This window comes from Bombina bombina, chromosome 1 (genome assembly GCF_027579735.1).
Source record: "Bombina bombina isolate aBomBom1 chromosome 1, aBomBom1.pri, whole genome shotgun sequence".
NCBI classification, from domain to species: domain Eukaryota; kingdom Metazoa; phylum Chordata; class Amphibia; order Anura; family Bombinatoridae; genus Bombina; species Bombina bombina.
In genome coordinates, this window is record NC_069499.1 from 952,123,974 (window position 1) to 952,268,152 (window position 144,179).

The 144,179-nt window shown below is 39.2% G+C and overlaps 1 protein-coding gene across 1 annotated transcript; it reads left to right on the plus strand.

Annotated features, from left to right (window-relative positions):
* The first annotated feature begins 49,208 nt into the window (after window positions 1-49,208).
* LOC128651210 (breast cancer anti-estrogen resistance protein 3 homolog) lies at window positions 49,209-114,998 on the plus strand. Its single transcript, XM_053704485.1, has 10 exons — window positions 49,209-49,335; window positions 74,323-74,437; window positions 74,711-75,087; window positions 94,423-94,517; window positions 94,829-95,478; window positions 95,888-96,003; window positions 112,055-112,226; window positions 112,790-112,895; window positions 113,095-113,289; window positions 113,622-114,998. The coding sequence occupies exons 2-10, from the start codon at window positions 74,330-74,332 to the stop codon at window positions 113,822-113,824; spliced, it is 2,022 nt and encodes a 673-aa protein (XP_053560460.1). The 5' UTR covers window positions 49,209-49,335; window positions 74,323-74,329; the 3' UTR covers window positions 113,825-114,998.
* Window positions 114,999-144,179: the final 29,181 nt, after the last annotated feature.

Sequence of the window (144,179 nt, forward strand, 5' to 3'; positions counted from 1 at the left end):
ATTGAATATCAGTGTCTCTGTATAGCTCATCCATGGCGAGGAAAAAATCTGACAGAGAGTTTAATACTGGATCATTTGATTCGCACAAATGATCTGCCCAGATTCTGGGTTCTGACCTTAGAAAGGAAATTGTGGATAATACCCTAACCCTATCTGTAGGGTAAGTTTTGGGTTTTAAATTGTACAAGAGATGACATGCGTTTTTGAACTGTCTATAACTTCTCCTGTCACCATAAAACAGATCTGGTAAACTGATCTGTGGTTCTGTACTGGGGGTTTGTTGTTCTTTACCCTCTTTAATCAGTTCCCTAAGAACCTGGTTTTCCACTTGTAAATCTAGAATAGCCTGTCCCATTTGGTCTACCTTTTGACTCAGGTTATAGACTATTTGGGGAATTTCAGATGGATCCATTCCTATTTCTTTTATGTTTTAAGGCTTAGTATTATGTAATGTTTTGGCCTCCTAATTGTTATATGGTAAGAGTGAACTTGATATATTTAATGTAATAATATCCAGGATTTCTTAAATAAAGTTTGTAGCACAGTTTCCTTCGAATACACATACACTCTATGTAGTCAAAAGGAAATAAAGTGCCTTTAATGTAAGATAGAAAGATATTGCAAATACTGTAACTGAAATAGAATGTGCACCTTTAACTACTATCTCTAATTCAGATTGAGGCGGACAAAATTCAAATATAAAATGCAAGACATACGGTGAAACTTTCCAGTAAGAATAATACAACTCTATGAGGCTAAAAATATAAAGCAGATAGGCCTAGATTTGGAGTTCAGCGGTAGCCGTCAAAACCAGCGTTAGAGGCTCCTAACGCTGGTTTTGGCCGCCCGCTGGTATTTGGAGTCAGTGATTAAAGGGTCTAACGCTCACTTTTCAGCCGCGACTTTTCCATACCGCAGATCCCCCTACGCCATTTGCGTATCCTATCTTTTCAATGGGATCTTTCTAACGCTGGTATTTAGAGTCGTTTCTGAAGTGAGCGTTAGAGCTCTAACGACAAAATTCCAGCCGCCTGAAAAAAGCAGGAGTTAAGAGCTTTCTGGCTAACGCCGGTTCATAAAGCTCTTAACTACTGTACCCTAAAGTACACTAACACCCATAAACTACCTATGTACCCCTAAACCGAGCTCCCCCCACATCGCCGCCACTCGATTTAAATTTTTAACCCCTAATCTGCCGACCGCCACCTACGTTATATTTATGTACCCCTAATCTGCTGCCCCTAACACCGCCGACCCCTATATTTATTAACCCCTAATCTGCCCCCCTCAACGTCGCCGACACCTGCCTACACTTATTAACCCCTAATCTGCCAAGCGGACCTGAGCGCTACTATAATAAAGTTATTAACCCCTAACCCGCCTCACTAACCCTATCATAAATAGTATTAACCCCTAATCTGCCCTCCCTAACATCGCCGACACCTACCTTCAATTATTAACCCCTAATCTGCCGAGCGGACCTCACCGCTACTATAATAAATGTATTAACCCCTAAAGCTAAGTCTAACCCTAACACTAACACCCCCCCTAAATTAAATATAATTTTAATCTAACAAAATAAATTAACTCTTATTAAATAACTTATTCCTATTTAAAGCTAAATACTTACCTGTAAAATAAATCCTAATATAGCTACAATATAAATTATAATTATATTATAGCTATTTTAGGATTAATATTTATTTTACAGGCAACTTTGTAATTATTTTAACCAGGTACAATAGCTATTAAATAGTTAAGAACTATTTAATAGCTACCTAGTTAAAATAATAACAAATTTACCTGTAAAATAAATCCTAACCTAAGATATAATTAAACCTAACACTACCCTATCAATAAATTAATTAAATAAACTACCTACAATTAACCTAACACTACACTATCAATAAATTAATTAAACACAATTGCTACAAATAAATACAATTAAATAAACTAGCTAAAGTACAAAAAATAAAAAAGAACTAAGTTACAAAAAATAATAAAATATTTACAAACATAAGAAAAATATTACAACAATTTTAAACTAATTACACCTACTCTAAGCCCCCTAATAAAATAACAAAGCCCCCAAAAATAAAAAATTCCCTACCCTATTCTAAATTAAAAAAGTTACAAGCTCTTTTACCTTACCAGCCCTGAACAGGGCCCTTTGCGGGGCATGCCCCAAGGATTTCAGCTCTTTTGCCTGTAAAAAAAAACATACCATACCCCCCCCCAACATTACAACCCACCACCCACATACCCCTAATCTAACCCAAACCCCCCTTAAATAAACCTAACACTAAGCCCCTGAAGATCTTCCTACCTTGTCTTCACCATACCAGGTTCACCGATCCGTCCTGGCTCCAACATCTTCATCCAACCCAAGCGGGGGTTGGCGATCCATCATCCGGTGCTGAAGAGGTCCAGAAGAGGCTCCAAAGTCTTCCTCCTATCCGGCAAGAAGAGGACATCCGGACCGGCAAACATCTTCTCCAAGCGGCATCTTCAATCTTCTTCCATCCGGTGCGGAGCGGGTCCATCTTGAAGCAGGCGACGCGGATCCATCCTCTTCTTCCGTTGTCTCCCGACGAATGACGGTTCCTTTAAGGGACGTCATCCAAGATGGCGTCCCTCGAATTCCGATTGGCTGATAGGATTCTATCAGCCAATCGGAATTAAGGTAGGAATTTTCTGATTGGCTGATGGAATCAGCCAATCAGAATCAAGTTCAATCCGATTGGCTGATCCAATCAGCCAATCAGATTGAGCTCGCATTCTATTGGCTGATCGGAAAAGCCAATAGAATGCGAGCTCAATCTGATTGGCTGATTGGATCAGCCAATCGGATTGAACTTGATTCTGATTGGCTGATTCCATCAGCCAATCAGAAAATTCCTACCTTAATTCCGATTGGCTGATAGAATCCTATCAGCCAATCGGAATTCGAGGGACGCCATCTTGGATGACGTCCCTTAAAGGAACCGTCATTCGTCGGGAGACAACGGAAGAAGAGGATGGATCCGCGTCGCCTGCTTCAAGATGGACCCGCTCCGCACCGGATGGAAGAAGATTGAAGATGCCGCTTGGAGAAGATGTTTGCCGGTCCGGATGTCCTCTTCTTGCCGGATAGGAGGAAGACTTTGGAGCCTCTTCTGGACCTCTTCAGCACCGGATGATGGATCGCCAACCCCCGCTTGGGTTGGATGAAGATGTTGGAGCCAGGACGGATCGGTGAACCTGGTATGGTGAAGACAAGGTAGGAAGATCTTCAGGGGCTTAGTGTTAGGTTTATTTAAGGGGGGTTTGGGTTAGATTAGGGGTATGTGGGTGGTGGGTTGTAATGTTGGGGGGGGTATGGTATGTTTTTTTTTACAGGCAAAAGAGCTGAAATCCTTGGGGCATGCCCCGCAAAGGGCCCTGTTCAGGGCTGGTAAGGTAAAAGAGCTTGTAACTTTTTTAATTTAGAATAGGGTAGGGAATTTTTTATTTTGGGGGGCTTTGTTATTTTATTAGGGGGCTTAGAGTAGGTGTAATTAGTTTAAAATTGTTGTAATATTTTTCTTATGTTTGTAAATATTTTATTATTTTTTGTAACTTAGTTCTTTTTTATTTTTTGTACTTTAGCTAGTTTATTTAATTGTATTTATTTGTAGCAATTGTGTTTAATTAATTTATTGATAGTGTAGTGTTAGGTTAATTGTAGGTAATTGTAGGTAGTTTATTTAATTAATTTATTGATAGGGTAGTGTTAGGTTTAATTATATCTTAGGTTAGGATTTATTTTACAGGTAAATTTGTTATTATTTTAACTAGGTAGCTATTAAATATTTCTTAACTATTTAATAGCTATTGTACCTGGTTAAAATAATTACAAAGTTGCCTGTAAAATAAATATTAATCCTAAAATAGCTATAATATAATTATAATTTATATTGTAGCTATATTAGGATTTATTTTACAGGTAAGTATTTAGCTTTAAATAGGAATAAGTTATTTAATAAGAGTTAATTTATTTCGTTAGATGTAAATTATATTTAACTTAGGGGGGTGTTAGTATTAGGGTTAGACTTAGCTTTAGGGGTTAATACATTTATTAGAGTAGCGGTGAGCTCCGGTCGTCAGATTAGGGGTTAATAATTGAAGGTAGGTGTCGGCGATGTTAGGGAGGGCAGATTAGGGGTTAATACTATTTATGATAGGGTTAGTGAGGCGGATTAGGGGTTAATAACTTTATTATAGTAGCGCTCAGGTCCGCTCGGCAGATTAGGGGTTAATAAGTGTAGGCAGGTGTCTGCGACGTTGAGGGGGGCAGATTAGGGGTTAATAAATATAATATAGGGGTCGGCGGTGTTAGGGGCAGCAGATTAGGGGTACATAGGGATAACGTAGGTTGCGGCGGTTTACGGAGCGGCAGATTAGGGGTTAAAAAAATATGCAGGGGTCAGCGATAGCGGGGGCGGCAGATTAGGGGTTAATAAGTGTAAGGTTAGGGGTGTTTAGACTCGGGGTACATGTTAGAGTGTTAGGTGCAGACGTAGGAAGTGTTTCCCCATAGGAAACAATGGGGCTGCGTTAGGAGCTGAACGCTGCTTTTTTGCAGGTGTTAGGTTTTTTTTCAGCTCAAACAGCCCCATTGTTTCCTATGGGAGAATCGTGCACGAGCACGTTTTTGAGGCCGGCCGCGTCCGTAAGCAACTCTGGTATCGAGAGTTGCATTTGCGGTAAAAATGCTCTACGCTCCTTTTTTGGAGCCTAACGCAGCATTTGTTTAAACTCTCGATACCAGAGTTAAATTTATGGTGCGGCCAGAAAAAAGCCCGCGGAGCGTTAACAGCCCTTTTACCGCCGAACTCCAAATCTAGGCCTAAGAATGCTAGTTGTGACAAATGGATCCGTAATATGCAGTATTTGGTAGCATTTAAATTAGGTGAAAACAAGTACCTTATCGTGGCTTGGCTGAACTGACACTGAGTTGTGAGAGAGCAGCGAGGAGACTGAGTCCCGGTAGTGAGGCTGGTGTGCTGCGTATGACGTCAGCGCTGCTTCAGAGACGCCGGGAGTTACAGGAATAGGTAAGGGCAAGTGTCCGATAAGAAAACAAAACACAATATGCAATTTTTAGTATGTGCAGATTAAGTTGGTTGGAAATCCACTTACATGAGAGGTGGTTGTCTCGGTAGCTGACAAGAGGAAGTATCGCTGCGAGGCTCAGACTGCAATGAGCAGAGTGGTAGTTTCACAAAGTCACTGACTTCCTTCAGGGCGGATTAGGATGCTGAAAGTAAATTTAGCAACGACACAGACTTCCTTCAAAGCTGATTAAGTTGTTGTTTAGATAACTTGATGTTCGTTAGTTGTAGTCCAGATATACACAGCAAGCAATCTGTAGAACTGGGAAGGCAGAGAGATTAGAAATTCAGAATGCACTTAGAATCACAAGGCTCAGTGTTACTCCTTGGGAGAATAACAAAATACTAAGCAAGGAGTGCTTAGTGGACAGGTGATTTAAGGAAGCACCTGGAATGTGATTGGAGGATAGAATTAAAGGAACAGTACACCCTAAAACCCTGACAAAATGGGAACTTAGCTCCAGGTAGAAGGTCAATAGGACAATCATACTCCCTTCTGGGAAGTAATTGATCTGCTCTCTTCTTGTAAAAAACATCAGCAACCTCTTTATATTTTGCAGGACACAACGATTCAGTAGCAGCAAAAATAATGGATTTCTGGGAAGTAGAAGGAACACATTCTGAGCAGGAATCAGATGCGAAAATAAAAGAGCCTGTCTTCCAATTAATTTGTGGGTTTTGGATCCTCAACCATGGCAGCCCTAAAATAAGTGGAAAAAATCAGAGGACATAAAATCAAAGTGTAATACCTCCCAGTGTTTATTTCCAGTATGCATAGTAAACAGCATAGTTTAATGGGTGACAGGTTTAGAATTCATTATAGCACCATCCACCATGTGAACAAAAACTGGATCAGTCTTTACTTGTGAAGGGATTTTCAGAGTCTTAGCTACTTGTAGACTTCCACTGTAAAGAAACAGTAAGAGTTAAGTAGGAGGACACAAGATGGATGACTGCAAGCAAAGTTCTTACAGATATCTTACTTACCCTGAACAGACATAATATTGATGATAAATATATTTATATAAATTATTACTCCCATGACACATAATACTTTGTCATGATTTATATTTTGAATAAAAAAAATGAAATAAAACATTTCTCACATTGGGGGGGGGGTGGCGCTAACTGTCGAAGTGACTAGAAGCACACTACAGAAGCTCCCGGTTATAATATTGTTTATTGGGGGTTTTTTGGCTTAAATATTTGGCATATTTCTGATTTCTCATACAGACCCCTAACTAAGGGTACATATTGCAGTCTTGGAAGGACCAAGAATAAACTTTACATTTTTTACCCGGGTAGCTGTTCGAATTGCTTAAGAGGCAGCAGCAACTAACATAGAGGACGTTAACCTCATTGAAGAGACCTTTCTACGACACTCTCTCCTAATGATGGTGGGAACACTTGAAGACAGACTGTGTGACTTGGTGAGAGATAACTTGCCTGGGTTACGCACCTTACTCACACAGTGGTCCAAGAACATGAACATGCAACATATACTCCAAGGTAGGATAGCTGTAATCAAAACATAAACAGAGGCGCCACATGTGTAGGTCAATAAAAATCACTTAATCCAAAATAGACAAGATGCAGGGTACTCACAAACGTGAAGGCACTCTCTTGTGCCTGTTAGGAGCAGGCTGGTATTCAATCAGCAAACCAGCTGGCTGTGCAACGGAGTCGTGGTATCCTGAAACAGTGGATCTCCAGAACGGCAAACCTTGCCTGGATGACTTCCTGTGAGTTGACGAAGGGGAGAAAGGCTAAACAGCCCTTGGGTTACTTGAGAGAAGATTGATACACACACACCAGTCTTTGTAAATATTAAAACTGATATTTATTATTGTACAAAATAAAAATACCAGCAATGTAATGAATTACAGCTGGGTGTGTTAAAATCAAATCTCCTATACCAAACAGAGATAGAAAGCGATGCGTTTCTCGGGTGTAGCCCCGTTTCTTCAGGCTTGTATACAAGATCTCTTAAAAGTTAGTGCTTGGATCTAGATACTGAACAGTATAACGTAGCAGATGACTCGTAACCATAGGTGTTACTTAATAAACCACATTATACATATGGCATCAGCAATACTTTACAACCTAAAGGATCGTAATAAAATAATAAAATAATAAATAAATAAATAATGGATGTAAGAACAGTTAGCAATGAGAAATAAGAACAAAAAATAATAATAATAATAATAAAACAATTAGCATAAAGCATATGACATTATATGGAGACTATGGCAATATGGAAAATATATATATATATATAGTTTAAATTCATGCAGATCTGCAAATTACCTATGCTTTGGTTTATAAACAATCAATAATAAAAATGATTATGAAACAAAAAATGGACAGAAAAAATAATAATTAAATAACGAAGATGGACAAATTAATATTTGATTAATTTAAACAAAAAAAATGAATAATAAAATACTTATTCTGAATGTCTCATAGGTATTGAAAAATGAAAGTAATACAAAGAATAATACTAAAAATAATATTTTTAAAATAAAGATAAAAAAGGGATGTATAAAAAATCGGGATGTATAAAAAATTGGCAAATCTAATATAAAAGGATGTTTAAAAAATCGAATGCATCGTTTAGTGTATATTTGATGATAGACATATTTAAATATAATTCATATTGGATACTTTTTTGAAGGATAGTAAAAGAATATTTAAAGTGACAGAATCATAAATTGACCACTAAAAACACTGAAAACATTAAATTATATAAAAGTGTCTATAGACTCACATTCCATTATTACTTGATTTTTTGTTTTTTAAAATTGTTAATACTTTAAATAAACTAAAATAATTAATTTAAACAAATAAGAAGAATTATATAGCTCTTTTATAAAAAAAATTGACTAATTATTTAAATAACATCCAATATCAAATTCTAGATTTAGACCCTTGGGCTGTAAAGTTTTTAAGTCAAAAATCCATTTACTCTCCCTTTTTAAAAGATAATTTTGTATGTTACCCCCTCTCCATTTCTTTTTAACCTTTTCAATGCCTACGAATAAAAAATATTCAAGGTTACCCTTATTACATAATCCAAAATGCTTTGGGATTGGGAGATCTTTATTTCTTTTTTGATTAAAATTTTCTATAGACCAAATTTGTTCCCTAATGCGGGTACGTAGGGGCCTGGTAGTTTCTCCTACATATTGTAGGCCACACTTACATTGAATAATATAGATTACACAACTGTCTGAATATCAAATTATCTCATTAATTGTATATACCTTGCCAGTAATACTAGACCTGAACTCTTTCCTTTTAGTGGAATATTCACAGGATTTGCAAGTAAGACAAGGGTAAAAACCATGTAGGCTATTTCCTTCAATATCTAACTGGCCACAAGATTTATTTTTGCCTTTAGTTTCAGTGGGTGCTAAAATAGATTTTAAATTTGGTGCCTTTTTGTAAATTATTTGAGGTTTCTGTGGCAAAAGGGGACCCAATAGCTAATCATTCCTTAGTAAATTCCAATTTTTATTTAAAATTCTTTCCAATAGAAACTTATTTTGGCTATAATTTGTGATAAATGGAACAAAAATGTTATCATTTTTGCTCACACCTTCAACATAATTTCTACTTTTTTTCTCCTTTGGAATTAACAGAGATGTTCTATCAACTGATCTAACTTCTTCTATTGTTTTCTTAATGTGAGTCTCATTGTAACCTCTATTTAAACATTTTTGTTTAAGTATTTGGGACTGAACATCAAAACTGCCCTTTAGGAATATTTTCTATCCACTTTCTGTGATGACAATTCGTATAATGTATATAGCTATTTGCATCCACTTGTTTGAAAAAAGTTCTGGCAGTCAATTTACTATCTTTTACCATGATTTCAAGATTTAGGAAATTAATGGTTGATCTATTACTCACACTAGTGAATTTAAGATTAACTTGATTGTTATTAATTTCTGTTAGAAATTGATCAAATAATGAATGACTACCTTGTCACATTATAATAATATCATCTATATAGCGTTCAGACAGTTGTATAATCTATATTATTCAATGTAAGTGTGGCCTACAATATGTAGGAGAAACTACCAGGCCCCTACGTACCCGCATTAGGGAGCATATTTGGTCTATAGAAAATTTTAATCAAAAAAGAAATAAAGATCTCCCAATCCCAAAGCATTTTGGATTATGTAATAAGGGTAACCTTGAATATTTTTCATTTGTAGGCATTGAAAAGGTTAAAAAGAAATGGAGAGGGGATAACATACAAAATGATCTTTTAAAAAGGGAGAGTAAATGGATTTTTGACTTAAAAACTTTACAGCCCAAGGGTCTAAATCTAGAATTTGATATTGGATGTTATTTAAATAATTAGTCAATTTTTTATAAAAGAGCTATATAATTCTTCTAATTTGTTTAAATTAATTATTTTAGTTTATTTAAAGTATTAACAATTTTAAAAAACAAAAAATCAAGTAATAATGGAATGTGAGTCTATAGACACTTTTATATAATTTTATGTTTTCAGTGTTTTTAGTGGTCAATTTATGATTCTGTCACTTTAAATATTCTTTTAATATCCTTCAAAAAAGTATCCAATATGAATTATATTTAAATATGTCTATCATCAAATATACACTAAATGATGCATTAGATTTCTTAAACATCCTTTTATATTAGATTTGCAGATTTTTTATACATCCCAATTTTTTATACATCCCTTTTTTATCTTTATTTTTATTTTAAAAATATTATTTTTTGTATTATTCTTTGTATTACTTTCATTTTTCAATACCTATGAGACATTCAGAATATGTATTTTTATTATTCATTTTTTTTGTTTTAATTAATCAAATATTCATTTGTCCATCTTCGTTATTTAATTATTATTTTTTCCGTCCATTTTTTGTTTCATAATCATTTTTATTATTGATTGTTTATAAACCAAAGCATAGGTAATTTGCAGATCTGCATGAATTTAAACTATATATATATATATTCCATATTGCCATATTCTCCATTTAATGTCATATGCTTTGCGCTAATTGTTTTATTATTATTATTATTATTTGTTCTTATTTCTCATTGCTAACTGTTCTTCCATCCATTATTTATTTATTTATTATTTTATTATTTTCTTACGATCCTTTAGGTTGTAAAGTATTGCTGATGCCATATGTATAATGGGGTTTATTAAGTGACACCTATGGTTACGAGTCATCTGCTACGTTATACTGTTCAGTATCTAGATCCAAGCACTAACTTTTAAGAGATCAAATATCACTGGTGTTATTTGTTTAGTGCCGTTTTTAACAGACACCCACAATTATAAGCCAATCAGGTCATTAAACTGCCTTTAAATCGCCAGTTGTTTAACACATCGAGAGCTTGAAAAAGACCCACTGCGGGTTGAAACGCGTTGCTCTTGTACTCTGAATTGTTTTATCCCTCCAAGGCTTCCGTAGATACTATCTCCAGCTACCCTCCGGCAAAAGAGTGATTCGGACGAATATTCCGCTACAGCCAATCGCCATATGTGTTTGCTGCACTGAAGTGTATGCTGTCGGGAGTCACTTGCCACAGAAGGGAAATCCAGATATCTTTTCACCATATCCGGTGTAAGTAAAAGTGAATACCTTTGATTGGTGCCTTTTCCGTTTGATTCAGTTCTTATCTCATTTCAACATCACTCCGTGACATATCGTCTGGCTTGTCGTCTGAATTTGTCTACATATCTATCTGGAAATCTTCTATCCCTACGTTGGATTGTTTTTATTGTTTTTATTGTCAGCATATTCATATTGATATATTGTAATTAATTTTGCAACATAGTTTCAATATATTGTTGCAAGTTTGTTTCTAATGATTTGTATGCTACACTTTATCTGCGCCTGATCAACACATGTAGAGTTTTGTTAACTTGCTATATTTGCCCTAATGTTTTAATATATTTGTATTAAATTTATGCAGATTTTGCACTTTATCCTATATTGTTTTTTATTTAGCCGGTTGTAGGCATCACTCAATTGTGTTGATTTTCACATATATTTCCATACATAAATTTTCTTATGTATCACTATCACCTATTTTAAGCTTTCATTAGCGCTTATGATTAGAAGATTATTTTCTGTTTTTTTATATCCAGTCTTTTTCTTAATTTATTCATTTAGCAGAGGTTGGGGTATCCTCACATTTATCATAGGCTTAATAGGGTTTCTTAGAGCAGTAACCAAATATCTTTTTGCACTTGCAGCTATGTATAACATTGCTAAAAACATTGTTGCAAACACAGCTGCCTAAAAAGGACATGTGAACGCTACTGAGCTCAGCTAGGATTCCACTTTAACAATGGATAAACAAGAGAACTAAGCAAATCAGAAGTACATTGGGAAGGTGTTTAAAATGTCATGTTCTATCCAATGCTTTAAAGCTTACTTTGTACTTTTGCTGTTCCTTCAAACACATAAGGGAATTTGTGTAAAAATACATTGCTCTAAGAATAGTGAATTTTATTTTTACACCGGGATGTGTCTTTAATAGCCATTTCTTTTATATGCATGTTAGTTTGTTTTCCTTAATTATTTTTAAATGCAACCTCTAAATCTAAAGTATTTAAACATGAATCATTCCCAAACATGACCGTGCAATGAATCAGAAAAAACTTTCAATAGTTTTTTTTTAACTTCCATAACATCTTGATTAAATTGCCTGTTGGAATAGTTTAATTTTCCTAGTTTAATATTGTGTGTTTTGTGACTAACCGACCCCTGCACAAACATACTTGCATCTCAGAAGTTTTCATTATTTTTGCATTGAAGCTTTACTCTGTTTATAAAACATAAGAGCACATAAATAAAATATTTAAAAACTACTGCTGCTTTCTATATGCAGGACATTTGAAAACTGAATTTTTATTCATACAGAAAAGTCTATAATTGTCCAGGCATAACGACTAAGAAATTATCTAGCACTACATATACACAATGCATATAAACGTTTCTATTGTTGTTTACGAGTGTCATGAAACACAAGATGTTTGCATTAGGTAATATACACAAACAGCAGGAATCCTCCTCAAAAGTTCATCCTACCCAGTGTACCCACCTTCCTAACTAGAGGTACAGCAGGCACAGGGGAGAGGAGATGATTCAGCTCAGTTATCTGTGTGTGCAGGTCAGTCTTGTGTCCCACAAGCAGAATGTGTGGAAGATAGATACCCGTTACCAATCAGTTATTAACTCTTTTCAGCAAGAATCATAACAGTTAGATGGATTTTGGCTGATTCACTACCAAAGGATGATGATGTCAGATGCATCAATGGGCCCCAAGAACCTCAGAAAATTGTACACTTTACCATGGATACCTGGAGTAAACTCAGCTCTCAGCACGGACTGGCTCTGCAGGAAATTGGACTAGTAACACAAGCTCTGTCCAGTGACACTCTTACAGCTGGATGTGCTAACTTTGCTAAGGATGCGCTCACCTCATAGCCGAAGTAGTTGCTAATTCAGTTAGGCAGCAGGCCGATGACGATTGCCCCCTGAAGACAGCTTCACATCCTTCTTTCCCGCTCAGCAGGAAATGTTTCAGAGCAACGCTCTGATTTAAAACTGTTAGGGCGCAACTGCAGCGGCTGCAAAAAAAAAGAAAGAAAAAAGAAATAAAAATAAAAGTTTAAAAAAGAAAGTTTGTTGTGCTGGGGCCAGGGCCCCCCCTGAGGGTTGGACCTCTCGGGCCCCGTCGCAGTCGCGAATTCTGCACCACCGATAGTTCCGCCCCTGTATAGAATGCAATTTTAAACAACTTTCCAATTTACTTCTATTATTTAATGTGCTTCATTCTCTTGTTATCCTTTGCTGAAAGGTTTATCTAGGAAAGCTCAGGAGCAGCAAAGAACCTAGTTTCTAGCTGCTGATTGGTGGCTGCATATATATAACAACTGTCATTGGCTCACCCATTTGTTCAGTTAGAAACCAGTAGTGCATTGCTGCTCTTTCAACAAATGATACCATGATAAAGAAGCAAATTTCATAATAGAAGTAAATTTGAATGTTGTTTAAAATTGTATGTTTTACCTAAATCATGAAAGAAAATTTTTGGGTTTTATGTCCCTTTAAGGGTAAGAAAATTGAAAAATGGTCTGGTCACTAAAGGGTTAATGATAAATGCAGCGATCTTACCACATAGCTTTCAATAGACATAAATATCACTTCAACTCATAAGATTTTGATTTTCAACATATGGCTTACATACTAATGTCTCGTTACTCTTGATTTATTAAACTGTGTAAACTGGTGCTTACATAGCAAATACATACACTTGAATAAAGATAATTGAAACCAGTTTCAAAAGTTAAACACGTCAATGGACACTTAGGGGTAGATTTATTAAATGAAGAGTGGACTCGCTGAATGCTGACAGCATACGTTGTTAGCATTTAACATTGCACAAGCATTTCTAGTAAAATGCTTGTGCAATGCCGCCCCCTGCTCACTGGTGCCCAATCAGCCGCTAGTAGGGACTGTCAATCATCCCGATCGGAACGGGATGATTTCAATCCGCAACCTAAAAGGCGGCGGACAGGTTAAGAAGCAGCAGTCTTATGGTTAGTCTGAAACGATCGGACTCTGAAGCAGCAACCACTGCTACATAAATGGAGCCCTTAGCCTGACAGAACATTGTATACATAATAGCATCAAAAACTCTGAAAGAGTCTCCACACACCATAACTCCTCATGATATACACATCATGACAAAATCCTAGGAACACTATGAGATGTCTTTCTCACAACTTTATTAAAATATTTTTGGGGGCCAAACTGACAGTAAAATATACCTCAATATGAACATACTAGTACTAAAGCCCGTGTACACGGGCCATTTTTTTCAGAACAGCGGTCCCACCCCTTGCTCTCTCCCCCCTTTCTTTTGCTCTCTCTTCCCCCCTCTCTTTTGCTTTCTTTCCCCCCTCTCTTTTGCTTTCTCTCCCCCCTCTCCTTTGTTCTCTCTCTCCCCTCTTTTGCTCTCTCTCTCCCCTCTTTTGCTCTCTCTCTCCCCTCTTTGGCTCTCTCCATCCTTTCTTTTGCTCTCTCTCCCCCCTCTTTGGCTCTCCCCCCCCCCTTTGGCTCTCCCCCCCTCTTTGGCTCCCCCCCTCTTTGGCTCTCCCCCCCCTTTGTGGCTCTCTCCCCCCCTTTGCTCTCTCTCCTCTTTGGCTCTCTCTCTCCCCTCTTTGGCTCCCCCCCCCCTTTGGCTCTCTCTCCCCCCTCTTTGGCTCTCTCTCTCCCCCCTCTTTGGCTCTCTCTCCCCCCTCTTTGGATCTCTCTCCTCTTTGGCTCTCTCTCTCCCCCCTCTTTGGCTCTCCCCTCCCCTTTGGCTCCCCCCTCCCCTTTGGCTCCCCCCTCTTTGGCTTTCCCCCCCCCCTCTTTTGCTCTCCCCTCCCCTCTTTGGCTCTCTCCCCCCTCTTTTGTTCTCTCCCCCCTCTTTGGCGCTCTCCCCCCCTCTTTGGCTCTCTCCCCCCCTCTTTGGCTCTCCCCCCCCCCTCTTTGGCTCTGCCCCCCCCCCCCCTCTTTGGCTCTCTCCTCCCCCCTCTTTGGCTCTCTCCCCTCTTTTGCTCTCCTCTTTGGCTCTCTTTCCTCTTTGGCTCTCTCTCTCCCCCCTCTTTGGCTCTCCCCCCCTTTAGCTCTCTCCCCCCCCCTTTGGCTCTCTCCCCCCCCTCTTTGGCTCTCTCTCCCCCCTCTTTGGCTCTCTCTCCCCCCTCTTTTGGCTCTCTCTCCTTTTTGGCTCTTTTTCCTCTTTGGCTCTCTCTCTCCCCCCTCTTTGGCTCTCCCCCCTTCTCTTTGGCTCTCCCCCCCTTCTCTTTGGCTCTCTTCCCCCCCTTCTCTTTGGCTCTCTCTCCCCCCCCTTCTCTTTGGCTCTCTCTCCCCCCCCTTCTCTTTGGCTCTCTGCCCCCCTTCTCTTTGGCTCTCTGCCCCCCCCTTCTCTTTGGCTCTCTGCCCCCCCTTCTCTTTGGCTCTCTGCCCCCCCCTTCTCTTTGGCTCTCTGCCCCCCCTTCTCTTTGGCTCTCTGCCCCCCCCCCTTCTCTTTGGCTCTCTGCCCCCCCCCTTCTCTTTGGCTCTCTGCCCCCCCCTTCTCTTTGGCTCTCTGCCCCCCCCCTTCTCTTTGGCTCTCTGCCCCTCCCCTTCTCTTTGGCTCTCTGCACCCCCTTCTCTTTGGCTCTCTGCCCCCCCCCCCGCCTTCTCTTTGGCTCTCTGCCCCCCCCGCCTTCTCTTTGGCTCTCTGCCCCCCCCTTCTCTTTGGCTCTCTGCCCCCCCTTCTCTTTGGCTCTCTGCCCCCCCCTTCTCTTTGGCTCTCTGCCCCCCCCTTCTCTTTGGCTCTCTGCCCCCCCCTTCTCTTTGGCTCTCTGCCCCCTCCTTCTCTTTGGCTCTCTGCCCCCCCCTTCTCTTTGGCTCTCTGCCCCCCCCTTCTCTTTGGCTCCCTGCCCCCCCCTTCTCTTTGGCTCTCTGCCCCCCCCCCTTCTCTTTGGCTCTCTGCCCCCCCTTCTCTTTGGCTCTCTGCCCCCCCTTCTCTTTGGCTCTCTGCCCCCCCCTTCTCTTTGGCTCTCTGCCCCCCCCCTTCTCTTTGGCTCTCTGCCCCCCCCCCCTTCTCTTTGGCTCTCTGCCCCCCCTTCTCTTTGGCTCTCTGCCCCCCCCTTCTCTTTGGCTCTCTGCCCCCCCCCCTTCTCTTTGGCTCTCTGCCCCCCCCCCTTCTCTTTGGCTCCCTGCCCCCCCCTTCTCTTTGGCTCTCTGCCCCCCCCCTTCTCTTTGGCTCTCTGCCCCCCCCCCCTTCTCTTTGGCTCTCTGCCCCCCCCCCTTCTCTTTGGCTCTCTGCCCCCCCCCCTCCAGCTCCCTCTCTGGATCTGTCTTCGCGGGACCACGCCCCATCGCGGCAACACCCGCCCGGCCACGCCTCTCGCGACGCCCGGCCACGCCCCTTGCGACGCTCCCGTCGGCCACAAACAGCTGTGAGGTCTGGGGAGCGCGTTGCCGCTTCTCACGCAGCAGACCTCACAGCTGTTGAGTAGCTCGCGCTCCCTATCTCACAGCTGCTTGTATGCTGTGTACCTCGCGCTCTCTGCCCCCCCCCCCCCCTTCTCTTTGGCTCTCTGCCCCCCCCCTTCTCTTTGGCTCTCTGCCCCCCCCCCTTCTCTTTGGCTCTCTGCACCCCCTTCTCTTTGGCCCTCTGCCCCCCCCCGCCTTCTCTTTGGCTCTCTGCCCCCCCCCTGCCTTCTCTTTGGCTCTCTGCCCCCCCTTCTCTTTGGCTCTCTGCCCCCCCCCCTTCTCTTTGGCTCTCTGCCCCCCCTTCTCTTTGGCTCTCTGCCCCCCCCCTTCTCTTTGGCTCTCTGCCCCCCCCTTCTCTTTGGCTCTCTCTCCCCCCCCTTCTCTTTGGCTCTCTGCCCCCCCCCCCTTCTCTTTGGCTCTCTGCCCCCCCCCCTTCTCTTTGGCTCTCTGCCCCCCCCTTCTCTTTGGCTCTCTGCCCCCCCCCTTCTCTTTGGCTCTCTGCCCCCCCTTCTCTTTGGCTCTCTGCCCCCCCCCCTTCTCTTTGGCTCTCTGCCCCCCCCCCTTCTCTTTGGCTCTCTGCCCCCCCCTTCTCTTTGGCTCCCTGCCCCCCCCTTCTCTTTGGCTCTCTGCCCCCCCCTTCTCTTTGGCTCTCTGCCCCCCCCCTTCTCTTTGGCTCTCTGCCCCTCCCTTCTCTTTGGCTCTCTGCCCCCCCCTTCTCTTTGGCTCTCTGCCCCCCCCCTTCTCTTTGGCTCTCTGCCCTCCCCCCTTCTCTTTGGCTCTCTGCCCCCCCTTCTCTTTGTCTCTCTGCCCCCCCTTCTCTTTGGCTCTCTGCCCCCCCCTTCTCTTTGGCTCTCTGCCCCCCCTTCTCTTTGGCTCTCTGCCCCCCCCCTTCTCTTTGGCTCTCTGCCCCCCCCCTGCCTTCTCTTTGGCTCTCTGCCCCCCCCTTCTCTTTGGCTCTCTGCCCCCCCTTCTCTTTGGCTCTCTGCCCCCCCCCCCTTCTCTTTGGCTCTCTGCCCCCCCCCTTCTCTTTGGCTCTCTGCCCCCCCTTCTCTTTGGCTCTCTGCCCCCCCCCTTCTCTTTGGCTCTCTGCCCCCCCCCCTTCTCTTTGGCTCTCTGCCCCCCCCCCTCCAGCTCCCTCTCTGGATCTGTCTTCGCGGGACCCCCCCCGGCCACGCCCCATCGCGGCAACACCCGCCCGGCCACTCCCCTCGCGACGCCCGGCCACGCCCCTTGCGACGCTCCCGTCGGCCACAAACAGCTGTGAGGTCTGGGGAGCGCGTTGCCGCTTCTCACGCAGCAGACCTCACAGCTGTTGAGTAGCTCGCGCTCCCTATCTCACAGCTGCTTGTATGCTGTGTACCTCGCGCTCCCAATCTGTCAGCTGTCAGCTATGCCGAGGTGCGCGAGAATAGAATCTAAGGCCAAGTGTTTGTCTGTACTGCGCATGACGGCTTCAGACAAACACTTGTCTTTTATAATATAGGATGGCTCATGATCCAATTTTCTTAGGTATGTTCCACCTTCAAAAACCACATAAGGGCCTGCATATATCAGGCACACGCTAGGCTATTTTCAATTGCTTACTTTTAATATGTAGGTCAAAAAACAAAGATACATTGGGGCCTATCTATCAAAGTGTCAACCGCAAATACGCCGGAATTCTGCATCGTAATTGTTGCAAGATTGATCCGACCTAGTTATCAAAGCCTTGTAACATATGATCTGGCAGTCTCAATCCGATGCAGATCGATGCTTACGTCATTACAGATATTCCAAATACACATTCGACTCTATTTAACACTTTTTCCAATTTATCAAATAGTTAACAGGTACGCTCGCGGCTATTCAAATGCATCGTACCTGGTTTTCAATCCGCCACCCTTGAGGCCGCGGATGCCATAGAAATCAATGGGAGTCTGAAAGCACCGAAAGCTTATGTTCAATGCTGCAAGACAATTAAATATACCCCGTTGATTTCTATTGTAGAAAACAAGTTATGTTTACATCTAACACCCTAACATAAACCCCAAGTCTAAACACCCCTAATCTGCCTCCCCTGACATCGTCACAACCTAAATAAAATGTATTAACCACTATTCCGCCGCTCCCCAATACCCCTGCCACTAAATAAAGTTATTAACCCCTAAACCTCTGGCCTCCCACATCACCACCACTAACTAAACCTATTAACCCCTAAACCATCAGCCCCCCACATCGCCAAAAATTAAATGAAGCTATTAACCCCTAAACCTAACAACCCCTTAACTTAAAATTAAATATAAATTAAAACTTACCTGTAGAATTAAAATAAACTAATTTTAAACTATTAATTAACCTACCCTAACTATTATACTAAAACTAAATTAAACTACCAATTAAATAAACTAAATTACATATTAAAAAAACCCTAACCCTACTAAAATTATTTAAATATACAGTACAATTAAACCACTAAATTACAAAAAACACTAAATTATGAAAAATGACAAACCAAATTATCAAAAATTAAAAAAAATACACCTAATCTAATAGCCCTATCAAACTAAAAAAGCCGCCACAAAATAAAAAAAAACCCTAGCCTACAATAAACTACCAATGGCCCTTAAAAGGGCCTTTTGTGGGGCATTGCCCCAAAGATATCAGCTCTTTTACCAACCCCCCAAATAAAAACCCTAACTCTAAAAAAAACTAAGCTACCCATTGCCCTGAAAAGGGCATTTAGCTCTTTTACATTGCCCAGACTCTAATCTAAAAATAAAACCCACCCAAAAAACCCTTAAAAAACCTAACACTAACCCCGACGATCCACTTACAGTTTTTGAAGTCCCACTTGAAAGATCCATCCAGCCGGCAAAGTCATCATCCATGCGGCAAGAAGTCTTCATCCAGGCGGCCTCTTCTATTTTCATCCAGCCGGCACGGAGCAGGTCCATTCTGAAGACATCCGACGCAGAGCTCCTCTTCTTACGGTCGCCGCCGTAAACTGAAGCTTCAATGCAAGGGATGCGATTCAAGATGGCGTCCCTTGCATTCCTATTGGCTGATTTGAGTGTTAAATTCAAATCAGCCAATAGGATGCGAGCTTCTGAAATCCTATTGGCTGTTCAAATCAGCCAATAGGATGAGAACTACTGAAATTCTATTAGCTGTTCAAATCAAATTTAATATTCCAAAAAGTCTGAGACTTTATTAACAACTTCTGAGAGTGTTTTAACTTTTTGCACATTCAGTGGAAACCTGGTGTAATTTAGCATTTTCAGCTTAATTTATTTTCTATGAGACGTGTAATGGTGGAAAACGCACCATTGGAGACTGTCAATAAGTGTTATGGCATCTGACACCATTTTGTACATTTAGAGGTCTTGCGCAAAACCATTTATAGCTCTATGGAAACAAGCCCTATATGGAGTAGCCATTAACAGGGCTTTGGTTTGGGTGTTTCCTGTTTAACACGGAGTACGCTATGTGGTGCCCCACTTTTATTTTTCAATGAGTTGGTGCAGTTGGTTGTTATTCTCATGGTTCAAGGACATAAGTGGAGAGGTGATTGGCAGCTGTGGCATTCCAAATACCCATCTGGAGATTTAATAACATGAGACTGTTTGGCCTTGAAAAGAATTGCAGGGTGCTTAACCTATTTGTTTGTTTAATAAGATAATTGGCTTAGCTATTTGAATACCAGAGGATTTGAAGAAGGATTCAGCAAAAAAAGAAGTAGTAGGAGAGACAGAAAAGATTTAAGAAACTGCTAAAAATTTATATGGACAACGTATAGCAGGGAAGCTAGATTGGATAACCAGGATATGGGTCTCTGATTTAAGATAAGGACAATTTTAAGAGTCTTGCAAGTTCTTTTAAAATGGCATTACAGAGCGGGAGATCAATTTCAATGGTGGTTTTGGCACCAAAGAAAATGGGATTTTGCTTTACCTTCAATAAGGAGCAGTGTAAAAAAGTCAGGAATGTGCAAATTTCAAAATGTTTAGGTTGTGGGGGAGTGAATTCTTATTCCAGGTGCACAAAGAAAAGTAATTCCATTATTGAGCCAGAGGATGTAGCTGCAACAGGAAGGTCCCCAGTGGACCTAGAAGTAAAGGTCTATTGGCTAAGCAGCTATGCTAGGCAGCGAGGATGTCTACTCTGAGGTGCTCCTGTCTGGTTTCCGTTTTGGTTTTGTCATTCCATCTAATATTCAGTGTCCCTACGTTTTGAGATAACTTGTGAACTGCTAGGGATTTTCAACTTGGACTTAGGACTGACCAATTTTGTACTGCTCCAGTTTCTAAAAAAAAAGAAAATAGAAAGTTTAGGATGATGGCCTGTAGTTGGGTTTTGATGGAAGTAATGTTGAATTATCATCTACATGGACTCTTTTAGAAACAGGTATTACTTAAAGTTGTTGATCATGCTAGGATGTTTAATTTAAAAAAAATATCTGGAGCTCACTAACTAAATCCTATATGCACACTCCTATAAAACGTGATCTCCTCACTCACGTTTAGATAGAGATAAATTCAAATAAATACAAATGGAGTGGCTCCCATATACCCAATAGGCTAAAGGAATAAAATAAAAACAAAAAAGATTAACTAAATATCCCCTCTACACACTAAATTCAAAAATATCCTGAATAGGCAGAATAGCAATGTGTATTGCGCTATTTATCAATTGTATAGATAGAAATCAAATGCTGCACTTAAGGTGATGACATAGATGAAGATATAAATGAAAATATAAAAAAAGAATATATAAAATTATTTAAAATATTTATTCCACAAAATACATAGCCTCTAAAAATATATATATAAAATAAAATAATAAATGTTGTGGCCACAACAACTAACAAATTAAAAACGGAAAATTCCAGCAATGTCTAATAGCAAGTTATGTTTGGTGACAACTGTATGTCCGTTCTGAAAACACTTTTATAGGAAACGTCTTTATCTCATGTACATGCGATACTTAGAATCCAAGGTATCCAGACAATACAATGTAATAAAGTACCTTCAGTGTTTAGGTAGTCGGCGTTCTCCAGCCGTTACTTCACCTAGATAGACACGTGAATTACTGACAGCCTATCCTCATGCAGGTCTGTGTTTGCATAAACGCTGTTTGAATTTCAGATCAGCTTCAAATCCGCTGTCTGTGCTGCATATGACAGGTAGTCTATTATGATGTTGATCTCTTATAATCACCTGTTAGGTTTCATGATCAGCTTCCACTCCGTTGTCCGTTGAGTTTCAGATCAGCTTGCACTCCGCTGTCTGTTTGGTTTCTGGTCAGCTTCCAATCTGCTGACTATGAAGTATATTCACTACCTAGGGTGGATTACCTAAACACTAAAGGTACTTTGTTACATTGTATTGTCTGGATACCTTGGATTCTAAGTATCGCATGTACATGAGATAACATCAAGTGTTTTCAGAGCGGACATACAGTTATCACCAAACATAACTTGCTATTAGACATTGCTGGAATTTTCCGTTTTTAATTTGTTAGTTGTTGTGGCCACAACATTTATTATTTTATTTTATATATATATTTTTAGAGGATATGTATTTTGTGGAATAAATATTTTAAATAATTTTATATATTCTTTTTTACATATTCATTTACTGTATATCTGCATCGAGGTCATCACATTAAGTGCAGCATTTGATTTCTATCTATAAACAATTGATAGCGCAATACACATTGCTATTCTGCCTATTCAGGATATTTTTGAATTTAGTGTGTAGAGGGGATATTTAGTTAATCTTTTTTGGTTTTGTTTTATTCCTTTAGCCTATTGGGTATATCGGCGCCACTCCATTTGTATTTATCACAAAAAAGGGGGGTTTAAGAAATGTATTTATTTTTATTTTTTTTAATATTTTTTATTGAGGTTCAGTTCAAGGCATACAAGCAAAAAATAAATAGCAGTTTAGTCAATACATATAGTTTGTTTCAATATAGAATACACTGCAAATTATATAGGGTAGACATATCTTGGTCATATGACAATATTGAAAATTATTAGTAAATATAAAGCTTGCCAGAAAGAAACGATATGCCTTCTAAATGACACATAACGCCACGTTTGGACCCTGCAGTATAAAGAAATGAAGAATTACAAAAGGCAATTATGATTAGAACACTCTTGGGTCTCGGCATAAAACCTTGATTTTCTTGTTTTATATAATGTGCAGTTGTTGTTATATAGATCTCCTATGATAAACATGTGTTGTTATAGGAAGATACGTGTATACAGAAGGCTCGCTATTGAACTGGAAACTAGAGGAGTGTCAACCCCTTAAAGTAAAATTGCTCATTGTGGGAGTTTGCTTCCCTCTATCTAGGACACAGAAAATATAATGCAATGGTAAATGATGCTAAGGAGCTAGTGTGTTTGTTCAGGGAGATAGGAATTAGGAAGTATAGCAAGGCGTGTCACCACGGCAGCAAGCAGCACTACCGAGTCACACAACAATCAGTGTCAACGTTACCCATCAGTTCAAATGAAACATATAATTGTGTGTTACAATTAGGGCTCTCTAAAGGCACACATGTAGTCAGTAAATGTACAGACAAAAAATGATGCTCCCTGTAGTCGCACTAAGCAGCGTCTAGTAGTTACACCTGGAATCAGAGCATGAGTCTCTCTGTTTTACATATAATAACCAGGCTGAGCACAATATAGGGGTAAATACTGGAGTTTAATTAAGCTTATATAATAGTGGTGATTGGGTTGGGGATTCTCCGCTTGGCGTTGTCTTTAAATGGGCTTTCCCATAATAGATCTCACCATAGTTTCTCAATATGTGCATTGTGTAGGCAAATGTGATAAAATATGAGCTCTAATTATAACTGAGACTAGGTGTATTATATAAATAGTGAGTGGATAGGTGGCTGGTAAAATAATAGTGAAGGTACTAGAACCTTATATATATCAGTACGGGAACAAGGATTGTGTTTTCTAAGCCCATGATTATTCGCGTTAATCGCATCTTATATAACATGTCCTTGAATATTGTAGGACTTCATAATAAAATATGAAGCTCTGCAAGACTTATAACACAGAAGTCAGTTAGAAATACCTTAATGGGGTGGGCATGGGATTTTGTGTAGTATAATAGAGGCAAAAGTTGTTTGTTTAGAGAAATGGTATTTACAGATACGTTTTCCTTTAAATGTAAGTAGTATATAGAGTAAAGAGTGGAACTATAACCCTTATGGAGCTTGATATATATATAAATAGAATATTACTCATGTGAGCTCTTCCCAAACATTTTAAACAAAGCAGTACAAAAACAAATATAGTTATATAACCTATCTCACCATCATGGAAGTAGTACTTGTACAATATACAATACATAAATACAGTGAGAACATTGGTTTCAGATCTAATAGTAAAAGTGAGCCAAGTATGCAAAGTATTAGGTTAGGGGCAATGCTTGTTCATCCTGTTTATATGTCCACTGTCACAAGTTTCTGCATTCATAGTAAACATTTGAACTATATAGGGATAAAGAATAATAAACAATGAACATTAAAACTTTAGAAACTAGGGACTTGGTTGGAACACTTTACTACCTGCTGCTATAACATCAAAGGATTTTAACCTATTCCAATCTTTTTGTAAGTCTCAGTCCCATAGTGAAGACGACCTAGGGAAGGTTCCAAGCTCTTATGGAGGGTTGTAAACCCATGGGGGCCTAGGAGTTCTGTATGAATCTTGCGCTCTGTTGTAGTTGTGCAGATCTAGGTGGTCGATGCCCCCATAAGAAAGTTTATTTCCGTTTGGTAAGAATAAAGAGAGCTGATCGAGGATAAACTTGACAGAGTTCCCTCTTCTAGTGGAATTCTTCTAGATACTGGTACTGTGACTGGATCAGTTGGAAAGTGTGGGGTCTCCCCACTGGCATTAATCTCCAGAACGGCTGTGGCAGATTCTGTAGTGAGAGAGTTCCCAGCTGCTGTGACGCATGGCCCATTGTAATCGAGGTGGCCAGAAAGATCCAAAGAGCTTTTATGCTTTTATGGTTTAGCTGACGTTAACAATCTGTGTAGCGACCTTTCCAGTTCCTCCTTCCGGGCTTCCCATCTGTCCAGCGCCTTCGCAATGCTAGAAGCGCCGGAGCAGCACTGGGCAGACATCTCCTGCCAGGTATAAATAAGTCTTCATATTGACTGGGTTGTAGTTGCATAGAAACAGTATCTTTTTTACTGTAATACCCCACTGTTAGGTTGGAGGGGTGCCGAGAGCCGCTGTGTGCCCGCCGCAAAAGGCCTCAGCGGTCTAGTTCCAGAAACTGCCTTCATAAACACACCTACTAGGGTTTCATTGAATTCCTCAGATCTCGCTGCTGATGAATATAATAATTTTGTGGCTGGATGGTTCAGTGTTGTAGAGATAATCGGCGGATTATCTGTCACATGTCACGTGCTACTGAAATTCATTTTTTAATGAAGATTTTAAGACAATTACACCTTGCCACAAAGATCCATTTTATTTTTAACATATGATGAATGAATATTGGAGTACCTGTGTATCCTGCCATCTGGAGTACTTTCGTATCCTTCTACCTGGGATCAGTCAGCTTAACGGCTGGGAAGTTCCAGCTTGCTATTAGAGCACCTGGAGGTGTTCTCTTTTTGTGAGTATTCTGTACACTATATCATACCGTTTTGATACAGACTGTGCTAGGCCATTTTGGCTCCCTTGTTTCCTTTGTGTTTAATCTTGCTTGTCACTGCAATACTTCCCAACTCAATAATAGCTTTATAAGGAAACATTGGAGACTACTGTGTGTTTTAAAGATGGACTATGCAACTTTCAAAAACCCACCATGCGGCTTTTGGCAAGACGCTGAGGGCTGCATTTAACCCTTCTAAAGCTGATGCTCCCATTAGGGATCTTCTAGAGGGTCCTACGATCTTGAAGCCTGGATGTGATGATGTTTGGGAGCCACAACAACTGGTACTTACCTGCTCAGGAGGGCAGCATGATTCTGGAGGGAAGTCTCTGGGTTTGTGGGAAGCAGAGTGTGATCCAGAGGTAAACCGTCGTGATAGTGATAAGGCCAAACTTGCAGAAAGTGATATGTTGAGCCTTGTTCTGTCTGTCCAGGGATTGAAAGCCATGGAGCTGGAGAAGATTATCATTCTGGATGCTTGGCATATAACAATGAGATCTCAAAGACTCTTCCACATGCAAGCATTTTCTTTTTTTTCCGGCACCGCTGGTTATGTTGGGGAGAGTAATGGAATAGAGCTTCAGTGCAAGATACAGAGTAATTTATACTGTCACTTTGGAGAGAAGACAAAGCGATTGCCCAGCATTATAGTCTCATGAATAGTTGTTGTAGATCCCTTTATGACCTGAGCGTTGGTGTGTGCTAGAGTCAGGAACTCTTTCTTTTACTTGCCTGAGGAACCTCTCCTACTTTTGGCAGTTTGTATTATTCGGCTTATGTATGCCTTGGGAGATATTTTTGCTGAAGAACCTATACTCCGGTTTCTGAAATTAACCAGAACTTGGCGATATAAGACAGATAGCTAAGAGAGTAGTTAAGTGGTAAGAACTATATCAAAGCTGACATTTTCATAGATCTGTTAAACAAAAGGTTATAGCTTAGATATATTTATTTGACTTTGGGATAGGTAGTTTCTATATGTTGTTTATTGCTTTTTAGGAGATGCAAGTCACTAATGGTCCCCAGGGCAGCTATATTTGATCATAACATATTCCCTGAACTTGTATTGCACATTATTGTTAGACTTAATTTAATTTCTGATCTCCTTTAATTTCCTCCATTGTTCTAGTATAGGAGAGTAAGTCAATCACCTTTTGGAGCGGAGGGGCAGATTGTTGTTTCCGGTGTCTCGCATTCACTAATTTGGTCGTCATCAGAATGTATATGAAGAGGTACTTCTGGGCCTTAGGGATTTCTAGGTGGAGTAGGTATGTCTCTGGTCCTTTATTTGTTGGGAGTGCTAGGAGTCCGCATTAGTGTGGAACCTCTTCCCACAGTTGTCCAATCACTTGGCAGTTCCACCATATCTGGAGGACATCCCCCTTTTTACCACAGTTCCTCCAACATGTCATTGGGTTAGTTGGCGATATTTTATGTAGTCTTCTAGGGACCCAGTGCCATCTTCTCAAGAGTTTGTAGTCTAATTCAAAGAGTGTTATACAATGTATTGATCTTCTGGTGTCTGCAATGGCTATTGACCAGTGTTTAGGCTCTATCTCTCTCTGCAGATCTTTTTCCCAAGCTAGTATATTATGAGTTTTACGAAGGGAGGGGCACTCTAGTAAGCATTGGTAGTGTACCGTCAGTGGTTTATGTCTCTGTAGTCCTGTCATCCATCTGGTTTCCCAGATGGTCTGGGATCTGCACGTAGGAATCTGTTTAGTAAGGATCTAAAGCACAGTATTGAGTCTGGGGGGAACAGTATACTGGGATATCAATTCTGAGTGGGTGGGCCATACTGAGCAATTGTGTATGTCGCTCACTATTTTGATGTTAAATTTGGACCAGCTGTTGGGGTTAGAGTCTGGTTTCTTGAACATGACAATGAGTTTACTGTACTCCAATGGCCTCCACAGTCACCAGATCTCAATCCAATAGAGCACCTTTGGGATGTGGTGGAAAGGGAGATTTGCATCATGGATGTGCAGCCGATTAATCTGCAGCAACTGTGTGATGCCCACACACACAGCAGTCCAGTCTTAGGTCACTTAAAAAAATTTTGCTTAGAGCAGCAGCAGGTCCTCACAGCTGTAAAAAAAAAATTGAGAGAACATTGGTCAGCAGTTTTTCTGCTCTGTTGCTCCCTAGCAGTACTTTACATATGTGTTTAACCCATTTGCAGGGTTTAAACACATGAGTTGCAGGGATGATAGCGATTAAATTAAATGCTCTAACAAACATTTCACACTGTTTGCATGTTTGTGCTTCACTTGTAATTTAGGTCTGAATGTTCCTGTGTGCCAATATTTAAAGGGATACTAAACCCAAATATTTTCTTTCATGATGCAGACAGAGCATCTATATTTCTTGTAATCCTTATCTCCTGTGTTATTGTCTGTAGGCAAGGTTTATTACAATATAGTTAAGCAACTTTCTAATTTACTCCTATTATCAATTTGTCTTCGTTCTCTTGCTATCTTTATTTGAAAAGCAGGAATGTAAGCTTAGGAGCCGGACCATTTTTGGTTGAGCATCTGGGTTGCGCTTGCTGATTAGTGGTTGAATGTAGCCACCAATCAGCAAGCGGTATCCAGGGTGCTGTAGCAAAAATGGGTTGGGTCCTTTGCTTAGATTCCTGCTTTTTCAACTAAAGATACCAAGATAATAGGAGTGAATGAGAAAGTTGCTTAAAATTGCATGCTCTATCTGAATCATGAAAAAAAAATTTGGGTTTAGTATCCCTTTAAGGTTTAACAGAGTTTACTGTGGCTATACAATGCTGTATTATTTTCACTGGTTCTAAAATTAACAACAGCCAGCTTTGTATTGGGTGTTTACAAATAGTAAATGGCTGAATGTGTATTCTCTAGTTTCTTGACTGCACTATTCTGTTTTGTTTTGTTTTGTTGAGTACTGTGCTTATCTTCACAGATCTTTTATTTGCTCTGGGATCAGTACAAACTTCCTTGGTTACTTCCAGTTACTGTATAGAATTAATAGAACTCAATACAGATCTACCATATGGCATGCACACAAAGACATAAAACAGGTTAGATATTATTCTTTTCCTTAAAATGGGGAACTGAAAATTAAAAATAATTAAATAGATATATAGATTGATAGATATATGATAGATAGATAGATAGATAGATAGATAGATAGATAGATAGATGATAGATAGATAGATAGATAGATAGATAGATAATGTAGTAACTGTATAGGATTTGTTATACATTAAATGGGTAAGAATTTGTGAATACAATATAAGCCCAAAACTGGCCCATAGGGGGCGCTGTACACTGATGCTTAAATCAAAATATACAATGAAATATAGCAAAATAAGGAAAAAATATTCATGAGACAGATAAGCATATACAAATGCAAACCATTCCTTAGAGAATGTAATGCTGTATTGAACAGGAAAACTAATGCTACTAGTTTAAAGGATTTATTAAAAACTATTTAAAACAAAGTAGTATTGGCTAATGGAGCCCACAACATGTGTCTCCCCTTGAATTTGCCACGCGTTTCTTGGCTTACATGAATAGGCGTTTCCTAAGATTACAAGTAGCGTGTTATGAGTTTTCTGTGCGTGATGTGGCCTTTTTTGCAATCAATTTCCATTGCACAGCTATTACAAGTTTTGAAAAATCGCGATTGCGCATGCGCATTCACCTTTTACGCAAAAATACTTTCCACCCTTGAAGAGCTGTAGTTAACAGTTTTGCTCAACATAACAGCATCCGCTGCTTCATAAATTGACCCCTAACACTCATATTAACACTGTATAATAAAAATTATTTTAAAAAAATATTGCACACAAAAGTTAAAAGGGATCAAAGATACGAGATCTTGGGTGTAAGAAAAAAAAGCTGATGCAGGGATTTTACAATGACATACATACACATATACAGAGAAACATAGATTTATATGTAAAGATATATGTTTAACTATGGAGATAATGAAAATATTTCACATTACAATCTTATGCACATTAAACAATATCTCATAGGGATTTTCATTGCGATATTCGCATATACATATCGCGCAATAAGTCCAAAAATCATCACATATATAGAGAAATATTTATTTATAAATAAATAGAACATTCCATTACGAAAATATTTTCACAATATGAAATATTTGCATTTCCATGTACACTTTTCAAGAAGAATAGGTCAAGGGCTTTGTGATGAGAGTGAGAGTGTGACTTCACCGGATGGGGGCGTAGCATATAGCCGTTATAGTCTATGTCACAGTTACTAAGTCTGATGTGTTGTCCAGTCTGTATACTTCGATGCTCTGCAATAAAATAACGTTGTAGCTTCTAGGCTGTGTCCTGCATCACATGACATGGTGTCAGAAGTACTTGCCTGCGCTTCTGTTTCCTGACTAATGATGATGTTGAAGTTTACCCCACCTGAGCCTTTTGATTTCTCTCAGCCTGCAGCTTGGCCCACGTGGCATCAGCGGTTTTAATGCTTCAGGATTGCTTCCAAGCTGAACAAGGAGAGTGGTGAAGTACAAGTTAATTCTCTTTTAAACTCTATGGGGAAAGATGTGGAGCCGGTGTTTAATGCCTTTACATTCCAAGAAGGGGAAGAGTTTGACTTTGAAATAGTCATGAACAAACTCAGTGCTCACTTTGTACCCAAACGTAATGTGATTCATGAAAGGACCTTTTTCCATAAATGCGCTCTCAGCGTGTGGGAGAATCAGTGGAGTCATTTGTGCACAACCTGTATGAACTAGCTGAATTCTGTGAGTTTGGTGTTGCTAAAGAAGAGCAAATCAGTGAAAGAATAGTTATAGGAATTGCAGATGCTGAGGTCTCACTGAAGCTACAGTTGGAGGCTGAGTTGACTTTAGATGTGGCTAATTGGATGGCCCGCCAGAGTGAACTGGTGAAAAAGCAAAGTGCTGACATGAGGTTTAAAAGTATTGTGGATGAAGTGCAGCAGTTCAGGAGAGCTGAAGGTGAAAGACACAGTGTGAGCAGTAGACCAAGGGCAACAGATAGGCCAAGAAGCGGATGGGTGCAGCAGGCTCGCTGCATGCGGTGTAACCGTACCCATGATCAGAATGTCATATGCCCCGCTAAAGATAAAAGATGTAGAAAGTGTAACCGAATGGGTCATTTTGAAGTGGTGTGTAAAACTGAATCCATTAAGGAGATGCATGTGGATAGCGACCAGGAGGCTCAAGAACTGTCCTTTGTAGGGTCTGTTGTTGAATGGTCCAGTTCAGACGAAGACTGGTGGGTTACCTTTACTGTAATGGGAGCCAAGGTTGCCTTCAAGATTGACACAGGAGCAGACATCACTGTTATGTCCCTTGTAGCATTCATAAAACTGCCTCGACAGCCTCAGTTGGCGAAAGTTACAACTAAAGTTCATAGTCCTGGTGGCCGCATCGATTGTGCAGGGAAATGTAATTAGATGTCAGTGTGTTAACAACCTATTGAGCAGGAAAGCAGCCTGTGGTTTGGGCCTTGTCGCCAGAGTAAATGAGATTACGAAAGACATGTTTGGTGAATCAGGCCTGCTAAATTGTAACCCAGTCCGAATATCACTTAAAGTTGATGCAGATCCATACAGCATTACTACTCCTGAGTATTAAGAATATGGGAGTTATTGAAGAATTATTGACTGGTTTGCCCCCATTGTGCCCGCTGAGAAGAAGAACGGGAAGGTACGCATCTGCGTAGACTTGAAATGGCTGAATGAGGCAGTGAAAAGAGAGAGATACGTGCTGCCGACGCTTGAAGACATAGCTCCGAAACTGGCTGGGGCGAAGTTCTTCTCTACAATGGATGCTTCCAGCGGCTTCTGGCAGATACCTCCAGACCCAAAGTGCCACAAACTGACTACCTTCATTACACCGGTTGGTTGATTTTGTTTCTGCAGACTACCCTTCAGGATATCCTCTGATCCTAAAATCTTTCAAAGAGAGATGAGTTCCCTCTTAAGGGACCACAAGGGCACAGCAGTCATCATGGATGACATTTTAGTGTATGGGTCTACACTGGAAGAACATGATCAGCGATTGAGCTGTGTGCTGCAGACCATTAGAGAGTCCGGGCTGAAATTAAATAAAGAGAAATGCCTTTTTGGAAAATCTTTGTTATGTTACTTTGGGCATATCATCAATGGAGATGCATCAAGCCGGACCCTGATAAAATCCTTGCTAATGAACAGATGAAAAGTCCTTCTGATGTACATGAGCTGAGACAGATATTGGGCCTTGTGAATTATGTGGGCAGGTTCCTAGCAGATTTATCCACAGTACCCCACCCTATTACCTAGTTGTTGAAAAATATTGCCTGGGTCTGGGGACCTCCACAGGAAGAAGCTTTTATACAGGTCAAATCCCTTCTGGGGTCAGCCCCAGTGTTGGGGTTCTACAACCCTTCTAAAAAGACTGTGCTTAGTGCTGATGTGAGCAGTTATGGGCTAGGGGCTGCCCTCCTGCAGCTGAATGAGAACAAACTACAGCCCATTGCCTACTGTTCCCGTACACTGACAGCTGCAGAATCAAAATACGCCCAAATTTAGAAAGAGTGCCTGGCTGCAGTTTGGGCCTGTGAGTGCTTCTAACGTTACCTAGTGGGTTTAGAGAAATTTAGTCTTGAAACTGACTATAAACTGCTAGTCCCTCTAATCAATTCCTATGATATTGACAAAACACCCCTAAGATGCCAGAGACTTCTGATGAGGCTGCTCAGGTTCAACGTTCAGGCAGTGCATGTGCCAGGGAAACAACTGGTAGTGGGGGATACACTTTCAAGGCTCCCGCTGGCTGCTGCTGAAGGATCTTCAACGGAATCAGATGTGAAAGTGTTTGTGGATTCAGTTCAGGCATCTAAAGCCATCTCATCAAGGAAGCTAGAGCAAATAAGAAAGGAGACACGTTTAGATACAGATCTTCAAGAAGTTATCAAGTACATAAAGAAAGGTTGGCCCGAGAGCCGGGCAGCCTGGATGTCCTTGAGCTCTTACCAGTCAGAGAGGTCACAGCTCACGGAGCTGGACGGTTTAGTGCTGTTCCAAGACCGCATTGTTATTCTGGTCAGCATGCAGCAGGAGATGTTAAGCAGGATTCACAATGGCCACTTGGGCATTGCAAAATGCAGAGAAAGGGCAGCTACGGCGGTATGGTGGCCTGAGATCAGTACCGACATTGCAAGCCACGTGTCAAAATGTACATTTTGCCGGCAACTCCGGCCTACTCAGAAAAGAGAGCCCTTGTTTTCTACCCCGCTGCCTGCAGGCCCATGGCAGAAGATAGCCGCAGATTTGTGCGAACTTCATGGGAAGAAGTACTTGGATGTGATCAACTACTATTCCAGGTATTTGGAGATTGCACCCCTGAATGAGACCACCAGTCTGACCGTTATCACTCGTCTCAAAAGCTTGAAAAGCTTGTTCGCCCGGTGAGGCATATCAATGGAGCTAGTGAGTGATAACGGAATGCAGTTTGCTTCCATTGAGTTCAGTTCTTTCAGCAGTGAATATGATTTCATCCATTCTAGGTCAAGTCCGCATTACCCGCAAGCCATTGAAATGGCTGAAAGTGCAGTTCAAACAACCAAGTTCATTTTGAAGTAATCTGAGCCGTACCTAGCTCTCTTGGCCTATAGGGTGACTCCTATCCAAGCTACAGGTTTTAGCCCGACACAGTTGATGCTAGGACGTCAGATCCACACTAATCTACCCTCTGTGGGTGTCTTCCAGCCAGCCCCCTCTGTTCCTTGGGATGAGGTCCTTAGGATGGATGAAGAGGCGAAAAGGGGCTACCGATTCTTCTAAGACAGAAAACACTCTGTTAGGCCCTTGCAGGAGCTGAATGTGGGACAAAACATCAGAGTTAAACTGGATGATGAGAAGAAATGGAAGATGCCTGCTACTGTAATTGGACGCTCTCCAGAACCAAGGTCTTATGTAGTGCTTACTGAAGGAGGGACAGTCACACATCAAAATAGAAGACATCTTCAGCCAGTACCTGAAAGTTTGGGACTGGATGCCTCAGAGCCACAGCCAGTGGGATCCCCTGTTTAAAGAGGGGTGCCTTCCCCTCAGCAAGACCACAGCGGGGATACTTCTATGCTTCCAGCAGACTCTCAATCACCAACTTTTGTATCAGAGGACAGTTCATGTAAAATGACGTCAAGTTGAAGATTTGTGAAACTTCCAGCCCACCACCGGGATTAGCACTGTAGTTAGAGCAGTGACCAGAAGAATGGGCAGAATAATCCCATGGTCACTGTAGACTAGGGTAATCTACCTTGATGTCCAAGACAGGACTGTATTTCCTGTTGTTTATATATGTTCTCTTATAACTTATTTGTTGTACACTAAACAAAACAAACTTGTATGCTTCTTTTATACCTTGTTATTTGTTGTACTCTAAAAAAAATGTATGCTTTATCCTTTGAAAAAGGGGAAGATGTGATGAGAGTCGGAGTGTGACGTCACCGGATGGGGGTGTGGCATATCTGTATACTTCTATGCTCTCCAATAAAATAGCGTTGTACCTTCTATGCTGTGTCCTGCATCTCATGACAGGCTTTGCACAACATATTAGGTTTTTTGTGGGGGGGGGGTTCTATTTGTCTTCTCTATTGACTTCTATGGGGAATACGTGAACACGCACATGATTTGGCTGTTCAGATTACACAGCTTAATGCGCACGCAAAATAAGTTATTTTGCAACTTGTAATAGCTGCGCAACCCCAAATGCGAAAAAGCCATAATGAGTGTTGTGTTTTCACAAATGATTTGCCACGTAATCTTGCCCTATATGTGTATTGTGCGGATACTTATAATGACTATTCATTAAGGGCTAGATTACAAGTGTAGCGCTAACCAGCCATTATAAGTGGCTGGTTATTGCTACCCGTGAGCTCGCAGTAGCACTTAGCACTCAGAAAATGAACCAGAGGTTAGATCTCTGGTTAATTTTCTAAAGGTGCCCCAAATGCCCTCAAAATAGAGGGCATTATAGTTTTTTATTTTAAAAAATCTAGAATTCGATTTTTAATAAACAAAAGAACTGCACTAGGCAGTTCTGGGGCTTTAAAGTTGGTGGGAGTGGGGTGTTGGGAAAAAAATGGCATTGATAAGAGCCTTTACATTGCTGTCTATAGGAACTGTGTGTTCCCAGTAAATATATATGTATATTCTTATATATTGTAACAATTAGTCAGTGGGCCAGCACTCCAACCAAGGTGGTGTATAGTAGACCTGGGTGCAATTCTCAAAGTATAGCTATATAGATCTGTATCAAGAAGGGCACTCTCAGGATTTATAAATTCAAATACTATGACTTTATTCGTTCATCAACAAAGAATAGTCAACGTTTCGGTTCCTATCTGTGCCTTCATCAAGACATATTGAATCTTTAAACGGCTGTATAGCCGAACTCCCAGTTTAGAAAAAAAACAAGTATAAACTGGGAGTTCGGCTATACCGCCATTTAAAGATTCAATATGTCTTGATGAAGGCTCGGATAGGGGCTGAAACGTCGACTATTCTTTGTTGATGAACAAATAAAGTCATTGTATTTGAATTTATAAATCCTGAGAGTGCCCTTCTTGATACGGATCTATATACTCTTACATACATATATATTTATGTGTTAATATGTGTATATACACATATTAACATAAATATATATGTATATAAGCATATGCATATATATTTACAAATGCTGCAATAGCTGCGCTACTTACCCCCTTCGCTGCGCTTAGGTTCTGATGCCTATGGAAGCACACTCTTATTAGTGTGCGCTGGTATTATACAGTGCAGTGCTAATATCGCTTTCATGAATCTGGCAGATCCACATCATAATGCTTTCTACAGATTACGGTTTACGTTAAATGTATTTTTAAACAAACAAGAAGTCCATGTAAGCACACAGCTGGTTCATGGGACATTACACTGCTGGGCACAACTACCCTATAATGGTTACTACTCACTATGTTATTGCATTTTATTCTGTTCCTGCAGCTCTTTTTCAAATCTGTTTTCCTGTTTTAATAGCTTAAAGGTGACAGATACTAAAGCTCCGCCTCTTTGTACTGGGGGCCACCATCTTGGAGCTCAGGTATTTTTGCAGCCTGTGACAGAAGCAGTGCACACTCACAGATAAGTAATATTTACTATTTTTTACAGCTGTATAATATGCTTCAGTTTAGTGTGCATAATACAAAGCAGGAGCTGTACATTTTTACTGTGGCTGCATTGCTCTATATTATTTTTGAGTGCTTTTTTAAAGATATTTTGCGTAACTGTAAAACTGTGTACAAAATGCACTCACATGATGTATCATGCACCTTAACCTGAAGCACATTATACAGCTGTAAAACAAAAGACAATATTGCTGATCTGTGAGTGCGCACAGCTTCTGTAAAGGCTGTGAGAATACCTGAGCTCCAAGATGGCCAATCCCTGTACAAAAAGGCGGAACTTCAGTATCTGGCACTTTTAAACTTTAAAAAAAGGAGAACTGATTTATAGTTATAAGAGCTACAGGAACAGGGTGTAATGCAATAACATAGTGGGTAGTTACTATTCTTTTGTAGTTGTGCACAGCTATTTAATGTCCCTTTAATGGATGCTAATTAAATCTCCCTTCCCTATTGGTGAAGAGATTTGTTGATGTTTATATTTCAGAGAAGTAAATGTATCTGTTTTTCATGAAAAGTGTTTATAAATCATAAAGTACCTTGATGCAATTAGTATGGTATAACTGCCTCTGTAGAGTTCAGTGTTCACCTTAGGGTCTTTTTAGTGGGTGCACCACCTGGCTGATTTTGCTGACCACCCGCTATAATTTAAACTAATATTAAAACTATAATTAGTTAATATTAAATATTTTTAATGTTTGTTGTTCAAATTATCATTTAATCAATTTGTGTTAAATTATGCAATTAATTTGTTCTTTGGATAGCTTAAGCTATGTATATAATTGACAAAAAAAAATATTACACTGCCCCCACACAGTTACTTCATAATGCCACCCGGATGGCAACATTTTCTTTGGAGAACACTGGAGTTTATAAAATTCCTAACCAGTGTCACTTTTCTTTTATTAGTGTAGAGTAGTCATGTAATTAAAAGTACCTCTTTGCCATAAAAAATACATATATATTGTACCAAGTAAGTTTGGTTTATTTGCTACCGTTACTGATCTTGTCTTCTCATATTCTTGTCATGCTTACAGGACTTAAATGGAAATCCTTCAGCTCCTATCATAAAAATATATCACTTTCCCACTCTTGCTAAGGCTCACCTATTATTAAAACTATTCATAAGCCTTTTATACATCTTTCAATATGAATCACACAGTTAAAATAATGTGGGGTTTTTTTTGTTGTTGTTGCAGAAACACACAAGTGCATTCCAGACATACTTTGTGTGAATCAAACCTTTGGCACTTGTCCCCATTAAAAAATGTATCCGTCCAAGTCAGAGAGTCTGTGGTTACATACAATTAACCACAATACACGGTTTCACTTTTGGAAAGTAAACACAAATTTGAAATACTTAAGCATCTCAGTTCAAATCAATATTGTAATAATTTCTGAAATAAACTCTAACAAGTAGACAAAGACACATCTAAATAATCAAGGCGACCTATCTCACAAGATGATTAAGCACTTTAGTGGAGAAGGGGGTCATTTGTTTTAAAGTTGGAAATCCACAACTACTCTTCATAAAAATGTTGGTGAGGAGAATGCTGGGATAGTGTAACATTTTTATTCGATCACCCTCTGCTGCAAACAAAGGGCTTGAGGAATCAGAAGTCATATGAACCTCTAAAATGAAATTGATCAGCACCCTGGGTAGCGCTTGCTGATTCGTAGCTACATATAGCCATCAATCAGCAAGCGCTACCCAGGTGCTGAACCAAAAATGGGCCTGCTCCTAAGCTTACATTCCTCCATTTTCAAATAAAGATACCAAGAAAACAGAGAAAAATTGATAATAGGAGTAAATTAGAAAGTTGCTTAAAATTGCATGCTCTATCTGAACCATGAAAGAAGAAAAATTGGGTTTCATAGTCTTACATGTTAAATTGTGCAATTGATTTTGTGCTTTAGTTAGCTTAAAGGGACACTAAACCTAATATTTTTCTTTAACGATTCAGATAGAGCATACAATTTTATGCAACTTTCAAATTTACCACTATTATCAATTTTCCTTCGTTCACTTAATATCTTTATTTAAAAAGCAGGAATGTAAAGCTTAAGAGTTGGCCCCTTTTTGATTGAGAACCTGGGTTATGCTTGCGTATTGGTTTGCTAAATGTAGCCACCAATAAGCAAGCTCTATCCAGGGTGCTGAACCTAAAATAGGCTGGCTCTTAAGTTTTAAATTCCTGCTTTTTAACTAAAGATAGCAAAAGAACAAAGAAAAATTGAAAGTTAGAGAAAAATAGAAAGTTGTTTAAATTGCATGCTCTATCTGAATCATTAAATAAAATATTGGGGTTTAATATACCTTTAAGTAACATTCATTAATAACAGAAAATGTTATAATAATATTGTAAAGTATTACCCTGCCCCCCACCAGCTACTTTGCCAGATACGTTTTTGAAAGAGGGGCCATGGACCATTTTCCCAAACAGAAGCATATAACTTTATGAGAACCTTGTTTAAGAAAAAATCTAGTGAGGGATCTCATGTCCCTGTAATTTTTTAACTAATTACCATAAAACAGCAATCATCTTAATAGCGTAAAACGATGTGGAGACAACCTGCACTACATGCAAATACAGCACTGCTCATGTAAAACAGAATAGAATCTATTGTTTCAACTGAATGGGTCAGACACCCATGTAGCTATCAGACAATCACCTGCTACAACCATAACAATATGGAATACAATCATGGGATGACATCTCTTCACTAAACTCCACAATATACAGAGAAATTTACAATTCAAATGAATGGTCATGTGGCTTTTTAGCTTTCAGGTATTTGTAATGAAATAACAAATATCTCTCAAAGTACTGAAGCTTTTTGACAGTTGTCCCAGTGACTAACAAAGCCACTTCCTACGCATTGTATTGGGTCAGTTCCATCATTTGCAAGAAGAAAGTCACACACCATTCAAATAAGGCATTTAAAATCATTTTAGCTGTTACAAGGTTGTTTGACCACTTGGCAGCATGTGTCAGAGGCATATTATTTTGTTCTTGGTGTCAGGTTTCACAGATCCCATTTTGCTGAGTAAATACAAATTTAGATTACAAGTGGCATTTACCTATAAACCACCACAACCCCTAGCCTAAGACCCCCTAAGTTACAAAAAATAAAAAACACTAACATTACACAAAATTAAAAAATACCAATCAGTAACACCTATCCTAAAACTAAAATACCCTTAAAAAAAAAAGTCTAAGCTAAAAAAAACTAAACTAACACTAAAACCTACTCTAAAAATTGCCCTGAAAAGGGCATTTGCAGGGCAGTGCCCTAGTTGAACAACTAGCCACCTTTTAATTTGCAAGAAAAACAGTGAGATCTGTAGGGCAAAAATGTTTAAAAAATTACACTGGGATTTCACAGATGATTTTCTACATGTTCATGTTCAGATTTTATAATGAAACAATTATGCTTTGTATTTGTACTTATAGGTTTGAATGTCTGTGTTTTTTGCACATCCAATGTACTTAAATTACGATTTATACTGTGCATATTTAATACAAAGTTTACGTTGATAAAATACAATTTTTAGTGAACAATTATGTTATGATTTTTGATGCACCTTAGTAATACATTTTTTTCCTGAGTATTTTTGTGTGAATGGTTCAATTATTTGTTTTGTATGATTTTTAAATTATGATTTTCATTGTGCACTTTTGTAATGTATGCATCTCCTTCCCATATGAAAATGCAGTATACGCCCCTTAGGGAGACTCCCTGTTTTCAGAGTAAAAAAAATCCACCAGGGAAATAGAGATGCTGGCGAGCATTCTTAAAGAATTTCACCAGCTCAGAGATCTTTTTATAGAATCAAGCCCTAAGTATTGGGATTCGATAAACAGACAAAGAAATTATAAAGAAGCATGTGTGTGTACAGAAAGTGATACAATAAGGAGATCTGATTTACCTGCAAGCTCAACTCATTTTAATGGGTTGCGGTTTCAAAAAACAAAACCAGCTATTTCATATGCATAAATAAATCGAAAGAAGCAATTTCTCATTCATTTTATACTCTGCAGCTGGTATAAGAAGTCAGTGTAAACTCATTAAAGTGTCAGTAAACCTAAAAAATAATGTTATATAATTCTGCACATAGTGCAGAATTATATAACATTATATTAGTGCTATCGTTATAAAACCTTATATTCCCTTTGAATTTTTTGAATTTTTCAGACCCACTCTCTGTGCTCTTCTGAGCGGGTCTGTTTTTATTACACAGCGCATCAGACAGAGCAGGAGCGAGCTCCACTTAGTGTTATGGCGCGGTCGGGCAGGGCTGTGACTATACAGCTGGCCCGATGCGCTGTGTAATAAAACAGACCCGCTCAGAAGAGCACACAGAGCGGGTCTGAAAAACTCATATTTTAAAAAAATCAAAGGGAATATAAGGTTTTATAACGATAGCACTAATATAATGTTACATAATTCTGCACTATGTGCAGAATTATATAACATTATTTTTTAGGTTTACTGACACTTTAAGGGAAAAATAATTTTACAGTATACTCTCCCTTAAAGGGAAAAACAATTTAACAGTACACTTTCCCTTTAAATCCATACAAGCATAGATATTGAGATCTGCATTATTTCTTCATAAGCTGTGTGCTCTTCACCTGGAATATTTGCTTTCTCCAATCTACAGAACCATAAATGTATGGTGACAGCACCACCATATAAAATGAATATACTTTATTTGAGGGACATATTCCCATAAAACAAAACAGCAACGTTTCACGCATGCAAGATCTTTAATAAAAATTCTAAGAACCATATAGGTCCAAAATGTTGCTGTTTTGTTAATGAGGTTATTTACCTTGCAAAAAATGATATTAAAGGGATATTAAACAGTATGAGATTGTAATATAAAATGCATAAATATGTGTAGTTAAAAAACATTGCAATATACTTTCATTATTTATTTTGTTCCCTTTTCCTGTAATTTTATTTCTAAATTCCACAGAGTTTCTCTAAAGTAATCAGTGTTGCCATGTTTAAACTTAAGGTGCCCCTTATCTGTTTCCCCTACTGAAGACAATTAGGGACATAAAACAGGCAATAAAAGAGACAATGCTATTTGGAAAATAGGATAATCTAAAAGGGATTCCCACAGCTTTTGTTGCACAAAACAAGATACATATAAAACTAGTTCAAACATGGTGTCTCCCAATTACTTTATAGAAACTAAACCTTATATTTTCAATATTTAAACAACTAATATCATTGTAAAAATGCATCCACATTCTAAGGCAATTTTGTGCTTTGAATACATCACTATGTCTAGCATCTGCAGTGAAATTCGAAAATATTCAGAACTCTTCTTTTATTCATATTCTGTTATGTTGCAGCTTTATGATAACATTGTTTAAATCTACACTCTACCCCGCAATAACAAAGTATTCAGACCCTTTAATATGACACTTGAAATTTAGTTCACGTGAATCCCATTTCTCTGGATCATCTTTGAGATGTTTCTATACCAGGCCTGACCTTTGGGCAGGGTGAGAGGGGCACCTTCCCAGGGCCCCGTGCTTTGGGGGCCCCTCAATCTCAAGGGTGAGGGTATGAGAAGGGGCAATGTACATGCTGTATTTAGTTTATAAATAAGTTTTTATGGTATCAGGAGGTGTAATACATAGTTTTATTCTTTATATAGGTAACACTGAATGTTGGGACAGGGTGGGCCATACAGGGAGCAGAGAATATGGGGAGGAAAATAAGAGTACTGGGTTGTGGGGCCCCACAAATGTGTCTTGCCCAGGGCCCTGCAAATGCTAAGGGTGTCCCTGTTCTACACTTTGATTGGAATCCACCTGTGGCAAATTCAATTGATTGGACATAATTTGAAAAGGCACACACCTATCTATATAAGGTATAATAGCTGAAAATGCATATAAGGTCAAAGGAACTGTATGCAGAGCTCAGAGACAGGATTGTGTTAGGACACAGATCTGGAGAAGGCTAAAAAAGAAAAGTCTGGTCCAAAGGTTCACCTTCCAACAGGACAATGACCCTAAGCACACAGCCATGACAATGCAAGAGTGGCTTTGGGACATCTCTGTGAATGTCCTTGAGTGGCCCAGACAGAAACCAGACTTGAACCCAATCGAACATCTCTTGAGATACATGAAAATAGCTGTCCACTGACGGTCCCCATATACCCTAACAGAGCTTGAGAGGATATGCAGAGAAGAATGGCAGAAAATCCACAAATCTCGGTGTGCAAAGCTTGTTATATCATACTCAAAAAGACTTAAAGAGACAGTAAACACCAATTTTTTTCTTATTTAAAAAGATAGATAATCCCTTTATTAACCATTCCCCATTTTTGCACAGTTATATTAAAATACTTTTTACCTCTGTGATTACCTTGTATCTAAGCCTCTGCAGACAGCCTCCTTATCTAAGTGCTTTTGACAGACATGCAGTGTAGTCAATCAGTGAAGACTCCTAAATAACTTCACAGGAGTGAGCACAATGTTATCTATATGACACACATGAACTAACACTGTCTAACTGTGAAAAACTTTCAAAATGCTCTGAGCTAAGAGGCGGTTTTCAACGGTTTAGAAATCAGTTTGAGCCTAGCTAGGTTTAGCTTTTCAAAAATACCACCAAGGGAACAAAGCAAATTTGATGATAAAAGTAAATTGGAAAGTTGTTTAAAATTGCATGCCCTATCTGAATCATGAAAGTTTAGTTTTGACTTTACTGTCCCTTTAAGGCTGTAAAAGGTGCTTCAACTAAATATTGAGTTAAGGGTCTAAATACTTTTTCTTTTTAATACATTTACAAAGTTATCAAATATCTGGCTTTTGCATTGTCATTATGGTGTATAGAGGGTAGATTGATGTGCAAAAAATTAATTTAAACCATAAGGCTGCAACATAGCGAAATATGAAAACAAAAATGAAGGGCCCTGAATACTTTCTGAATGCACTGTATTTACTGTTTAACATCCCTTTAATTTTATATTGTGGTTCTGTCACCATTCATCCATTCAACCCCATCCAAGCTTGGGTGCAATGACCACTTGAAAAAACAAATGAAAATACCAAACACAAAGCACCGAATAGCCAGCACTCTCATGGATATACACAGCAAGCATAAAATTGAAGAGCTTGTTATCGCATTTGGGCAAATGATTATAAGCCCAGAAACAACTTGCAACACTATTCATAGCATATGAAAAGCATAATCTACCTAGTGTTTGAACTACAACGCTGTCATGAAGGCTCCATGATTTTTGTATGCAAAGGGTTAAATCTCCTTTGCCTTTCTTCTCTGCTATTTACAAGCCTGTATCAGAAAAGTCTAAAAGAATCAGACTTATTGGACCACTGACTTTTACTATCTGCAGCTGTTTTAACAGGATACAGGGGGAGGGGGGGTGGTAATTAAGCCTTTGCACTACGGTGATTTTTATGCTCCAAATATTGCAAAGATAGTGACTGAAAACAGTGTCTCCATCAAAACACAGGCCAGGTCAATCATAGGTGACACTAGTATATCCTGAACCATGGCTCTAATCACATATATGACACTGGCTGACAAAAAAATTACAACCATGTCATATTTGGTATCAAACTAATCCTCATGAAGTCATAAGGGGATTGCTTATATGTGTGTATGTACTGTATATACATATCAAAAGTGATACATGTTTCTATAATCCCAGCCACGGGTTCAGAGTTTTATGATGTCATAAGAGAGGGGTGGGTATTTCCATGCCCCAATCTGTTAGGAGGTTTGGTGAAGAAATCTGAATCAGTGTTAAGTGTATATAACTTTGATTTCTACAATATAATTTTGGCATTCTACATGGAAGGCTGTTCATAACAGGGTGCCTGACCAATTTCAATTTTGTTTCCCTGGAGGCAGAAGACTATATTCTGATAAAGTTATACTGTAGGTTCAGTTCTTTCTCGTTTTTGTTTTTAAAACTTTTTGCTGTGTGTAATTTTATTTGTTAACATATTTTTCTTATTTCAATGTAATGTGAATCCTTTTTTTGCTCATAATAAATGTTCCTTAAAGGGACAGTCTACAATATAATTTTTATTGTTTTAAAAGATAACTAATCCCTTTATTACCCATTCCCCAGTTTTGCATAACCAAACATTTATATTAACACACTTTTTACTTCTGTGATTACCTTGCATCTAAACATCTTCTGACAGCCCCCTGATCACATGACTTTGTATTTATTATCTATTGACTTGCATTTAGTACTGTGTTGTGCTAAATCTTAAATAACTCCCCGTGCCTGAACACAGTGTTATCTATATGGCTCACATGAACTAGCTGTTTCTTGTTGTGAAAAGCAATTAAAAAAGCATGTGATACGAGGCAGCCTTCAAGGGCTTAGAAGTTAGCATATGAGCCTACCTAGGTTTAGTTTCAACTAAGGATGCCAAGAGAACAAAGCAAATTTGATGCTAAAAGTAAATTGGAACGTTGCTTAAAATTACATGTCCTATCTGAATAATGAAAGTTTAATTTTGACTAGACTGTCCATAATTTAGTTTTGCCTTGGTCTAATATTTTACTGAAAAAGACTGGCGATAATATTATTGTGTTTTTCTTTATCTTAATTTTTGCTAAATTTTATTCTGGGATTTTAATTTGTTAGCCTGGGTTTTCCTTAAGATTTACAATGTAATAATCTTAAATGGTGGCAGCTTAGAGATAGCTTAGTATGGGTGGCATTAAAGGGGACATTTTGGATTTATTTTTTTTTAGGGCTAAAACAGACTAGACAGTTTCTCAACAGCCGGGCCGCGGCCCACTACCGGGCCGCGAGGGCCCTGCTGGTGGGCCGCGACCGACATTGCCTCCAGACACTCGCTATGACAGGCCCGCCTTTACACATCTCCTAAATTTTGGACGTGCCTGTCACAGTGCCACTGCGCATGTCAGTTTGCACACTGTGAGCATGTAGCGGCGGGCGGGCGCACTGTGACCAGGTAGAAGCGGCTGGCGGCGTGCAGAGCGTGAAGCATCGTCTCACAGGTAAGTAAGCCCACTGACACCAATGACATAATTACGGCCACTGACACCAATGTATATATTTAGGGCGGCCACTGGACACCAATGTGTATTTGTAAACTGTGAGTGTGTATATATATATATATATATATATATATATATATATATATATATATATATATATATATAGAGAGAGAGAGAGGGGGAGAGAGAGGGAGAGGGGGGAGGAGAGAGAGAGAGAGGGGGGAGGAGAGAAAGAGACTGTGTGTGTATATATATATATATATATATATATATATATATATATATATATGTATATATTTCTTCCAAACCTACTGCAACCCACTCCCGATGCTTACCGGGCCCTGGACCGGTCCGGCTAAAACTTACCGGGCCTTGAGGTCACTTAGGTTGAGAACCACACTAGAGAGTGTTGTTAATCCTTGCATCCACTGCACTAAGTCACAGGCTTGCCTGAAGTGGCTAGATTGTGATAAATTGGTTAAGGTGGAAAGGGTCTGTTAACCCTTTCTGTGACAAAGAAATGACTGGATGAGGGTTGCTTAACCCTGGGCATCACAAACGCCATACTGTATGAGAAGGATGAGCCAGCTAATTGGGCTATGAAATCGGGCTCCTGAGCTGGCCCGCAGACATCGCTAATCTATCTCTTGAGACTGCTGTCATAAAAACAGGAGATGCTGCAAGGTACAGCAGAAATTTCCATGCACCATTAAAGTACTACAGATGTCTTAAAGGGGATAAGTGCCGTAATGATCAATGTTACCAAATGAATGATCTATCAATTACACAGTATCATACGATTAAATTAGAAATATGATCAATATATAAAGATGCGTATTAGTAGAACAGGAAAACACACCCAAAAGTCATATCAACAATAAACAACTGTATAAATGCTATAACAATACTTTAAATCGCTTGCTAATTAATACCAAACAACCACTTAAACATAGATAATATGCAATAGCGGTATTCTAATGAAATAGAAAAATTGCCATCATCACCACAGAAGGCAACCAAGGTGCCTATGTATATGGGTGATGAGTGTGCATATCCTAATTCAAATATAGATATACTTGAAACACCTAATGAAATGTTCTGAGTCATAAAACAAAAATAACATAAGAGAATTGTGGAAGGACTTATCACAATAAAGGAAGACAAACCTTGTAACCTGGTATGTGTGTTTGTATTAGGTCCCCTAACCCAAAGATAAATTGGATTAAAAAAAAATCATGAAACTGTATTTATATATACAGTATATATATTTAGAAACAACTGATATATAAAAATGGACAAAGATAGTGCCCTGGTATGAGGATAATGTTTGCCTAATATCAGCATCACTTGTCTAAATAATGCAGCATAATGAAGCATTCAATAGTAAGCCAAATAAGAGATTATTGTAGTTTGTAGTTCATCATCACAAACAATGACTCACTAGATAAGAGATAATTTAAGGCCAAACCGTACATTTTCAAGGTTGTAGTTAATTCTCACAAGAAACTCTGCCATGCAGTTTGTGTTTTTAAACCATGTGTTTTTAATGTGTCCAAATAGAATAACTACCCCGCTTCTTTTCAAAGGATCTTAGCCCAATCTTTAGCCCTTCTCGAGGGGGTAAATAATCGATAAGGAAAAAGCAAAGGTCTCTTACATAGGGTGACCACATATCCAAACTGCCATTCAGGGACGCCCCCCCAGCCCCCCCCCTGGAAAGCACCCCCCCCCGGGCCGCCCCCCTGCCCCCCCCCCCCCCCCCAAAAAAAAAGGTGATTTTGATACCATTTTATTTTTTTATTTGTGTCATGTTAAAGGGTTAGTCATATTTAAAAAAAAATATATTTTTTCAAGAACAGTTGTTTTTGTACACATGGAAATATCTGCAGGTGATACTTGAGACTCAGTTGCTACCTGGCTGGTAAGGACACCTCCTGCAACGCTATTGAGTGGACAGGGCAAGCATTTACAAAAATAAACACACATAAATATTTTCATGTGTACAAAAACAACTGTTCTTGAACAAAAATATATTTTTTTTAAATACGACTAACCCTTTAACATGAAACAAATAAAAAATAAATGTAATTTTTTTTTTAGTATGCAGTTCATAACGGTGCAGACACATTATGTAATTTTACCTCAATAGATCAGTGTCATTTTTTGTCAAAGTTATCTGGAACTGCTCCAGATAACTTTGTCAAAAAATGACACTGATCTATTGAGGTAAAATTACATAATGTATCTGCACCATTAGCAACACTGACTGACATCAAATCAATAGGTATCGACTCAAATCCAAATGATTATGGTGTGCACTATGTAGAGACATGAGGCTATGTAGATAGACCCAGTATTGTAAATATTATACTGAGGTACCACCGTTACCTAATACTTGGCTCCAGTCCAACTCTGTCAGGCACAGCAGTCACTCTCTCCAGTCTCCACCGGTCTCGATTCCACTAACGTAAGTCCTCTACGCAGGTCCACTGTCCAGTAATCAATGTAGCAGCCAGCGACATTGTATCGCATTATATAGGCTGAAGCTAGACTAGAGTAGACTAGATGTCGGCAACCAGAGGGGGTGGCGGGTGGTCCGGGGGAATCAATCGTGCAGTGCATAATATTAAAATAAATTAATATCCGGATTCCGGAAGTGGCGCCTCTGGTCTGCCCCCTGCGATGATGTTGTCTCTGGATACAGTCTAGGAGGAGTCTCAACACCTCTATCTGCGCTGCGGGAAATCAAGCTTGGAGTCATAGTCAGTCAGTGAGTCAATTTGCGTGGCTGTCAGTGCTGTCAGTGTGCTGCTGTCAGTTTCAGTCAGTCAGTCCGGGACAATGAATGCCTCCAACCGGGACCCGGGACAGACCTTTAAAATGCGGGACTGTCCCGGGCAATACGGGACACGTGGTCACATTACTCTTACAGTGTCCCGCTGTGAGGAAATAGCATCACCGGTTGTATTCATATAATCATGTGGCTGTGAACCGTGTATTTCAAGCGGGAGAACTATAAAGTTTATTGTTTTCATTATAATTACTGACAGGTGTTTATTGGTTTAAACTTTTTTAAGGCTGCTTTTTCACCTAAAGGGGCACTCAAGTAAAAATAAACTCAAACAAGCTCACAGGGTATACGTATACTAGTCTGTGATTGGCTGATGTTTGTCACATGATACAGGGGGGCAGAAAATGGGAGAGAAAAAATAATTTTCTCAGAAAAAAATTTACTGCTTATTTGAAATTCAGAAATCATTGTCTTTTTTTATTATGTACTTGTTAATTTTGCAATTCTACTGCATTGAGTGACCCTTTCATCATTTTTGTTTAAAGAAGGAACACTAGGCAGCTCCAAAAATGTCATGATTGTTTACAGAATAAAGTTTATTATTTAAACATACAGTATATATAAAGGGATGGAAATTCCCTCTAGACCACTGAGTAAGAAAATACAGTGGCTTTTAACATTGTTAGGATTAGTTACTTTTTCCTCGGGACTAATAAACTATAGTGATATTTTTACACCCTGAATATATACAGAAAACGTTTGCCAGTCGGGTGGCATTATGAAGTTGCCAGATGGGAGCTGAGTGACTAATACTCTGCAATATTATAACATTTTCAGTTATTTATAAATGCAATTTAAGATATCCAAAGCACACATTAATTGCATAATAATGTAACATAAACTGATGTAATAATAATCTGTGCAACATTGGGAAACAATGGTGTTAGCTAATTTTAGCTTACTATTGGCTTACATTTTAGATGGATTGTGTGACAATAGGTTCTTGGGAGAACACCACATTTTCACAGGCAAATCAAGTAGGACAGACTTTTTAGCTGCAGCCCTGGAAACACTACGGATGGACGACATACAGAAAACAGAAGCCATCGTGAAGGGGTTAAATTAGATATGAGAAAGATCCAGATATGTTTGCATTAAAAGTTAGATTCTGCAGGATACAAGTTTGTTTCTATGGAAAAAAAAACATATCTGACAGGATCCAACAAATATAAAATAACAAATAAAAGGACAGTAAAGTCCAAATTCAAACTTAAATCGTTTGGATACAGCGTGACATTTTAACCCTATAATGACATGGTTATCTTGTCTACATTGGAACAACGTTCCGATGTAGACAAATTGAAATCCTGCGATCATGCACGTGATCACGAGATTTAAATGATGGGATCGGGTCAGGGGGGCGTCCCTATGAAGCTAGGCACGTCCTCTAGACCGCGATCCCATCCAGGAAGCGCCATTGGCTTCAGGACAGCCAAACGGCTCAAACTTTATATTCCGTCCTAACGGCGCTAAAGCCTGGCACGGTTAGGATAGAATAGAATGCCGCAACGGCGTTAAAAGGTTAAACAACTTTCCAATTTATTTATATTATCAATTTTGCTTAGTTCCCTTAGTATCCTTTTGAAAAGAGTAATCCTAGGTGAGCTCAGGAGTGTGCACGTGTCTTTAGCCATCTGGAAGCTGTGTTTGCAACATTGTTTATAGCAATGTTGTTATACATAGTTGCAAACACAACTGCCATATAATGCTACAAAGAATGTATGGCAGCAGAGTATGCAATTATGTATAGCATTGTTTAAAGCATTTTTGCAGACACTTGCCAGATGGCTAAGTACAATTGCACACTGAGTTTACCTAGGATTACTCTTTAACAAACGATTCCAAGAGAACTAAGCAAAAATAACAATAAAAGTAAATTGGAAAGTTGTTTAAAATGGCATGTGCTTTCTGAATCATGAATGTTGAATTTTGACTTTACTGTCCCTTTAAGAATCAGACTAAAATACGTTTACAAATTTATACTGAGAATAAATGAGAAAAAGAAGGGAGTAAATGCAGTATATAAAAAGCATATCATATCCATGTAACATCAGTTTAATGGAAAGTGCGAAAGGTTTCCCAAGGTTGATTGATTAAGGACACAATCAGGGTTAATAATATCGTGTTTAAAATTTTTCACACAAAAATACACAGTTGAAATATGAAACTTATTTGATGCTGTATTTATTTTGTGTGTATTTTTAGACGCGCTTCATTTAAATCTAACGTTGTGTTTGCCTAAGGCGACATCTGTGGTGATTTACAAGGAGCTGTGGCTTTTACCTGCTCCAGCAGCTGGAGGGGGTGATTTTCCTCTCTTCCTGGCCCTGCCTCCTCCTGTGATTAAATTCTTGTGTCACAGTTTGGGAGGCGGTCGAGAAGAGTATGAGGAAGCTGACCACGGGCTGAACAGCTGCACTGAGGGAAGGTACAGCTACTTGAGGGACTTTTTTGGGGGGGTCTTTTGCCTTGCTGGAGAATGTGGTAATGTTTGACAACCACTGACCCACACAACGTTAACTGGATTAAGGGAGGCACACAGTGTGGTGTTTGAGCTATGATACTGGATTTTATGTTTGGAAATTTTAAGTATTAAGGGCACTAGGTTATAGAAAATATTTGTTATCGTTAACACTGTAAAGGGCTCTTTGGGGGGATATTTTATAGCGCTGGCCTATGCTGAATGAGGTGGTGAAATAACAGAAGAATTGATTACGAATGGCAATTTACTATTGATATAAGATGTATGTGTAAGGTTAGGTTAAAAAGATGAGCAGGTTTTTTATTTTTATTTTATTATAGGTCTGTGGTTATCAGCTTACATTTGTTTTAAGGTTTTTTTGCAGTGTTCCATAAAGCTTGCAACTTTCTTAGTTCATGCAGTCTAAATACATTGAGAAATATTTGGATATAATTTGTTGTTTTGTTTAATCTTTTTTTAATACACATCAATATTACCTGATTCTGCAATATATTAGCGATTTGGTGTGTGTGTTTTTGTTGTTTGGTTTTTTTTAACTACACATCCAAATATGATTCTACAAATAACTCAAAGGTCAGTGAATTCAGAATCTTTTAAATTTATAGGGGCCACATAACCTTAAAAGGGCATTATTCTATTTAAGTATATTTAGGGTGGTGTGTTAAGGGGGTGAAGGGCAGGTATTCTGTGGTATGGGTAGGAAATTTTTCATGCTCCAGGGGAGAAGCCGGCAGTCTCTTTAAAATATTTATAGAATGTGTGCATAGTCAGCTGTCTTATATATAATTATTTATATTATATTCATGTCCCAAATTATTGTGCCCTTAATATATATATAATTGTTTGTGAGACATATTCTCCACAAAAGAGTTTGCCAGCCGGTAGCAGGGTGAGGGTAGTGTAATAATCTGTGATATTATAAGATTTTCTTTAATTTATTAAATTATTCTTCAACTAATCAAAACATAAATTAATTGCAAAATTGAATATAAATTGATTTAATGATAATTTGTGCAACAAACAATAAAAAAAATAATATTAGTTACTTTTAAGTTAATATTGGCTTACATTTTAGTGGGGTGGTGTGCCCATTATATGTTAAGGGAGAACACGTGTGTGTGATTATAAACAAGAATAAAAGACTTTGTAACATTTTAGGGTCAGTGACCATTATGAATGGATACACTGACCTTCATTACTTGCACTTTTATAAAGAGGGATGTGCCCTAACGTGTATAACATTTGCACTGGGAAGGAATGCATATCTGCCTGACATTCTTTGCCCTGTGCCTGGACTTGCTTCATTGCTGACTGTATGTTGTGCGTCTTATGTGCTATTGGTGTGTCTATGACGTCAGTGGGCTGGGATTTCCGCTGTGTTTAAAGTTTAACAAGTTAACAATGGAATGTCACTGAACTAACAGAATCTAAAAGCTGCACCCAAAGTGGCACTGTTTTAGATAGTATTGTAATTCTAGATGTGTCTCATAGCAATATATGGGCATTCCTTTACACAGGTGTTCAAAGGAGCATGCTTTTTATACATCATAGTATAAGGTTAGAGCCTGTTTTAATATGCCTGCAGCATGTATATTTCATGCCTATGCGTTACATTCTTTATATCAGTCATGAGTGAATTCAATATAAAAACATAGGTGACAAGTTCCTGTTACAAACAGTTTTCAACATATTTTTCTTTCAAAACTTTGTTTTCCTCATGAGAAGTGCTCGGTAGAATCTGTGAAACAATAACCACAGAATGTGAACTTTACAGACATATTTCTTACTAAATCTTAAAATGGAAAATTACTATTATCTCATACCTAATAAGGTGAAGGTTGCAGACAAAAACCTACACCCAATACAGGTAGTATATCCTCAGGGTTACAGAAATATGCAAATGTCTTTTGTACAAGTACATTCTGTGCTACTACAATTGTGATTCAGCACAGGATTATTAGAAAAATGTAGCAAAATACACGTACATTGTACATTAATTAATTAGCACATTGGGGCTCTTTTAATGTCAGCTTAATTTTGACTTTCACGTCTCTTTAAACCACAGTACTGAAAGAGGGTCACTGTTTCCTGTAATTTACTTCCAGTAGAGGTGGTAAGGACAAATACTGTAAGGCAGGGCTTGACAAACCGAGTCGCCAGTGAGCTACCACTCAATGCAGTAGAATTAAATCATTAACAAGTACATAATAACAAGACAATGCAATAGCACTTAAAATTCAAATAAACATTAGATTTTTTTTGCTGACAAATGTTATTTTTTTCTCCCATTTTCCGGCCCCCTGTATCATGTGACAGACATTAGCCAATCACAGACTAGTATACGTATACCCTGTGAGCTTGTGCACATGCTCAGTAGGATCTTGTTCCCCAGAAAGTGTGAATATAAAAAGACTGCAAAATTTGATAATGAAAATTAATTGGAAAGTGTCTTAAAACTGCATACTGTATCTGATTCATAAAAGTTTATTTTGACTTGAGTGTCCCTTTAAAATAAGACCCTGGCATCCTGGATTAGAGTCCCAAGACACTCATGTGTGCCTACCACTTCCGCTGCCAGCCGCCACTAACCCCACCTGAGGCAGGATCCTTTCTAGGCCTGTCAGCTGTGGAATACAAATCCAATTATTGTGTTATTATATAATGAATGTTGTACAAGTGTGTGTGTGTGTAGACATATATGTGGCAGCTTCAGAAAATTACAGCAGCCTCAGCTGTAAAGTGACAGTCGAGAGCTGCTGTTCTTGAGCTGCAGGCAACTGTCTTGATATGGTAACAGAGTTTGATTGGTGCTTCATTACCATATGAAGGCAGATGCCAGAACGTTACAGACAGTAACCCCCCACACTGTAACAATCAATTTCTTGTGCCAGCAGAAGATGTAGGAGGCAGGTGGGTGGCACAAAGTCAGAGGGAGTGGGAGGGGTCCTATGCTACCAAAACATTTTTTAAGGGAGGGCATACATTTGTAAACAACTTTCCAATTTACTTATATTATCAATTTTGCTAAATTCTCTTGTTAAATACATTAAATAGAAATTCCTTTGGTACATGGAGAAAAATTGGCACAGGATACTCAGGTTCTTAAAATGGGAACTAAGCATGTGACTACCACAATATTAAAGCTGTGAGCCCCAAGGCAGAACATGCAGTGATCTGAGATGTCATCAAAGAAAATGCAGCATGTCTGCAGAAAGAACAGGACACATGCAAGCATTGTTAGGGTTTTAACTTTGCAGCACTGATGCACATTAGACTGTTCTCTTCAAACAGAGCTGGGCTGTGGCTGCACTATGTAAGTTTGACTTAACACGGTGCATCCAGAGCAATGTGCTGTTTGAAGTAAACAGTCAAATATGCAGTAGTGCTGAAAAGCAGCAGTTGACTGGCTCCTAGAGATTTATTCAAACCCATCCCCTAGCCTTTCCCAGTCTGCAAAGCTGTTTTTTCTGAATGTAAGACTTTCTTATGAACATTGCACCATTTTTATTACTATATTTCTATGTTAGACCAAGAGAAAAGGAAACAGATTTATTCAAGAGACATTTTACAATTTCTTTTTTGGCTACAGCTAATTTGCAATGCATTTTGCAACTACTCCGTTAACCAACACATTGCAATTGAACTGGGGCTGTAGTGTAACTGCCTAATTTAAAATTAAATTTTATTTAAAAATAGGGTTGCACCGATACCGATACTAGTATCGGTACCGATACCAAGTATTGGCATGAGTACTTGTACTCGTGTAAATGCACCAATACTTAAACCGATACTTCCTACCCATATGCTATCTTGTGACGTTTTTTCAAACTGCATGTTCTCATTTCATTTTAAGCTGGATTGGAGACTAAACTAAAAATTGTTTACTACTGTTCTGCCCATACAAATTGTTGTTATTTATATTATTGTAGGAGAGATCACTGTACCTCGTTCAGACAAACCCCTGAAGTACTGGTCAGTTAATAAACTGAGATTTCCAGCACTGGCTAAAATGGCCCAAAAATATCTTTATGCCCCATGCAGTAGTGGGGAAAGTGAAAGACTGTTCAACTTAGAGTCAAACCTCCTTACTGATAGCATAAACAGACTTATAGCTGAACATGCAGAGATGCTTCTGTTCTGTTCCTTAAAAAGAACTTGCCACTAACTTTTGAAAAATTATTTGTATTGCTTGATTGCCTTTTTTTACTGCTAGTTCTCATCTTGCACAATTATGTTCAAACATACTGTACTCTGAGGAACAACCATACCCTTAGATTATATAATTGCAGGAAGAGTACTCATAGGACAAATTAAGTTAATTCCAATGAACACTCATCCTGCAATTATAGGACTAGATTTAGATTACATTTGATTGGTAAGCTTTACCAATGCTCTGTTCACATTTCCAATTCCATAGACTTTAATGGAGTAGGACATGTAATGAGATCATTGGTAAAGCTTGCCAGTCAAATGTAATCTAGCCCATAGTGTTGTTCCCCATGATTAAACAGTGCATTGTTCTATTTTTTTTTTACTGTATTGCACTTTTGGTTGGTTGTAATTTTATATTTGTTATTTATTGTTGTTGTTATTAATATATTTTTTTTTTATATTTTTTATTTATAAACATGTTCTGTGAACTTTGTGACAAATAAATCAGTTTTATTATTTCATAATGTCTTTTGAGTTACAGTCCTTCATAATTATAAAGAAGGAATCTTAAATAGTTAGTCTGTATTGTGCTTGGTAAACTGTCACATGACAGTAAAAAAAAGTATCGGTAATTGGTATCGACGAGTATTTGAAAACAAGTATCGGTACTTGTACTCAGACTTAAAAAAAATGGTATCGGTGCAACCCTATTTAAAAATGACCTGCAGAAACATTTTAACAAAAAAATATCTCATCGCAGAAAGTAAAAAAAAAGTTCTGCCTCTGGGGCTGTGAGACAAGTTAAGATGTGCCATGCTATAATGCTTGGAATGAGTTTTATGAAAAATCATGGAAAAAATGAATGCAAAATGGTTTGATATATTGAAATAGGATTAGCAAGGGGTCTTAATGATAAGTATCTGAAGAGATATAGCTTCTGATGATGCTAATGAACTTCTGGTAGAGGCCACATCACGTGTTTACTTCCAGTGAACACAAAATAGCATGCATTATTTGTTCACTCTTAAAAAAAGGGAAATTGGAAGGGGGGCAACCCTAAGTAATGACAGCTGCCAGTACCTAAGATGGCCTCCACTAGTAGGAGGGGGAGAGTCAAAGAGCTGTTTGGGGGGAATCAGAGAGGTGGGAGGGTTAAGGAGGGATCACTACATGGCGGTCAAATAGTGGCATCTAATATACCAAAATAGGCCTAGATCAATACCTTGGGTTGTCTACTTATATAGTTTTTATAGGTAAAACAAAAAATCAAAGCTCTATTTTCGTTTAAACAGAGTGATAGCAAAAAATGCTAAAAATTCTCTGGTACTTTGGGAAAGTTTTTCTCTGAAATTCCCTGTAGCAAAGGAGTTAATTTTGAACATTTAAAGGGAAAATATAGTTAAGAATACATTTTTACGATTCAGGAACAGCATGCAATTTTAAACAGCTGAGCTTACCAATGTTCTTCTGTTATCTTATTTGCTTTGTTCTCTTGTTCTCTTTTGTTGAAAAGTATTCATAGGTAGGCTTAGGAATGGCAATACACTACTGAGAGCAGGGTACTGATTGGTGGATGCATATAATCTGTATTCTCCACAGTTGCCAATTGGAATTTGGGTGGAGACAGTGTGATGCTTTGCAATATTATAACATTTATGTTAATTATAAATATTACTTAAAAAGTCAAAAATATCTTATTTGCTCTTACATCAGCTGCACAGCATGGTAAAACACACACTACATCAAGATATGTGCATTTAAAGTGAAAGTAAATCCTAGCGCTTTACGAACGCTAGGATTTACTATTGAAACAAATAAAGGGCACATTCATTCATGAAGTATAATATACTTCATGTAGAAAACTCCTTTATTTGATTCAATCGGTCGCCGTTCTTAGCTGCTACAGCAGCACACGGCTAAAATATTTTTTGACTAAGAGGTGATGTTTTCTCCTCTTAGCCAATAGCCGTGCGGTAAATCCGGCTTGGCGCCCATGGGAGCCAGATTTACCGCTCTGCTATAGGCTAAGAGGAGAAAACATCACCTCTTAGTCAAAAAATATTTTAGCCGTGTGCTGCTGTAGCAGCTAAGAACGGCGACCGATTGAATCAAATAAAAGAGCTTTCTACATGAAGTATCTTCTACTTCATGAATGAAAGTCCCTTTTATTTGTTTCAATAGTAAATAGTAGCGTTTGTAAAACGCTAGGATTTACTTTCACTTTAAGTGCATTGGTAGCAGGATCCGTAGCTTCTGGTAACAGCCCTGCAAAGGGGCTGGGGTCTATACAGGAAGTGGGTGTGCACTAATAGGTGCACATAGAATAGGCATTCACTCAAGCACCATATTTTGCAAATTGTTATTTTATGTCATTTAAAAAGTACTTTAATTTACAAGGCAAGAATACATTAACTAAATATTGCTTACCAGCATTGTTTATTAGAATGTGGTCATTGTTATGAACAGCCTTTCAGCTGACTATATACTATAAGGTGGTGCAAAGCAATGACTACCATATGCATTTTAACATTTTCTTATAATGCACAATAAGGGCTAGATTACGAGTGGAGCTCAAACGTTTGCACATGAGCGATAAGGGGTTTATTGCGAGGTTTTGCGCTCGTTGGGCTTACCACTTGTATTGCAAGTTTAAAGTAAATGCGATTGCTTGCGCACAATCGCGATATACACTAGAATGATTACTGCAACTTCAGAGCTCTGGTTAACAGTTTTGCAAAACATCAAAGTTACACAAAAAAAAATACACATCAAAAATACATTAGAAAGTACAGTTAGACTCATATTAACACCATCTAATAAAAATTATTTTAAAAAATATTACACACAAAAGTTATAAGGGCTGAAATATATGAGGTCTCAGGTGTTTCAAAAAAAGGCAGGCAATGGACTTTAACATACAGATACATACAAGATTTATATGTATGTGTGTATGTGTGTATATATATATATATATATATATATATATGTGTGTGTATTTAGGTATTTATATGTGTATATATGTATTTAACAGACATATATACACATATAAACACATAAAATATATATATGTGTGTGTATGTGTGTATGTTTGTATATATATACTGTATATATATATATATATATATATATATATATATATATATATATATGTGTGTGTATTTAGGTATTTATATGTGTATATATGTATTTAACAGACATATATACACATATAAACACATAAAATATATACGTGTGTGTGTGTGTGTGTGTGAATTGAAGCTCTTTGCAGTTAAGTAGATTGAAACATGTAAAGCATATTTATGCAATATTCATTCAAGTGTTATAGTGTGTATTTATTGTAAATATATTATAGCAGAATATGTTCTATGTATTTATAAATATGTATTCCTATATATTTGTATATATCTATACCTATATATAATTGTATATACAGTATATATATATATATGTAAGTATATATTGTACCATATAGATATATGTAGAAATATGTATTTATCAATAAATAGAATATATTCTGTTATGCGCAGAACATTGGAATGTGAAATATTCATATTTTCATGTTGGGTTAACGCAAATGAGAATATGCGAGGTTTGCACCAGAGTGGGGTGTTTTTTTTCCACTTTTTTCACATGCAATATTGTAATTTCGGCTTTTTTCACTTGTCAGGTAAGCGCGAGAGAGAAAGCAGTTTACTTTCAACTCGTAATACGAGCGCAACCCGACGAAGGCAAAACGCTTACTTCTAGCACAATAATAATCACTAAAATTTCCTGTAGCATATCAGTCTGACCCTGCCAAATAAAAGTCCAGCGTCGAAATACCAGGCAAATCTCCTTTGAACAAGGGAAAACAACAAACCCAAGACGTATGTTTCGGCCTCTATGGACTTCATCAGTGAAGTGCAGTTGCATCCCTCTAAGGCATGTGTGCAAGGAGGCCACGTCTGGTTGCCTCTTTTACTCTTAGGGAGACTTAAGAGCATTTGCATACACACAGAACAACTATTCAATAGCCTACAGTTTAAATTTTTATTTTATTCCCCACAGCCCAAAAAAAAATTTCAAACCACCTCTACTGGAAGGTGGTGCAAAGCAAAGTCTAACAAATGAAAATTTAAATTGTCTTTTAATGTGTATACACTTATATATACATTTAAGTGTGTGTGCATTAACCCCACACACCCTAAAATAAATGTATATATTGCCTATTATCTGTTGCATCACCAACTACAGAGTTCCAGACTCCCTTTGAAAGCAACATCACTTTTAAAAGCAAAATCAACATCAACAAGACTGTGCATTGGAAGCTTCATGAAGTGGGTTTCCATTCATGAGCAGCTGTTAGCAAGCCTCAAATGAACATGTGCAATGCCAAGAGTTGGCTGTAGTGGTGTACAGTATGTTGCCATTGGACTCTGGAGCAGTGGAAATATGTTCTCTGGAGAGATTAATCAAGATTCACTATCTGGCAGTCTGATGGAATCTAAGTGTGATAGATGCCAGGAGAATGCTACCTATCAGAATACATAGTGCCTACTGCAAAGTTTGGTGAGAGAGTGATAATGGTCTGGGGCTGTTTTTTAGGGCTTGGAATAGGTCCCTAAGTTCCAGTGAAGGGTCATATTAATGCTACAGAATACAAAGACCTTTTAAACAATTAGGTGCTTCCAACTTTGTGGTAACATTTTAGGGAAGGTCCTTTCCTGTTTTAGCATGACTTTGTCCCTGTGCACAAAGCGAGTTCCATGAAGACATGGTTTGACGAGTTTGGTGTGGAGGAACTTCAGTTGCCTGCACAGACCCCTAATCTCAGACCTGTTGGAACATCTTTGGGATGAATTAGAACGTTGATGGTGAGCCAGACTTTCTCATCAAAATCAGTGCCTGACTTCACAAATGCTGTTTTGGTTGAATGGGCTCAAATTTCCACAGATACACTTCAGAATCTTGTGAAAAGCCTTCTAAAAAGAGTTGTGACTGTTATAGCCACAAAGGCAGAGGCACTCCATATTAATGCCCATAGTTTTGGAATGGGATGTACAACAAACTCTGTGTGATGGTCAGGTATCTGTTCCGATCAGCCAATAGAATGCGAGCTCAATCTGATTGGCTGATTGGATCAGCCAATCGGATTGAATTTGAATCTGATTGGCTGATTCAATCAGCCAATCAGATTTTTCCTACCTTAATTCCGATTGGCTGATAGAATCCTATCAGCCAATCGGAATTCGAGGGACGCCATCTTGGATGATGTCACTTAAAGGAACCTTCATTCGTCGGAAGTCGCCGGAAGAAGAGGATGGATCCGCGTCGGCTGCTTCAAGATGGTCCCGCTCCGCGCCGGATGGATGAAGATAGAAGACGCCGCCTATATGAAGATGTCTACCGATCCGGATGTCCTCTTCTTGCCGGATAGGATGAAGACTTCGGAGCCTCTTCTGGACCTCTTCTTGCAGGACAGGATGAAGACTTCGGACCCTCTTCTGGACGGATCGGTGATACCCGGCGGTGATACCCGGCGTGGTGAAGATAAGGTTGGGAGATCTTCAGGGGCTTAGTGTTAGGTTTTTTAAGGGGGGTTTGGGTTCGATTAGGGGTATGTGGGTGGTGGGTTGTAATGTTGGGGGGGTATTGTATGTTTTTTTAAATGCAAAAGAGCTGATGACTTTGGGGCATGCCCTGCAAAAAGCCCTTTTAAGGGCTGGTAAGGTAAAAGAACTGTTAACTTTTTATTTTAGAATAGGGTAGGGCATTTCTTTATTTTGGGGGGCTTTGTTATTTTTTTTAGGGGGCTTAGAGTAGGTGTAATTAGTTTAAAATTCTTGTAATCTTTTTTTATTTTTTGTAGTGTTTGTTTATTTTTGTAATTTAGTTTAGTTGATTTAATTGTAGATAATTGTAGGTAGTTTAGTTAATTAATTTATTGATAGTGTAGTGTTAGGTTTAATTGTAACTTAGGTTAGGATTTATTTTACAGGTAATTTTGTAATTATTTTAACTAGGTAGCTATTAAATAGTAAATAACTATTTAATAGCTATTGTACCTAGTTAAAATAAATACAAAGTTGCCTGTAAAATAAATATAAATCCTAAAATAGCTACAATGTAATTATTATTTATATTGTAGCTATATTAGGGTTTATTTTACAGGTAAGTATTTAGCTTTAAATATGATTAATTTATTTAATAAGATTTATTTTATTTCGTTAGATTTAAATTATATTAGACTTAGCTTTAGGGGTTAATACATTTATTAGAGTAGCGGCGAGGTCCGGTCGGCAGATTAGGGGTTAATAAGTGTAGGTAGGTAGCGGCGACGTTGGGGGGGGCAGATTAGGGGTTAATAAGTGTAAGGATAGGGATGTTTAGACTCGGGGTACATGTTAGGTGCAGACATAGGAAGTGTTTCCCCATAGGAAACAATGGGGCTGCGTTAGGAGCTAAACGCTGCTTTTTTGCAGGTGTTAGGTTTTTTTTTTTCAGCTCAAACTGCCCCATTGTTTCCTATGGGAGAATCGTGCACGAGCACGTTTTTGAAGCTGGCCGCGTCTGTAAGCAACGCTGGTATTGAGAGTTGAAGTGGCGGTAAATTATGCTCTACGCTCCCTTTTTGGAGCCTAACGCAGCCCTTCAGAGAACTCTAAATACCAGCGTTGTTTAAAAGGTGCGGGGGGAAAAAAACACGGGTAACTAACGCACCCCTTCTAACGCAAAACTCTAAATCTAGCCATTAGTGTCTTAAAACTACATGTGCTATCTGAATCATAAACGTTTTTATTTTGACTTGAGTGTCCCTTTTAAGTGTATTGAGTTATATACACTTGACTCACTGCTGCAACTACAATCCACGTGACAAGCTACCCCAAACCTTGGGCAAGATTACATTAGCGGCGGTGCCCGCAAAAGCGGTTTTGGTATCACATAGATAACCCCAATTACCTAAATTAAAAGATACTAAATTACAATTAAAATAAAAAAGCTAAGATTTCACAAATCTAAAATTACAAAAAATAAAAAAGTCTAACATTACATAAAATAATAAACCAAATTATCTAAAATAAAAAAATTAAACCTAATCCCTATAAAAATAAAAACACTCCCTAATCTAATACTAATATCCCTTAAAAGGGCCTTTTGTAGGGCATTGCCCTAAGTTAAACAGCTCTTTTTTACCATAAAAAATATTAAGTCCCCCCTCTAACAGTAAAACCACGCACCCACCAAACCACCCAAAATAAAAAAACCTTAACACTAAAAAATCCTAAACTACCCATTGCCACTAAAGGGGCATTTGTATGGGCATTGCCCTTAAAAGGGCATTCAGCACTTTTACTGCCCTTAAAAGGACAGTCAGCTATTTTTAAAGTGACCAATAAATCCATAATTTAAAAAAAAAGAAAAAAAACTCCTAAATCTAACCCCCAAATTGGCTGTTCAAATCAGCCAATAGGATTTCAGTAGCTCTCATCCTATTGGCTGATTTGAATTTGAAGAATCAAATCAGCCATTAGGAATGCAAGGGACGCCATGTTTAAATGCGTACCTTGAATTCACAATTCAATGTACAGCGGCGATCTTACGAAGCGGATCCTCCACACTCCATGGCTCCGCGGTTGCCTATGCTGCTCCGCGCTCATCTCTGCTCCGCGCCTGGCTTGGCCCTTGATGAAGAAAGAAGTGGCCACCGCTTGGAAGAAGATGTCGGCCGCTTGGAAGAAGACTTTACCGCCGCCTGGAACAGGACCTTCTCCGCCGGACTTCAGGAACGGTGAGTACCTATTTGGGGGTTATATTTAGGATTTTTTTATTTTTGGGGTTGTTTTTTTTTAGATTAGGGATTTATTGGCCACTCTTAAAAGAGCTGAATGCCCTTTTAGGGGCAGTAAAAGAGCTGAATGTCCTTTTAAGGGCAATGCCCATGCAAATTCCCCTTTAGGGTAGTTTAGGTTTTTTTTGTGTTAAGTTAGGTTTATTTATTTGGTGGGTGGTGGGTTTTACTGTTAGGGGGGACTTAGCTATTTAACATAGGGCAATGCCCTACAAAAAGCCCTTTTAATGGCTATTGGTAGTTTAGCATTAGATTAGGGGGTGTTTTTATTTTGGGGGGCTTTTTATTTTTATAGAGATTAGGTTTAATTTGTTTGTTTTGGATAATTTTGTTTATTATTTTCTGTAATGTTAGACTTTTTTATTTTTGGTAATTTTAGATTACTTCATTTTAATTTAATCTTAGGTTTATTTTTCTGTACTGTTAGGATTTTTTATTTTAATTATAATTTAGTAATTTATAATTTTATGTAATTTGGGGTTAATTTAGTGGGTGATAGGTTAGGGGGCTTAGAAATTAAATTAGTTATTTGGGTTGTGGGGGTTTGGGGGATTAGGGGTTAATTGGTTATTTAGGGTACTTGCGTTGTGGTGGTTTGGCGGATTAGTGGTTAATAGTTTAATTAGTATTATTGCGTTGTGTGGGTTTGGCGGTTTCGGGGTTAATAGTTTTATAAGGTTTGTTGCAATGTGGGTTAATGGTGGATTAAGGGTTAATAGTTTTAATAGGGACTTTGCCATGTGGTTGAAAGACGGATTAGGGTTTAATACATTTATTAGGTAGTATGCGATATTGGGGTTGGCGGATTTAGGGGTTAATACTTTTATTAGGTAGATTGCGATGTGTGTGAATGGGGGATTAGGGGTTAATAGTTTAATTAGGCATATTGCATTGTGGGGGGTTGTCGGTTTAGGGGTTAATACTTTTATTATTAGTTCCGATGTGGGTTTGATGGCGGATATAGAGGTTTTACGTGTCAGGTTTATTTTTGAGAGGCGGTTAGACTTTTACGGGAAATTTTACATTTTTTTATTAGGCGCTGGCAGTTTCTAAAGTGCTGTAAGTCACTGGCGACTCCAAAAATTTGTATTTACGCTCATTTCTGGACATCGCTAGTTTATCTGACTTATGGCACTTTATGAACTTCCGGCGGGGTTTATGTGATACCCTGATGTGCAAGGTGAAATTACGGGTGGCGCAGGTTTCAGCAGTTGCGCTGAAGCTTGTGCCGCATATGTAATCTCGCCCCTTATGTCTCTGCACCCTCAATATGTAGCCTGTAAGCTCTTCACAGCAGAGCCATTTTCGGCCTGTACTAGATTTGTTTAGTCTGTTATGTTTTTGTATATTACCACAAATCCTTGTCATTGTATACCCCTATCTCTGTACCCAGCGCTGCAGAATTTTGCGTCGCTATAGAAAGAAATAATGATAATAATAATACATGTGCAATTATTTGAGTAAAGGCTTATTAAAAGTATATAAATATACCAAATGTCAAAATCTAAGAGGATAATGCCTTCTCTCTAGGCACTTATAATAGGCCATCAAAATGAGACATAGAGACCTCCAAAGCACCTTATTTCATAGCCTGGAATCCTCTCTCTAAAATAAACCCTCTGTATAAATGTTAAGTCGGGTAATCTTCATGGTAATAGTGATCACCTGGAGTGAATAAATGTATTAGTGTAGATGCTCATAGGAGCCCTTGTGTGCACATCAAGGTTATATAATTATATCCAAAGGCCCTTATTTATATGAGGATAACACCTCTCCTTCTTTTGACTATAGTGTTTATGGGGCAAAAACACACAATTGGTTACAACATTGTTTATTAAAATGTTAATGAGTTCTTTCATGTCATGATATATACATAAAATAACGGTACAGTTTGAATCTGCTGGGTCTGCTGAAAACCCCCCAATATATAATATGTGTGGGTTTCTCGCTAACAAATGGCCTTCAGTGGGGCTTAGATGTGAGCAGCATCTAAAAACTCCAAAACTGCTCAGCACATGGGTGAAAATGGCTCAGCAGTTAAGAGGTTAAATTACTTCTGCTTTTCTTTGAGTACTGAAACTAATTATACAAATGAAACTGAACAAAATTCCTAAAGTAATAATCAGTTGTGAGTCAACCAATGAACAACAAATTGTGTTGCTGAAATGAAAAATCCACTAAACCATTACTACAGTCATTATTTATTTTAATTTTAAAATTAGGTTTCAACCTGATTCATTTATAGAACCCTTAGTTTCCACTTGATTACGCTTTCTTGAGACAGCTTTTTCTATTCATGAGTTAAATTCCATAAATATTCATTGTTCCCGTATGTAAAATAAAGAGTATTAATAATGGCAATATGATTAAAAGGACAAAAGGTTGCAAAAAGAAAATGCTCTAATATGTTAGAGCATTTTATTATTGCACTATGGCTTGCATATAACTGTGTTAAACCCATGTAAAGGGCTTAAAGGCACGATTAAAGTCATCTCTAGAGCAGCAATGCATTACTTGGACCTAGCTAAACACATCTGATGAGACAAATGTTTATAGCCACCAATTACCAGCTAGTGCCCAGTAATGCACTGCTGCTGCTGAGGATATGTACATATGTTTCTTTCTAATGACACAGTTAGTCCACGGACAATCATAATTACTATTGGGAATATCATTCCTGATCAGCAGGAGGAGGCAAAGAGCACCACAGCAAAGCTGTTAAATACCACTCCCCTTACCCACAACCCCCAGTCATTCTCTTTGCTTGTATTGCTTGTTTCAGTTCCAGCACTACAGAATTTGGCGGCGCTATACAAATAAATGATAATAATAATAATACAAGGAAGGGGTAAAGTTAGGTGTCTGATTCTTCAATCAAGAGTTTTTTATTTTTTAAAGCAGAGCAAGTTTGCTTTGTTTTTCTTTGGGGTTTAGCCGTAGTCCACTCCAGTCTCTTCAGTAGAGCAGTGGTGGCTTTTAAGCTTTTGGTAACTTTCTGTGCCTCCCAGGATGTGGATGCTGCCCTTTTTGGTAAAGACTATGTAGGTTTACCTAGTATTTTCTTTGTCCATAGGTCCATGTTAGGAAGGAATCCTTGCAAGCCTAGTGAGCTGCCTTGCTGCCGGGCAGTATGTGTTGGAGGTAAGTGCTATTTTTATTTTTTCTGCTGTGTGGGAAAAAATATCTACTTTGGCACTTATGGGGTTAATCCTGCATGTGTGCAGCTACCTTTTTGGCAGTTCTCTCTATGTGGGGCACTGTGTGAGGATGTCTTTGGGGTGTACGTTTTTAGGCGCTTCATATTAGTTTTTATGGGGCTATCACCTATTACACATTTGGGGCTATGTGTTTTTTGTGCAGGGTTCCTTGGTTTTATTGCTACCGGCATTTTGAGATTTGCTGCGATTGTGCAGTTTGGTAGCATGTCACGTTTGTTTTATTTCTCCCGGCGGAGGTTTTTTTGTTTAGTTTCTATGCCGGTCGGGAGGGGGAGGCACGCCCATGATGGGCGGTGTTGTCTTTGGCGCGAGTTTTCACGCGTCCTTCAGTTTGTTTTGCGCAGCTGTGGGAGTGAGACGTTCTTATTGCGCTGCTGGTTTGGAGAGAGATTCTTCAGTACTGGGTGCAGTATTTTTCTTTCCGGTTTGCTGTGTCGATTCCGGTGGGAGGAGGTCAGGTAAGCACCTCAGCAAAAGTTTTGTTGAGGTGTGGAGGTGCCTTGCAGGGGACTCATTTAAAAGTGATATCACCGTTTTTCTTTTTTCATATTTTCAGATAACGTTATTTAAAGAGACAGTAACGTTTTATTTGTGAAAGGTTTTTTTCAGTCAAAGTTATTTTTTTATTGTGTGTAAAATGGATCAAGAATACTTGCAAACTGTGACATGTAGCTTATGCCTAGATGCTAATGTTGAGCCTCCTATCCCTTTCTGTTCCTCATGTATAGAGAGGACTGTTCAGTATAGGGATAGGCTTTTTGATATTGAGCCTTCTTTTTCTGGGGAGACTGTAGTTCAGGAGCCTCCTGTTCAAGCTGTAACGCAGCTTTCTTCTCATTCATCCCAATCTCAATCCTCATCACATGCAGTGCCCTGCATTTCGTCTCAAGCTAGTTTTTCTTTGCAGGATTTGTCTACTCACATATTGTCTGCTATTTCTGAGGCTTTGTCTGCTTTCCTGTGTTGCAGGGTAAGCACAAAAGGATTTCTGAATCTGTTGCAGTTATGTCTAATGTTTCTTCTCACAGGACTGAAGAAGCAGATATTTCTGTAGTGTCTGAAGGGGAAATTTCAGACTCTGATAGTATGTCTCCTTTGGCTGATTCTGAGGTTGTTTCTTTTAGATTTAAGCTGGAGCACCTCTGGTTGTTACTCAGGGAGGTTATGACTACCTTGGATGACTCTGATTCGTCAGTCATAGTTACTCCTAAGAAAGCTTGTAAACTCAATAAGTTTTTTGATGTTCGTTCTGTGGCGGAAGTTTTTCCTGTTCCAGATAGGGTTTCAGAAATGATTGCAAAGGAATGGGAGAAGCCTGGTATTCCTTTTTCCCTCTCTCCACTTTTTAGGAAGATGTTTCCTATTGTTCTTTTAAGGATCCCATGGATAAGAAATTAGAAGCTTTGCTTAAGAGGATGTATGTTCACCAGGGGTTTCAGTGGCAACCTGTTGCGTGTATTGCTACACTTACCAGTGCAGCTGCATATTGGTTTGATGCATTGTCTGATTCTATTCAACAGGAATCTCCTCTGGAGGAAATTCAAGATAGAATTAAGGCTTTAAGATTGGTTAATTATTTTATTGCGGACACTTCTTTGCAGGTCATCAAGTTGGGAGCAAAGATCTCCGGCTTTGCTGTTTTGGCATGCAGGACTTTATGGTTAAAGTCTTGGTCTGCGGATGTATCATCTAAATCTAAGCTTTTATCCATTCCTTACAAGGGGAAGTCCTTGTTTGGGCCTGGTTTGGCTGAGATTATTTCTGATATCACGGGAGGGAAGGGTCATTCTCTTCCTCAGGATAGGAGAAATAAACAGAAGGGTCGTCAGAGTAATTTTCGGTCCTTTCGTAACTTCTCCGGTAAATCTTCCTCTTCCAAACAGGACCAGTCCAAGCACTCTTGGAGATCAAATCAGTCCTGGAGCAAAGGAAAGCAATTTAAGAAGCCTGCAGCTGACTTAAAGTCAGCATGAAGGGTCTGTCCCCGATCCAGGTATGGATTGCGTGGGGGGCAGGCTGTCTTTGTTTGCTCAAGCCTGGGTCAGAGATGTTCCAGATCTTTGGGTGGTCGATATCGTATCCCAGGGATACAAGCTGGAGTTAAAAAAATTTCCTCCCAGGGGCAGGTTTCATCTGTCAAGGTTATCTGTAGATCAGATAAAAAAAGAGGCATTCTTAAATTGTGTTCAGGATCTTTCCGACATGGGTGTGATCATTCCTGTTCCAGTTCAGGAGCAGGGACTAGGGTTTTATTCCAATCTGTTTATCGTTCCCAAAAAGGAGGGAGCTTTCAGACCCATCTTAGAACTCATTGGTAAACAAATTCCTCAAGGTTCCATCATTCAAGATGGAGACTATTCGGTCAATTCTACCTCTGGTCCAGGAGGGTCAGTTCATGACTACAGTAGATCTGAAGGATGCATATCTACATATTCCCATTCACAAGGATCATCACACGTTACTGAGATTTGCTTTCCTAGACAAGCATTTTCAGTTTGTGGCTCTTCCTTTTGGTATTGCAACAGCTCCCAGGGTGTTTTCAAAGGTCCTGAGTGCGTTATTGGCAGTTCTCAGACTTCAGGGGGTTGCAGTAGCTCCTTATCTGGATGACATTCTAGTTCAGGTGCCATCTTTTCAACTAGCAAACTCCCACATGGAGTTGTTGTCTATTCTGTGCTCAAATGGTTGGAAGGGGAATTTAGGAAAAGGTTACTTGGTTCCGGCTACAAGAGTGGTATTTTTGGGAACCATTATAGATTCTCTGGAAATGAAGATCTTTTTGACAGAGGCAAGAAAGTAAAAAATGTTCAATTCATGTCTGGCTCTTCAGTCCTCTCCTCGGCCGTCAGTGGCCCAGTATATGGAGGTTATTGGTCTGATGGTTTTGGTCATGGACATCATTCCGTTTGCTCGGTTTCATCTCAGACCTCTGCAGTTATGCATGCTGAGACAGTGGAACAGGGATTATACGGACTTGTCTCTGAAGATTGTTCTAGATCAGGCTGCAAGACTCAGGATCGTCTCTCCCAGGGAACCTGTTTTCACAGGCCTACCTGAGTGATTGTGACCACGGATGCCAGTCTGCTGGGTTAGGGAGCTGTCTGGGGTTCTCTGAAGGCTCGGGGTCTGTGGAACCGGGAGGAATCGGTTCTTCCTATAAATGTCTTAGAGTTGAGGGAAATCTTCAATGCTCTTCTAGCCTGGCATCAATTGGCTTCAACCCAGTTTATCAGATATCAGTCAGACAATATAACGTCCGTAGCTTACATCAATCATCAGGGGGGAACTCGGAGTTCCTTGGCGATGAAGGAGGTAGCCAGGATTATTCAGTGGGCGGAGGCTCACAATTGTTGTCTGTCTGCGATCCACATTCCAGGGGTGGACAATTTGGAAGCGGATTTTCTGAGCAGACAGTCTTTTCATCCGGGGGAGTGGGAGCTTCATCCGGAGGTGTTTTCCAGTTTGATTCTCAAGTGGGGTCAACCGGAGTTGGATCTTATGGCATCTCGTCACAATGCCAAGCTTACGAAGTACGATTCGAGGTCAAGGGATTCTCAAGCGGTTTTAATAGATGCTCTAGCAGTTCCTTGGAAGTTCAGTCTGGCATACGTGTTTCCTCCATTTCCACTTCTTCCTCGAGTTATTGCTTGGATCCGACAGGAGAGGGCATCAGTAATTCTCATTGCACCGGCGTGGCCTCGCAGGATCTGGTATGCAGATCTGGTGGAGATGTCATCCTTTCCACCTTGGAGTATTCCATTGAGGAAGGACCTTCTACTTCAGGGTCCCTTCATTCATCCAAATCTCGTTTCTCTGAAGCTGACTGCTTGGAGATTGAACGCTTGATTCTATCTAAGCGTGGTTTCTCTGAGTCAGTTATTGAGACTATGATTCAGGCGCGTAAGCCTGTGACTAGAAAGATTTATTACAAGATATGGCGTAAATATCTGTATTGGTGTGAATCTAAGGGGTACTCTTGGAGTAGAGTCAGGATTCCTAGGATTTTGTCTTTTCTCCAGGAGGGTCTGGAGAAAGGTTTGTCTGCTAGTACCCTGAAGGGTCAAATTTCTGCTTTATCTATTTTGTTACATAAATGCCTGGGGGTTGTGCCAGATGTTCTGTCTTTTTGTCAGGCCTTGGTTAGAATTCGGCCTATGTTTAAGTTTGTGACTCCTCCTTGGAGTCTTAATTTAGTTCTTAGAGTTCTTCAACAGGCTCCGTTTGAGCCTATGCATTCTTTGGATATTAAGTTGTAAACCTGGAAGGTTTTGTTTTTGGTTGCTATCTCTTTGGCTCGAAGAGTTTCGGAGCTCTCTGCATTGCAATGTGAGTCTCCTTTTCTTATTTTTCATTCTGACAAGGTAGTACTTCATACTGCATTAGGTTTTCTTCCCAAGGTTGTTTCTGATAAAAATATTAATCAGGAAATTGTGGTTCCTTCTTTGTGTCCTAATACTTCTTCTCATAAGGAATGTTTGTTGCACAATCTGGATGTAGTTCGTGCATTGAAATATTATTTGCAGTCGACTAAGGATTTTCGCCAGTCTTCTTCCTTATTTGTTGTTTTTTCTGGGAAGCGTAAAGGTCAGAAAGCTACGGCTGCTTCTCTTTCTTGTTGGTTGAGGAGTGTTATTCACTTGGCATATGAGACTGCTGGTCAGCTGCCTCCTGAGAATATCACGGCTCATTCCACAAGGGCTGTTTCTTCTTCTTGGGCTTTCAAAAATGGTGCTTCTGTGGATCAGATTTGCAAGGCTGCCACTTGGTCATCTTTACACACTTTTTCTAATTTTACAAATTTGATACTTTTGCTTCTGCTGAGGCTGTTTTTGGGAGAAAGGTTCTTCAAGCAGTGGTGCCTTCTGTTTAGGCTAACTGTCTGGTCCCTCCCTTATCATCCATGTCCTCTAGCTTGGGTATTAATTCCCAATAGTAATTATGATGATCCATGGACTCACTGTGTCATTAGATAGAAAATGAAATTTATGCTTTTGTTTCTTTCTTGACACGGTGAGTCCACGCCTGGCCTGTATTTCAGACAATTTATTTTTACATAAACCTCAGGCACCTCTGCACCTTATATTACTTCCTTTCTCCTTTCCCTTTGGTCGAATGACTGGGGGTTGTGGGTAAGGGAGTGGTATTTAACAGCTTTTTGGTGGTGCTCTTTGCCTCCTTCTGCTGATCAGGAGTGATATTCCCAATAGTAATTATGATGATCCGTGGACTCACCGTGTCAAGAAAGAAACAAATTTATCAGGTAAGCATAAATTAAATTTTTCACCAAATGATAACAATAGAATGTAAATTTGATTTGGAGTAAAATTGCTAATACAAGTACATTTGAAAGTGTCTTAAAATTACATTAAAGGGGCATGAAAAAGAAAATGTTTCTTTTATAAATAAGAAGCAACTTTCTAATTTACTTCTATTTTCAAACTTTCTTTGTTCTCCTGGTATCTTTTATTGAAAAGCAGAGACCTACGCTCAGGTAGGTGTGTGGAGTACTATATGGCAGCAGCTTTTCAAAAATGTTATCCATTTGCAAGAACACTAGATGCCAGAAACCTACCTAGGTATATCTTCAACAAAGAATACCCTGGGAACAAAGCAAATTTTATAATAAAAGTAAAGTCAAAACTTTTTTTAAATTTGTATGCTCTGACTGAATCACAAAATACATTTTTGGGGTTTCATATTTTTAAGGCATGAGGGGAGTCAAATAATATTGATATTTTTAAATTTGTTTTTGTATTTACACACGCTGCCCTCAGCTTTGCCTGAATAATTACCAGCTTACTAAAACACACATTTTATCTTTTGATTAAGCCAATACTAAACTGTAAGTCTTTCTCAAACATGAGGACAAACAAATATAAGTGGGGCTACAGAAATTGTCAGATACTTAAATCATCAAAATGTGTTTTTTTTTTGTTGTTGGCTGTCTAAATAACTGGTACGGTGGCCCCATTGGCCAAAGGGTAATCATTGCAATGAATTTAGCTTGCTTCCTCTTTATTCTGTTCAGCAGGTATCAGTTGAACTGGGTGGAAAATATAGATCAGTTGGAAATCTCACTTTTTAAGAATATGTGTCCACCCTCATACATTGAGTAGATGGAAATCTGCTTAAAGGGATTCAGATACAGCATGCAATTTTAAGCAACTTTCTAATTTACTCCTATTATCACTTTTTCTTTGTTCTCTTGGTATCTTTATTTACAAGCTGGCCCATCTTTGGTTCAGCACCTGGGTAAAGCTTGCTGATTGGTGGCTAAATGTACCCTCCAATCAGCAAGCACTATCCAGGGTGCTGAACAAAAATGGACTGCTTACGTTCATGCTTTTTCAAATAAAGATACAAAAGAGAACAAAGAAAAAGTGATAATAGGAGTCAATTAGAAAGTTGCTTAAAATTGCATGCTCTATCTGAATCACGAAAGAAAAAAAATGTGGGTTCAGTATCTCTTTAAAGAGCCAAGAAAACACTTTTTTTCCTTTCATGATCCAGACAGAACATACAATTTTAAACAACTTTCTAATTTACTTCTATTATCAAATTTGCTTCACTCTCTTGATATCCTCTGTTGAAGGAGTAGCAATGCACAATAAATGTGGAGCCACAAATCATCAGCTAGCTCCCAGCAGTGCATTGCTGCTCCAGAGACTAACTTAGTATGCTTTTCAACAAAAATACCAAGATTAGATAATTGAAGTAAAATAGAAGATTATTTAAAATTGCATGCTTTATCTGAATCTTAAAATTTAATTTTATCTATACTGTCCCTTTAAGTACTTATGTACTTGATGATTCTTGTTGGCCACTATTACATCAGCTTGTGAATAGCCCAACTGTGATTCTGGTGAAAATTTCCTTGTGGATTTTGTTGTTCTGTCTAATAGTCTAGGACTTTGCTTAGGTAATGTGCTTTGCTATTTAGATCTATGGGAAGATAAACAACTTTCAAACCTTTCTTTACAACATTCTGGACCCAAAAGAACAATGGACTAACTTCCCTGATTTCCCACGCAGAAATTATTGTTGGACGTTGCTGGCTTGTTTTCTGTATGCACATAGTCTGCTCATCTTTGCAGAGTTTCATGAAAACATCTCAGTGTTAGATTTATTACCCTAACTTCCAAAATGTTGGAAGACAAACTGGATTCCTCCAGATACAACCTTCCCTGCACATGTACTTATTCTTTATATTTTGCTTCCCAACCTAATGTGCTGCATTTAGTTTTGGAGAGGGTCTAAAGAATCTCTAAGTGAGTTTTTTTTTTGACTATGAACAAAAATGATAGGGGTCTTAGTTTTACTTATCATTACAGTGAAGAAACAATTTATTTCCTTTATTTAGAAATGATGGTCAGTTCAGAAGGTCTTAATACCGACAAAAAAAAGTGGACTCTAACACCTATATACATGTATCCAGTTGCCCTGATAATAGATGGAAGGATAATATCCCATTTGGATAATTTTTGAGGATAAGAAATAATTGTTCAAAATTGGAGGATTAGGAGTCCCGGGTAGCAATCCTAGAACAGAAATTCAATGAAAGAGGCTATAATAAGAGTAATGTAAATAAAGCTATTGAAAGGGCAAGGAAGCTAGAAAGACATTCCCTCCTAAAGGATAAGAAATATGAAATGACAAATACAAACAAGTACGTAATGATCCCTTTATAGGAACTGTTGTATCCCCCTTTTCTAGCATTGTATATAGGAGAACAAGAAACCTAAAAACTATACTCGCTCCAAGCACCCTCCCGTTTTTATGGCTGTATTGTTTAGCTTTATAACTGTTAGAAGTGACTCCACCTTGAGTTTCTTCAGTACCGAAAACTTGTTCAGGGTTCTTAGATTTAGGACTTCTATCTAAGACACATTTTTCTTAAGCAGAGAAGCGTGAGTAAAATGGGAGGGGGGAGTATTTGTCACAGCTCCCTTCCTCTTTAGTCAAAACTCCAATTTGGCTGTTGTTGATGCATGTGGTTGCCTTATTTATTACAACCAGCTGTCAGATTATCGCCATCTGTACCAAGGAACTCATGCTCACACCAACCTCATGTCTGGTACCTGGATATCTCTCTCTGGGGGGGAAAGCCTTAATCCACCATGAGCTATCTAGCTAATGAATAGACAGTGGGCTCACAAATAAACAGTGCATTGCTTTATCTTCAAGAATGTCAAACTTTATTAAAAATAAATCATAGAGGGATAACAGCATGTGCGCAAGTCCAATTTAGCATTTTATTATCCCTTCATGATATATTTAAATAAAGATTAAAATTTCTGAAGCATAAGCAATTTTGTTTAGCCACAAGCCCACTCTCTACTTATTGGCAGTATTTCCTAACATGTAGCACCAATAACCTTGTACAGTTCCACCCCCTTGAAACTCTAAAACTTCCATGGAAGTTTAATAGCTGTAGATTCAAAATAACCAAACCAAAAATGTCAAACTCACTAAGACAACTTCTCTTCACCATGTAATTTCTCTCCTCCTCTGAGAAGGATATTATGGCTTTTCACTAAACTTTATCCTTGACAACACAGCCCTTACGATTAGAGATTGCTGCCTGGCATACAGTGTGATACTTGCAGAAATATTCCTGCACTGTTTAGTGGTATTGAAGGAAAATGTGCACACCAGATGACTTTCTGCAGCATAGATTATAATAAAGTATTGCTCTTCTGCCCCTAAGCTCATTAAATAAAGCACTATGTAAAAGTTTTAGGGAGGTGTGAAAAATGCTGTAAAGTAAGAATGCTTTTTAAAAATAAACAGAAGAAAAATCTAAATCAAATCAATATTTGGTGTGACCCACCTTTGCCTTCAAAACAGCATCAATTCTTCTATGTACACTTGCACGAAGCCAAGGATTTTGTAGGCATATAGTCAGGTGCAATTTTACCAAACAGTGGCTACTGATCATCAATTTAATATGTAGGTTGAAACACGATCATTAACTGAAACAACTGTGTTGGAGGAATAACACCATGGCAAGACTGAACACAGCAACAAGACACAAGGTAGTTATACTGCATTAGCAAGGACTCTCCCAGGCAGAAATTTCAAGGCAGACAAGACTTTCCAGATGTGCTGCCAAAGCTCTTTTGAAGAAGCACAAAGACACAGGCAATGTTGAGGACTGTAGTCAGCGCCATCAGCTCAGAATAGGCAGAAACCAGTGGGACACCGATATACTGTCCGAAGAAGTCTGGTAATAAGCATTTTTAATTAAAGACTTGCGCCTAAAAAGCCATACCTCCGAAGTGGAAACACGGACAAGCAACTCAACCATGCACAAAAGCACAGGAACTGGGTGCAGAAAAAATGTCAGCAGGTGCTCTGGACTGATTAGTCAAAATTTTAAATATTGATGCTGTTTTAAAGGCAAAGGGTGGCCACACTAAATATTGGTTTGATTTATTTTTGAAAGCATTCTTCCTTTTTTCCATACCTGCCTAAAACTAAATAATTAATTTCCACTTTTATTGCCCTCATCTGCAGACCCCTGCCTCTTATCACCACCTCTCACACAAGACTTTGCTTATTGCTCAGAAAACAAAATCAACTACTATTCTGTCTTTTATAATTCTTCATTCTTACTTCAGCACCCTTAATGTTATGGTCCCATAGGGTCACCTTTTCAATCCATTATAATTGCTGTTATAATGCAGAAGCTTACTCTGTACATCTTTGGTATATTAATCATTCAACCTCTTACAGGGCGGAAATGTCCTCTCCTGGGGAGACCCTAAAAAAAAAGTTGGAGGAGGAATTGAAGCTGAACAGTGAGGACTTGAGGAGCCACGCATGGTATCATGGGCCCCTTCAACGACAGGCAAGGAATCTGCTTACTGAGAATAATTTCTTTTAACTTTATAAATTACAGGCAACTTTACAAGGCACTTGTTTGCACATAGTATCTATACTATTTTGTCTCTCACATCTCTCGCTCTTACTATCCTCACCACTGTGTCATACCACTCAAAATTACTATACACCGAGTCCTCTAAAAACTTTTATTTCATGTGTATTACCATGCTAAATTATTTAATTTTTTTTACAGCCTTTGATGTATTTATATCACTGATCTTTGTTGTCCTTAATGCAGGAGGCTGAGCAGTTACTTCAGTTAGATGGAGACTTCCTTATCAGGGACTCACTCTCTGCACCTGGGAACTTTGTACTAAGCTGTGCGAAATCTGGGCAGGTTCTGCACTTTAAGATCATTGCTGTCACCTTACGCCCACGTCGAGGGATATCTCCGATACGCTATCAGCTTGAGCAGGATCAGTTTGACAGCATCCCAGCTCTAGTCCGCTCCTATGTAGGAGACAGAAGGCCAGTATCAGATACATCTGGAGCTGTCATCATTCGTCCTATTACCAGAACGCTGCCACTCAGTTTACTGCAAGAGAAACATGAAGCACGGGAAAGGGACAGAGACCACAGAAGGAGCCTTTATGTGTCTGACAACAATCTCCTAAGGTACAGACTATCACAAATAATTTCTCCCCATGAAAAACACTCAATGAAGTTGTGTTAGATGCAAACCACATCATTCTTATACAGGCAAACTTCATTCCTTGTAAAGCAAGTCCATAACACAAAATTTGTATCTTGTTGTCAGAATTTGCACCTCAACAAGTGCTGGTGACAATTATCCGTATAGTACAGACACGCCTCATTTATTTGCAGCTAAAATCAGCACACACCAATCATTTTCAAATGAAGATCATACCATATAAGCCATTCCTTTACTGCTTGGCTGTCACCTTATATTCAGATTATGGTCAGCAGAGAAAGAGCACGATTACATAACTTGTCCATTTTGATTTCTGAGACTGCTGAAATTAAAATGAATGACACCATCCTTAGAGGGACATTGAAGTCAAAATTAAACTTTCATTGTTCAGATAGTACCATTGTTTAAATATTCATGCTCATGAGCATACATTGGTAGGCTCAGGAGCATGCATATTAATTACAATATGGCGATAGTGTTTGCAACAATGCTTGTACCAATGTTATAGATATAGTGCTCATGTCATGTACAAAGGATAGATTACAAGTGGCGCTAGAGTTAAGCTTTTTGCGCTAGTCGGGTTGCGCTCGTATTCCACAAAAAATAATTTTGCGCTAACAGTAACTTGAATAGCGCAAAAATTCTAACTTAAGTTTTCTCATGCACGTGCATGTATTTAGCTTGAGGTAGTGAGAGGACATCCAGGAAGAGATGTGAGTAAGACAGTTAGTGACACAGGTTGGCAAGGAAGGAGATAGGTCTGGTGCAGAGAAGTAGATTTGGGTCTCGTCGGCATACAAATTATATTGGAAACCGTGGGACTTTATTAGGGAACCTAGTGATGATGTGTAGATTGAGAAGAGAAGGGGACCAAGGACAGAGCCTTGCGGTACTCCGACAGAAAGTGGTGACTGGGCAGAGGAGGCCCCAGAGAAGACTACACTAAAGGTACGGTTTGACAGGTAGGAAGAGAGCCACAAGAGGGCTGTGTCACAGATGACAAAGGATTGGAAGGGTTTGGAGCAAAAGAGGGTGGTCAACAGTGTCAAAGGCTGCGGACAGATCAAGGAGGATAAGCAGAGAGAAGTGGCCTTTTGATTTGGACGAAATCCAGATTGCAGTGGGTCAAGGAGGGAGTTTAATGTAAGGAAGTGGGATAGGCGTGCATATACTAATTTTTTCGAGAAGCTTTGAGGCAAGAGGGAGGAGGGAAATAGGGCGGTAGTTGGATGGGGCGGTAGGATCAAGGGAAGGTTTTTTTGAGGATAGGTGTGACCAGTGCATGTTTTAGAGATGAGGGAAATATACCGGTGCTGAGGGAGAGGTTCAAAATGTGTGTGAGTATAGGGTTAAGGGTAGCAGAGAGGGAGGGTAGTAGCTGTGAGGGGATAGGGTTAAGGGGACAGGTAGTGAGGTGAGAGCGCAGTATAAGTGCCGAAACTTCATCCTCAGTAACAGGGGAGAATGAGCTAAGTTTAAGGTTAAGTGGGTTGCGGTTGATTGAGAGCATTTGAGGGGGTGAGAGAATAGAATTATGTTGAGCGCTGATTTTGTTTCTGATGGAGTCGATTTTGTTAATGAAGTGGCTGGCAAAGTCTTGAGCTGACAGAGAAGTTGTATTAGGAGGTGGGGGAAGGCGGAGAAGGGTATTGAAAGTGGAGAAAGAGACATTTTGGGCTTGAAGAAAGATTAGAGATAAGAGTTGAGAAGTAGTGTTGCTTATGGAGATTAAGGGCAGAATAGTAGGAGTTCAAGATGAATTTGTAATGAAGAAAATCAGCTGAACTCTGAGATTTTCTCCAGTGCCGCTCAGCAGTACGGGAACATCTGCGTAGGTACCATGTCAGAGGAGTATGCCAGGGCTGAGGATGAGTGTGTGATTTCCGAGCTATGGTAAGAGGGGCCAGATTGTCAAGGACGGATGAAAGGGTGGAATTATAGTGGCAGATAGATAGGTCAGGGCAGGAAAAGGAGGAGAAGGATTATAGGAGAGGTTCAAGGGAATTAGCAAGCTGTTGATCTAATGACATAATGCTTCTGTGAAGTTTGGTGTGAGGAGTAGAAGGAGGGAGAGTTGTAGGGAGGGATGATATGTTGCAAGTAAGGAGATGGTGGTCAGAAAGAGTAATGGGGGAGTTTGTGAAGTTTGAGAGAGTGTATCGATAGCTAAAGATCAGGTCAAGAGAGTGACTGTCTGTGTGAGTGGGAGAATCAGTCCATTGTGACAAACTGAAAGAGGAAGTAAGTTGCAGAAGTTGTTTTGTAGATGAGGCAGTGGGATTGTCAAGAGGAATGTTGAAGTTGCCAAGAATGAGGACAGGTGTGTCTATATTTGTGTACATATGTATTTATGCATGTATATGTTTATGTATTTACAGACCTATAAATACATATGTAAATTATGTATACATATATAGACATTTATATAAGTGCATTTACAGCCAAATGAAAACATGAAAACGCATATTTATGCAATATTCATATTTAATAAAGTGTTATAAAGTGTATTTAATGTAAATATTTCACATTCCAATGTTCTGCACATAGCAGAATATGTTCTATGTATTTCTTAATAGATAAATTTGTCTACTACTGATTTGAGTTCTGCAGAAAAAGTTTGGGTATGTGCTTTGTTCCCACTAATAAATTCATTCTTTTCCAGACAATAGTAGACAATAGTAGATGTTAATAAAATGGTACGTTACCTCACCCTGAAAAAATTATTCTATAAAGAAGCAGACTTACCTGACACTACCACTGAACAAATGCCCAGCATAGACCTACTCAGGATCCATGATCTTGTAGATTTTCAAGAATCATGTGACTACTTAAATATACAACAGCTGGGCACTTTCACTGCTAGTGATTCAAATTTTCTTAAATCTTCACATGTGGGCTATAAGCCCAAATCTGTTTTTTATCCCACTAGAGAAAGGGGTCCTTTCCTAGAGGTCTTTCACCGCAGAATTGAAGAAGATCTAATTTTGTTATCAGCCACTAGTAAGAAACCCTACCCTAATCTGACTGCTACCCAAGCAAAAGCTTTGGATACCATTAAAAGAAGAGAAGATCTGGTGATCAAGCAGTCAGATAAGGGTGGGAGGATAGTTGTACAAGACAAGATAACTTATATAGTAGAGGCAAGCAGGCAGTTAAGCGATGAGCATGTCTATCTAAAATTAAGATATAATCCTACTGAGACATTTAAGGGAGAGCTTTTAGCATTATTGGATGATGGTCTGGAGGAGAGTATCCTAGATCAGAATACGGTTGATTTTCTTTTGGTCCCTATCCCGATTACCTCGATTTTTCATCACCTCCCCAAGGTACACAAGTCCTTGGAGAAGGTGAAGGGTAGATCAATCGTGGCAGGGATAGGATCCCTCTTTGAGAACATGTCCTGTTGGGTGGAGTCATTACTTCAGCCACTCGTATATCAGCTCCCTTCATACTTAAGAGATATGAAACATCTTAATTGTTTCAAAAAGGTGGTTTGGAGTGACGACTGTACCTGGCTGACTGTAGATGTAGTGGGGTTGTATTCAGCTATCCCCCACTCATATGGTTTGGAAGCTATTCAGTACTCCCTGGATACTCTTAGCAACTATGATGAGGCTCTTAAGAGATATTTGGTTAGATCTCTTGATTTTCTGCTAACTTACAATTTCTTTCAATTTGATGGGGATTTCTATCTTCAGAGGCGTGGCACGGCTATGGGGGCTAAGTTTGCCCCAACCTACGCCAACCTCTTCATGGGTTGGTGGGAGGCAGTCCACGTCTTTGGAGATAGAAATCCCCATAGAAGTGGCATTAGAATGTACAAGAGGTACATTGATGACCTCCTGTTCATTTGGACGGGAGGTCATCAGGAGCTTCTGGCCTTTGTTGGCTACCTCAATGAAAATAACATGAACTTACAGTTCACTTACGCTCGTAACTTGAGATTATTGCCCTACCTCGACCTTTTGCTTATTGGAGACATTGTGTTACAAATAGTAAAACCAACCTTGTATAGGAAACCAATAGCCTCTAATGCCATTCTACATGCTTGTAGTAACCACCCCAAGCATACTGGTTTTGGAGTGGCTAAGGGCCAATTTATTCACATTAAGCGTAACTGCACCGATGAAGACAGTTGCAAAAGGGAAAGTGAGATACTGATGTCCCAACTCCTGGATAGGGGTTACTCTAAAAAGGTGGTAAACAGAGCCTACTTGGAGGTCTCTCGTATTGACCGTGATTTTATATTGTCAGACCAGAAGGGTCATGGGTGTAATATAAAATATGACGTTCAGAAACCAACGTTCATAACTACTTATAGTGCCCAGTATGAACAAATATGTGACATAGTCAAAAAACATCTCCCTATACTTACTGCTGAGGATACCCTAAAGGACTTTGTGTCATCAGGTTGCAATTTTGTATCCAAGAGAGACTGTACCCTTGGGAATATTTTATCCCCTAGCATGTTGCATTCTCCGACAGTTCACTCGGGTAGCTGGTTGCATGTTAGGGGACATTTTAAATGCCACTAATTGTATAGCGTGTGGACATTCTGGGGTGTCTAAAAGTTTCCAATCTCGAGCGACTCAGAAAGTCTATGATCTCAATAGCTATAGGAATTGCCGTACAACATTTGTTGTCTACCTGGTGGAATGCACCCAGTGTAAAAAACAATATATAGGGTGCACCTCAAGGGAGGCACAGATTAGAATCAGAGAACATCTCAAAAATATTGAGAATGGCATTGAGTGCTCGGATTTGGTAAGACACTTCATCTAGGTCCATAACAAAATTGATGCTACTTTTAAATGGCAGATTATTGAAAATGTAAAAAATGTCAATCAGAGGAGGTGATAGGATAAAAAAAACTTTTTTTACAGAGAAGCCTTCTGGATTTTACAGTTAAAAACCAGAAGGCCAGCAGGATTTAATATTGACGGAGACGTCATCAACTTTTGGTCTCGCCAATGATATTATTTCTAGGCCCACCAATACTACTACTTATCATTGTGTTAATAGTGTAATATTGGGTATTAATGAGAGATTAGACAAGTATGTTATCCAAACTATCTATAGGCTAAACATTTAATTTCCTTAAATATGGTCTACTATGTATGGCCACTCTGATGTACACTTGATTAGTAATAGTTATTGACATATTTGTATTATCAAGGTTATAGGCAATTTGTGTACTGATCATTTAATTTTAATTTTTACTTCCGTTACCAGCTCAAAGAGAATCGTTATCTGTCCTTGGGGTATTGCAATTATCTTGGGGCAATATCCAGGGGGTTACTATAGGCAAATTTGTTAGCCTAAATCATATAAAGACTATACTGGCTGTCCCTTTAAGAATTCCAGCTTTGTACTTTAGAGCTATCCACCACATTAAGGGTTAATGGATCCCCTGTGAAATCAAAGCCATTTACTTTAGATTAGGTTCAATTGCATAGGTTAGGAGGGACGGTCCCTTTTTCAAGATCCCAGCAGTTTGTAATTAACATAATTGTTAGATGTGTATTTAAACTGAATGTATCACATCTACAGCATGTCTATGAATAAGGCAGTGTACTGTAGAAATGCGTTAGACACTGTTTCCATGCTTGGATTTTATTGCACTTGTTTTTAGTGTGTGCTTTTTTCTCCATTAATAAAGATTTAAATATTTTTACTAGCACCTTGAGACTCGCAGTTTTTTTCGTTTTCTGCATAGATATATATTGTACCATAAATCCATCATATATATATAGAAATATGTATTTATGAATAAGTAGAACATATTCTTGTATGTGAAGAACATTGGAATGTGAAATATTCATATTTTTATGTTGGGTTAGCACACTTGAGAATATGCAATCTGGTTTCGCGCACGAGTAGGGTGTTAGGTTTTTTCCCACTATTTTGCTTCTTTGACTTCTACGGGGGAATACGTTAACGTGCACGCAATATTCTAAGTTATGGGTTTTTACACATGCAAAAAACATGCTTCTTGTAGAGTTAGCGATCAAGCAGGGGTATTTAATACCGCGCCACTCGTAATCTGGTCCTAAATGGGGCTACATTTCAAGAAAGGACACCAAGAAAAAAAGAGGATGATTTGATAATAGAAGATAATTGGATCACTCACGGATCAAACAAACAGTTAAAATTGGTTCTTTTAAAACCTGCAGAATATTACTGAATAACAAATGTTTTATTTGAAAACTGTTGCTGTATTTTTGGTAAGGTTTTTATTTAACTTACATTTTGGGTATAATTTAATTACGATTTACTTTAGATTAGCTCTATACTCCTATAATATATCTGTATTTTATAGAAGTCCTTTGCACTGTATATATTGAATATTTAGCTACTTACTGTTGCGCAACAGTTTGTAATGATTATGCTCCTTACATTTCTCTTATTCTCTATTAAACTTTTACTAGTTTATGATACTTTGCAAAATGACAGATTGGCATTTGCTATAAATTATTTTTCTCATGTTCATTATGACAGTGCAAGAACCAGCTGATTCATTTACTGTTGGGTTAATATTAATCCACAATCTAAAAAAAGGTAGAAACTTTAAGCATATATTTGTACCAAAACCTCTCTCCTCTGTTAGAGCACCTCTCTATCTCCATTTTTTTTTTACATCTACTACTTTGCATGCAGTATGATCAGACTTGCTGGAGAAGTCAAAGCGTTGACCCCTTTGGAGGGGTTAAACTCATAGGCCTAGATTTAGAGTTCGGCGGTAGCCGTCAAAACCAGCGTTAGAGGCTCCTAACGCTGGTTTTGGGCGCCCGCTGGTATTTGGAGTCAGTGATTAAAGGGTCTAACGCTCACTTTTCAGCCGCGACTTTTCCATACCGCAGATCCCCCTACGCCATTTGCGTAGCCTATCTTTTCAATGGGATCTTTCTAACGCTGGTATTTAGAGTCGTTTCTGCAGTGAGCGTTAGAGCTCTAACGACAAGATTCCAGCCGCCTGAAAATAGCAGGAGTTAAGAGCTTTCTGGCTAACGCCGGTTTCTAAAGCTCTTAACTACTGTACCCTAAAGTACACTAACACCCATAAACTACCTATGTACCCCTAAACCGAGGTCCCCCCACATCGCCGCCACTCGATTAAAATTTTTAACCCCTAATCTGCCGACCGCCACCTACGTTATACTTATGTACCCCTAATCTGCTGCCCCTAACACCGCCGACCCCTGTATTATATCTATTAACCCCTAACTTGCCCCCCACAACGTCGCCGCAAGCTACTTAAAATAATTAACCCCTAATCTTCCGACCGCAAATCGCCGCCACCTACGTTATCCCTATGTACCCCTAATCTGCTACCCCTAACATCGCCGACCCCTATGTTATATTTATTAACCCCTAATCTGCCCCCCACAACGTCGCCGACACCTACCTACACTTATTAACCCCTAATCTGCCGAGCGGACCTGAGCGCTACTATAATAAAGTTATTAACCCCTAATCCGCCTCACTAACCCTATCATAAATAGTATTAACCCCTAATCTGCCCTCCCTAACATCGCCGACACCTACCTTCAATTATTAACCCCTAATCTGCCGACCGGAGCTCACCGCTATTCTAATAAATGTATTAACCCCTAAAGCTAAGTCTAACCCTAACACTAACACCCCCCTAAGTTAAATATAATTTTTATCTAACGAAATAAATTAACTCTTATTAAATAAATAATTCCTATTTAAAGCTAAATACTTACCTGTAAAATACATCCTAATATAGCTACAATATAAATTATAATTATATTATAGCTATTTTAGGATTAATATTTATTTTACAGGCAACTTTGTAATTATTTTAACCAGGTACAATAGCTATTAAATAGTTAAGAACTATTTAATAGTTACCTAGTTAAAATAATTACAAATTTACCTGTAAAATAAATCCTAACCTAAGATATAATTAAACCTAACACTACCCTATCAATAAAATAATTAAATAAACTACCTACAATTACCTACAATTAACCTAACACTACACTATCAATAAATTAATTAAACACAATTGCTACAAATAAATAAAATTAAATAAACTATCTAAAGTACAAAAAATAAAAAAGAACTAAGTTACAGAAAATAATAAAATATTTACAAACATAAGAAAAATATTACAACAATTTTAAACTAATTACACCTACTCTAAGCCCCCTAATAAAATAACAAAGCCCCCCAAAATAAAAAATTCCCTACCCTATTCTAAAATACAAATATTACAAGCTCTTTTACCTTACCAGCCCTGAACAGGGCCCTTTGCGGGGCATGCCCCAAGAATTTCAGCTCTTTTGCCTGTAAAAAAAAACATACAATACCCCCCCCCCAACATTACAACCCACCACCCACATACCCCTAATCTAACCCAAACCCCCCTTAAATAAACCTAACACTACCCCCCTGATGATCTTCCTACCTTGTCTTCACCATGCCAGGTTCACCGATCCGTCCTGGCTCCAAGATCTTCATCCACCCCAAGCGGGGGCTAGACATCCACTGAAGAAGTCCAGAAGAGGGTCCAAAGTCTTCCTCCTATCCGGCAAGAAGAGGACATCCGGACCGGCAAACATCTTCTCCAAGCGGCATCTTCTATCTTCTTCCATCCGATGACGACCGGCTCCATCTTGAAGACCTCCAGCGCGGATCCATCCTCTTCTTCCGACGACTAGACGACGAATGACGGTTCCTTTAAGGGACGTCATCCAAGATGGCGTCCCTCGAATTCCGATTGGCTGATAGGATTCTATCAGCCAATCGGAATTAAGGTAGGAATTTTCTGATTGGCTGATGGAATCAGCCAATCAGAATATAGTTCAATCCGATTGGCTGATCCAATCAGCCAATCAGATTGAGCTCGCATTCTATTGGCTGATCGGAACAGCCAATAGAATGCGAGCTCAATCTGATTGGCTGATTGGATCAGCCAATCGGATTGAACTTGATTCTGATTGGCTGATTCCATCAGCCAATCAGAAAATTCCTACCTTAATTCCGATTGGCTGATAGAATCCTATCAGCCAATCGGAATTCGAGGGACGCCATCTTGGATGACGTCCCTTAAAGGAACCGTCATTCGTCGTCTAGTCGTCGGAAGAAGAGGATGGATCCGCGCTGGAGGTCTTCAAGATGGAGCCGGTCGTCATCGGATGGAAGAAGATAGAAGATGCCGCTTGGAGAAGATGTTTGCCGGTCCGGATGTCCTCTTCTTGCCGGATAGGAGGAAGACTTTGGACCCTCTTCTGGACTTCTTCAGTGGATGTCTAGCCCCCGCTTGGGGTGGATGAAGATCTTGGAGCCAGGACGGATCGGTGAACCTGGCATGGTGAAGACAAGGTAGGAAGATCATCAGGGGGGTAGTGTTAGGTTTATTTAAGGGGGGTTTGGGTTAGATTAGGGGTATGTGGGTGGTGGGTTGTAATGTTGGGGGGGGGGGTATTGTATGTTTTTTTTTACAGGCAAAAGAGCTGAAATTCTTGGGGCATGCCCCGCAAAGGGCCCTGTTCAGGGCTGGTAAGGTAAAAGAGCTTGTAATATTTGTATTTTAGAATAGGGTATGGAATTTTTTATTTTGGGGGGCTTTGTTATTTTATTAGGGGGCTTAGAGTAGGTGTAATTAGTTTAAAATTGTTGTAATATTTTTCTTATGTTTGTAAATATTTTATTATTTTCTGTAACTTAGTTCTTTTTTATTTTTTGTACTTTAGATAGTTTATTTAATTTTATTTATTTGTAGCAATTGTGTTTAATTAATTTATTGATAGTGTAGTGTTAGGTTAATTGTAGGTAATTGTAGGTAGTTTATTTAATTATTTTATTGATAGGGTAGTGTTAGGTTTAATTATATCTTAGGTTAGGATTTATTTTACAGGTAAATTTGTAATTATTTTAACTAGGTAACTATTAAATAGTTCTTAACTATTTAATAGCTATTGTACCTGGTTAAAATAATTACAAAGTTGCCTGTAAAATAAATATTAATCCTAAAATAGCTATAATATAATTATAATTTATATTGTAGCTATATTAGGATGTATTTTACAGGTAAGTATTTAGCTTTAAATAGGAATTATTTATTTAATAAGAGTTAATTTATTTCGTTAGATAAAAATTATATTTAACTTAGGGGGGTGTTAGTGTTAGGGTTAGACTTAGCTTTAGGGGTTAATACATTTATTAGAATAGCGGTGAGCTCCGGTCGGCAGATTAGGGGTTAATAATTGAAGGTAGGTGTCGGCGATGTTAGGGAGGGCAGATTAGGGGTTAATACTATTTATGATAGGGTTAGTGAGGCGGATTAGGGGTTAATAACTTTATTATAGTAGCGCTCAGGTCCGCTCGGCAGATTAGGGGTTAATAAGTGTAGGTAGGTGTCGGCGACGTTGTGGGGGGCAGATTAGGGGTTAATAAATATAACATAGGGGTCGGCGATGTTAGGGCAGCAGATTAGGGGTACATAGGGATAACGTAGGTGGCGGCGGTTTACGGAGCGGCAGATTAGGGGTTAAAAGTGTAATGCAGGGGTCAGCGATAGCGGGGGCGGCAGATTAGGGGTTAATAAGTGTAAGGTTAGGGGTGTTTAGACTCGGGGTACATGTTAGGGTGTTAGGTGCAGACGTAGGAAGTGTTTCCCCATAGGAAACAATGGGGCTGCGTTAGGAGCTGAACGCTGCTTTTTTGCAGGTGTTAGGTTTTTTTTCAGCTCAAACAGCCCCATTGTTTCCTATGGGAGAATCGTGCACGAGCACGTTTTTGATGCCGGCCGCGTCCGTAAGCAACTCTGGTATCGAGAGTTGCATTTGCGGTAAAAATGCTCTACGCTCCTTTTTTGGAGCCTAACGCAGCATTTGTTTGAACTCTCGATACCAGAGTTAAATTTATGGTGCGGCCAGAAAAAAACCCGCGGAGCGTTAACAGCCCTTTTACCGCCGAACTCTAAATCTAGGCCATAGTTATATGCAATTAATAATAAAATGAGACATATTAAAGTATTTGCCTTTGCACTTGTATGTCCCTTCAATCATACCCCAGAGAGGGTGTGAAATGTTAGATTGTTTAACATTGCCCTTGTCAATGTACTGTTTTGAACGTTTCCCATTCCCTGGCAACCTGGTGTAGTCTAAAAATTCAACCAGAGAGATTTTTACCTCCTTAGAAGTTATCCTCAGGCTTCTGTCTTAGATTAGATCTCACCTCATAGTCCGTACAATAAATAACCTTTTTCCATTAAGATGAATAGTCCTTGCATACTTCAATTTGTTCAGTTACAATCCCATGAGATATGCTTTTGGTGGCATCCTGGCTTCCAAAGACAACTTAATGGTCCCCTTGTACAGGTTCAAAATGGATGACCCTCCATCTGCCATCATCAATCTTCTGACCATTCCTAGCGTGTTTACCTTCACTTACATCTTTCCTCCCATTTGTCCTTAACATGATCCATTTGTATCAAAAATGGGTGATCCTTACTGCCCTGCTCTTGTTTCACTCCCCTTGGTTCCAGGAGTTTATTAAACTTGTTGGAGAGTGCCCTATATATCTTAACCTTTGGTCTAGCATCTTGTCTCTTTTACTTTACTCTTCTGGCTCCCTATTTCAATCCACACCTTGCTTGGTTTTACCCTCTTCTGCTTTGTTATTCTCCATCTATATCAATTTAATTATTTGGACTCTTATCAAGTCATTGTTTTTATATGTATATTATTTAAACTTCTTGTCAATCCTTGCTACAGTGCTCCACTGCAGTGGCTGGATTAAGAGTTCCTTGCATTACAAGACATTAATTTTCATGTGTGAGTTCTTCTGCTCCCTGTTAGGGAAATAGCTTCTAGTTGCATTATAGCCTTCATCAAATCCAGACCATCGTTTTTACCTATTCAGATTATTTTTTTCTAAAAATTTTCTCCTGCAGTCCTAATAATGTCAGAGAAAACAGGACTTTATATGACCCATTACATTTCATTACACATTTTTAGTGTAGGCGTACTTCCTCAAAGGACCAGTAAATACAGTAGATACTAGATTTGCATAATCAACCAATGCATGATAACAAGACAATGCAATAACACTTAGTTTGAACTTAAAATGAGTAGTAGATGTTTCTTTCTGACTAATTTTGAAGTTATGTTTATTTCCACTCACCCTATACCATGTGACAGCCATCAGCCAATCACAAATGCATATACATATATTATGTTAATTCTTGCACATGCTCAGTAGGGGCTGGTGATTTAAAAAGTGTAAATATAAAAAGACTGCACGTTTTGTTAATAGAAGTAAATTGAAAAGTTGCTTAAAATTGCCTGCTCTATCTGATTCACGAAGGTTTAATTTTGACTTGCGTTTCCTTTTAATTATTATATATAATAGCTATTGTCTTGCTGGTCTGCTTCTTTCTTTCCTCTCCTCCTCTGCCTTCTTCATTTCCATAGGTATATGGTAAAACTGATATGAAAGAGGTGGGCAAGAGGAGGAGGGATTCAAGTTCAAATATTTGTTTGAGCATTCTACTTTTAAATTATTGTTGGCTTTATATAAAAACAAGCGGTAATCATCTGTTTCATGTGCTGTCTCTCAGAATTAAAAAAAAAAAAAAAGGAATTTAACAGTAAGTATAAAATTATGTTTTCAGTGGTATTATTTGTTGCCCTCCCTAGAAACAGACATGATACTACAGCAATCTCTTTGGTTCATAGTTTGTTTATTTGTCAGATGTCTTAAAGTGATGGTAAACTATAACTATATCAGACACTGTTTTTTTAATTAATCATATGATGACAATGTAATCCACAATGTAAAATTCTTTAAAAAAATAACGTTTTTTCTCCTGTTAAGTGTAGTCAGTCCATGGGTCATCCATTACTTATGGGATTATATCTCCTCCCTAACAGGAAGTGCAAGAGGATCACCCAAGCAGAGCTGCTATATAGCTCCTCCCCTCTACGTCATACCCAGTCATTCTCTTGCACCTAACTAATAGATAGGACGTGTGAGAGGACTGTGGTTGTTAAACTTAGTTTTTATTTCTTCAATCAAAAGTTTGTTATTTTAAAACAGCACCGGAGTGTGTTTTTTCTCAGGCAGCATTAGAAGAAGAATCTACCTGAGTTTGTGTATGATCTTAGCGGTCGTAACTAAGATCCATTTGCTGTTCTCGGCCATTCTGAGGAGTGAGGTAACTTCAGAACAGGGGACAGCGGGCAGGGTTCACCTGCAAGGAGGTATGTTGCAGTATATTATTTTCTAAGGAATGGAATTGACTGAGAAAATACTGCTAATACCGATGTAATGTAAGTGCAGCCTTAAATGCAGTAGTAGCGACTGGTATCAGGCTGATATGTATGTATGTTTACACTGAGGTATTTCTAGGGAATGGAACTTCACTAAGAAAATACTGTATACATTTAACTTATATTTGAGCCTCCACTGCAGTGAAAGCGACTAGCAGCAGGCTTATTAATAACATTTCATAATTTTATTTTTAAACGTTTACTGGCATGTTAATCGTTTTTCTCTGAGGTACTTGGTGATAAAACTTTATGGGCATTATTTTTACCACATGGCTGTCGTTTGTTTATGAATAAATTCAGTTTACTGAGCTTCCCCACTGTTGTATTATGAGTGGGAGGGGCCTATTTTGGCGCTTTATTGCGCAGTAAAAATTCAGTCACAGTCTTCCTATTTCTTCCTCCATGATCCAAGACGTCTCTACAGAGCCCAGGGGTCTCCAAAACTAGTTTTGAGGGAGGTAATCACTCACAGCAGACCTGTGAGACTGTGTTTTGACTGTGATAAAAACGTTTATATTAAATTGTTATCCGTTTTTGGGTACTAAGGGGTTAATCATCCATTAGCTGGTGGGTGCAATCCTTTGCTAACTTAATGCATTTACTCTGAAAATTTGGTTGCTATAACTAATTTGGTTCATTGTTATTTCAACTGTGACAGTTTTTTTGTGCTTCTTAAAGGCACAGTAACGTTTTTTATATTGCTTGTAAATTTATTTGAAAAGTATTTTCCAAGCTTGCTAGTCTCATTGCTAGTTTGTTTAAACATGTCTGACATAGATGAATCTCTTTCTGCAATATGTTTAAAGGCCAATGTGGAGCCCAATAGAAATTTGTGTACTAATTGCATTGATGCTACTTTAAATAAAAGCCAATCTGTACATGTAAAGAAAATTTCACCAGACAACGAGGGGGAAGTTATGCCGACTAACTCTCCTCACGTGTCAGTACCTTCGCCTCCCGCTCAGGAGGTGCGTGATATTGTGGCGCCAAGTACATCAGGGCGGCCCATACAAATCACTTTGCAAGACATGGCTAATGTTATGACTGAAGTACTATCTAAATTGCCAGAATTTAGGGGTAAACGCGATCACTCTGGGGTGAGAACAGAGTGCGCTGATAATAATAGAGCCATGTCTGATACTGCGTCACAATTTGCAGAGCATGAGGACGGAGAGCTTCATTCTGTGGGTGACGGATCTGATCCAAGTAAACTGGACTCAGACATTTCAAATTTTAAATTTAAGCTTGAGAACCTCCGTGTATTATTAGGGGAGGTATTAGCGGCTCTGAATGATTGTAACACGGTTGCAATTCCAGAGAAAATATGTAGGCTGGATAAATATTTTGCAGTACCGACGTGTACTGATGTTTTTCCTATACCTAAAAGGCTTACAGAAATTGTTAACAAGGAGTGGGATAGACCCAGTGTGCCTTTTTCACCCCCTCCTATATTTAGAAAAATGTTTCCAATAGACGCCACCACACGGGACTTATGGCAGACGGTCCCTAAGGTGGAGGGAGCAGTTTCTACTCTGGCTAAGCATACCACTATCCCGGTGGAGGATAGCTGTGCTTTTTCAGATCCAATGGATAAAAAGTTAGAGGGTTACCTCAAGAAAATGTTTGCTCAACAAGGTTTTATATTACAACCCCTTGCATGCATTGCGCCTGTCACGGCTGCGGTGGCATTCTGGTTTGAGTCTCTGGAAGAGACCATTAGCTCAGCTCCATTGGATGAGATTATAGACAAGCTTAAAGTCCTTAAGCTAGCTAATTCTTTTATTTCTGATGCCGTAGTACACTTAACTAAGCTTACGACTAAGAACTCCGGATTCGCCATTCAAGCGCGCAGAGCGCTGTGGCTTAAATCCTGGTCAGCCGATGTGACTTCTAAATCTAAATTGCTTAACATACCTTTCAAAGGGCAGACATTATTCGGGCCTGGTTTGAAAGAAATTATCGCTGACATTACTGGAGGTAAGGGCCATGCCCTGCCTCAAGACAGAGCCAAACCAAGGGCTAAACAGTCTAATTTTCGTGCCTTTCGTAACTTCAAGGCAGGAGCAGCATCAACTTCCTCCGCTCCAAAACAGGAAGGAACTGTTGCTCGCTACAGACAGGGCTGGAAACCTAACCAGTCCTGGAACAAGGGTAAGCAGGCCAGAAAACCTGCTGCTGCCCCTAAGACAGCATGAAGTGAGGGCCCCCGATCCGGAAACGGATCTAGTGGAGGGCAGACTTTCTCTCTTCGCCCAGGCTTGGGCAAGAGATGTCCAGGATCCCTGGGCGTTAGAGATCATATCTCAGGGATATCTTCTGGACTTCAAAGCTTCTCCTCCAAAAGGGAGATTTCATCTTTCAAGGTTGTCAGCAAACCAGATAAAGAAAGAGGCGTTTCTACGCTGTGTACAAGACCTTTTACTAATGGGAGTGATCCACCCAGTTCCGCGGTCGGAACACGGACAAGGGTTTTACTCAAATCTGTTTGTGGTTCCCAAAAAAGAGGGAACCTTCAGACCAATCTTGGACTTAAAGATCCTAAACAAATTCCTAAGAGTTCCATCGTTCAAAATGGAAACTATTCGGACAATCTTACCTATGATCCAAAAGGGTCAGTACATGACCACAGTGGACTTAAAGGATGCCTACCTTCACATACCGATTCACAAGGATCATTATCGGTACCTAAGGTTTGCCTTCCTAAACAGGCATTACCAGTTTGTAGCTCTTCCCTTCGGGTTAGCTACGGCTCCAAGAATCTTTACAAAGGTTCTGGGCTCTCTTCTGGCGGTACTAAGACCGCGAGGAATATCGGTAGCTCCGTACCTAGACGACATTCTGATACAAGCGTCAAGTTTCCAAACTGCCAAGTCTCATACAGAGTTAGTTCTGGCATTTCTAAGGTCGCATGGGTGGAAGGTGAACGTAGAAAAGAGTTCTCTATTGCCACTCACAAGAGTTCCCTTCTTGGGGACTCTTATAGATTCTGTAGAAATGAAAATTTACCTGACAGAGGACAGGTTAACAAAACTTCTAAATGCTTGCCGTGTCCTTCATTCCATTCAACACCCGTCAGTGGCTCAATGCATGGAGGTAATCGGCTTAATGGTAGCGGCAATGGACATAGTACCTTTTGCACGCCTGCATCTCAGACCACTGCAATTGTGCATGCTAAGTCAGTGGAATGGGGATTACTCAGATTTGTCCCCTATGCTGAATCTGGATCAAGAGACCAGAGATTCTCTTCTATGGTGGCTTTCTCGGCCACATCTGTCCAGGGGGATGCCCTTCAGCAGGCCAGATTGGACGATTGTAACAACAGACGCCAGCCTGCTAGGTTGGGGCGCTGTCTGGAATTCCCATCATGGACTCAGGAGGAGAGACTCCTTCCAATAAACATTCTCTGAGGTTCATCAGGTTTCAGTCGGACAACATCACGACTGTGGCTTACATCAACCATCAGGGAGGGACAAGGAGTTCCCTAGCGATGATGGAAGTCTCAAAGATAATTCGCTGGGCAGAGTCTCACTCTTGCCACCTGTCAGCGATCCACATCCCAGGCGTGGAGAACTGGGAGGCAGATTTCCTAAGTCGCCAGACTTTTCATCCGGGGGAGTGGGAACTTCATCCGGAGGTGTTTGCCCAACTGCTTCGGCGTTGGGGCAAACCAGATCTGGATCTCATGGCGTCTCGCCAGAACGCCAAGCTTCCTTGTTACGGATCCAGGTCCAGGGACCCGGGAGCGGTACTGATAGATGCTCTGACAGCACCTTGGGTCTTCAACATGGCTTATGTGTTTCCACCTTTCCCGATGCTTCCTCGATTGATTGCCAGGATCAAACAGGAGAGAGCATCAGTGATTCTAATAGCGCCTGCGTGGCCATGCAGGACCTGGTATGCAGATCTAGTGGACATGTCATCCTGTCCACCATGGTCTCTGCCTCTGAGACAGGACCTTCTGATTCAGGGTCCTTTCAAACATCCAAATCTAATTTCTCTGAGGCTGACTGCATGGAGATTGAACGCTTGATTCTATCAAAGCGTGGATTCTCGGAGTCAGTGATTGATACCTTAATACAGGCTAGGAAACCTGTTACCAGGAAAATTTACCATAAAATATGGCGTAAATACTTACATTGGTGCGAATCCAAGAGTTACTCATGGAGTAAGGTTAGGATTCCTAGGATATTGTCTTTTCTACAAGAAGGTTTAGAAAAGGGTTTATCTGCTAGTTCGTTAAAGGGACAGATCTCAGCTCTGTCTATCCTTTTACACAAACGTCTGTCAGAAGTTCCAGACGTTCAGGCTTTTTGTCAGGCTTTGGCCAGGATTAAGCCTGTGTTTAAAACTGTTGCTCCGCCGTGGAGCTTAAACTTAGTTCTTAACGTTTTGCAGGGTGTTCCGTTTGAACCCCTTCATTCCATTGATATCAAGCTGTTATCTTGGAAAGTTCTGTTTTTAATGGCTATTTCCTCGGCTCGAAGAGTCTCTGAGTTATCGGCCTTACATTGTGATTCTCCTTATCTGATTTTCCATTCAGACAAGGTAGTTCTGCGTACTAAACCTGTGTTCTTACCTAAGGTAGTCACTAACAGGAATATCAATCAAGAGATTGTTGTTCCATCATTGTGCCCTAACCCTTCTTCAAAGAAGGAACGACTTCTGCACAATCTGGACGTCGTCCGTGCCCTGAAATTTTATTTGCAGGCAACTAAAGATTTTCGCCAAACTTCTTCCCTGTTTGTCGTTTATTCTGGACAGAGGAGAGGTCAAAAAGCTTCGGCTACCTCTCTCTCTTTCTGGCTTCGTAGCATAATACGTTTAGCCTATGAGACTGCTGGACAGCAGCCTCCTGAAAGAATTACAGCTCATTCTACTAGAGCTGTGGCTTCCACTTGGGCCTTTAAAAATGAGGCCTCTGTTGAACAGATTTGCAAGGCTGCAACTTGGTCTTCACTTCACACTTTTTCGAAATTTTACAAATTTTACACTTTTGCTTCTTCGGAGGCTGTTTTTGGGAGAAAGGTTCTACAGGCAGTGGTTCCTTCCGTGTAAAGATCCTGCCTGTCCCTCCCGTCATCCGTGTACTTTTAGCTTTGGTATTGGTATCCCATAAGTAATGGATGACCCGTGGACTGACTACACTTAACAGGAGAAAACATAATTTATGCTTACCTGATAAATTCCTTTCTCCTGTAGTGTAGTCAGTCCACGGCCCGCCCTGTTTTTACGGCAGGTCTAAATTTTAAATTAAACTCCAGTCACCACTGCACCCTATAGTTTCTCCTTTCTCGTTTGGTTTCGGTCGAATGACTGGGTATGACGTAGAGGGGAGGAGCTATATAGCAGCTCTGCTTGGGTGATCCTCTTGCACTTCCTGTTAGGGAGGAGATATAATCCCATAAGTAATGGATGACCCGTGGACTGACTACACTACAGGAGAAAGGAATTTATCAGGTAAGCATAAATTATGTTTTTTTATTAATAATACGCCCACTCTACACGTCAATGAAGCGAAACTAGAAAATCTAAGTGGGCAAGGAGAAGCTGCGTGACTGACATACAGGATACACACACTAACATGCAAATAAATACATTAGACAGCTTGGAAAGAGACTAAATTGAGACAGCACATGCGTGTATGCGCATTCAGCTCTTTGAAAACAGCAAGCTGTATGGCTTACAAGCTGATTGGATGCCACAGGAAAAAAATAGAGAAAGGAGGGGGGCTGGTGGGTTATTGGAAGAAACCATGGACTATAAGGTATATAAAGAACAATTTCTATATTGAATGTTTGTTATAAAAATGGACTTTAAACCATCACTTTAAATTCAATGGGAACTTTATTCCATTTAATAATAACTGCAACATTAGGATGTTCAAGATTTTCTTTTTTTGTTAATTATGTTGGCCATGATTCAAATATCTGTATAGTATGCATTTCCTGCCCTAATGCACCTACATTGTATCTCACTTATGCATGTCTTCACCAGAAACAAAGACAGATTTGGGAGTCAACCAGGAAATCTTGACACACTAAGGGATAGACCTCTGCAGAGTGCACAGTCTGACAGTAACCTACTCTCAGGTGAGGGAAACATATATTTGGGGCAGAGGGCACAGAAGATCTAACATGCATATAACTAATGAAGAGTTGCAAATCTGCTCTTTCACCCCTTCAAAATCCCTACCCTATTAATAAACCTACTAGTTTGCACTGTCATTTTAATTACATTTTTAAAAATATACTCTTAAATTTAACTACATTTACATTTAACTAAATTTAACGCATTCTCCCATCTTTTTCCTCTTGTATGTCTATAATTGCTTTTATTTGTATCTTATTTTCCCTTGTTACTTCTTAATTATTAATCCCAGTTATGAATTCCCAATCTCTAGCTACCCCAGCAGAAGCATCTCTTGTTAATCAGGAGCAAGTGACTGTCCCCTTATCACCAATTTTTCGCACTGGAAGTGACCCTGTCCTTCGAGCCAAAGGATTTCCACACCCTACTTTGGATGCTGCAGGGTCTACTGCCTTGAGGGGTTCAGATGGTCAGCTACACTGCAAAGCTCCACCAAAGCCCTTGAGGGCCCCTTCTATATTGTATCCAGAGCCCTCAGAAGAGGCAGATGCATACAGTGAACTTATACCTCGAGCACCTACAACCCTCAGAAGACAAGCTGATTCCTTAAAAGTAGAGGAAAGATGGAGAAACCGCATTCGAGCAACAGAAACAACGTTTGGATTTCTGGACTCAGAAATATCCCCAAAGGAGTATAATGTTGGGCTGGAAAATGAAGAGGCACTCAACTCTGTGACAGTAAATTCTATGGTAAACCTGCCTGTAGTGGATGATGAAGACAATTGTTTTGTGAGACCACAGATCCAGACCACCTCTTCCTTCCAGCCAAAAAACTTTTCATCTATACTTCTCTCTCCCGACAACAAGCCATTAGAACCTAATGCCCTGAGAAGACTGAAAGAGATTGTAAGTCAAAGTGACTGCCGAAAGAGTGCCTTGCACATACTGCGAGAGGACTGTAAAGTATGTATCAAAGAGCATCATGTTACTTCAGAGTTTATTATCGTCTCCCTATGATCTTTTGTATTACCTGTCCATTGTACCCCCATTTGACCATTATTTTGTTCTTCTTTAGTGCAAGTGCATGTAAACCAGTCTCTTATATAGTGGTAATATACCTTTCTGTTCTCCTCAGAAGCTTATATATATAGCGCTTTTGGGAAAACTGTTTATTTTCAACTTGTAATACGAGCACTTCCCAATGCACACAAAAAGCTTACTTCTAGAGGAGTTAGCACAAGACCGGGAACGTTAAATACTGCTCCACTTGTAACCTGGCCCATAATGGGTTGAAGTGCAATCTAAATTCCTCTCTATATTCTATCAATTGTTTTGCAAATAAAATATTTAAGTTGTAATTTCTCATTTACAGGAGATGCGCATTTGGGGTGTTTCTCCAGAAGAGCAACAATTGATGGGAGTGCAGTCAGGGTTAGAGTTAGTGACATTACCTTATGGACAGCAGCTTCGACGTGATCTCCTGGAAAGGTCAATATGTGTATAAAGATATATTGCTGTATATTTGTAGATTATTTATCCACTCTCAAAAACTAGTCATACACTCCATTGAGTTATGCCAGATTATTATAATTGTAGGATCTGGTATAGTATAGGGAGGTTTAATTTGTAACCAGTCGGTCTGTGCTAAAACAATTAGAATGTGTAGATGTGTTCACAGCAAAGGCATCCAAATGTGGTTTCCTCATTCAAATAGGTAGGTCACAGAACTCTTAAGACAACATATGGTTAACAGGAAAATAAACCACTAGATTCTATATACACTTTTCTTACACTTACACTAGTCTATTATTATTTTGATTTACCCCTCACAGATTGTTAAATACGATGCCATCAATGTCCACCTCCCTTGAAATTTCTCATGATGTATCTTCTTTTCCACATTTGTGTAATCAATTGGCCTCTGTTTAATTTTACATATATTACTGCCCTAATCATATTGAGTTAATTCTCTAAAAGCAGACCTGTTGGTCTTTATCTTCAACCAACTTAAAGCAACAGTTTACCCAAACATACTGGAATGTATTAAATTGTTTACAAGTAGCTCCTTTACCCTTATTTTTGCATGTGAAATAGATTATTTAGCCTGTGGCATCCCCATCTATACTGAAAGTTTCTATACTGAAGTCTAGGCTATTGATAAGCCTATGTAATCACAGCCAGCAGAATAAATTACACTCCCAGTGGGGTACAGGATAGTTAAGTAATAAAATTAAAATGTTCCATTTTTCGCTCTAAGTACTGAGCTGTGGTTTACAGACAAAGACAAGATAATATAATAAGTCTGTATAAACAAAGTGAAAGTAAAAGCACAAAACCAGCTAATTCATATAGACAAATTAACCTAAAAATTCAATTTCTCATACATTTTATACTCTGCAGCTGGTATAACGAGTCATTGGAAGTACATTAATTGAAAAACTATTTTACAGTGTACTGTCCCTTTAATCTAAAGTAAAAAAACAAAAAAAACAACAACAAATATTTAAGCTTAAAGGGATATGAAACCCCAAAATTTTCTTTTATGATTCAGATAGAACATACAATTATAAACAACTTTCCAAATTACTTATATTATCTAATTTGCCTGATTCTCTTGGTACCATTGTTGAATGACCAGCAATGCCTATGGGTAAGCCAATAAGATGAGGCTTATCTTTGCAGCCACCAATCAGTAGCTCCTAAGCCTATCTAGGTATGCTTTTCAACAAAGGATGCCAAGAGAATTAAGAAAATTTGATAAGAGAAGTTAATTGAAAAGTGGAAAAAAATTCCATCCTCTCTCTGAATCATGAGAGAAAAAAATAGGGCTTCATGTCCCTTTAAATATACTCACTACCTGTGAAATCTGAACTTTTGAAAGTGTAAAGGGTACTGCTGCTTTATATCACTTTCTAGTGCCTTCCACATGCCTATGCATTATTGTTTTATTGGTGTGAAGCAGAAATAATACATGCATTTTGGCAGATTAAAAAGTCCCATATGCAGAATTCCCTTGGACACTTTAAGAAGTATTCAAGATGTTTTTTTAAGGAGATTAATTTAGTATTAAGAACAAAATGTGAGGTAAAAGTATACAGTGACTAATGATCTATGTGTATACAGAATATTCTTGAATGTCTGACTATAATATATATATATATATATATATATATATACAGTTTATATATTTTATATATATACAGTTAGCCCTCAGTTTACGCCGGGGTTAGGTTCCAGAAGGAATGGTTGTAAATCGAAACCGTTGTAAATTGAAACCCAGTTTATAATGTAAGTCAATGGGAAGTGAGGGAGATAGGTTCCAGGCCCCTCTCAAAATTGTCATAAGGAACACCTAATACATTATTTTTAAAGCGTTGAAATGAAGACTTTAAATGCTAAACAGCATTATAAACCTAATACAATAATCACACAACACAGAATATATAATTAAACTAAGTTAAATGAACAAAAACATTTGCTAAACAGCATTATAAACCTAATAAAATAATCACACAACACAGACTTCACTTGCATTTTTCTGCATGCAGTTCTTTTTATGCATTCCAATCTGGACTGATTTATAGACAGAAAGATCTTGTTCCTTTGAAATCTGCTCGATAGCTCAGGTCTGGTTAAACTGATTAATTTCAGCTTGCTTGGCTTTGCTGCAACACAAGCGGACAGCTCCACCTACTGGCTATTTTAATAAATGCACTGCTTCTCAATGCTTTTCAATGGCAGTCACATGACTGGAAAAAAAGGTTGTTATTCGGAAACGTTGTAAATTGAACCTTTGTAAAACGAGGGCCACCTGTATACATATATATGGCTTAATATAGAAAGAATAATCCAACAGACAGCCATAGATATATCAAACGGTATGTAGCTTTATTCCAGGTAAAAACAACAGGACATGCTGTTAAAATTTCAAAACATAGTCTGACCGGTTTCAGTCTCCCTGACCGTAATCATAGACTAATACCTAACATGTGTAACATTCCTTTAAATAACATGTAGCATCTCCTGAATAGCCTGTTACACGCACACTCTAAACAAACAAAAAATATGTTCCAGCTATGACTAAGGGCCTATAGCAGACCTGAAACGTTGCATTTTTTACTTAAGACCCTGGCTTATGAGAGAATAAAGGTCTTTTAAACTACTGGAGGCTGGAAAATATTTTTTTTTGTTTGTTTGTTTGTTTGGAGAGTTTGCAGGATAAGGCAGATCCTGAGTTCCGTGCCCCACAAGCCACATACGCTTTGGTGCTGTCTTCTACATTTGCTCTAAAAACACGCACGCTCTAGCCACCCTAAACATGTGTTTAAGGGTATAGCTAAGAGCCAATTTTTACGTGTTAAAAGGAATTGTTCCCTTGAGAGCGATTTTTTGTTAGAGAGCAGAAAACTGAGAGATAGAATGATTAATAGAGGCTATTCAAAATAAGTCATTAATAAAGCATTCTATGAAACAAAGGCACTAAATCGGGATACACTGCTGAAAACAGATGATACCCGTAAAAAACAGGATTATTCATTAAATGTACACAAGCCAAAATTCATCACCTCTTTTTCAAACCAATATGATACTGTTTGCAATATTGTGAGGAAAAATCTACCGATTTTAATGGGAGACAAAGTCCTGAGGAATACTGTAGACAAGGGCTGTATGTTTGTTCCCAGGAGGAATGTTACTTTAGGTAATATACTAGCACCAAGTATGTTGAAAAGTGACAGGAATTTGACCAGCTCTTGGTTACTCCATAATGGGACCTATAAATGTGGAAGGAAGAATTGTAGTTCATGTGACCATATTTTCAGTTCTGAAACTTTTAAATCTACAGTCACAGGACAAGAGTTTTCCACTAAGGGGTGTATTAATTGTAAAAGTACCTTTATCATCTACTTGGTAGAATGTCACCTCTGTCAAAAACAATACTTGGGAAGAACAACAAGGGAGGTGGGTAAGCGTATTAGGGAGCATCTGTCATATATATCTAGCAGACTACCTTGCTCAGCCCTCTCTAAGCATTTCGTTGAGATACATAACCAAAACACAAAGACATTGAGATGGCAGGCTATAGAACAAATTAAAAAAACACCTAGAGGTGGTGATAAATATCCTATCCTTTGCAAACAGGAAACATATTGGATATTTAAATTAGAGAGCATGATACCCCTTGGTTTTAATTCCGAGTTTGATGTCATTAATTTCTGGCAGAGGTGATGAGGTTTTATGAACTGAGATATATTTATCTTATTTGAAAACATTATTATGTCATTCAGTCTCAACTTGTTCTTAACTACTTTCTATATTTAGAATATATACATGTTAGGATTAATACTTAACCTACCTTGATCATGATAGCTAATGTTTTGCTTTATCTTAATGTTTGTTTCGAGAGCAATATTTAAACATGATTGACAAAGTGTAAAAGTATCCTTATATTATTGCCATGTACTAGATATCGAGTTAACCAGGATTCATAGTGACATATTGAGACAATTATATTTTTTCTTTGTGGTTGATATCTAGGTATTATGTCCTCTACTTTGTATGTGGTATCTGTTTGTCAATTTGTTAAGTTTACATTGGCAAACAGACATATACTTAGCGTATCTAACCACTTTAAATTTTGCCTAATCAGTATATATGTCCCTAATCTACAAATGTAAAGGTCTATAAATATGAATATGTCTCTTTCATACATTATTAGCTTTATTACATATGTTCTAATGAATTGAGTATGCTTTGGAATACATGGAGTTAAATTTCATACTGTTTTGTTTTTAGCCAATCAGGAGATGCTACATGTTATTTAAAGGAATGTTACACATGTTAGATATTAGTCTATGATTACGGTCAGGGAGACCGAAACCGATCAGACTATGTTTTGAAATTTTAACAGCATGTCCTGTTGTTTTTACCTGGAATAAAGCTACATACCATTTGATATATCTATGGCTGTCTGTTGGATTATCCTTTCTATATTAAGCCATTAATCGTGGACAGTGGGGTGTCTACTTCTGACTACAGTCTCATACCCTTGGGCTCTTTTTATTACCTCTTATTTTCAAGATATCAAAGCACAGTGTTTGCATTTGTTACAACATTGCAGACTGTTTTTGTGACTGAATATGGGTGCTGAATTTCACTGAAAAAATATACAGCATTATCCACGGATCCAGCTTACGTCACCAGACTCCCTTATTGTGTTATACAGCTCGTACCTGTTTGGTCAACACTGGGAGGATTTTCCTGAGGATTTTCCTGACGTTTTTTAGTGAGAAGTGGATTAGTCACAGGGCGGTCATAAGACACCGAATCACACAGAATTCTCTATTTCTATTCCGGACATATCCTCTGTCCTGTGGATTTCACTGGGAGGAGTTTCGCAACTTATATACCGGATCAGCTCTTGATTGGTTAGAGGACGGTCACGGGACACAGGAAACAGAAAGTTCAAGTGTGAACGCAGGACTAGATGGAAACTGCCCTGCTCTTGAATCCGGCTATGCATATGGGGTGAGTTATCTGGAATTCACCTTAACGCTGTGTCTAAATGACCTAGTGGAGAACTGTTCCGTCCTTGGATTTTCACCACGTTGTTCTCCTTGGTATATCCCTGGGAGCTAGAGGTGAATTAACATGGGGTGAGAGAACCTGGTATTTACCTTCACATTGTGTCTATATGACCTAGAGAACTGTTCTATTCCTTCGTGAAATCTCCTTGGATTATCACCACGTTGTTCTCCTTTGTATATCTTTTGGAGCTAGTGGTGAATTAATTTATTGAGACTTTCTTTAAAATATTTGTGATGGGACTACTATAACTATACCATGAGCGTTTATTCTGTGTGTTTTCTGTTTAAAGGTTGTTGTTGCAGCTGTTGCCTTTTATGTCTATAATATCTCTTGTTTGTTCTCGTCTTTTATATATATATATATATATATATATATATATATATATATATATATATATATATATATATATACACACAGAGTGTTGCACTCTCACCAAAAGAACAACAGCTGCCAGGGTGCTCTTAGCATAACAGGTCCTGAAAGAAAATAAAGCACTCGCAGGTCTACAGTAAACAAACAAGCACCACACAATAAAATTGCTTGTTTGTTGACTGAAGACCAGAGAGTGCTTTATTTTCTTTCAGGACACACATATAATATATGTATTGAGTATAGGGCCCACTTTTTTCCCCTAAGGAAAATCTTTAAATTAGGGGTGCAGCCTATAATTGGATGAGGCCTATAATTGGATGTTATTTGCAGTTTTTGCATCAGCGTGTGTGCTATGGGCGGTTGGAGGCTGGAGCAGACAGAAGTAGACAGCAGCAGTGAGGAGAGTGACGATGGGAGCTGCTGTGGGCGTCTGAGACTGGGCAGTTGGCGGACAGACTAGGAGATGGCAAAAAATGAAGAGGATACCGGGTTTTAAAGTTAAAAGGTGAACTTTATTTATCTTCAGTAAAAAACATCATATAGACATGTCTATATGATGTTTTTTGCTTAAGATAAATAATGTTCAACACCCAGATCCTCTTAATTTTTTGCTACTGGGGCCGCTGTTTAATTTTCCTGGAAGTTGGTTCCTGTTGTTCAGCGGAATAGACCTACCTATAGGCAGATATGGATTGCTCCAAGGGGCGGGACTGGGACTATCGATTATGATGACGTGGGATGCCAAGGATCGGCACAAGGAGTAGCGCGATCTGCGCGGTAGCCTCTGATGACAAGGTAGTTTCCCTTACATACGTACATTTTACCCTAGCACATAACCAGGGCCGGACTGGGAAATCAGACCGGCCCTGGAAACTTGTATGACCTGGCCCAGCCCTTCCCCCTCAAGCTCAGTCCCGCCCCCCTCCGGCTCAGCCTTGTCCCCTCCGACTCAGCATCGTCCCCCTCCCTCCCTCCTCCTGGTTAATGGTCCAATCCAGCCCTGCTTGAATATACATCATTTCTTACTGTTTGCCATCCAGTGAGTAAAGGTCAACGTAACGTATATATGTAAACAAGAAGCACACATCTTACAGACATCTGTGTGAACCGTCCTCACCCTGTACCAGACTTTGAATTTGACAGCAGTGGCAGGTCTAAGTGCCCTCTCCTTTAAGCATTGTCTGCATCTGCAGCTTGGTATTATTCGGGAGTAAAAATAATCCTTCAATAGCGTAAGGTAAAAGTTACAACACTCAAAGTGCAAACATGGTTCAGACAGGAACGGAGGGGGAGGCTGACGGGATCATAGTTAGAAGCGGCGCGTGCATGGTTTGTAAGCCCGCACATCCCTCACAACTGTCCTATTGCTGCTCTCCACACACACCGGAGCTGCCCCTGCCGGCCCACACACCCCAGCTGCCCCTGCCGGCCCACGGGGATTTATTCCAGTATCCTGGCGGCCCAATCCGGCCCTGAACATAACCTGACTTACCCATACCCACTTTCCTCAGTCAGTATAACCCTCCTGAGTTTAGGACTAAATAGAGGCATTACCGTGAGCAGGGAGCATCTGACAGATGTTTAAGCGTCCTTTGCAATTAACATTTGGTCTCACAGTCCACTTTGCACTGAACGGACACTATTTGCACAGAGTTACAGTTTTTTAGACTCAAGCTGGACACAGTGCCTGGAAAATTTTGCAGGGAGAGGAGGAGAAGCAGTGTGGAGGTGCAAATTAAATTTTCTGTAAAATGGCACCAAACTTTAAGGGTGCAGCTTATAATTTGGTGCAGCCTATACTCGGGACAATACGATATATATATATTCATATGCTGTATGAAAAATAAAATGGGAAAGCAAAAAATCTAAAGGGAAGCTGACTGGAACAGCCAATAGAATGCAAGCTCAATCTTATTGGCTGATTGGATTTTTTCACCTTTAATTCCGATTGGCTGAATTCTATCTTGGATGACATCACTTAAAGGAACCTTTATTCTGGAAGAGTCGTCGTAAGAAGAGGATGCTCCGCGCCAGATGTCTTGAAGATGGAGCGGCTCCACGCCAGATGGATGAAGATAGAAGATGCCGTCTAGATGAAGACTTCTGCCCGTCTGGAGGACCACTTCTGCCGGCTTGGATGAAGACTTCTCCCGGCTTCGTTGAGGACTTCTTGCCGCTTGGATGAAGACTTCTCCCGGCTTCGTTGAGGATGGATGTTCGGTCTTCAAAACTGTAAGTGGATCTTCGGGGGTTAGTGTTAGGTTTTTTTTAAGGGTTTATTGGGTGGGTTTTATTTTTAGATTAGGGTTTGGGCACTTGAAAAAGAGCTAAATGCCCTTTTAAGGGCAATGCCCATACAAATGCCCTTTTCAGGGTAATGGGGAGCTTAGGTTTTTTAGATTATGATTTGATTTGGGGGGTTGGTTGTGTGGGTGGTGGGTTTTACTGTTCGGGGGTTGTTTGTATTTTTTTTTACAGGTAAAAGAGCTGATTTCTTTGGGGCAATGCCCCGCAAAAGGCCCTTTTAAGAGCTATTTGCAGTTTAGTTTAGGCTAGTGTTTTTTTTATTTTGGGGGGGCTTTTTTATTTTGATAGGGCTATTAGATTAGGTGTAAGTAGTTTAAATATCTGATAACTTATTTTTTATTTTGTGTAATTTAGTGTTTTGTTTTGTTTGTAATTTAGTTAATTGTATTTAATTAATTTAATTTATTTAATTGTAGTGTAAGGTTAGGTGTTAGTGTAAGACAGGTTAGGTTTTATTTTACAGTTAACTTTATATTAAATTTTAGCTAGGTAGTTAGTAAATAGTTAATAACTATTTATTAACTATTCTACCTAGTTAAAATAAATACAAACTTGCCTGTAAAATAAAAATAAAACATAAGCTAGATACAATATAACTATTAGTTATATTGCTGCGGGATGTGTACCCGGTCCGATATGAGAGTGCAGTCCCCTTCCGTGTTTTGTATATGTCTAGGGCAATTACATAAGCCTGTGCACCCTTCCCTTGTTCCCAGTTTGTTTGGATTTGAGAGCTTGCATTGTGTGGCTGTTTTAGGGTCCCAGGTATTGGAAAGGACCTTGATGTGGTAACTGGGCTTGTCCCATTTGGCCAAATGCGGTAACTAACCTTTCCATTTTTGCTTTTAAATCTTAGCTGAGAGCTTGTAAGTGAGTGCTGGACTTTCTTTGTGTGTTTTATTTATATATATATATATATATATATATATATATATATATATGTGTGTGTATATATACACATACAAATTGACTTTTCTGGCAGCCCTGTGTCGAGCAAGTCTATCTGTGCCATTTTTCCAACACATATACACATTTAAACACATTAATACACACACCTATATATACACACACCACCAGCAAAAAGATTATGATTCACTGAAGGCTCAGATCATGGTTAGCATTTTGTAGCAATAAAGATTTTTTAAATGAAGGAGACACAGACCAATCAGATCATGCAATAACGGCCGAGGGCAGATACGCTCCAGAGAATTCTGTTCTAATCAGAGCCTCGGGTGCCGCAACCACCTCTGGGAACTTAACCATGGGTCCCACCCCCACAATGTGCTTTTAAAGGTTCTCGGACAGACCGGACTGTTATCTAACGGACATTTGTCTGTCAGATTATTATACATTGCACACGCATTCTGTCCAAGAACCTTTCAAGGCACGTTGTGGGACCCATGGTTAGGTTCCCAGAGGCAGTTGCGGCACCCGAGGCTCTGATTAGTACAGAACTCTGTGTAGTGTATCTGCCCTCAGACATTATTGCATGATCTGATTGGTCTGTGTCTCCGTGATATCACCAAATGCACAACCAGTCGGATAATGGTTTCATGTTGTCGCTAGCGCCTAGTTGTTTGGCTGTACTGAAGCAAAAGTCGCTTGCTGAATGGGATCATGGGCTGGAGGGCGTGCCTAGCGTTATAGGCACTCACCCTGACGCAATCCCATTATTGAAATCACGCAATTTCAGGCTTTTACTTTTTTGTTTACATCAGAACTTTGTTCCAATGTAGACAAATAAGTGTGGGCGGAAAGGGGTTAAAGAGACATTCCAGCCAAAATGGGAATCCGCATGGATGTATTTCAGTTTTGAATAGAAGTATTTTTGTAATATACATGTATTATTAAAAATGCTTCTAATTAAAGCTATAGCTGTTTCAAATCTGTATTTAAGTATGCACCATGCACCAGTATTTTAAACAGAGCACTTGTTCAGATAGCCTAAAGTGCTTGTACCATCTGGTAATGACTCCGTTTGATAATGGTGACACTGGTGCTCTGAGCAGCTGCAGTATTTAAAATGCTGGTGCACTGAGAATATCTAGCTATGCTTCACATGCACATGCAGAGAAAAATGCTAACACTAACAGTGATAACTTTTACTAGAAGCATTTTTGCCAATACATGTATATTGCAAATATGTTTCTATTTAATTAATCTATGTGCATTTAAATTTTGACTGGAATGTCCCTTTAAGCTTAATGTAGCTTAATGATACTAATGCTGATGTCAATTCACTTGTGAGCTCAGTGTATTGAGATGTGCAAGATTGGGAATCCAGTCCGTTTGTAAGGCAAAAACCTGAAGCAAAATTGGAGGTGCTTCAAACATCCAAACTTGATATGGTCTGATTCGGCTCATAGAGCAATTTTATACTGGACTGTTTATTAACTAAAGGGATAAGTGCAACTTTGCAATTTACGGTACCTTAAGAGAGTTTTTATATGAACAGCACATTAATCTGAGTGATGAGTCGAAAGCTACGGTATTTAATGAAAACCTAAATAGGAACTTTGGGATCCCATATGGTTTATGGTTTGTGCACAAACTTCAGGTTACCTCAGTGGCCATAATTTTGATTCTTATTCCGATTTCTATTTTTCCATAGCTAATTATTAGTTTATTTTGCCCATATTATATTTTGATAGCTGTGATGTATTGTATTTTTATTTAATTGTGTAACTGAGGATAGTCTCCTCATTGGTTATATTTATTACATTTTGCAGGAATAACCCAATCCTGGAAGGAGTTGTCTTTCTTTTTTTTTTTTTTTTTTTTTTTTATATTCCCCAAGCACTGGGAGAGGTGCAATACATAGTTTTGAGACATTATCCCTTAATGGGCTGTTGCAGATACTAAATTGTGTAGTGCAGATTATTGATTTAATTAATATATATATGTTATAAAATACACATCTGTTTATATTTACATTATGGCAGTTTAACTTAAAGGGACAGTCTATTCAAAATTAAACTTTTATGATTCAGATAGGGCATGCAATTTTAAACAACTTTCCAATTTACTTTTATCATTTAATTTGCTTTCGGCTAGATTTAGAGTTTTGTCGGTAACGACCCGTGTAGCTAACGCTGGCTTTTTTTTCCCCGCACCTTTTAAATACAGCTGGTATTTAGAGTTCACGGAATGGCTGCGTTTTCAGTGCGTTAGGCTCCAAAAAGGGAGCGTAGAGCATAATTTACCGCCACTGCAACTCTCAATACCAGCGTAGCTTACGGACGCGGCCAGCTTCAAAAACGTGCTTGTGCACGATTCCCCCATAGGAAACAATGGGGCAGTTTGAGCTGAAAAAAACCTAACACCTGCAAAAAAGCAGCGTCCAGCTCCTAACGCAGCCCCATTGTTTCCTATGGGGAAACACTTCCTATGTCTGCACCTAACACCCTAACATGTACCCCGAGTCTAAACACCCCTAACCTTACACTTATTAACCCCTAATCTGCCGCCCCCGCTATCGCTGACCCCTGCATATTATTATTAACCCCTAATCTGCCGCTCCGTACACCGCCGCAACCTACATTATACCTATGCACCCCTAATCTGCTGCCCCTAACACCGCCGACCCATATATTATATTTATTAACCCCTAATCTGCCCCCCACAACGTCGCCTCCACCTACCTACAATTATTAACCCCTAATCTGCCGACCGTACCTCACCGCTACTCTAATAAATGTATTAACCCCTAAAGCTAAGTCTAACCCTAACACCCCCCTAATTTAAATATAATTTAAATCTAACTAAATAAATTAACTCTTATTAAATAAATTATTCCTATTTAAAGCTAAATACTTACCTGTAAAATAAATCCTAATGTAGCTACAATATAAATAATAATTATATTGTAGCTATTTTAGGATTTATATTTATTTTACAGTCAACTTTGTAATTATTTTAACCAGGTACAATAGCTATTAAATAGTTAATAACTATTTAATAGCTACCTAGTTAAAATAATTACAAAATTACCTGTAAAATAAATCCTAACCTAAGTTACAATTAAACCTAACACTACACTATCAATAAATTAATTAAATAAATTACCTACAATTATCTACAATTAAACCTAACACTACACTATCAATAAATAAATTAAATTAAATACCTACAAATAAATACAATTAAATAAACTAACTAAAGTACAAAAAATAAAAAAAACTAAGTTACAAAAAATAAAAAAAATAACTTACAAACATAATAAAAATATTACAACAATTTTAAGCTAATTACACCTACTCTAAGCCCCCTAATAAAATAACAAAGCCCCCAAAATAAAAAAATGCCCTACCCTATTCTAAAATTAAAATAGAAAAGCTCTTTTACCTTACCAGCCCTTAAAAAGGCCCTTTGCGGGGCATGCCCCAAAGAATTCAGCTCTTTTGCCTGTAAAAAAAAACATACAATACCCCCCAAAATTACAACCCACCACCCACATACCCCTAATCTAACCCAAACCCCCCTTAAATAAACCTAACACTAAGCCCCTGAAGATCTTCCTACCTTGTCTTCACCATGCCAGGTATCACCGATCGCTCCAGGCTCCGAAGTCTTCATCCAAGCCCAAGCGGCGGCTGGCGATCCATCATCCGGCTGAAGTCTAATATCAAGCGACGGCTGAAGAGGTCCAGAAGAGGCTCCAAAGTCTTCATGCTATCCGGGCAGAAGAGTAGATCCGGACCGGCAACCATCTTCTTCAAAGCGGTGACAAGCGGCTCCATGTTGAAGACCTCCGGCGCGGATCCATCCTCTTCTTGCGACGACCTAAGTCCGAATGAAGGTTCCTTTAAATGACGTCATCCAAGATGGCGTCCCTCGAATTCCGATTGGCTGATAGGATTCTATCAGCCAATCGGAATTAAGGTAGGAAAAATCTGATTGGCTGATGGAATCAGCCAATTAGATTCAAGTTCAATCCGATTGGCTGATCCAATCAGCCAATCAGATTGAGCTCGCATTCTATTGGCTGATCGGAACAGATTTTCCCTACCTTAATTCCGATTGGCTGATAAAATCCTATCAGCCAATCTGAATTCGAGGGACGCCATCTTGGATGACGTCATTTAAAGGAACCTTCATTCGGACTTAGGACGTCGCAAGAAGAGGATGGATCCGCGCCGGAGGTCTTCAACATGGAGCCGCTTGTCACCGCTTGGAAGAAGATGGTTGCCGGTCCGGATCTACTCTTCTGCCCGGATAGGAGGAAGACTTTGGAGCCTCTTCTGGACCTCTTCAGCTGTCGCTTGATAGAAGACTTGAGCCGGATGATGGATCTCCAGCCCCTGCTTGGGCTTGGATGAAGATTTCGGATCCTGGAGCGATCGGTGATACCTGGCATGGTGAAGACAAGGTAGGAAGATCTTCAGGGGCTTAGTGTTAGGTTTATTTAAGGGGGGTTTGGGTTAGATTAGGGGTATGTGGGTGGTGGGTTGTACTGTTGGGGGGGGGTATTGTATGTTTTTTTTTTACAGGCAAAAGAGCTGAATTCTTTGTGGCATGCCCCGCAAAGGGCCCTTTTAAGGGCTGGTAAGGTAAAAGAGCTTTTCTATTTTAATTTTAGAATAGGGTAGGGCATTTTTTTTATTTTGGGGGGCTTTGTTATTTTATTAGGGGGCTTAGAGTAGGTGTAATTAGTTTAAAATTGTTGTAATATTTTTCTAATGTTTGTAAATATTTTTTTATTTTTTGTAACTTAGTTCTTTTTTATATTTTGTACTTTAGTTAGTTTATTTAATTGTATTTATTTGTAGGTATTGTATTTAATTAATTTATTGATAGTGTAGTGTTAGGTTTAATTGTAGATAATTGTAGGTAATTTATATAATTAATTTATTGATAGTGTAGTGTTAGGTTTAATTGTAAATTAGGTTAGGATTTATTTTACAGGTAATTTTGTAATTATTTTAACTAGGTAGCTATTAAATAGTTCTTAACTATTTAATAGCTATTGTACCTGGTTAAAATAAATACAAAGTTGCCTGTAAAATAAATATTAATCCTAAAATAGCATAATTATAATTTATATTGTAGCTATATTAGGGTTTATTTTACAGGTAAGTATTTAGCTTTAAATAGGAATAATTTATTTAATAAGAGTTAATTTATTTCGTTAGATTTAAATTATATTTAACTTAGGGGGTGTTAGTGTTAGGGTTAGATTTAGCTTTAGGGGTTAATACATTTATTAGAGTAGCTGTGAGGTACGGTCGGCAGATTAGGGGTTAATGCTTGTAGTTAGGTGGCGACTATGTTAGGGAGGGCAGATTAGGGGTTAATACTATTTATTATAGGGTTATTGAGGCGGATTAGGGGTTAATACATTTATTATAGTAGCGGTGTGGTCCGGTCGGCAGATTAGGGGTTAATAAGTGTAGGTAGGTGGAGGCGACGTAGGGGGCGGCAGATTAGGGGTTAATAAATATAATATAGGGGTCGTCTGTGTTAGGGGCAGCAGATTAGGGGTACATAGGTATAATGTAGGTTGCGGCGGTGTACGGAGCGGCAGATTAGGGGTTAAAAAATATGCCATAGCGGGGGCGGCAGATTAGGGGTTAATAAATATTATGTAGGTGTCGGCGGTGTTAGGGGCAGCAGATTAGGGGTACATAGGGATAACGTAGGTGGCGGCGGTGTACGGTCGGCAGATTAGGGGTTAAAAATTTTTAATAGAGTGGCGGCGATGTGGGGGGGCCTCGGTTTAGGGGTACATAGGTAGTTTATGGGTGTTAGTGTACTTTAGAGCACAGTAGTTAAGAGCTTTATAAACCGGCGTTAGCCCAGAAAGCTCTTAACTACTGACTTTTTTCTGCGGCTGGAGTTTTGTCGTTAGATTTCTAACGCTCACTTCAGCCACGACTCTAAATACTGGCGTTAGAAAGATCCCATTGAAAAGATAGGATATGCAATTGACGTAAGGGGATCTGCGGTATGGAAAAGTCGCGGCTGCAAAGTGAGCGTTAGACCCTTTCCTGACTGACTCTAAATACCAGCGGTAGCCCAAAACCAGCGTTAGGACCCTCTAACGCTGGTTTTGACGGCTAACGCCAAACTCTAAATCTAGCCATTTGTTCCCTTGGTGGTATTTTGAAAAGTTATAACTAGGTAGGCTCAAACTGATTTCTAAACTGTTGAAAACCGCCTCTTAGCTCAGAGCATTTTGAAAGTTTTTCACAGTTAGACAGTACTAGTTCATGTGTTTACTATAGATAACATTGTGCTCACTCCCGTGGAGTTATTTAGGCGTCTGCACTGATTGGCTAAACTGCATGTCCATCAAAAGCACTGAGATAAGAGGGCAGTCTGCAGAGGCTTAGATACAAGGTAATCACAGAGGTAAAATATATATAAATATAATTGTGTTGGTTATGAAAAACTGGGGAATGGGTAAAAAAGGGATTATCTATCTTTTTAAACAATAAAAATTCTGGTGTAGACTGTCCCTTTAACCACTGCTCATAAGAATCCTCCTATGCAAATAAACCTAAGTGCAAGGTCCCCCACTTTAATAAAACACTAGCCACAATATCCTGATCCCTTTACCACACTTTAATGCTACATATGCTGTGCAGAACTTTTCCTCACAAACAACACTAACCACATGGAATCAGTCCCCTAACTGCAAACCCCTTTTACTGTAACCTCCTTTATTAGCCCATCCCCACAAATTCCTCCCACAGCCTCTCTTCAGTAAAACCACAATACATATAACCACCTGTATACTAACCCCAGTCTATAACCACAGTGTTGTGCCCCTCACTCATAACCAATACCACCCATTATCTCACAGTCCTAAATTACATTACATATTTAAAAATAATAAAAGCCCCTTACATTGTTGTCTTTAGCTTCTTCTGGACATCAGCAGCAGGGAGATAAAGAGATCTATTTGGGATGTGGCATTATGCTGAGCTGCTGTTATTGCATGTCTTGTTGTATTATGATAAAGTATGTTTTGTCACTTAAATAAACAATTTCAAATGTACTGCTGTGACATGGACAGTAAAGCAAAAGAAACATTATTTCAAGTAAACTGCTGTGAGAGACAGTGGAGTAAATACAAAGCAAAGGTTGGGACTGTACTGTTAGCATCCATATGAGTTTACCGCCCCAAAGGAAACCCCAACCAATTGTGATTTCAAAGAATTATCAGTTCTAAAAAATGAATATCAAATAATAATTATAAACCATCACAAGAAGGTAAACAGAAAAAAATACCCAAATAAAATATTAAAGAATATGATTTTTTCTTTCTTTCTAGACACCACCTACTCTCCCTAGGGGTAGCTGTGGATATCCTAGGTTGCACAGGAGCAGTGGTAGAGAGAGCAAATACATTGCACCGTATTATTCAGTTGGCAGTGGAGTTGCGGGATTTTGCAGGAGATCTCTTTGCTTTCTCTGCTGTTATGAAAGCCCTTACACTCCCTCAGGTAAGAAAAAGAAAATCTCAAAGAACTTTATTGAAATAGTGGAGATGGGTTAATACTAAAGTACAGTAAGTGTCAAATGTTGTGAGCATTGCACAATAATTTTCATATATACAGCAACCTTTTAGAATGTGACCAAAGTGTCATGAATAACCCCCTCCCCCAAATTTATAATTGAACCCCTTAGTTAGCAATACTTCCCTTGTAGAGGGGGCTGCAAGATTGATTTGTTATACAACCATCAGTGGGTTTACCAGGGCCTAACTCTAATAGCCACATAATTGACTTGGTAAATGTTCACTCCTTTTTTAAATCACAACATTATGAAGTTGAGTGATTTTATTTTTTCTGATGTATCATTTTAATGCTTGATGTCTCCAGCAACAGTTCTATAAGAAACCATGAAGGATTTGGGGAAAGGGTTGTTAAGGGAGTAAAGCTTACAAGAATGGTAAGAAGGCAGTTTAGGGATGATATGACATGAGTCAGCAAGCAAGATTAAGATAGGATTGATAACTAATACCCTCAGCCTATCCTTAAAAGTTATTTCATGGTTCTTTTCAAAGGTTACCCGCCTGGAACATACATGGCAGACGCTTCGTGAGAACTATACCCAGAGTGCAATCTCCTTCCAAAAACATCTAAAACCAGCTTTGATGGAGCTGGATGAATGTCAGTGTTAGCTACTTCCAGTGGTGACTTTTTGTTTCTGCGTTATAACCTTCATTCTGACGTTGCCTTTTTTCTTAACCTCTGGTCTTTTCCCCTTTGACCTTTTATCAATAGACTTAACAATTTTTTTACTTTGTCTTGAAAGTTAACTTTTTTTCTTAGCCTCTGACCCTTTTCTCTACTGCCCCTTCTCATGTAGGTATCTCTCTGCCACCTTCCAACGGTATTGTAGTCCCCCACATTCTCCCTGTGCTCCGGGCAATGGAGGGGGAGCTTGACTGGGGGGGGCCTGTGGAGGACAGCTGTGGACGACTACTCCGTGTGCTGCAGGCTGCTAGATCTTATGCTACTAATGCAGAAGTACACAGAAATAATGCAGAAACCAAGCTTGGAGGTAAGATCACAAGATGGAAGGAAACATTAGAGAATACAGATGAGAGAGAAGAGATTGAGGAAAAAGAAAAGAAAGGAAAGAAATGGGGACAAAAGAAAGGGCTTGGGAGAAATACATTTCAATAAAGAGACGTAAACAGGTAGGGAAGTAAAAAGGTGCTTAAAGAGGAAAAAATACAATGGAAAAAAATGAGGGTCAAATATTAGAGATGAGTTGAGAAGAAGGAGAAACTGCAATAAAGGTCAGGAGCATACACGAAGCATGGTGATATAACAGGAGAGGGTTACACGACCTGGGAAAGCCATTGTTCATTCTAATTATTTTTTCCACAGGATTTGAGCCTCACCCGGAGCTGAGGGAAGCTTTCCAGACAGAATTTTCTATGAGGCTGTTTTGGGGAAGTAAAGGTGTTGGTGTGGAACAGAGTGAACGATACAAGAAGTTTGATCAAATCTTAACAGTTTTATCCCAAAAATTGGAGCCAGACAGTGAGAGACGCAAAACTCTGAGTCCTGTATATGGAACTGTCCGCTAAACTAGTCTGTATAACTTATCATATGTCACTTCTTTATAACACTGTTACTCATTGCATCACTTTGTGATGCTATAGGTAATATATAGCATATCACTGTCATATAGTGTGTCGGTGATACTCATTACTACAAATTATTTTAACTATGTCACACTGAATGTTCCTGTGATACTGCGCCAGTGTTATCAGTTCAACTTTAGTGAGACAATAAGAGCTGAACGTTTGCACCCTATTTATGAAAGTGTCCGTTAGACTACTCTTCACCCCACATTTCACCTACTGCGACAATGGTATCATACACCACACTTTAATAATGTTACACAAAACACTAGGCTTGCCTTTGACACTGTATCAAATCACTGCACCTTATTGTTATTCTGTCACATTATGTAGCTCACAATAGCAATTTATCACACGTTATAATTCCATGTAACACTACAACATCCCTAGTACACTATATCAAAAAGGACCCACTCTAGTGTATGACACACTGCTCTTCCCTGTTACACAGTATATGACAAATGTCACACTGCAGTTTCTTTGTGAGAAGACTATACTAAACTATTTCTCATAGCAATACTTTAAAATATTACAGGGAAATTTGGTGTGCGTGAAATAAACTACATGTTCCTATAATATAGTGTTAATACAGTACACTGTTACATTGTATCAAGGTCAGTGCCTTCATGTAACTATCACAAACTGTCTCACTGTGAGATTTTGCCATATTCTGTACATCCCTTTCTATTCCTGTGCTAGTTTATAGCATACACCAGAATTATGCAAAACCATAGGACATATTTTTATTATTTCCCTACATGAGAGGCTGTACCATTTAATTCACCCCTATGTCTGTTGTAAGACAGTTTCTTATAACTCACCTCTGAGTCACTATCTAAAACATAGTATCATTTCCTTATGACTAAAACACACTGCATCTCCCTCTGAACGTGTTACTCATTTGCACATTCTTATAAAGCTTTACCTCCTTGTGATGCTTCACCTCACCATACCTGCCACTGACAAAATCACAAAAGGCACCATGACAATATAGTTGTGAAGTACTAAGTGTGGAGATAAATATTACAAAAAAATAAAAAAAAATGTAGAGATGGACAATATTTTTGTAATGTTATATATATTTTAAATTGTTTTATTAAAGTTTATTTTATAATGAGTTATCTAATATTTTTCTTGTTTCATATTTTATAACACCTAATTTAAATACATAAACATGTTTTGCTATTTCTTTAACACTTTAGGGTTGTTTCCAACATAAAGCATTGACTGCCCTCTCTGAGGTTAGCTCACATTCTCTGTACTATTCTGGGGTTTAGCTGGAACCCAAATTTACTGATAACCTTTGTAAAAGTATTCTCATGAATATATTAACAATACTTTTAATATGTGTAGGGATTCTGTTAATATATTAATTATCCTGTCAGTTGTGTATTTAGTGGTATTTAGGTGCTTGCCTAAGTCTATCTGAAGATCTCAAAGGTTAGAACTTCCCTCTTTTCACATAAAGAGACAGAATAACTGCATTCACACGAAATCCAGGATTCTATCAGATTTTGCTACCTTATCAGAATTTTCTACCTGTCAGTGTGCATGCTCTGTATTACATAATCGCATTCCACATATGTTAAAAAGGAATGTGTAGAATGCGATTATATAATCAGTAGCATGCGCACTGAGAGGTAGCAAATTCTGAAGGAAGTTGTCCTGTTGGATTTTGCTGCGACCAATAAATGGGCGCATGCCCAGTTTAATCACTTGTCACGGTGGAAAATGAAAGCATGTCCTGCACACAAAAGATATTAAATCAAATTCCATATACAAATTATATATATATATATATATATATATAAATATATATATATAAGTATTAGCACATATATGGCCAAGTAGATAGAAGGAAACAGAAAGGCAGACAAGACTGAGGCCTCTAGTTATCATTGTCTGTCAGACCTGATCCGACAGTGCGGATCAGGTCCGACAGACATCACTGAATACGGCGAGCAATACGCTTGCCATATTCAGCATTGCACCAGCAGCTCACAAGAGCTACTGGTGCAACGCCGCCCCCTGCAGACTTGCGGCCAATCGGCCGCCAGCAGGGGGGTGTCAATCCACCCGATCGCTCAGAGCAGGTGGACAGGTTATGGAGCAGCAGTCTTTGTGACCGCTGCTTCATAACTGCTGTTTCTGGCGAGCCTGCAGGCTCGCCAGAAACACGGGGCATCAAGCTCCATTTGGAGCTTGATACATATGCCCCTAAGTGTACCATGTGCTAAACAAGAAATACTGCCAAAAGAAAGGCCGGGGCTTGCTGGATTCTCACCATCATGAAAGCAATGAATTTATCAGGTAAGAATACATTTTGTTTTTATTACATCAAATGGTGATAGTACATGAGACATCAAATGTGGGATATTATACTCAGCAGTGAAGTCCACAAGACCACCATGCTTAGGGGAGCACAATACGGTTAAAGGGACACTGAACCCAAATGTTTTCTTTCGTGATTCAGATAGAGAATGAAATTTTAAGCAGCTTTCTAATTTACTCCTATTATCAATTTTTTTTCATTCTCTTGGTATCTTTATTTGAAATGTAAGAATGTAATTTTAGATGCCAGCCCATTTTTGGTGAACAACCTGGGTTGTTCTTGCTGATTGGTGGATAAATTCATCCACCAATAAAAAAGTGCTGTCCAGAGTACTGAACCAACAACAGAAGCTTAGATGCCTTCTTTTTCAAATAAAGATAGCAAGTGAACGAAGAAAAATTGATAATAGGAGTAAATTAGAAAGTTGCTTAAAATTGCTGCTCTATCTGAATCACAAAATAATTTTTTTGGGGTTCATTGTCCCTTTAAAGGGGCAGTAAACTTTCAAACTAATGTTATATAATTCTGCACATAGTGCAGAATTATATAACATTAGCTTACCGGCACATTTATACTTTAAAGGATTGCAGAGAAATTGTAACTAAAACCTTCTTTCTCCAACATTGGTGTGTCCGGTCCACGGCGTCATCCTTACTTGTGGGAATATCTCTTCCCCAACAGGAAATGGCAAAGAGTCCCAGCAAAGCTGGCCATATAGTCCCTCCTAGGCTCCGCCCACCCCAGTCATTCTCTTTGCCGTTGCACAGGCAACATCTCCACGGAGATGGTTAAGAGTTTTTTGGTGTTTAAATGTAGTTTTTTATTCTTCTATCAAGTGTTTGTTATTTTAAAATAGTACTGGTATGTACTATTTACTCTGAAACAGAAAAGGATGAAGATTTCTGTTTGTGTGAGGAAGATGATTTTAGCAGACAGTAACTAAAATCGATTGCTGTTTCCACATAGGACTGTTGAGATGAAGTAATTTCAGTTGGGGGAAGCAGTTAGCAGACTTTTCAGCTTAAGGTATGACTAGCCATATTTCTAACAAGACCATGTAATGCTGGAAGGCTGTCATTTCCCCTCATGGGGACCGGTAAGCCATTTTCTTAGTCAAGCAAACAGAATAAAGGGCTTAATATGGGCTATAAAACTGGTTGACACTTTTATGGGCTAAATCGATTGCTTTATTTGGACATTTTATACATGTTTATGCTGATAATTCACATTTATAAACTTGGGGAACGTTTTTTAATGGCAGGCACTATGTTAGACACCTTTTCCAGTCAGGGAGGGCCTTCCCAGTTGTAGGCTGAGCCTCATTTTCGCGCCATTACTGCGCAGTTGTTTTTTGAGAGCAAGACATGCAGATGCATGTGTGAGGATCTGAAAATAGCTGGAAAAGTTTCTAGAAGGCGTCATTTAGTATCGTATTCCCCTCTGGGCTTGGTTAGGTCGCAGCAAAGGCTATAGCTGGGACTGTATAGGGGTTAAATTTGTAAACGGCTCCGGTTCCGTTATTTTAAGGGTTAAAGCTCTGAAAATTGGTGTGCAATACTCTTAATGCTTTAAGACACTGTGGTGAAATTTTGGTAATTTTTGAACTATTCCTTCATACTTTTTCACATATTCAGTAATAAAGTGTTTCTGTTTAAAATTTAAAGAGACAGTAACGGTTTTGTTTTAAAACGGTTTTTGTGCTTTATTGACAAGTTTATGCCTGTTTAACATGTCTGTGCCTTCGGATAAGCTATGTTCTATATGTATGAAAGCCAATGTGTCTCCCCATTTAAATTTGTGTGATAATTGTGCCATAGCGTCCAAACAAAGTAAGGACAGTACTGCCACAGATAATGAAATTGCCCAAGATGATTCCTCAGATGAGGGGAGTAGACCTGATACTACATCATCTCCTATTGTGTCTACACCAGTTTTGCCCATGCAGGAGGCCCCTAGTACATCTAGCGCGCCAATGCTTATTACCATGCAACAATTGACGGCTGTAATGGATAACTCCATAGCAAATATTTTATCCAAAATGCCTACATATCAGAGAAAGCGCGATTGCTCTGTTTTAAACACTGAAGAGCAGGAGGGCGCTGATGATAATTGTTCTGTCATACCCTCACACCAATCTGAAGTGGCCATGAGGGAGGTTTTGTCAGATGGAGAAATTTCAGATTCAGGAAAAATTTCTCAACAAGCTGAACCTGATGTTGTGACATTTAAATTTAAATTAGAACATCTCCGCGCACTGCTTAAGGAGGTGTTATCTACTCTGGATGATTGTGACAACTTGGTCATTCCAGAGAAATTATGCAAGATGGACAAGTTCCTAGAGGTTCCGGTGCACCCCGACGCTTTTCCTATACCCAAGCGGGTGGCGGACATAGTAAATAAGGAGTGGGAAAAGCCCGGCATACCTTTTGTTCCCCCCCCTATATTTAAGAAATTATTTCCTATGGTCGACCCCAGAAAGGACTTATGGCAGACAGTCCCTAAGGTCGAGGGGGCAGTTTCTACTCTAAACAAGCGCACTACTATTCCTATCGAGGATAGTTGTGCTTTCAAAGATCCTATGGATAAAAAAATTGGAGGGTTTGCTTAAAAAGATTTTTGTACAGCAAGGTTACCTTCTACAACCCATTTCGTGCATTGTTCCTGTCACTACAGCAGCGTGGTTCTGGTTCGAAGAACTAGAAAAGTCGCTCAGTAGAGAGACTCCATATGAGGAGGTTATGGACAGAGTTCACGCACTTAAGTTGGCTAACTCTTTTATTTTAGATGCCGCTTTGCAATTAGCTAGATTAGCGGCGAAAAATTCAGGGTTTGCAATTGTGGCGCGCAGAGCGCTTTGGCTAAAGTCTTGGTCAGCGGATGTATCATCCAAGACAAAATTGCTTAACATCCCTTTCAAAGGTAAAACTCTATTTGGACCAGAATTGAAAGAGATTATCTTAGACATCACTGGGGGAAAGGGCCACGCCCTTCCACAAGATAGGCCTTTCAAGGCCAAGAATAAGTCTAATTTTCGTTCCTTTCGCAATTTCAGGAACGGACCGGCCTCTAATTCTGCATCCTCTAAGCAAGAGGGTAATGCCTCACAACCCAAACCAGCCTGGAAACCGATGCAAGGCTGGAACAAGGGTAAGCAGGCCATGAAGCCTGCTGCTGCTAACAAAACAGCATGAAGGAGTAGCCCCCAATCCGGGACCGGATCTAGTAGGGGGCAGACTCTCTCTCTTTGCTCAGGCTTGGGCAAGAGATGTTCAGGATCCCTGGGCACTAGAAATAGTTTCTCTGGGTTATCTTCTGGAATTCAGGGAACTACCCCCAAGGGGAAGGTTCCACATGTCTCACTTATCCTTAAACCAAATAAAGAGACAGGCGTTCTTACATTGTGTAGAAGACCTGTTAAAGATGGGAGTGATACACCCAGTTCCAATAAAGGAACAAGGAATGGGATTTTATTCAAATCTGTTCGTAGTTCCCAAAAAAGAGGGAACCTTCAGACCGATTTTGGATTTGAAGATCCTAAACAAATTTCTCAGGGTACCATCGTTCAAGATGGAAACCATTCGAACGATTCTACCCACTATCCAGGAAGGTCAATTTATGACTACCGTGGATCTAAAGGATGCGTACCTACATATTCCTATCCACAAAGAACATCATCAGTTCCTAAGGTTTGCCTTTCTGGACAAACATTACCAGTTTGTGGCCCTCCCATTCGGGTTAGCCACTGCTCCAAGGATTTTCACAAAGGTACTCGGGTCCCTTCTAGCGGTTCTAAGACCGAGGGGCATTGCAGTAGTACCATACTTGGACGACATTCTAATACAAGCGTCGTCCCTCTCAAAAGCAAAGGCTCATACAGACATCGTTCTAGCCTTTCACAGATCACACGGATAGAAAGTGAACATAGAAAAAAGTTCTTTGTCTCCGTCAACAAGAGTTCCCTTCTTGGGAACAATAATAGATTCCTTAGAAATGAGGATTTTTCTGACAGAGGTCAGAAAATCAAAACTTCTAAGCACTTGTCAAGTTCTTCATTCTGTTCCACGTCCTTCCATAGCGCAGTGCATGGAAGTAGTAGGGTTGATGGTTGCAGCAATGGACATAGTTCCTTTTGCACGAATTCATCTAAGACCATTACAACTGTGCATGCTCAAACAGTGGAATGGGGACTATACAGACTTGTCTCCAGTGATTCAAGTAGATCAGAAGACCAGAGACTCACTCCGTTGGTGGCTAACCCAGGATCACCTGACCCAGGGAATGAGCTTCCGCAGACCAGAGTGGGTCATCGTCACGACCGACGCCAGACTAGTGGGCTGGGGCGCGGTCTGGGACTCCCTGAAAGCTCAGGGGCTATGGTCTCGGGAAGAGTCTCTTCTCCCGATAAACATTCTGGAACTGAGAGCGATATTCAATACTCTCAGGGCTTGGCCTCAACTAGCAAAGGCCAGATTCATAAGATTCCAATCAGACAACATGACGACGGTTGCTTACATCAACCATCAGGGGGGAACAAGGAGTTCCCTGGCGATGAGAGAAGTGACCAAAATCATAAAATGGGCGGAGGATCACTCCTGCCACCTATCTGCGATCCACATCCCAGGAGTGGAAAACTGGGAGGCGGATTATCTGAGTCGTCAGACATTCCATCCGGGGGAGTGGGAACTCCACCCGGAGATCTTTGCCCAGTTGACTCAATTATGGGGCATTCCAGACATGGATCTGATGGCGTCTCGTCAGAACTTCAAGGTTCCTTGCTACGGGTCCAGATCCAGGGATCCCAAGGCGACTCTAGTAGATGCACTAGTAGCACCTTGGACCTTCAACCTAGCTTATGTATTTCCACCGTTTCCTCTCATTCCCAGGCTGGTAGCCAGGATCAAACAGGAGAGGGCCTCAGTGATCTTGATAGCTCCTGCGTGGCCACGCAGGACTTGGTATGCAGACCTGGTGAATATGTCATCGGTTCCACCATGGAAGCTACCTTTGAGACAGGACCTTCTTGTTCAGGGTCCATTCGAACATCCAAATCTGGTCTCCCTCCAGCTGACGGCTTGGAGATTGAACGCTTGATCCTATCAAAGCGTGGGTTTTCAGATTCTGTGATAGATACTCTAGTTCAGGCCAGAAAACCAGTAACTAGAAAGATTTACCATAAAATATGGAAAAGAAATATCTGTTGGTGTGAATCCAAAGGGTTCCCATGGAATAAGATAAAAATTTCTAAGATTCTCTCCTTTCTACAAGAAGGTTTGGAGAAAGGATTATCTGCAAGTTCTCTAAAGGGACAGATCTCTGCTTTATCTGTCTTACTACATAAAAGACTGGCAGCTGTGCCAGATGTTCAAGCATTTGTTCAGGCTCTGGTTAGGATCAAGCCTGTTTACAGACCTTTGACTCCTCCCTGGAGTCTAAATCTAGTTCTTTCAGTTCTTCAAGGGGTTCCGTTTGAACCTTTACATTCCATAGATATTAAGTTACTATCTTGGAAAGTTTTGTTTTTGGTTGCTATTTATTCTGCTAGAAGAGTTTCAGAGTTATCTGCTTTGCAGTGTTCTCCGCCTTATCTGGTGTTCCATGCAGATAAGGTGGTTTTGCGTACTAAGCCTGGTTTTCTTCCAAAGGTTGTTTCTAACAAGAATATTAACCAGGAGATAGTTGTACCTTCTTTATGTCCGAATCCAGTTTCAAAGAAGGAACGGTTGTTACACAATTTGGACGTAGTCCGTGCTCTAAAATTCTATTTAGAGGCTACAAAAGATTTCAGACAAACATCTTCTTTGTTTGTCGTCTATTCTGGTAAAAGGAGAGGTCAAAAAGCGACTTCTACCTCTCTTTCCTTTTGGCTTAAAAGCATCATCCGATTGGCTTACGAGACTGCCAGACGGCAGCCTCCTGAAAGAATCACAGCTCACTCCACTAGGGCTGTGGCTTCCACATGGGCCTTCAAGAACGAGGCTTCTGTTGACCAGATATGTAAGGCAGCGACTTGGTCTTCACTGCACACTTTTGCCAAATTTTACAAATTTGATACTTTTGCTTCTTCGGAGGCTATTTTTGGGAGAAAGGTTTTGCAAGCCGTGGTGCCTTCCGTTTAGGTAACCTGATTTGCTCCCTCCCTTCATCCGTGTCCTAAAGCTTTGGTATTGGTTCCCACAAGTAAGGATGACGCCGTGGACCGGACACACCAATGTTGGAGAAAACAGAATTTATGCTTACCTGATAAATTACTTTCTCCAACGGTGTGTCCGGTCCACGGCCCGCCCTGTTTTTTTTAATCAGGTCTGATGAATTATTTTCTCTAACTACAGTCACCACGGTACCATATGGTTTCTCCTATATTTTTCCTCCTGTCCGTCGGTCGAATGACTGGGGTGGGCGGAGCCTAGGAGGGACTATATGGCCAGCTTTGCTGGGACTCTTTGCCATTTCCTGTTGGGGAAGAGATATTCCCACAAGTAAGGATGACGCCGTGGACCGGACACACCGTTGGAGAAAGTAATTTATCAGGTAAGCATAAATTCTGTTTTTACCAGAACACCGCTCCTTGCTCTACTGAGCGGGTCTGGATTTTACACAGCGCATCTCTGCAACACTGTGTGCCCGGTCATGCCATTTAAATGAATGTAGCTCGCGCCAGCTCTGGTCTAGTAGCGGGAGCGAGCTACATTCATTTAAATGGCGCGACCTTCTCTCAATCCAACCTCCCCATCCAACTATCGCCCTATTTCCCTACTCCCTCTTGCCTCAAAGCTTTTTGAAAAGCTAGGATATGCACGTCTGTCCCATTTCCTTACACTAAACTCCCTCCTTGACCCACTGCAATCTGGATTTCGTCCCCATCACTCCACAGAGACAGCAATTGTTAAAGGGACAGTCAACACCAGAATTTTAGTTGTTTTAAAAGATAGATAATCCCTTAATTACCCATTCTCCAGTTTTGCATAACCAACACAGTTATATTAATACACGTTTTACCTCTGTAATTACCTTGTAAATAACCCTCTCCAGGCTGCTCCCTTATTTCAGATCTTTTGACAGACTTGCATTTTAGCCAATCAGTACTCACTAATCGGTAAATTCACATGCATGAGCTCAATGTTATCTATATGAAACACATGATCTAACGCCCTCTGGTGGTGAAAAACTGTCATATGCAGAGGCGGCCTTAAAGGTCTAAGAAATTAGCATATGAACCTCCTAGGTTTAGCTTTCAACTAAAAATACCAAGAGAAGAAAGCACAATTGGTGATAACATTAAATTGGAAAGTTGCTTAAAATTACATGCCCTATTTGAATCATGAAAGTTTTTTTTTTTTACTTGACTATCCCTTTAAGGTTACTAACGACCTACTTACAACAAAGTTCAAAGCCTACTTCTCTCTGCTTATCCTCCTTGATTTGTCTGCAGCCTTTGATACTGTCAACCACCCTCTTTTGCTCAAAACCCTCCAATCCTTCTGCATTTGTGAAACAGCTCTCTTGTGGTTCTCTTCCAATCTACCTAACCGTACCTTTAGTGTAGCGTTCTCCAGAGCACCCTCTGTCCCATTACCACTTTCTGTTGGGGTACCATTATGAGGGTATCATTAGGTTCCTTAATAAAGTCTCATGGGTTTCAATATAATTTGTATGCAGATGACACCCAAATCTACCTCTCTGCACCAGACCTATCTCCTTCCTTGCTAACCTGTGTCACTAACTGTCTTTCTCATATCTCATCTTGGATGTCCTCTCACTACCTTAAGCTAAATCTATCCAAAACTGAGATCCTTATTTTTCCCCCTTCTTCCAAAATCTCCACCCCCCATTTCTCTATAACTGTTGATAACTCCATCATTACCCCTACCCCACATGCCCGATGTCTTGGGGTCACACTTTACTCAGACCTTTCTTTCACTCCTCACATTCAGTCCTTGGCTAAAGCCTGCCGCTTCCATCTTAAAAACATCTCTAAAATTAGACATTTCCTTGAACAGCACACAACTAAGATTTGAATCCACTCTCATCCTTTCCCGCCTCGACTACTGCAACTCCGTTCTCTCTGGTCTCCCTAGCTGCCGCCTAGCTCCTTTACAATCCATAATGAATGCCTCAGCCAGCCTCATCTTCCTTACACGTCGCTCTTTATCTGATTCACCTATCTGCCAATCCTTTCACTGGCTTCCTCTTGCCTCCAGGATTTTACACAAAATCCTCACTCTGACATACAAAGCCCTCAACTGCTCTGCTGCCCCCTACATTTCAGACCTTATCTCCAGATACTCTCCCTCCCGTCCCCTTCGCTCTGCTCACAATCTCCTCCTCTCCTCCTCTCTTGTTACTTCCTCATATTCCCATTTACAGGACTTTTCAAGACTGGCTCCCATCTTGTGGAACTCCCTGTCTCGCTCTACAAGACTCTCCCCTAGTTTTAACAACTTCAAGAGTTCCCTAAAGACTCTATTATTCAGGGATGCATACAACCTACTCTAACCTTTCCTAACTCCATTGCTTTCCCCTTGAACGTAAGCCTATGAGCCCAGCTGTTTGTAGATCGCCTTCATAAGAGCCGACTACAACAGTGCAACTCATTTGATCCCTATAAATGTTATCTTGTATACCGCCTATGTTTATAGCGCTGCGGAATCTGTTGGCGCTCTACAAATACCTGATAATAATGATAATAAAATAAAAGCTGCCTGTCTGAGTGTAATTTGCCAGATATCCAGATACAGTGTCCTAGATTAATCTGCAACATAGTGTCATTAGTTTACCATTTGCGATATCAAAACAATGCAAAAACACACACAGTTTAGGTAAGTATGAAAGTCCGGCATCCACTCTGGGAAACGAGCAAACCCGCAGCTGCAGTGTTAATACTCCTTCTCTGAACACAGAATGCTGCTGTATGGCGTCACCACACCTCCACCTCACGCCAAACAGAGAGCCCTTTGGAAAACTCTGATGAAAGAGTACGGAAATACAATGCTGAAAAACTCCAGACCGGCTCCTTTCCATGGGTAAAACAAGTGGGGTCTTTATTAGGTCATTAAAACAATTATAACACTTTAGCACAGCGTGTGAACAAACAAACAAGTGCAAACTGTTTATCTATAAAACCAAACAGTAGCTACGACTGAGGGGCCGTATGATGTCACTGACGCGTTTCGGGTTTCCCGATAGTCATACTAGGGTCACCCTCTAGCTTATATGGTTAAAATAACAATAAAAGGAGGTTTGCAAATAAAGTCGAAAGCTCAGAAACTCTTCTGGCTTAAGAAATGGCTAAAGAAAAAAAGAACCTTGCAGGATAAAAGTTGAATATCTAAACCATGCATGGATGCAAATGGAAAAGCTTGAAGGAGCCTCAAACTAGATTGAGATTCAATGGAGGAGTAACTGGTCAAATAACCAGTCTGATTCTAATAAAAGCCCAAGCAAATGTCTGGATATCAGAAATATTCTTGTGAAATAAAACAGATAAGGCCAAAATCTGACCCTTAAGATAACCATTTGACAATACCTTTTCCAGACCATTCTGCAGGAACTAAAGGGCTCTAGGGATTCTAAAAGAAGTCCAACAGTATCCCTTGTTGGTATGGCCCGCCAGGATACAAATCTTATGATACATATGCCTGACGACAGGTTTCCTGGCCTGAATCAAGGTATCAATACCTTTATCAGAACCTCTTTGGGACAGCGCTAGGCATTCAATTGCCAGGCTGTCAAATTCAGGCCTTAGGGAAAAAAGGTCCTTTCTAAATCCCAGTCTGAATGATTGGATACTAGGTGTTACAAATAGGTTGGTCTTGGAAAGATATGGATTTATGTTTAATCAATTTTATATGGGATGAATATTAGGCAACTTTGTGATTCTACTTATATTTTATGTAGTTTGTTTCCCTGTTTAATTTTTTACTTCCAACTATTTGATATGGTGAGCATCTTATTATGTAAGATGACATAATGGGCTACATTACAAGTGGTATTTATGTGCAGTGTGATAGGAGCGCCCAAAGGTGGATTCCTGCTGCTAAAAAAGTTCTTCCCTCAAAGAGAACTAAATTGTGGATAAGAGGAAAAAATGGGGTTTGTTTAGCAGCGCTAATAAAAGCTTGGAAATGATGATGCCAATCTAACTAATGTATTATACAATCTTGTTTATTTAAAAATTCTTATAACTCATAAAAACAACAGCAAATGCTATTCCTAATTAATAAAGGGACGTCTCCCTTATACAACACTTATATAAACAGACTAGAACCATATATTTATAAACCCTAGAATTTCAGGTATAAAAGAGTTAATTCTATAGATAACATATGGTAAGCAACAAATTGGTGAATTGAATATTTAAAAGGCACAAATGTATCAATCTTAATATATTAAAAGCAAATAGATTCAGTTACTCTCCTTGGACATATAATTGGCTCAGGTGTGCTGGATAGTTAAAAGGCAAAAAACAGCCGTTATTCTTATTTTAGTGCCAAAACAATCGTGGTTAATGGAAATGGTTAATTTAGCATATGAATACCTTGATGTCTTTAAAGTTCAGTTTGTGTGATTAAAAAAACCGCAGTGCAAATTAGTGTAGAGGTACCTTAATCTACAGAAAGAGGCAAAAGACACCTCAAACACACCAGAGCTTGAAATCTCTCCCAATTCCCATGATCCTCAGTCATACTAATAGCCAAGTAATTAAAGGGACATGAAACCCACATTTTTTCTTTCATGATTTAGAAAGAATGCAATTTTAAACATCTTTCTAATTTACTTCTATTATCTCATTTGTTTTATTCTCTTGATATTCTTTGCTGAAAAGCATATCGAGATATGCTCAGTAGCTGCACATAGAAGCCTTGTGTGATTGGCTCACCCATGTGCATTGCTTTTTCTTCAACTAAGGATATCTAAAAAAATTAACCAAAATAAATAATAGAAGTAAATTGTAATATTGTTTAAATTTGTATTCTCTATCTGAATCATGAAAGAAAGATTTTGGGTTTGGTGGCCCTTTAAGGAAAATAGCACAGCATTATCCTGATGAAAAATCTGAAAAGGAGGTTTGTATGAAAAAACTGAAAGCTCAGAAATCCTTCTAGGTAAAGAAATAGCTAGAAGAAAAAGAACTTACAAGGATAAAAGCTGAAGATTTAAACCATCCATCAACTCAAAAGGAGGAGTTTGAAGAACCCTCAAAACCAGATTAAGATTCTAAGGAGGAGAAAGTAGATAAATAACTGGTTTAATTCTAATCAAAGTCAGGAATTTTAGCAATTTTCTTATGAAACAAACCAGAAAGAGCTTAAATCTGAAGCTTCAGCGAACTAGTTGATAAACCTTTATCTAGACTTTCCTGCAGGAACTCATGGAATTCTACAAATTCCAGTGATATTTTTGGAAGTGCACCATGCATAAAGGTTATCCAGACCTTATGATAAATATGTCTGTTAAAAGGTTTTCTAGCCTGAATCAAGGTATCAATAACCTTGTCAGAAAAATCTGTCTGAGAAAATTAAAAAATTTTTGTTCATGATTCAGATAGAGCAGGCAATTTTAAGCAACTTTCTAATTTACTCTTATTATCATTTGTTCTTCATTCTCTTGCTATCTTTATTTGAAAAGCAAGAATGTAAGTTTAGAATCCGGCCCATTTTTGGTCCACAACCTGGGTTGTCCTTGCTGATTGGACAGCATCAATAAACAAGTGCTGTCCAGAGTCTGAACCAAAAATTGTCTGGCTTCTTAGCCTAGATGCCTTCTTTTTCATATAAAGGTAGCAAGAGAACGAAGAAAAATTGATAATAGAAGTAAATTAGAAAGTTGCTTAAAATTGCATGCGCTATCTGAATCATCAAAGAAAAAAATTGAGTTTAGTATCCCTTTAAGCATTCAATAGCCACACCATCAAATTCAGAATTTTAAGATATTGATAAAAGAAAGGGCTTTGAGAGAGATCCTTTCTTAGAGGAAGCCTCCTAGGTGGGCAAAGGGACATCTGAACCAGATCCGCAAACAAATCCTGTGAGGCTATAAACTCTTCATGGCAGCAGGGACCACAACTGCAGAGATTTGTTGGAATAGTTCTATACCTACCACTGACTCGAAGAATCTCTCTTTCTTTTGTAAGATGATGAGAGTCCATTGGTGTCCATAACATGTGGGATATATTTCCCACCACCAGGAGGAGGTCAAGAACCATCACAAGAGCTTTTAATCCCTCCCACCTCCTCTCTCCACTCAGTTCTTGGCCTCCAAGGAAAGAGGTTGAGAGAGGTGCTCTGCAAGTAAGATTGTATTTATTTTTTATCCTCATTTATTGGGAGCTCAGACCCTTCTCAGGGAAGACTTCAAGATGATTCTTCGAAGATTCTGAGTGGAGCAGGGGTGAAGGATAATTTGTCTGCCATAACAGCCCTCAGGCTCCACTAAGCCCCGTCCCTTAGCCTTTAACTTAGGGGTTACAGGTATATCTGCAGTATATTTACTTGCACTGGATTGGCTCTCTACTAGATCAGCAATCTTTGAGGGAGAAAGGCCTCTGCAAGCTGGAAAGACACAGCGGAGGGGTGCTCTAGTCCAGGTAAGTGACACTAGACAGCCCAGGAACTATCCCTAGTACTCTCCTTTTATAGGTACTACATAGTTGGGGGTTCACAGCCACACAAGGTTCATTTTTACATATATTTTTAATTTCAGAATTTGGGACCTAGAATCCCTTTTATTTCATTACCCTTATACCTCATTGGCAGCTTACATTGCAGGTTTGGGTTTTTATCTCGTTATTTTAACTTGGAAAATAAATTAACTTCTGTCTCTTTAATATTACCCGCTGACTGCCTTGTGCTTACTATGGATGCGGTTGGGGTGGGAGGCAGAAGGGGACAAAAAGGGGAGCACTTTTATGAATTATTTTCAGTTTGCATGTTTTTGTGTATTTATTTCACAGGCCTCATCATGTACATTGTTCCAGCAGGTAGCTCCGCCTACCCCTTGGCACTCTTTCTCTTCTCCCTCGTAGCAGTGGCTGGCAGTTCACAGAGACAGTCTAGGGATAATTCTGGTCATCTGGGCTCAATCTTTCACACTATCTTTGCCCAGGAGGTGGGCGAGTACCATCATAGCAGCTGCTAAGGGGGTGGGTGCTCGAAATATTTCATTTGGGGTTCCTTGCTTTGAATTATCCTCCTGGGTTCTGATGTGTAATATGGCCTGTTTCTGTTATGAGCAATTGTACTTTTTGCTTAGTATTTCTGAGATATATCTTTATTCCCAGCTATCCTCAGTTTTGCAAAATATTTTGGAGTCATGTCTGCACCCCCATCTAATATGATAGACCAATTGGCAGGGACCTCTAGGGACCATACTTCAGTCCATTATCCCTGTCTTCTCTGCAAAACTGTTCCAGTGGACCAAATTAACCAGTTATGTACTAATTCGGAATGTAAGTTCCGAAACCTAAAAATTCCAAGCCAGTAAATAAGTTGAATCAGGTCTTTAAAGCTACACCCAAAGGGCCTACAGCCTTTGAAGTGCCTGATTTGGTTACAGAATACATGCCCAAAGAGTGGGGGGAAAAATGCAAGTCCTTGCTTAGGAAATTATTTTCCCAGAAAGTCCTTCAGCTTAGACCTGCAGTAGCGATCACCTGTGTGACCGCAGCAGCATCCTTCTGGTGTGATTCTCTTTCTCAGATGGTTTCTGATCAATCTTCTGATGATATTCTCAACTGCATTAAGGTTTTTAAATGGCTAATGATTTCATTTGTGATGCAGTCTTTGACATTGTTAAAAGTGATGGCAAGAACCATTGCTGTTTTTTTAATGGGGCAGTCTAGTAAAAATGAACCTTTCTTTATTCAGATAGGACATGTCATTTTAAACAACTTTCCAATTTTCTTTTATCATCAAATGTGCTTTGTTCTCTTGCTTTTCATAGTTATAAGCTAAAGGTGTTTTCTACTTCAGGACAAGAAATCTAAGCGGAATACAGACAAGCAAATCGTTTTTGTTCCTTTCACTCCTCTAGAGATCAGAAGTCGCCCTCCAACCAAAAGTCTGATTCCTCCAAACCTTCTTGGTCTAAGAACAAACAGACCAAAAAGTCCTATTCCAATTACAAAATCTGCATGAAGGGATGGCCCCTTGTCCAGAAGTTCTATTCTGTTAGGGGTCAGATTGATTTGGTTTCAGAATACCTGTTCTTGATTAGTTCAGGATCACTCGGTTATCAACATCATGTCCCAGGGTTATCTCTTGGCTCGGATATTAGTAAACTGAATGGAGAGAGGAGGGATTAAAAGCTCTTGTGAGGGTTCTGGACCTCCTCTTGGTGGTGGGAAATATATCCCACATATTATGGACACCTATGACTCCTATCATCCTGAAAGAACAAAAATTTATCGGTAAGTATAAATTCTGTTTTAAATGGATGCTGAAAGTTCTTTGTCAGATAGGTTTGAAGTAGTATAATGAATGATGGCAGTCTTATTACTACATAACTTCTTATATACTTTTGTAGAACAATTTGTATATATGAAATCTGGGAAAGAAGTCTCTTAAGCTCCTTTGCTGTATTGTATCTGTACTGCAGAGGATTAGGACTGAATACATGGAAGTGAAGAATAATATTGGCAGCTGGTTCCTATTTTAGTAGTGGACCCAAAAGGTTGGCAGCTGTTTCCTATTTTGGTATTGGACCCGTCCAATGCAGGTAGACAGTGTCTGAGTAGGAGAAGTGCCGATAGCAATCAGAACAAGCATGATTAGAATGCCGTCTATAGCTACCTCCAATAAACAAGCTTAGGTGTTGCTCAGTAGTTGCAGACAGACACAACAATCTCCTGGTTAGTGCAGGAAGCAGAGTGAACCTCTTAGATTTGCTCCCTTCAGTTGTTGCTGTAGGTTTATCCACAGGTTTAATGCAGCTCTGCTCAGGTACAAAGCAGAGAAGAAAATATGAACAGGTTGAAATGAAGATAAGCTCAGACACACTCAATCCGGAATCTGATATTGAAATAGAAGCTTGTAAGGCAAAAACTTAAACCGAGAAGTTGACTAGCTAATACAAAAAGTAGCACAACTACCCTGTAACAGCTTGTAATCGACGAGGAATGATCAAAGGTAATGGCAGGCTATAAAAATTGTTCTAATAGGAGGTGGGGATAGAACCTGAAGATTTAAGGTGTTTGTTACAGATAATTCTTCACAGAGGATTTGGTTACCCTTTGAGTGCCAACAACGGCATGGAGCCATTGCTTAGTTTCACCCTTCGGATACTAACGACGGCTCCATGCTGTCGCTAGGACTCACTAACCTTGAGGGGGGCCTGAGAGCCCCCATCTCTCTCCACCCATCCGATCTTGCCCTCATCTCCCTCCACCCATCCGATCTTGCCCTCATATTGAAGAGCAGGCTCAGGACTTCACACGGAGCATGATGACGTCATTGCGCATTGATGTGATGATGTCATCACACAACTTTATTTAGAACTGTCAATTGACAGTTATGGAGAGATGGGGCATGCTGCTTAGATGCCAATATATTGGGTATCTAAGCAGCTACAGACCCACCGTTGGAAAGGTAATCACCTCACCTTTCCAATTGTAAAAGTCTTTAAAGTGTAGTAAAATAAATTAAAAAGTTAAAAATAAAAACATTTAAAAATTACTTAAAAAATGATAAGGGGGTCTCATAGGCACATAAATAAAGATCAAAATTGCCCATATTCCGTTAATCTTTATGCACTCCACTTTTGTGCTCGAAATACACGTAGCCCCTCATTTGATGCCCAAAGGGGTGTACTTTTTATAAATGTGTACTTTATGTACCCTTTTTAACTTCCCATGTGGCTAGAGCTGTTTAATTGCAGACATGACAGCCTAAAAAAAGTCTAAAATAATTGTCTTAAATTTTAGGGGTGATGTCTGCAATTAGACAGCTGTAGCCACTTGGGAAGTTATGATACAGTAAATAAAGTGCACATTTTTGGAAAGTACACCCTTGGTGCATCAACTAAGGGGCTACATGTATATATAGCACAACATTTTACTGAGCAATATATAACTAAACAGCGCACTTTGCTCAGAACCCCTTAGTGACCAGACCATTTTTCAATTTTCTTACTGTTAAGGACCTGGGCTATTTTTACATTTCTGCAGTGTTTGTGTTTAGCTGTAATTTTCCTCTTACTCATTTACTGTACCCACACATATTATATACCATTTTTCTTGCCATTAAATCGACTTTCTAAAGATACCATTATTTTCATTATATCATATAATTTACAATTAAAAAAATTATAAAATATGATGAAAAAAATGAAAACAAACACACTTTTCTAACCTTGACCCCCAAAATCTGTTACACATCTACAACCAACAAAAAACATCCATGCTAAATAGTTTCTAAATTTTGTCCTGAGTTTAAAAAAACCCAATGTTTACATGTTCTTTGCTTTTTTGCAAGTTATAGGGCAATAAGTACAAGTAGCACTTTGCTATTTCCAAACCATTTTTTTTCTTCAAAATTAGCGATAGTTACATTGTAACACTAATATCTGTCAGGAATCCCTGAATAACCCTTCACATGTAATTTTTTTTTTTTTAGTAGACAACCTAAATTATTAATCTAGGCCCATATTGGTATATTTCATGGCACCATTTCACCACCAAATGCGATCAAATAAAAAATATCATTATCTTTTTCACAAATTTTTGGTTTCTCACTGAAATTATTTACAAACAGCTTGTGCAATTATGACACAACTGGTTGTAAATGCTACTCTGGGATCCCCTTTGTTCAGAAATAGCAGAAATTTTCTGGCTTTGCCGTTACGTTTTGGTAATTAGAAGGCTGCTAAATGCCGCTGCGCACCACACTTGTATTATGTCCAGCAGTGAAGGGGTTAATTAGGTAGCTTGTAGGGTTAATTTTAGCTTTAGTGTAGAGATCAGCCTCCCACCTGACACATCCCACCCCCTGATCCCTCCCTGACCCCTCTCAAACAGCTCTCTTCCCTCCCCACCTCACAATTGTCACCCTCATCTTAAGTACTGGCAGAAAGTCTGCTAATACTAAAATAAAAGGTATTTTTTTTATTATCTTTATATATATAAATATATATATATATATATATATATATATATATATATATATATATAATTTCTGCAATGTAGGTTCCCCCCTAACCCCCCCATCCTCCATGATCCCCCCAAACAGCTCTTTTAACCTCCCCCTCTTCCTATTTGTGGCAATCTTAGGTACTGGCAGCTGTCTGCCAGTACCCACTTTGCACTAAAATTGTACTGTTTTCATTTTTTTTTTATTAATTCCATATTTTTCGTAATGTAGCTGCCCCCCTCAATACCCTCCCCCATCCCAGATCCCTTTTCCCAAGACTTATCCCCCCTCCCTTTCCCTCTTTCTCCCTCCTTCCCTTATACATTGTACTAAGTCCCTCTCTCTCCCTCCTTCTCTCTCCCTCCCGCCCACGTTCCCGCCACCCTCGGCGGACCGGATCAACAGGAAAACGCTTAGAGGAAGTGATCCAGTGATGGGCCGCCAACCATCCTCCCTCCCACGCCACCAACGATTGGTGTGTGCTTAAAAAGGGTATTGCAAAATGCCTCAATATTGAGACATCGCTGCAATACCCTGAAAGCATTTGGAAGTGATCATGATCGCTTCCAGTGCTTGAAAACACTGAGGACGTGCAGGGTACTTCCTTGGTCATTAACTAGCAGTTTTTGTAGGACATACCCTGCATGTCCTTGGTTGTTAAGGGGTTAAACAAGTGCAATATTTGCTTATTTGTTACATACTCCAGTTTTGAGATATAAATACAAATGAACCCTTATCTGATAGACCTGGGAGAGTAGATTCTAAAAATGTATAGTTTAGTTGCCATATCTTAACTTCCCTGGTGGCTAGAACTTTTTAAATTCCAGTAACAGAATATTACATTTAAAATCTTAATCTTGGAGATTAAGTCTGGCAAAAGAAACTGCATTTGAGACAGCCACCATGAGACCCACAACTTCCATGCTCTAAGGATGCAGCTGATGAAGGGCACAGTCCTGTTGCAGCTTTAATAAGTGCTAACGCCCTCTAGTGGTGAAAAACTGTCAAAATGCTTTCAGATTAGAGGCGGCCTTCAAGGTCTAAGAAATTAGCATATGAACCTCCTAGGTTTAGCTTTCAACTAAGAATACCAAGACAACAAAGCAACAGTAAAATGGAAAGTTGTTTAAAATTACATGCCCTATTTAAATCATTGAAGTTTTTTTTTTTACTTGACTGTCCCTTTAAGAAACTTATTAGGAAGATTTATTTTCCAACTGTGACTGTGAAACAAGTGAAGTACCATCTAAGCACGAGACATAGCCAAATGAAAAGAGGGAGCCTGAACCAGGATCTACAGAGATTCCTTGAGTTCAAACTACATACACAGAGCTCCCAACACCGTTGTAAATACTCTGGGTGCTGCAGCCAGACCGAAAGGAAGGGACACTAAGCTATAATGCTTGTCTAGAAAAGCAAACCTCAGGAACTTAACATGACCCCTGCTCATAGGGATGTATAAATAAGCATCTTTTACCACCCCCCCCCCCCCAAAAAAAAAGAAGGTAAATATTTATTTATTTTTTTACATTTAACAAAGAAAAAAAATGTGAATCAAATTACATGTCTGCAAAAGGAGGTACCTTGTACCCATAGTCTGTGAGATGGTCTGACCCCCTTTTACTGTATATAGTGACACTGTTTAACCCACCAGTACTGTATTTAGTGAGTTAGTGACAGTCTGTAATCTGCCAGTGAGATTGCTGGCCTGACCCTACCCGCCTCAGTACTTTATAGAGTGATTACAGTAGTCTGTGACATGGTCCAGCCCCCCGTACTGTATATAGTGGTACTGTATAGTGACACTGTTTACCCCCCGCCCACCCATGCTGTAGTAACAAGGTCTGTAATTTGCTGGTTCCACAAACATACACACACACACATACATGCATAAATACACACACAGTCACATACATACACACATACACATACATGCATAAATACACACACAGTCACATACATACATACACACACATATATACATGCATAAATACACACACAGTCACATACATACATACACACACACATATACATGCATAAATACACACACAGTCACATACATACACACATACACACACACATAAACACCAATGGGTAAAACAGAGACACTAACCCCTGTAGTCAGAGACACTAGTGAGGCATCATGTCACATTCACATGATATCAGTGCATGCAGTGGCAGGTCAACATTTTTTATTGAAGAATTTTTTTTTAAGCTGGGCCCCCACCCTCAGGGGCCCAGTCACAATTGCGACCTCTGCACCCCCTGTAGTTTCGTCCCTGCTCCTGCCCTAAAGGAAGTAAAGTGTCCAAGTTCCAAAACAGGCCAAATATTTTTTTCACAGCTAGACAGCCCTAATTCATGTGGGCCATACTCCTGTGTTGCAAAACTGGGGAATGGGTAAAAAAAAGGATTACCTATCTTTTTAAACAATAAAACTTCTGGAGTAAACTGTCCCTTAAAAAACATCCGTATCATCAATTTCTAACACAGAGGGGCCACTCCTAAGAGAAGTCCCTTCCAGCAGCTAAGCGTAAACACTTAATAAACTTAATAGCAGAGTGAATATACTTGTGGAAAGTTCAGAGGATCCCTTCTGGGAGCAACCTTGATAAGGCAAACTTCAATCCTATTGGCTGATCCAATCAGCCAATAGGATTGAGCTCGCATTCTATTGGCTGATTGGAACAGCCAATAAAATGCAAGCTCAATCCTATTAGCTGATTGTATCAGCCAATAAAAATTTTCCTACCTTAATTCTGATTGGCTGATAGAATTCTATCAGTCAATCGGAATTCAAGGGACGCCATCTTGGATGACGTCATTTAAAGGAACCGTCATTCAGTCGTCGGATGTCGTTGGAAGAGGATGCTCCGCGTCGGATGTCTTGAAGATGGACCCGCTCTGCACCGGATGGATGAAGATAGAAGATGCCGCCTGGATGAAGACTTCTGCCCGTCTGGAGGACCTCTTCTTGCCGGCTTGGATGAAGACTTCTGCCCTTCTGGAGGACGACTTCGCCCGGCTTCGTTGAGGACTTCAGCCCGGTTGGGTGAAGACTTCTCAAGGTAGGGTGATTTTCAAGGGGTTAGTGTTAGGTTTTATTAAGGGGGGATTGAGTGGGTTTTAGAGTAGGGTTGGATGTGTGGGTTGTGGGTTTTAATGTTGGTGGGGGGTTATTGAATTTTTTTTTACAGGTAAAAGAGCTGATTACTTTGGGGCAATGCCCCGCAAAAGGCCCTTTTAAGGGCTATTTGTAATTTAGTATAGGGTAGGGCTTTTTATTATTTTGGGGGGCTTTTTTATTTTATTAGGGGGATTAGATTAGGTGTAATTAGTTTAAAAAACTTGTAATTATTTTATTATTTTCTGTAATTTAGTGTTTTTTGTACTCTAGATAGTTTTATTTAATTTTAGTTAATTGTAGTAAATGTAGGTAATTCATTTAATTATAGTGTAGTGTTAGGTGTAACTTAGGTTAGGTTTTATTTTACAGGTAAATTTGTATTTATTTTAACTAGGAAGTTATTAAATAGTTAATAACTATTTAATAACTATTCTACCTAGTTAAAATAAATACAAAGTTGCCTGTAAAATAAAAATAAACCCTAAGCTAGATACAATGTAACTATTAGTTATATTGTAGCTATCATAGGGTTTATTTTATAGGTAAGTACTTATTTTTAAATAGGAATAATTTATTTCGATTTAGCTAAATTATATTTAAGTTAGGGCGTGTTAGGATTAGTGTTAGACTTAGGTTTAGGGGTTAATACATTTAATATAGTGGCGGCAGTTTGGGGGGGGGCGATTAGGGGTTAGTAAATATAATGTAGGTGGTGGCGGGGTCTGGGAGCGGCGGTTTAGGAGTTAAACAATTTATTTAGTTGCGGCGGGGTCCGGGAGTGGCGGTTTAGGGGGTAAACAGTATAGTATAGTGTGGGTGCTTAGTGACAGGGTACCAAGAAAGCTGAAAAAAAAGCCGAAGAGCAGCGAGATCGATGACTGTTCGTTAACAACAATCCGCTGCTCATCGCCCCGTACTTGGTGTGCAGCTTTTTAACAGCTTTTTTGGTAACTTTTGAGAACGTATTCAGGTCTGCGGCAGCGATGTTAGGCGAACTTAGGCAAGCGTTTTGGTGCCGTCGAATGCAGGTAAGTTGACAGGTTGATAAATAGAGCCCTATGTCTGCTATTCCGCCTTCTAATAAACGTAAATGGTCTTTGAAAACTTCTCATGATACTGATGAATTATGTAATGACCAACAACATACTGATATATCCACTTCTGATGAGGATCTCTCTGACTCAGATGATCCTGCTTCAGACATTGATAAATCAACTTATCTTTTTAAGATTGAGTATATTCGTTCTTTGTTGAAAGAAGTATTGATTACTTTGGATATTCAGGAGTCTGGTCCTCTTGATAACAAATCCAGTAAACGTTTAAATTCTGTTTATAAACCTCCTGTGATTACTCTTAAGGTTTTTCCTGTTCCTGATGCTATTTCTCATGTGATTGCTAAGGAATGGTCTAAGCCTGGTACTTCTTTTGTTCTTTCTTCTAGGTTTAAAAGTTTGTACCCTTTGCCAGTGGCTAATTTAGAGTTTTGGGAAAAAGTCCCTAAGGTTGATGGGGCTATTTCTACTCTTGCCAAGTGTAATACTATTCCTATGGAAGATAGTACTTCCTTTAAGGATCCTTTAGATAGGAAAATTGAATCTTATCTTAGGAAACTTATTTACATTATCAGGCCTGTCATTTCTATGGCTGATGTTGCAGCTGCATGAACTTTTTGGTTGGATAGCTTAGCACAACGGGGAAAAGATTCTGATTTGTCTAGCATTGTCCGTTTGCTTCAATATGCTAATCATTTTCTCTGTGATGCTACATTTGATATCATTAAGATTGATGTTAAAAATATGTATTTGGCTATTTTAGCTAGAAGAGCTTTATGGCTCAAGTCATGGAATGCTGACATAGTATCTAAAGCTAGGTTACTATCTCTATCATTCCAGGGTAATAATTTGTTTGGTTCTCAGTTGGATTCTATTATTTCCACTATTACTGAGGGGAAGGGAGTTTTTTTGCCCCAGGATAAAAAATCTAAGGGTAAAACTAGAGCTTCTAATCGGTTTTGTTCCTTTCGTCACAATAGAGAACAGAAAACCACTCCTTCCCCTAAGGACTCTGGCTCCAATTGGAAGACATCTTCGAGTAGGAATAAATCCATGCCTTTTAAGAGATCAAAGCCAGCCCCCAAAGCTGCATGAAGGTGCGTCCCTCAATCCAGTTCTACTGGTGGGGGGCAGATTGAAATTTTTTTCAAGACCTTTGGGCAGGTTCCATTCAGAGTCATTGGATTCAGAATATTGTCTCTCAAGGGTATCGAATAGGTTTCAGAATAAGACTTCCTTTGAGAAGGTTTTTTTCTCTCTCACATTCCAACAAATCCTGTGAAAGCTCAGGCCTTTCTGAAGTGTGTTTCAGATCTGGAGCTTTCAGGGGTAATTGTACCAGTTCCACTTCTGGAACAGGGTTTGGGTTTTTATTCAAATCTATTCATTATCCCGAAAAAGGAAAATTTATTCAGACCGGTTCTGGTTCTGAAATTTTTTAATCACTTTGTAAGGGTCCCAACATTCAAGATGGTGACTATGAGGACTATTCTGCCTTTTGTTCAGCAGGGTCATTATATGTCCACAATAGACTTAAAGGATGCATATCTTCACATTCCGATTCATCCAGACCACTATCGCTTTATGAGATTCTCTTTTCTAGACAAGCATTACCAATTTGTCGCTCTTCCATTTAGCCTAGCGACAGCTTCAAGAATATTTTCCAAGGTTCTAGGTGCCCTTCTATCTGTAATCAGAGAGAAGGTTTTTGCGGTGTTCCCTTATTTGGACGATATCTTGGTACTGGCTCAGTCTTTTCATTTAGCAGAATATCACACAAATCAACTTGTGTTGTTTCTTAAAAAACATGGTTGAAGGATCAATTTACCAAAGAGTTTCTTGATTCCTCAGACAAGGGTCACCTTTTTAGGTTTCCAGATAGATTCAGTGTCCATGACTCTATCTTTAACAGACAAGAGACAAATGAAATTGGTTTCTGCCTGTCGAAACCTTCAGTCTCGATCATTCCCTTCAGTGGCTATGTGCATGGAAGTTTTAGGTCTCATGACAGCAGCATCGGACGCGATCCCCTTTGCTTGTTTTCATATGAGACCTCTGCAGCTTTGCATGTTGAATCAATGGTGCAGGGATTATACTTGGCTATCACAATTAATATTCTTAAATCCCAACATTCAACTCTCTCTGATTTGGTGGTTAAACCATCATCTTATTATTCAAGGGGCCTCCTTTATTCGTCCTTCCTGGACTTTGATTTTAACAGATGCAAGTCTCACAGGTTGGGGAGCTCTCTGGGGGTCTCTGACAGCACAAGAGGTTTGGAATCCTCAAGAGGTGAGGTTACCAATCAATATTTTAGAACTCCGTGCTATTTTCAGGGCTCTTCAGGCTTGGCCTCTACTAAAGAGAGAATAATTTATTCATTTTCAGACAGACAATATCACAACTGTGGCATATGTCAATCATTAGGGTGGGACTCACAGTCCTTTAGTGATGAAAGAAGTATCTCAAATACTTTCTTGGGCAGAATTCAACTCCTGTCTAGTTTCTGCAATACATATCCCGGGTGTAGACAATTGGGAAGCGGATGATCTCAGCCATCAGACTTTACATCCAGGGGAGTGGTCTCTCCATCCAGATGTATTTTGTCAGATTGTATAGATGTGGGGTCTTCCAAAAATAGATCTGATGGCATCCCATCTAAACAAGAAATTTCCCAGGTATCTTTCCAGGTCCAGGGATCCTCAGGCGGAGATGGTGGATGCGTTAGTAGTTCCTTGGCCTTTCCAACCGGCTTATATCTTTCTACCACTAGTTCTTCTTCCAAGGGTGATCTCCAAGATCATAATGGAACAATCGCATGTGTTTCTGATAGCACCAGCAGGGCCTCACAGATTTTGGTTTGCGGATCTTGTCCGGATGTCAAGTTGCCAACCTTGGCCACTTCCGTTAAGACCAGACCTTCTGTCTCAAGGGCCATTTTCCCATCAGGATCTCAAATTGCTAAATTTAAGGGTATGGAAATTAAACGCTTAGTGCTTAGTTATAGAGGTTTCTCTAACTCAGTGATTAATACATTGCTACAGGCTCGTAAGTCTGTTTCAAGGAAGATTTATTATCGGGTTTGGAAAACCTATATTTCATGGTGTTTTTGTCATAAATTCTCTTGGAATTCTTTTAGAATTCCTAGAATTTTACAGTTTCTTCAGGATGGTTTGGATAAAGGTTTGACTGCAAGTACTTTGAAGGGAGAAATCTCTGCTCCCTCTGTTTTATTTCATAGAAAGATTGCTAAACTTCCTGATATTTACTGTTTCATTCAAGCTTTGGTTTGTATCAAGCCTGTTGTTAAATCAATCTCTCCTCCTTGGAGTCTTAATTTGGTTTTAAAGGCTTTGCAGGCTTCTCCTTTTGAGCCTATGCATTCTTTGGATATTAAATTACTTTCTTGGAAAGTGTTGTTTCTTTTGGCTATCTCTTCAGCTAGAAGAGTTTCTGAATTGTCTGCTCTCTCTTGTGAGTCTCCTTTTCTGATTTTCCATCAGGATAAGGCTGTTTTGCGGACTTCATTTAAATTTCTTCCTAAGGTTGTGAATTCTAACAACATTAGTAGGGAAATTGTTGTTACTTCCTTGTGTCCTAATCCTAAGAATACTCTTGAAAGATCTTTACATTCTTTGGATGTTGTAAGAGCTTTGAAATATTATGTCTTATATTCTAGTCTATTTGTTGTTTTTTTCTGGTCCTAGGAAAGGTCAGAAAGCCTCTGACATTTCTTTGGCATCTTGGTTGAAACTTTTGATTCAGAAGGCTTATTTGGAGGCGGGGCAGTCTCCACCTCAGAGAATTACAGCTCATTCTACTAGATCAGACGCCACTTATTGGGCATTTAAGAATAAAGCTTTGGTTGATCAGATTTGCAAAGCAGCAATACATTTACTAAATTTTACCATTTTGATGTATTTACTTCTTCTGAAGCAGTCTTTGGTAGAAAAGTTCTTCAGGCAGCTGTCTCAGTTTGATTCTTCTGCTTATGATTTAAGTTTTTTTCTTGAAATTTATGAGAAAGACTTATTTTTTTGTGTGGATTAAAAAAAATTTCAGCGGTAATAGCTGTTTTATTTTATCCCTCCCTCGCTAGTGACTCTTCTGTGGACTTCCACATCTTGGGTATTTCTATCCCATATGTCACTAGCTCATGGACTCTTGCCAGTTACATGAAAGAAAACATAATTTATGTAAGAACTTACCTGATAAATTCATTTCTTTCATATTGGCAAGAGTCCATGAGACCCACGCTTTTTTATGGTGGTTATGATTTTTGTATAAAAGCACAATTTTATTTCCAGTTCCTCTTTTTGTATGCTTTTTTACTCCTTGTTTTATCACCTCACTACTTCGCTATTCGTTAAACTAAGTTGTGGGTATGGTGGGAGGTGTATTTATAGGCATTTTGAGGTTTGGGAAACTTTGCCCCTCCTGGTAGGATTGTATATCCCATACGTCACTAGCTCATGGACTCTTGCCAATATGAAAGAAATTAATTTATCAGGTAAGTTCTTACATAAATTATGTTTTTCTTATGGAAGGAGGGCACTTACTGGACTTTTTAAAGCAAGACAGTATAATTTTATTTCCAAGTGAATATAACAGTTAAATAGTTGTCGACATATTGGCCCCAATGGGGGCCTTTCTCAAGACAAGAATGTCATACAGGACGCAATCAGTATTGCTCACGACGGCATGCAAGCTGGTCTCCCAGGCGACAGGTCGGATTCAACCATGATGAATAACCCAAAATGGAATAAATAGCACAATGTAAAACTCGTTAACTAGTGAAATTAATAAGATAATGTCAAATAAGAGCTGAATTAACTGTGAAAAACAGCAAAGGCGTACATGGCAAAAAACACAGCAAACAATGAGTTAAATAAAATTTCTATCCTAAATTTGAAACTAAACTGATCAGAGTACTCAGTACCTCCATCGGTCCTGAGAGCCTTCTTTACATACTAGTAGATTAGGAAAGGATTATCACAGAAAATGGTTAACCTTTAGCCCACCTGTCCTACCAGTGAGCACTAAAGCCAAGAAACCGAAGGAAAGAAGAAATTTAGTGCAGGTGAAGGAAAAACTCAGAAGTAACTCCTTAGCACACCAATTCGGCCATGCTAAAAAGTGCTACAAACTGCTAATATAAGGTGTATGGTGTACAAATATATGACCCCAGACTATTGGCCTGAAGATCTAAAGCTCTCCGTGCTGGCGAGATGATCTAAGACGTCTCATCATTGCAGCAAGGGCCCTCAAACAATTTTATAATTGCAAAATTTACCTTGACAGCTATTTATCTTAAGATTCTGGATGCAACGGTGAGGAACGTAACACAATATAATGCTTAAAAAATTAAAAGATTTTGTGAGATTTCTCTCCATGCCGGTGACTTTTTGATCAACAGGCCCTATGTAAAGCATGTGTACATGTATCATACTAATAGCCGGTCGCTATAAAGGTGCAAAAGTACTTACCTGTCAGCACCTTCCTCCACTGTGCTTTCCTAACTTTCTTCCAGTAAATGAGTCCATCATAGGCAGTGCAAGCACAATGCCAAAGATCTACACAAGTAACAATATATACAATCCACATTTCACCGGGGGAGGGATTTGGATCACATAAACAGCTCAATATTGACCAGGTGATTGGTGGACAAGTCCACATTTTACCTTAGAGCTGATAAATCAAACGGGTTGCTGCAGAGAGGAAACGGGCCTCAGATCGGTTGAAGAACCCCTCTCAACTACGAGTAGATCTTCACTTCAACTCAACTTTACCTCAAAATTACCTCAACATACAAAACTTATTGTAAAGGGACTTGAAGTATTCAATCAAAAATGCTTATCCCGGAACTTGGAGAGGAGCATGCATCTGGCATTTGCAGGCACAATCACTTTATTTCGCTCCTTACTATAAAATCTCATGAAATTATGATATCATACTAGGTCACAGAAGAGTTAAGTGGGATACTGATGATGCATGTTAGCTGTTTTTTTTTCCACTATAGAGATGAAAGAGCATTTATTCTGGTGAGTTGAAATATTGAGGTAGAATATAAAAAATTTTTTACATAGAGATATTCATGTGATATTTTCTATTTAGCTTTTTACAGACATGTTGCATCACATTCAAGTGATTCAACATTTGGATATCATGTCCTTTTAATGATTAAGAAGGAATGTTTGTGTGTCGTCCTGTGATGCACCTAGCTCCATTCCCAGTGAGTTAGGTGACTGCTGAAACACTATATTCAACTTCCTAAAATTGTATGTGAATCTTTACCCTGCAAGTTTGTTCCATTTTCTCCATTATGCTGAATCAGTCATGTATTGTACAATCCATTGTTTCACAATCAATGACCTTATTGTTGAAAAGAAAAATTGACTATTACACATATGCAAAACATTCTCAACCAAAACCTTCAGAATTATGTCTCTGCTAAAAACCATGAATATGCACAATATACGGCATACAGAATTCAAATCAAATAGTACACCGTACACTCTATTCTGTCAGTTTGATAAAGCAATACGGTATATCACATGTAGCTCCTTCATTTCACATCCCTGTGCTAAAACACCTTTTTTAGTATTTTGCACTAATTGCTTTTAAATCTATTTCAATGGTGGGGGGTTCAGTGAGGTACCCCAACAGT

What these genes read in the sequence shown, in the direction of transcription:
- LOC128651210 (XM_053704485.1), top strand. Translation starts at nt 74,330, where the DNA reads ATGTCCTCTCCTGGGGAGACCCTAAAAAAAAAGTTGGAGGAGGAATTG. An exon ending in TCTGACAACAATCTCCTAAG is followed by an intron (nt 75,088 to 94,422) that starts GTACAGACTATC and finishes TGTCTTCACCAG; the next exon opens with AAACAAAGACAGATTTGGGA. An exon ending in CGACGTGATCTCCTGGAAAG is followed by an intron (nt 96,004 to 112,054) that starts GTCAATATGTGT and finishes CTTTCTTTCTAG; the next exon opens with ACACCACCTACTCTCCCTAG.